General features: G+C 39.9%; 2 protein-coding genes across 2 annotated transcripts; one reads left to right on the top strand and one right to left on the bottom strand.

Annotated features, from left to right (window-relative positions):
• Positions 1-82,664: 82,664 nt before the first annotated feature.
• On the top strand, positions 82,665-102,844 carry LOC138902879 (uncharacterized). Its single transcript, XM_070190780.1, has 2 exons — positions 82,665-82,815; positions 101,925-102,844. Exons 1-2 carry the CDS (start codon positions 82,665-82,667, stop codon positions 102,842-102,844), a joined length of 1,071 nt encoding a protein of 356 aa, XP_070046881.1.
• Positions 102,845-124,765: 21,921 nt separating this feature from the next.
• Positions 124,766-125,206, bottom strand: LOC138902878 (uncharacterized). Its single transcript, XM_070190779.1, has one exon. The coding sequence runs from the start codon at positions 125,204-125,206 to the stop codon at positions 124,766-124,768; it is 441 nt and encodes a 146-aa protein (XP_070046880.1).
• Positions 125,207-144,179: the final 18,973 nt, after the last annotated feature.

Here is a 144,179-nt window from a genome sequence, read left to right as displayed (position 1 = left end):
CTTGTTAATTTTCACTCTATTAATATAAACCAAAACCTGCTATTCCCATAGCATCAATCACATTGCTAATACAAATAGTATTATTTCTAGAAGTTTGAATAGGTTTACTTGGAACATCAGTTAGAAACACACGAAACATAGATGGCAAGGACCTACTTGAAGGAGAAAAGAAAAGGGCTATTCTGAAAAAATAACAACTTTATTACACTTTGGCAATCAAATCATGAATTTACAAATAAAATTTCAACTTTCATTTGTAAGATCTTACTTGTTGATGGTAAGATCAACAGAGACCAAAGAAGCTTATATATTATGAGTGCAACTGAACCAGAAAAAAACAATAAAATTTCAACAAATATTAAATTCTGAACAACACAATAATTTTCAAATTACAATGGATTAGTACTAAGAACTTTAAAGGTTGAACCTTTCAAGTTTAAATTGGATACTCCTGAAGAATGATCTCAGTACTATAGGCGGAGCTACAATATTAGGTGCGGATTCGAATGAACCTAGTAACTTTTGCTTAGACCATGTATTTGTTTTAGAAAATCTACTAAATATGTATAAATATTTAATTGCAAATCAGTAACTAAATAAATTATGGATTCGATACCAAGTTCAGAACCTATAAGTTTCAAATTCTAGCTTCGCCTCTGCATTTAGTACACATGTTGCTAGCATGCTAGCAAGCTTGCAGAGTATATGTTGTGATAAGTCTTTCTCACAATTATCTAGCACCCCATCAGATCTTTTATTTTTTTCTTCCCCCCCCCCCCCCCCAACCCACAAAAAAAAAAAAAAAAGAAGCAGAAGGTAAATGTCAAAAATGTGAGACAATGGCAAACATCTAGGAATGAGCATTAGTCATTGGTCATAGCTGTCCAGCTGGTATTTCACAATTTTGATTATCATCTATTGGTGTTTCTAGGAATGAACCAAATTAAAGAAGAATCACACTAACTCGGGACGAGGGGTGACTCAGAGATAATATGGGCCTAAGGCGAAAATAAAAAAATGAGGTCTTAATTTTTTTTTTTGCTCTTATAATTTATCGAAATCTAAAGACGCTATAATCAGTTTCAATTATTGTCAATGTCTAACCAATTTGTTTAATCTCTCTTGTGTTATTATGTTAAACTTTACTGATTTAGTTTTGAAAAATATTTTCAACCGAGGTAAGTGATATAGAAATTGTTAACGGTAATTGAATTAACACTTTTTACCTCATTGAGTTTTCAATTAGAGTATTCTTCTACTTATATAATTTCTCTTAGCACTTTTAATTCTAAATATAAGTTGAAACAAATAATATTATAGTAACTACTATGTTTCAAGAGTCATTCAATGTTAAGGATGAATTTTAATAGTTGCTTATCAAAGTAGCTTGAAAAATATTTACAAAGGCACTCAAAGAATTAAGAAAAAATTTCTAAACTAACATTGTAAGAAGATCAATTTAAGTTGGGACGAATTAAAGACATGAAACAACAAAGTAACTACAATTTAAGATATGTATAACTTTTAGCTATAACTATTTTAACCAAATAATTTAAAAATTCTATCAATAGTGCATAATTATTAAATATTATAAATATTATTTATAGATTTTGGGGCACTAAATATTTTGGGGGCTAAGGCCATTGCCTTAGTGGCCTTAGGCTCCGGCCGGCCCGACTTGTAGAGATACCTTACAAATATATCAAGAGGCAAAAACCACCACTGCCAAGTGCTAGCATGAGAGGATACACACATTCTGGACGGGAAAGCCATAAAAAATAAAAATGTAGTTAGCTCATGCCCTATTTCAAAAGCTATATATATGGAATTATCCCATATAGTCTAGGATTTGTTTATGGTATTTAATAAATTTCTTAATATTTATAAAGAATCTGACAAAAGCTATTAGCTATTAGGTTCGCGTGAACTCTACGTTACCTGCTAAATTCACCTCTAGATACGGGTACGTCCTGTTTTTGGCTGATTGTTAGTATATTTTGAATAATTTGTACAAGGTACCCACACACTCATCACAACCTTTCATACATGTACATCAAGAAACATCCATGTAGTGTTGGTGAAAAATATATTGACAATGATATTTTACTATTTTATCCGTAAAATATTCCTTTTTAAAACAAAACTCTTACATCGATACTCATTGCCTCACGTATTTTTTCAATCTAAAACCCACGTCTTTTCAAGTCTGCAATTCTCATTGACTATTTGAGGTAAGCAAATTCTCTATTCCTTTGCATATTTGTATCTATGTGATTTTGTATTAATCTTTGAACTGTATGTAATAAACGAGGACATGTCAAATTTTTGGTGTATTGGTTTCAAAGCGTTGTGGTGATGAAGACAGTGTTTCTCTTCAAATATATTATCCTATTTAGGTTTATTTTTTTTTACTGAGAAACTTTTGTTAATTTATTAATCATTATAACTTATGATTATATACTTATCATAAAATAAATTATATTTATCATAAAAATTATCTTATTTAATTACAGTTGTATTTAAAATAAAATGATAAATAGAATATTTTATATTTGAATCGATCTGGAATTTAAAATTATGAAAAAATTACGCCGTTAAAAGTGTAAACAGTTCTAAGGTTATTCAAGTCATTTTAACAGAAAAAGAGCTTATCAACACTTTTTTATCAAATACTACATCAGTTTATTATCAATTTCAGCACTTGTATCCAAACACGTAACTGCTTATTTATTAAATCAATTTCAGCACTTAAAAATACTTTTCAGCACCTAATGCTTATTAGCTATTTCAAATCAGCTAATCCAAACGGGCTCTAAGCAATTTATTATGCTAAAAAATTACAACAGTAACTGAAGCAAATCTTCAACACTCCTCCTTTGCTTTAGTTGCTCTAAAATAATTGCTCCTCCTCAATTACTGCTTATGTTGTTTGTGCTTGAGGATTATGTTAAGCGTTATTGAACTTGTACACTTTTGTAACATGGCTTGTTTGTTTGCAAATACCATATATTGCATCATGTCTCCACCAACAAAATATTTCTAGGTGTATTTTCTTTTTGCAGTATTTGCAAAGAGGATAATTGACCTTCTCTTTTTTTGCTTTGTGCATAAAAAACACCTTCAGTAACTATTTCTTATCTAAATGCTCTTCTTTGTTCTTGTGCTTGGAGAACACTTATTAATTCTGAAACAGAGATGGTAGAGAGATTTTTAGAATCTTCTAGAGAGGAAATTTTGGACTCGAATCTCTCTGAAAATGTCACAAGGACTTTTTCAACTATATCGTCATCTTTGAAATCCTCGCCAAGCAACCTGATTCTATTTAACAATAGAAGAAATCTACAACTGAATTTTGAATTATAGTTTTGGATTTGTATATTTTGGTTTTCTCTTCTGAATGATTTTTAATTTGGAGAAGGGTAGAATTTGCCGGAGTAGTTGTAATGGTCTACCTTCCATTACAACTTCCCATAGATCATAGGCTTCACGATATGATTTCAATTTTAATAACCAAATCTGATAGTTTTCACCACTAAAAGTTTGTGGGACATTCAAAGAGAGACTGGTGCTTGTCATATTTTTAAAATAGGTTTAAAAATTGATATTGGTTAAAATAATTTGAAAATGGTTCTTTGGAAGAACTCACAGATCCCGTAAGATCAGTGAGGCTCTTGATACCACTGTTGGGTTTTTTAAAATAATGGAGCAGCAAAAAGATTTAAAATATTGATTGAAAATGTCTCTAATTTTTTATTAAACATAGAGGCTTTAAATAGCCAACTTGAAAGTATAATATGCAGAAAATATGCATAACAACAATTCAAAAAAGCTAAAATATCTCAATAAACCAAAAAAAAAATCTAACGAAAATTTAAATTTTAAAAAGTAGATTTATCCTAAAACTAAGCTACTTATTATACTAAAAAAACTGCTAACAGTAAATGAAATAAATCTTCAACAGTATTGTTAGAAGCAGAACCAGATCTTTCTCAAAGCTTCATATCAGAAAAGTATTGGTGCAAGTTTTAAGCTTGACATACAAAATGCTTAAATGAAATCAACTCTACAGATAGTATCAACATAAAATTCAAAACAAGTAAATTAATCAGGTTAGTATATTTATCAGATTAGTTTAAAATGCTGGTTTTTTTCTTCTACTTCTTTTTAGAACGATAACAAATTGTAAAACTAGAATCCAAACTCATTAATGAAATTGGAAAAGTTGAATGTACAAATGCAATGTGATGCTCAACTAAGTAGACAAAATGAAATTACAAAATGTTTGTGTAAAACAATAGTGTAATAGCTATGAATATCCTTCTCATAAATTTTTGCAGATTATTAGAAATTAGTTTATACCATCTAATATAGAGTGATTTGTTTTCTCATGTATGTGAATTATACTTGGAGGTCTCCTCTAAGTTGACAAAATATAGTTGATCTTATATTTCTTTTGAATAAAAGTGAACTAAAATAATGAGAAAAAAAATATATAGAAGAAGCTCAAAATATGGGTCAGGAATGAAGCTGGGTCCAAAGAAAACAACAATAGCAAGCGATTGAATTGCATAAATAACCTTTTTACATTCACTCTTTAGGATGCGATTAAACGTGCTTGGACGAGAGTAGTACTAGGATGGTGACCCCTAGGAAGTCCTCGTGTTGCATCCAAAAAAAAAAGGTCACTCTTTAAATTCTTTCATTTTTTTTAAAAAAACCCGAAAATCTATATTTTTTGGTGGGGGTAGAGCACTGTGGTGGTGGGTAATTAAACTGATTCCAAGGGAGTAAAATTTATAAATCTACTTTTGGAGGGGTAAGAGTATAGTGGTCGCGAGGTAGGGATACTGGTTTGAGTGGGAAAAAGGTGGGTTTGTGTGGATGGGTGGTTTGATGGTTATGGGATAGTGGTTGGAGGGGGTGGGGGAGCAAAACTTGAAATTTGTATTATTTTTGTAGAGTGAATTTTCTTCAACTAACACATATAATTACTTTTTGACGAAACTTGTCAATTAAAGTTAGTGGGCTAGTGAAGTGTAATATCACATATAAATGAAAATTACAGTAAGATTTCTACATCGAGATCAAGATTAAGATTATTCTACGAGTCTAGCTCGAGGGATTAAACTTAGATTTACATCATAACAAGAAAGATAATGAGGAGAAAATGATGATATACCTCCAAAATCTTCCGTCCTTACTCTCCACTTGAAAAAGTCCGATGCTTAGATCTTCAATAGCACATACAATACATATGAACAAAGCTCATTCATCGCATGATAAATTCCAGAAATCAATGTCTGAAATTTACGGTAACATATTGTCAGAGGTCAACCAATTTGGTTTGTAAAAGTCGAGTCTTAAGTATTAGAACGTCATAGATCAGAATAATAATCTTCCATAGTGCCAAGCAAGAAATAGTTGGAAAAATTATTCAGGATATTTGTGCAATTCAGCCTATTTAAATTTCAATATAAACTTATAATTATTATAAATAAAGATTATAAAGTAAATAATAGCAGAGAAATTTATAAAGAAACTAATATATTATTCAACTTCAAATTAATGTACAAATAAATTATTTTTGTTCCCTATTTATAAAAGAAGCGAAGCTGCTGTGAGGCTTTCAGGAAGCTACTGCAAGGCTTTTCTGGAACTGCTTATAAGCTACTTGTAAGCTGCTTGCATGAGCTACTTGCACTAGTTGCTTGCTTCAGGAAGCTGCTGCAAGACTTTTCAGGAAGCTACTGCAAGGCTTTTCGAGCTTCTTGTAAGCTATCTGCATGAACTACTTGCAAGTTGTCTGCATGAGCTACTTGCAAGCTACTTGTTTGACTGCAAGCTTTTTCGGGAAGCTATAGGAGTAATAGTGGATATTCACCATATAGGATATTCATAGCACCTCCATTAGAAATTAATAGATAATATGCCTCGTTAAAATTTTGCTAGGCCAAAAACCCCAGTGGAAATTTTTTTTAAGAAAGAAAAAAGAGTACACACATCTACTAATAAGCATTTTTAGCTACCTCATTAAAAATCCTACTAGAAAAACTCAATAGAAAAAAACCTTTATAAGAGAAAAAAGTACAGTGTATATTTTACTCCCCCTAATAAAAACCTTATTTCAGATATTTAAGTCTTCGCATTTCAATCTTGTTATCATTTTCTCAAATGTTGAAGTCGGTGAAGATTTGGTGAACAAATCTGCAGGATTGTCACTTGAATGAATTTGCTGCACATCAATATCACCATTCTTCTGGAAATCATGTATGAAGAATAACTTTGGTAAAATATTTTTGGGGCTATCTCCTTTTATGCATGCTCTCTTTAATTGGGCTATGCATGCAACATTATCTTCATATAAGACTGTAGGTATTTTGGTATCACATTTCATGCCACATCTCAATCATACACATTTTCTACTTGCTTCATGGATATCTATTATCTCGGCATAATCTGAAAAAATAGCAACAGTGAACTATTTTATAGATTGTCATGATATAGCAATACCTCTGCATGTAAACAAATAATCTATTTGAGATCAAGCTTTATGTGGGTTAGATAAACAACCTGCATCACCATTGTTAACATAAAACAAACTCATATCAAGAGTTCCCTTTACATATTGTAATATATTCTTAATTCTGTTCCAACGTCTCCGTATAGGAGAAGAACTATATCTTAGTAGTAAATTAACAGAGAATGCTATGTTAGGCCTTGTAGCATTAGCAAGATACATAAGTGCACCAATTGCACTTAGATAGGGTACTTCAGGACCAAGGAGTTCCTCATTCTCTTCTGGAGGTCGGAATAGATCCTTATTTACTTCAAGTGATCGAACAACTATTGGGGTACTCAATGGGTATGCTTGTTCATGTAAAAGCATATATAGGCATATTGATGATAAAAATCTCATATGCGAAATGTTTAATTTCCAAACCAAGACAAAATTTTATCTTTCCAAGATCTTTCATCTTAAATTCTTTTTTAAGATATTCAATTGCTTTTTGGAGCTTTTCTAGAGTTCCTATGAGATTTATGTCATCTACATAAACAACAAGTATAATAAATTCTAATATTATTTTCTTAATAAAAATACATGTATAAATTACATCATTTATATAACCTTCCTTTACCAAAAATTCAATGAGGCGATTATACCATATGCACCCTGATTATTTTAAACCATACAAAAATCTTTATAATCTGATCGAGTATATTTCTTGAAACTCTAAACCATATGCTTCAGACATTTTAAATCCTTCAAGGATCTTCATATAAATTTCATTGTTAAGTTAATAATAAAGGTACTGTAACTATATCCATCAAATATATTTCAAGGCATTCATGTACAACTAAACAGATGAGATATCAAAATATTATTATGTCACGACCCAAAATCCAACTTACTGGATCGTGATGGTGCCTAACACCATTTGTTAGGCAAGTCAACACATAACATTAAATACAAAAGGAAAGAAACTAACAATTAACAACATAATAATAATATAGAATAAAAATAACTCAAAAGCACACATAATAAGTTTAAAGATCAACACTTTTCATCCCAAGATATGGAGTCACGACTACATGAACTACTAAAGTTTACTAAATACATTATCTTTAAAGAAATATAATATTGTCTGGTACAATAAACAGTAAATAGAGATAGGAAGGGGACACCAGGGTCTGTGAATGCCAAGCAACACTACCTCAAGTCTTCTGGAAAAAGGGTCTGAGCAAATCACTTCTAAACGTTGCTAGGACCAGTACCTGGATCTGCACAAGAAGTGCAGAAGCGTAGTATGAGTACAACCGATCGCATACACCCAGTAAGTATCGAGCCTAACCTCGACGAGGTAGTGATGAAGCTATGACAAGACACTCATTGTAAACATGTACGGGTAATAAGCAGAAAAATAATGACAATATAGAGAACCGAGTAAAACAAAATGAACGGAATAAAATAATAGATAACAAAGATCCTAAGAATATCATCACATCACAACCTCATAGCACAACACCGTAGTGGAGCACAACAACCAAGAATCACTGCAAGACATCCTTTCCGTTGCGGCATGCAACTCGATCCCATTATCAATACCAATAATAATCCTTACCGTTGCGGCGCACAACCTAATCCCAATAACAATAACAGTACCATTGCGGCACACAATCCGATCTTATTATATCAGTTTATTTAATAATTCACACTATCAACCAAACACGATAAGTCTCATAACATAATATTAAAGAGAGCTAAAATGCATAATTCATCAAGAAAGTACAAGCACGAACAAAGAAGGTCAAACAATTCAATATTAAACAATTCAATATCAAAGAACTAGCCTCACAATATATGCCAATAATGACACAAACAAGTTGTAACATGAGAACAATCCAAGGTCACACAATACAACATAACACAGTAGAGTAAGACAAGGAATAGGTAAAGACGACAAGGCAAATAAGGACATGAAGTAGGTAAAAGTATCTATCTAATAACAGGAAAAGATGTGTAACAAGTATATGCATATATTGAATTAACGCATAAAGCAAATGGAAGTATGTAACAAATAAAGACAGTTAACAAGTGAAGACATATATGTGTCAAGTAAAACATGTATCAAGTAAGGTATATAATAAAGAAAAGTACATAATAGGAAAAGACATGGTATAATTTAAAGCATGAAGTAAGCTAGAACACCCCGCATGCTTATACCTATGACAACTCATATGCACACGTCACCTTGCATATGCTCCATCCCACACATAGATCACGTAGAAAATAGATCAATCATGTCCTAATTCCTTCAAATTATGGTTAACCACGATACTTATCTCCTTCTAGTGGTACCCCTGCTAAGCTGGGTGGCAACGCAAGCCTATAAGCAACCTCCCCATCTCTTTTCAACAACTCGAATGGTCCAATAAACCTGGGACTCAACTTTGCCTTCTTCCCAAATCTCATCACACTCTTCATAGGCAAAACTTGGAGAAGAACCTTCTCACCCTCCATGTAAGCCACATCACGAACCTTCCTATCAACATAACTCTTTTGCCTGGACTATATTGTACGAAGCCACTTCTAAATCAATTTCACCTTCTCCAAAGCATCACAAACTAAATTTATGCCCAACAATCTAGCCTCACCAGGCTCAAACCAACCAATTGAAGAACGACACCGCCCCCCATATAAGGACTCATATAGAGCCATTTGGATATTCAACTGGTAGTTTTTATTGTAGGCAAACTCTACTAGAGATAAAAATTGGTCCAACTGGCCTCTGAAATTAATAGTTCATGCTCTCAATGTATCCTCCAAGATTTGAATGATCTACTCGTACTGCTCGTCCGTCTGAGGGTGAAATATAGTACTCAATTCAACCTGCATTCCCAACTCACGCTGCACAACTCTCTAAAAGTTTGAAGTGAACTGTGTGCCACAGTCTGAAATGATAGAAATGGGCACACCGTGCATTCGAATAATTCTCCCAGAAGTAGATTCAAGCCAACCGATTTGTAGTGTAGGAAGTCATTATCGGAATAAAATGTGCAGACTTGGTCAGTCGATCCACAATGACCCAAATAACATCATACTTCCTCAAATTTCGTGGTATGCCTGCCACAAAGTCCATATTAATGCACTCCTACTTACACTCTGGTATCACCAACTTCTGAGTCAAATCACTCGGTTTCTGATATTTATACTTCACCTACTAACAATAAGCACCAAAAGACATGTCCAACAATGTCTTTCTTCATCTTTCGCCACCAATAATGCTGCTTCAAGTCATGATGCATCTTTGTGATACCTGGGTGAATAGAATACTGAGAGCTATGGGCCTCCTCAAGCCACATAACACCAACCCCAATCACAATCTTCTTAGCACTACCCCGTTGCACCGTGTCTTTCAACACCAACAAGTGAGTATCATCAAACTGGCAAGCCTTGATGCGCTCCAACGAATTATTCTATGAATTTCTTGTGAAGGAGTCATAATTATTCTTAATGGTCATAAAATCCTATATCAAGAATTAATATGACTCATAGTAAGGATGCATGATTAGGATAGTAAAGGCATGATCGTAAGTATATTATGATAATAAGAATATGATGAATACTTGATATGACATGTTGTAAATCATTATCATGTCACATGATTTAGCAGACGATAGTGTAGAGTATCAAAGTGCATTTTTGAATGATCAAGGAAATGTGTATGACATAAAATATTAATGGTGAGTGCAAGTATACATGTGAACAGTGTAAAGACGCCTAAATGGATAAATGGAAGACATGCCAAAGTACAAAGTGTATAAAAGGCGTAACCTAGGAGGTTAAAGGAGTAATATGGATTATTTTGAAAGGCTAGCCATCATGGAAGGACACTATTAAAATTGTCTATTTGAGGTATATCTTATTTTAATGTTAATATATTCGTGAAGGATAGAGTTTTGAGAATATGCCCTAGAGATCTAGTAAGAGTGCCAATAGAGCAGTTGAGCGTAGATTTATTAAATGTATAAAGAGGTTGAATGTGTTTGATGATGTACGAGGCTAAGTTAATACTTTTGATGGGTTGTTAATATTACATGAATGACTTAAGGCTAAAGAGTTAGACAATACTAATGATATATTCCATAGGACAAAGGATTTAAAGTAGTTCAAACATATGTAGTGATGTCCCATGCATCCTAGGGTGTTTTGTTGGGAATGAAGCTAAGGATATCTTATAGAATATGAAGGTTCTCATTGTATAACTACATGTTAAATTCTATGGGTAGTAGGGGTATACCCCGAGAATGCGTACATGGATGTGGTTTGAAAATCTATATGGCATATAAAGATAGACGTGAGTTGCTTGCATTAATGTTATGAAAATAAGGTTTATTATCAAAAGCTATATAAAGTTATGATATACAAATTTCTTGTGAAGGAGTCATAATTGTTCAAAATGGTTGATCTTGGAATAAGAGGACTAAGGGAGTCGTACTTGCCATTGACATATTCATGCATGGACTCAGAGGCGTAATGGAGTCATTGTAACGACCTGGCCGACCATTTCGTATATTTGAGTCCGTTTCACCTTTTTAAGCTTTTCGTATGTGTATTTGTTGTTATTTGACTTGCGGGGATGGTTGGTTTTATTTCGGGAAGATTTTGGATTGAACTAGAACACCTAGTTCCTAGTTTGGAAGCTTAAGTTATGAGAGTTGACCAAGGTTTCGCTTTTGTAAAAACAAACTTAGAATGGTATTTTGATTGTTCCAATAGGTTCTTATGATGATTTTGGATTTGGGCGTATGACCAAAATTGAATTCAGAGGTTCCTATGATGATTTGGCTCTTTTTGCCGAAAGTTGGCAATTTGAAGGTTTAGATATTTCATAGGTGGCCATGGGTTGAATTTATGGCTATCGGGTTAGGATTGTTGTTTTGGGACTTGGATTAGATCCATTTTGTCATTTAAAATTTGTGTGCAAAGTTTGATGTCATTCCTAGTTGGTTTGGTAGGAATCAGACGTCTGGTTGTGAATATTGAAGTTCTTGAGTTTAATAGCTTGCATGAAGCATTTTGGTACTTGATTCATGGTTTTATAAATAATTTTGATGTTCCAAGCATGCGAGCGAGTGTTACATCTCACGTTTTTGTACGTTAAAGTTTCGTCTTCAGTTAATTGACGCGGACTCGGGGATGATATTTTCTTGAGATTATAAGCATTTATGCTATTTATAACAAGCAATAAGTAAGTACCGTGAAAGATAAAGGGTAAACGAATCAAAGAAAATGAGTTTCGTTGAAGGTTGTTGGTTTGGGATAAAATACGGTACGAGCCATAATTCTCCGTATTTATGTATTAGGGCCATACAAGGTAATACATGACCATGATAGTAAGGTGTATAAGGTATGTTAAAAGTGAGTGGTATTTTAAGTAAGTTGAAATAATTCTTAATTATGTGAGTAATTGATCAATTATTGGGTAATGGAATATTACCTAATTAACTAAGAAATTATGGGATAAGATTAAACCCTCCCCCCCCCCCCCCCCCCAAAAAGTGGCAGCACCCCAAACTCTTAAGTCATTATACATTAGGTGGCAAGATTAAGTCATTATAGATTATGTGGTTAAGCCACCGCATAAAGTGGGGCCCATATCCATATATAAGACATATCGAAACTTAAGAGACATTCTAAGTAACGTGAAGATCTTCCAATTTCAACTTACTTAGAAGGCCTCTCTAACTTAGTAATGTGAGAATTTTAGCATCTTCAACAAATTCATTTGGTAAGGGAGTTATACATAAAGGCAAATCCAAGAACGAAGGTGAGGGAATTTGAAAATTCATACGAAACTCCATATTATAATAGCAACGAGATTTTGCGATTCTAAGGGAGTACGGTGCAATCTTTCTCAACAATATCATACGAATTTTTCCCTACTCCAGGTATGTTAAGGCTATCCCTTCTTTCTTTTTGGCATGATTCATACAATACAAACGAATCAAGCAAACACACAACTTTCATAAATGACTCTATTCATAGAAGTACTAGGGGTGTCTATATTCTTGATTCCCAATGTGTCTTATTATTATATCTTCTATTCATGGGTCTTAGAAAAATACGTATTTGATAAAGTTTATCCGAAAGGCATATTGATTTTATGACATTCCGAGAAATCTTATTAACGCACTTCTTATGCATTTCATGCATTTATACATGTACATTGACCCATGATCAGATGGAGTTATATACGCGTATATTATAAGTATATGGGATATGAGAAAAGGTTATGGCATTATATACGCACCACCACCTGATCAGTTGGTATATGTTGATGATTTTGCCTATAGTGGACGAGATGATATGATGGGATGCCCTCAGAGGATTGATGATGTTATGTACACCTATACTTATGCATGACACGACATTTATACGCACGTGCATGATATTATAAATGTTGCAGGATTTACAAAGTTATTTAGACTACAGGCGGAATTCTTTATTCCATGTTTCATCTATGTCTTTTATGTACTGATTTTTATGCCTTACATACTCAGTACATTATTTGTACTGACGCCCTATTTCCCGGGGCCTGCATTTCATGCCCGCAGGTGCAGGTAGACAACCTGATGGTCCCCCTTCTTAGGATCCTTTATCAACGAAAGTTGGTGTGCTCCATTTGATCCGGAGCCGCTTTTGATTTTGGTACGATATGTTTGTATACATACATGGTATGACGGGGCCCAGTCCCATCCTTGTACAGTTGTATATTCTGTTAGAGGTCTGTAGACAGTATATATAGTTGGATATATAGTTGTCTATGGAAACCTTGTCGGCTCGCCCTACGCATTCTGCACGTATATATATATATATATATATATATATATATATATATATATATATATATATATATATATATATATATATATATATATGTCTTCTGGACAGGTTTCCTTCATGCATGTTATTCTAATGATTCAGCAGATGTTATTCATGTTTATATCTTAGATGTATGCTTAAGGGTTTTCGACAGGTAAGACTCGGGCACTCGTCATGGCCCATCAGTTTGGGTCATGATAAAAGTGGTATCAGAGCAGTTCTGTCCTAGGGTTGTCTACAGACCGTGTCTCGTAGAATCTTGTTTATGGGTATGTTGTGCACCACACTTATAAACAGGAGGCTACAGTATATTTAGGATGGTTACTTTTCTTTCTAATCCATATTGTGCGATAGAACTAAGTCGTAAGTATCCACTCCTAATCTTTACCTTATTTATGTTTTTAGTGATGCCTATTACTACTAGACAACAGGCGCAAACCGCTAGCATGGGTCAGAAGGCTACGAAAGTGTTAGAAGGAGATGTAAGTTACACTATGGAGTCAGACCCATAGTGGTGAAAGGAGTTCCGACCTCACCAAGGCCCTTAGTTTCATTATCAGGGCCCGTTGATCAGGGTATAAGGGGAGTGGTGCACGGATTGGCACAACCGGGTTCCCCTCAGGCTCAAAACTATGTCAGGGTATTTATAGACACCAGTTCTTCTGAGGTTCTAGATAGTCCATAGTCTTGGGAGTTCGTCAATCAAGGTTCGTCTGTGTATATTATGGGATATGTAGAGGAAGAGGATAGTAGTCGGGCCAAGAGGAGGAAGGTAGATGATAAGGATATGAAGATTCCGCTTCGAAGTGTGTCTGATCGAGGCTCTCATATAGGACGAGGCGAGGACCCTCTACTGTAGACTTCCTCCAGATGTCAACTTTTATTTGGTGAGCTCCACTTCTTCTTGGAGCATTACCAAGTCAGGGTTCTGAATATGTTAGGTTGTTTTATGAGGATGTAGGGATCCCTGTCCCAACTTATATATATTATAGATATGTTTTCTTAGAGGTTTTGCAAACAGTATCACGTGTATAGTTTTGGGTATGACATGTCTATGGCCTTGTCGGCCCCTATGTTTCTATATAAACCTTTTTCTGAATTAGTTATGTGAGTTAAGTCCTAATATTGTTACTTATATATATGGATGTGGCCCGTAATGGCCCGTGATAGGTTTGATAATAAACAAGGATAAGGTACGTGGCGCTCTGTTGGGTAGAGCTTAATGTTATAATGGGTATGGATTGGTTGGATTTTTGTTATGCTAACATCGAGTGTAAATCAAAGATGGTTCGATTTCAATTCTGAGGAGAGCCTGTTTTCGGAATGGAAAGGTAATACGACATCACCGAGAGGTAGATTTATTTCCTATTTCAAGGCAAGGAATATGATAAAAAAGGATTACATTTATCACTTAGTTCAGGTAAAGGATGTGAAAGTAGAGTCACCAACCATCCAATCTATCCCTGTGGTTAATGAGTTTACCAATGTTTTTCCCGATGAACTTCTATGTCTTTCGCCAGAGCAAGAAATTGAGTTTTCTATTGACCTATTGCCAGATACTCAACCAATATCTATTCCTCCCTATAGAATGGCCCCCGTAGAGCTGAAAGAGTTGAAGGAACAACTAAAGGACTTGCTTGAAAAAGGCTTTATCATACCTTGTATATCACCGTGGGGAGCACCTGTGTTATTTGTGAGGAAGAAAGATGGTTTCTTGCGGATGTGTATTGATTACAGATAGTAGAATAAGGTGACGATCAAGAATAAGTACCCGCTCCTGATGATTAATGACTTATTTGATCAGTTGCAAGGTGCCAAGTGTTTCTCGAAGATAGACTTAAGGTCTGGGTACCATCAGGTAAGGGTTAAGGAGAAGGATATTCCGAAGACAACATTCAGGACCAGATATGGGCATTTTGAGTTTCGTGTTATGTCATTCAGTTTGACTAATGCCCCAGTAGTATTCATAGATTTGATGAACCATGTGTTCAGATCCTTTTTAGATATGTTCGTAATTGTATTTATTGATGATATATTTGTTTACTCCCATTCAGAGGCTGAGCATGCATATCATTTGCGTACGGTGCTCAGAGTTCTACAAAAAGAGAAGTTGTACGCCAAACTCTCTAAATGTGAATTCTGGTTGAACTCTGTAGTTTTCTCGGTTTGGCAGGTTATTACAAGAGATTTGTAGAGGGATTTTCTTCTCTTTCAGCACCTTTGACAAAGTTGACTCAGAAGGGAGCAAAGTTTCAATGGACTGATACTTGCGAACGGAGTTTCCAGGCATTGAAGGACAGATTAACTTCAGCACCAGTTCTGAGAAATAAATGATCCCTAACATCTGGGTGAACACGTACATGGTCAAGATAAGTTTATTTGTAGTATAAAGACTTTGTAAAGTCTACAGACGATATGCAGAGGCTTGAGAATAGACTTACTCCTAAGTGGGGAAGAGTCGGGCATGAAATTTTACCATAAGGTGATGGGTGGTAAAAGAGAGATCTTTACCCACCGAAAGGGAAAAAGAAAAGTTGAATGTATTAAATATTTTCCAAGAGAAGACAACGTACAAGTACTACAAAGGAGGTTGTACCAAGGTTACAAGTTTGTTATAAGTAAAAGAGGTACTGTATTTTTCCATGAAATTTAAAAAGGTAGATCATCAATGTTTAGACAAGTTGTCAATGAACGAACAAATAGTTCTAATGATGTCTTAGAATCTGGGTTGGGTATGACCCGACTTGAGTATGTGGTACCAGTTTTGAGAGTTAGACATGAAAATGTTACTTGCACACACTTAGTGCGGGATGAAATAGGAAAAGAATTTTTTTCCAAGGTGTTTCTAAACAAGGAATGGATTAAGTTAAGACATGAGTACTATGTAAAAAATAGGAAGGGCACAATGTCGGAATTGAGTAGAAATCCTTAAAGGATATAAATATTATCACGATCACGTTGATGACCAAGTGTCGAATGTCTATGGATGGTGTTATTATGATGATTATAAAAAGAAAATTCTTAAAATAAGAGAACAGGAGCACGGACATCGACGTTTGGAAATCGATGGCACGCGTAATTCAAAATCTTGGTAATAGTGGAGAATGAATATCTTTCCATGAAGTGGACTTATTAGTTACGAGATTTAGATGTTGTGTTTGAAGGCAATCTAGTTGCAATAACTTTGTAGGTAGTAAGATAATGTCACGACTCCAAGTTCCCTCCGTAAGATGACGTGATGGCACCTAGTCTCTATGACTAGGTAATCCTAATATTAGATAACAATTGAATAGATGTAATTAATAAAATACTTAAAACCAGTCTAATAAACTCATATAACTTCTAAAAAGCAAAACCTCAACCATACAATCCCCAAGAACCGTGGAATGGAGTCATAAGATCTATTGAATAAATTAAAATATCTAATACATCACTATTTGAAAGAAAATACAACAGTAAATGAGAATAAGAGAAGGTGACTCCGAGGCATGTGGACGCCAAGCAGACATACCTTGAAGTGTCCGATAAAGGCAGCTAGCAGGAAATCTCTAACGACTGGCACGAGCAGACGTACCTGGATCTGCACAAAAATGTGCAAAAACGTAGTATGAGTACACCACAACGGTACCCAGTAAGTGTCGAGCCTAACCTCAGTAGAGTAGTGACAAGGCCAGGTCAAGACACCTACTAGTATATAAAATAAATAGTATGAAAATATAATACGGATATGTAATGGAAAGTGAAGAAACAACTGATATAGAACAAGATGATAGCATGAACTAGTGCCAGAAATCAATAATAGAAATAACATAAAAGAAACAACTAAAGGGGCTACAATGATTATGTACGGACAACAACTGCTAGAATAATAAAGAATGAAATAACAAGATATATTTCCACCAAAACACTTTGCAGCATGAAATAAACAGCAAGAATTACAACGAGGTACCGCCTCGTATATAATGAAATCAAAACTGAGGTACCGCCTCGTATAATCAAGAATCACAACCGAGGTACCACCTCGTATTCACATTTCTCAATTTCAATCACAATATTTCCTTATACCGCCGCGTGAGCCTTACATTTGAAATAGGTTTTGAAAATAGTTTTTCCGAAATAGCTCCACGCACTTTAGCCTACCTTATGACGCCGTGTGACTTCACATAGTTCTCCTACAGGCAACACACACATAAGTCCCACCTTATACCGCCGCATGCACATTAACCCCAAGCCTTATACCGCCGCATGTGTGTCAATATCATATCACAATAACAATTCGCACCACAAGTATCCATATATCACAACTTGCCAACAACAACAATACCAATATTTCCACAACAATAGCCCATGGCTCCACCACAACGTATACAAGAATATCAACAATAACAATGAATGAAAAATGCTCAACAAAATAGATGTTTCAACAATAACCAACATCGCCTCAACGTGTTAAAGACCTTCACAACTTTAACACTAAAAAACTCAACAATGAGATAAATAATATATAACCACGATATGATAAGAATAACTCACAATAAAAGAGATAACAATTAATAATGAGTCTCAAATAATGGAAATCAACAAGGAAAGGGATAACATGAACAATTACTTCAAGTAACGAAAATCAATAAGGAAAGAGATAGTATGAACAATAACTTCAAATAATGATAATTAACAATGAAGAGATAACATGTAACAATAAAAGAGGCAACAAGTTCAACTAAAGCATGGGAACAATTTAGCAAGTAGGATGTAGAACAAGTACTAAATAAGTCAATTAAGGTATTTAAGGATAGTCTAACACAATTAAGGATAAATTGAATATGAGAATCTAGAACATGATATGACATTTCAATTAAAGCATGGAAATAGTCTAAGTAGCCTAAACTGGTCAAATACCACGTACAACCCGTGTACACACTCGTCACCTTGCGTACACGGCTTTCACATAGCACAAAAGACACAATCAATACCAAATCCTAATGGGTAGTTTCCCCACATGAAGTTAGGCAAGACACTTATCTCAACTAGGCTAATTCAACACTCGGAAATAGCTTTTCCCTTAAAATTCGCCTCCACACGGCTCAAATCTAACCAAAATCGATTTAATATCATCAAACAATGCTAGGGAATTCAATCACAATAAATAAAGCTAAGATCTTTACACTTTTTTCTAAAAAGACAATAAAAGTCAACCCGGGGTTCGTCCGGTCAAAACCCGAGTCCAATGGCAGATTCCGTCTACCCATGAGCCCACGAGTTCATATATGTGAATAGTTTCAAAATCCGAGTCCAAATCGACTCTCAAAACTCAATTTCTTATTTTTCAAAAACTTGACAAAATTTTCAAATTTTCACTTCGATTCACATGATTTTGATATTAAAATTTAAGATATGTTGATGAATATGATTAGAAATAAATTAGAATCAATTATCCAAAGTTTGTAGGTGAAAATTCCCTCTCCAAATCGCCTCTTACCGAGTCTAGGGTTCAATAATGAGAGACTGAGAGATAAAATCCCAACTTTCAATTCTTATGTTCAGCTGCAGTTATCGCAATTGCGAATTGTGAACCTTCGTAATTGTGAAGTTAACCTTGCAATTGCGGCACTGAAGGCCTGGGAAGCTCCTTCGCAAATGCGAAGATGGGTTCGCAATTGCAAACCTTGTTGCCCTCGCAATTGTGTCAAAAATCATAGCAAATGCGAACCTAGCCCAGCCCAGATATTCTTCGCAAATGCGACCAAGGCATCGCATTTGTGATACCTGAAGTTCCCTACTATGGTCGCAAATGCGACTTTGGTGCTCGTAATTGCGACACCAGAGGGAACCAGACACCAGATTTCCATTTTCAGTCCAAAAATCTTTCGAAACATGTCTGAAACTCATCCGAGCCCTCGGGGCTCCAAACCAAATATCCACACAAGTCTAAAAATATCATACGAACTCGCTCGCGTAATCAAAACACAAAAATAATATCTAAAACTACGAATTGAACTCTAAAATGCATGAAGTTCAAGGAAATTTTTAAGAACTTCTAGAATTATCACCAAGCGACTGAATCCAATCAAATCAACTCCAAACTACTCTAAAATTTGCAGACAAATTCTAAATATCATAATGGACCTATTCTAAGTCTCAAAATCAAATTCTGAGTTTGATAGCTAAAAGTCAACCTATGGTCAAACTTTTTAATTTTAAATTACCAAATTTTGGCAAATCAACACAAATCAACATACGGACTTCCAAAATTAATTTCGGGCATACGGCCAAGTTCAAAATCACGATACGAAGCTATCGGAGACACAAAAATATAGTTCCGGGGTCGTTTTCACAAGTCAAAGATTGATCAATATTTTCTAATTTAAACCTCTAAGTCAAGAATCAAGGGTCTGAATCGACCCGAAAGCTCCCTGGAACGAAACCAATTGACCCCGCAAGTCATAAAATCATAAACACACATGTGTAAAGCATAAAAAGGGATAACATTGCGCAATTATCCAAAACGACCGATCGGGTCATTCAGATAAGATACGTATTATTGATACGATCAGATAAGACAATATCATTATAGGCTCCCCGAACAATAAAGGAGTATTTTAGAAAGATAAGATGATTATGAGTTGCAAGAGTCTCGAATGGATGGAGGTGTTAGAGAATAGTACATGTACTATGGGGTATGATATTGAAATTTTACTTATGAGAATGAAGAAAAGGGTTCTTCAACCATAACAGAAAATTCTCAAGTATGAATGTAGTCAAAAGCCGTGAAATAAAGAATAGGTTATTTAATATCACTTTAAGTGCTCTGGTGAACCTGTAGTTCAATATGGATGCAGAAATGAAAATATATATGTAATATCTCAAGTATAAAAATTATTATTTAGATGGACGTCACCTACAATGTGAGAGTAAGAGATATGACGTGGTATCCTTAAAAGGGAATCGTGAAAAGATGTAACAAGGCTCAGATGTTAAAGCATACTCCTTTGAGGTTGTATGAGTTCTAAAAAGAGCGAAGGTCACACATGAGTTTACATTATTACTGGATTTATCTTTAGTATATTCGATTTTCTATTTACCTAATTACAGAAATATGTTGACGAAAAGACAATTGTTGATTCTTGTGGAATATGAGGTAATAACCTTAAAGGTAATTCCATTTTCTATTCTTTTTATGCATGTCCATATATTGTGAATGATGGTTGGAGTTACAAGAAAGAACCGATTGCGATTCTTGATATGCAAGTTCGTAGGCTGGGAACTAAAGATATTGCTCCAAGTAAAGTGTTATGACATGGTCATGTCGTTGAGGAGGCCACTTGGGTAGCCAATAAGATGAAAAATTCAAAATTTACACTTGTTCGCGACTACGGGTATGACTATTTCCTAGAAATTTCAAGTTCGATAATTATCATTTTACGTTTATTCCATAGAGCGAGTGGGTAAACTCTTTATCTTGCTTATGAAATTGAGATTCAACGCATTTTATTGATGTAGTTGATTCATTATTGCATATGGTAGCTAGACTTGACTAATCGTAGTGAATATTATTATTGTGATGTCGAGAGTGGCTATTTGATGGTGTATTGAGGCATGTGAGGTTGTTGTTTTATTTATTGATATCGTTGTGATGAGAAGAGTCGTATGGGAAATTTTATATTATATTCTTGTGGTTCACTAGTAGGTTAATATTTTTGGATAGGCCTAGAAACAAAGGAAACTCTGCCGTAATTTTTGAAAATTAAGAGAGTTCGTCAAATTTTGAAGCCTTAAAGATTTGTAAGTAAAAGAAGGCTTAAGTATTCAACTTTTGGACTTGACTACAATCAAGAAAATTTATTCGAGGATGAATAATCTTAAGTGGAGGAGAATGTAATACCCCAAAAAATTTTAAATGTTTAACACCTTATTAAAAGGTCATTAAGAGCTAAGCGTATTATTTGTAAGCTAACAATAACTAAGATTATGGATAAATCTATTTGAATATGTAGACATGAATTGTACATGTATTGAAGGGTTATAATGATGTTTAGAAGTGGGGAGAAGCAGCTTGGAACAAGTTAGAATTGTTGAATGGAAAAGACGCCCAAAGTCGCACATGACCTAACTTCAAATGATCATTTATCCCTGTGTATAATGCATTACGATGTGGATAGTCTATCTAATTAAAGATCTTTTATGGTTTTCAACGGTTCAAATTGTTCATCATTTGGACCTTTCTACATAAAGTTATAACCAATTTATCAAGCATTGTCTAACATGCACGCCCGATTGCGCGAGCGTACACCTAAGAGCGCACCTGAAGAAATTGGCTGCCCCAAGTGCGCGTTCAGATGCCCCTTAGTTCCCAAATGTGCGACAACACACCTGGGAAGGTTATATATATCCCCTAGGTCGGGGAGGGGGGGGGAGATAATTTTGTGTCAAATTTTGGGAGTTCTTTAGGACTTTTGAAGAGGATTTCGACCAAGGCTTCACTTGGATCATACAAGGTGTGTTTTTATCCAAGTTTTGTGTTAATTAAAGTTAATTAACACTACTAATAATAATATTCAACTATGAAAATTGTTAGATTCTTTCAAATCTTCCAAGAATACAAAAATCGAGATTTTCAGGATTTGTCTTCAAGAGGTAATCCCACTACTCAATCTTCATCTATGTGTATAAATAAGTATATAGAAAGTGATTTGGAGTAAAAATTATGATTTGGTTGAGTTGGGTGATGAACCCTAGAAATAGATTTTGTGAATAAGATTGACTAGTTGGTAGAGATGATAAATAGTATTGATTTGGTAAAAATAATTTAAATAATATTCTTTACAATCTTGTGAGCATTTCAATTATTGAATATCGTATTGTTCAGTGCGCAATGAGAGATGTAGAGTTAAGAACTCAAGAACTGACTTCTATGATGGGAATATCGATTTTTACTAGACTTGTAAAGTTGGACCTAAGTGTTGAATACTTAGTTGACTTAGTTGGTATTATCGTAACGTGTCGTTAATGTATATGAGTTGTTATGTAGATATTGGATTGTTGGCAATGTTTAATTGGATCCTTATAGTACTATTTTGGAGCTTGGACTTAAGGTAAGTTGATTAAAGCTTACTCAACTTGAGGGAATTTCTCTAAATGCATGTTTTGACTTGATACATAAGATTGTTCGTAAATGTGCTGTTACGACCCAAGTTAGGATCATGACCGGCACTTAGGAGCAAGTGCCCCCAAGTAAGCCTTATCGGTATTTTTACAGAAAATCGGATAAAATTTTCCATATTTTAGGACTATCCAAAAATTTTCTTGTCTCGTAAATAAATAACAACCAACCAATATTCACCTAAATCAGTCATAATTTTCATCAATTAACTAAAAATGAGTCTCCTCCAACATCATCAACCTTTTCCAACACAATCACACTAAATCCATCTCAAAAATACGAAAAGAAAGTATAATATTAGTCACTAGATTAGAATAATGAATGAATACCCGTGACGCTAATAAAAATGACTATGGAGCGACTCTAAGAGTTCAAAAGAAAAGAGACAATAGCAAATAGGTAACTCCTTGCCCTCGCGAAGCAATGCGGGGCTCACCAGGAACTGCCAACTCGTGTACTCTAATTAATGAAATCCTCCCTTGTGCCAACTGCTGTCTCTAGAAAAAAATAGCGGGGAATGAGTCGCTAGCTCAGTGAGTAATACCACTTAACCACAACTGTTTTTAATTGGGGACAAGTCAGAAAATATGCTAGTATAATAATAATCAGAACTATCATAAAAATAAAATGCCCTCTCAAAAATGGTAAATATAATTAGTTTATTTATATGCTTCGTGTAACAGAAATTAATTTAACAAATCAATAATAAACTCGATAAATACTGTGTCATAGCAAATCTTTATATTTGAGAGATTTTCAAGAAAGGATCATGTTAATCTGTATCACTGTGTGAACCCCTTCATAAAAGGAGTCAAGTATAACTGTAGGTCCCTACTCGAGGGAAAACTGTAGTTGTATGCTAGTTCTACCTTCCTACTAGCGAGGGCTATAACTTTAATCGGTAATCTGTAAATACAAGGTGCACCAGGTCTAACGAACCCTCCGTTAGCTACGGGATCCTTCAAAGTCTCCTCGCATTTATACTTGTCTTTATAATCCGTCAATATTCATATGAAAATACTTTTAAAACAGTACATGACATTTCAGTTCTTATCAAATCATGTAAATTCATTCAGTAACAGTAATCATATCTCAAGTAACAGTAAAACATATCTAGTAACGACGAGAATATTTATAACAACTGTGATCATCGCAAATAATTATTTCAGTATCATATCGAGTGAAGGACTTGTCCCACATGCAAATTCAAACACGAGTAACGAATATTATTTCCAAAATCATGTATGAACCATGCAGGTTATAAAAATACAAGTTGCGATAAAATTACTACTCACAATACTCGTACCAAAATACCAAGCGCGTCACTTCGAGCAGTCCGTACAACTTCTTTCGATCAATCTATATTATCAGAAACACGAGTTAAGTATCAACTTCATGAACTACGACATAGTCGGGTTTTATTCTATCAAATGTCCTCCTGATTCCATTTGAAATAACCTCAATTAGGCTACCCATGACCCTATCAAACTATTCTCAGTAATTCTTTATTTCTCAGTTCATTAATCGAACATCAGTTAATAACTTTATCATAATAAAATATTCAATTTTAATGTTACCCATTATAATTAAGCACCAACTCAATTCCAATATCAGATTTAAAAAGCTAAACAATTCAAACTTAAACACTTTCAAATACTCTTCAAAATAGGTTATACCCAAATATGTGCATAGCTAAACCCAATTAAAGTTAAATGCACATCATCTTTCTCGCTAGTATTTAGCTTCAGTTTCCAATGAAACCTTACATACTCGGGGAAACAACTCAAATAGAATCAAAGTAACATTAACCTGTATAAGCCGAGGTGTGGCAGTAGCTTTGAGCTTCAAATCTGCTCCTTCTTTTGTCTTGTATGGTTTAATGACAAAACTTTATTCTTCTAAACCATTTTTCACGTTGCTGAAGTATTTTACCTTGGTTTTTAGTTGAGTTGTTGTCCAATATCTTGCTCCAGGTAAAGCTTTCCTCTCTATTGCCTTTTGATTCTTTAATCTTGGAATATAACTCCCCCCAAATCCCTAACTCCCGTAATGTAATATTATGGTGGGGTCGGCCCATTAATTGCCCATAGTATTTTTCTTTTCTTTTTTGTCTCTTCTTTTATTTTATTAATTTAGCTAATGACTTAAATGTCCATAGTTAAAAATGGGTCATTACATGTGCATATGTACTCCTGGGGATAAGCAAGAAAGGATATCACCATGTGTCTTTGAGTCGTTGTCACAATCCCAATTTTCTTTCTGTAGGATGTTGTGATGGCATCTAACCTCTATGACTAAGTAAGCCTAACATTTGATAACAATTTGACAGATATAATTAGCAAAATACCAAAAAACAAGTCTGATAAACTGATATAGTCTTCAGAAATAGAATCTCAACAATAAACTCCCACAAAACCGGTGGAACTGAGTCATAAGCTCTATAGAGTACCTAAAAGGTCTACTACATCACTGTCTGAATGAAAGTACAACAGGAAGTAAAAGTAAAGGAAGGTGACTCCGAGGCCTACGGACGTGGAGCTAGTATACCTTGAAGTCTCCAAAGCATCAACTCAAATCAACTCTAGCGTTCGGTACGGGCAGACGTGCCTGGATCTGCACAAAAATTGTGCAGCTGCGTAGTATGAATACACTACAATGATACCCAGTAAGTATCAAGCCTAGACTCGGTAGAGTAGTGATGAGGCCAGGTCAAGACACCTACTAGGATATAAATAAACAGAATGAAAGCATAAGAACGAATAATAATGGAAAGCGGAGAAATAACTGATACCAAACAAGATAATAGCATGAACTAATACCGAAAATTAAATATGGAAATAACATAAAAGAAGAAACTGAAGAGAACCAAAATGATCATATGCGGACAACAACTTCTTGAACAAGGAAGAACAAAACAACAAGAGATGTTCTCACCCCTCTTTGCAACATAAAATAAACAGCAAGAATCACAATGAGGTACCGCCGCCTCGTGAACAATAAAATCACAACTGAGGTACTGCATCATATAATCAAGAATCACAACCGAGGTACCGCCTCGTATTCACATTTTTCAATTTCAATCATAATATTTTCTTATACCGCCGCGTGAGCCTTTTGAAATAGGTTTTGAAAATAGTTTTCCCGAAATAGCTCCACGCACTTTAGCCTATCTTATGACGCCGCATGACTTCACGTAGTTCCCCTACAAGCAACACGCACATAAGTCCCACCTTATACCGCCCCATACACATTAACCCCAAGCCTTATACCGCCGCATGTGTGTCAATATCATATCACAATAATAATTCATACCACAAGTGCCCATATATCACAACTTGCCAACAACAACAATACCAATATTTTCACAACAATAGCCCATGGCTGCACCACAACGTATACAAGAATATCAACAACAACAATGAATGTAAAATGCTCAACAAGGAAGATGTTTCAACAATAATAATTTTGCCTCAACGTAATAACGACTTTCACAAATTCAACACCAATAACTCAACAAATGAGAGATAATGTATAACCACGTTATTAAATAAGAATAATTCATAAGGGAAGGGATAACATGTAAAAATGACTTCAAATAATAAAAATCAATAAGGGAAGACATAACATGAACAATAACTTAAATAATGACAATCAATAATGGAAGATATAACACGAACAATAACTTTAACTAATGATAATCAACAATGAAAGAGATAAGATGTAACAATAATAGAGGCAACAAGTTCAACTAAAGCATGAGAGCAATTTATCAATTACGATGTAGAACAAGTGTTAACGAAATTATTTAAGGCATGTAAGGATATACTAATACAAGTAGGAATAGATTGACTATTAGAATTTAGAACATGATACTACAATTCGATTAAATCGTGAAAATAGTCTAAGTAGCCTAAATAGGTCAAATAACACGTTCAACCCGTGTACCCACTCATCACCTTGCGTACACGACTTTCACATAGCACAAATGAATCAATCAAAACCAATCCTAAGGAGTAGTTCCTCCACACAAAGTTAGGCAAGACACTTACCTCAACTAGGCCAATTTAACACTCGAAAATAGCTTTTCTCTTCAAATTCGCCTCCACACGGCTCAAATCTAACCAAATTTGACTTATATCATCAAACAATGCTAGGGAAATCAATTACAATAGATAAAGCTATGATCTTTACTCTTTTTCTAAAAAGTCAACAAAAGTCAACGTTAGGCCCGCCCGATCAAAATCGGGGTCCAATGGTAGATTTTGACCACTTATGACCCCACGAGATCATATATGTGATTAGTTTCAAAATCCGAGTCCAAATCGACTCTCAAAACTCAATTTCTTATTTTTCAAAAACTTGAAAATATTTCACAAATTTTCACTTTGATTCACATGATTTTGATGTTAAAATCTAAGATATGTTGATGGAATATGATTAGAAATAGATTAGAATCACTTACCCAAGGTTTGTAGGTGAAAATCCCCTCTCCAAAGCGCCTCCTACCGAGTCTAGGGTTAAAGAAATGAGAGAATATTTTCAAAAATCCCGTCTTCCAGCCCTTTAACCAGCTGCAGATGTCGCATTTGTGACACATGATCCGTATTTGCGAACCCTCCAGACCAAGGCTCGCATTTGCGAACCCAGATAACCTCAGCATTCATCGCAATTGCGATCGAGGCTTCGCAATTGCGAACTAGAGGGCATCGCAAAAGCGAGCAAATTTTCGCAAATGTGAACTAAGGCAAAATCTAGCAGTCTTCGCAATTGCGAAGAGAGAGTTGCAATTGCGACATCAGAGCCCCCACTATCACCTTCGCAATTGCGATGCTGGTGCTTGCAATTGTGATACCTGAGCACCAACAGCACCGGCAATCTAATTTCAGTTCAAACCATTCCAAAACATGTCCGAAACTCATCCGAGCCCTCTAGACTCCAAAACAAACATCCACACAAGTCTAAAAATATCATACGAACTCACTCGCACGATCAAAACACAAAAATAACATCTTAAACTACGATTCAAACACTAAAACGCATGAATTTTAAAGTAAAGTTCAAGCATTTCTAAAATTACAACTAAGCGTCCGAATCCTATCAAATCAACTCCAAATGACACCAAATTTTGCAGACAAGTTCTAAATACTATAACAGACTTATTCCAAGTCCCAAAATCAAATTTCGAGCTCAATAGCTAAAAGTCAGCCTACGATCAAACCTTTGAACTTCAAATAGCCAAATTTCAGCAAATCAACATAAATCAACCTACGATCTTCCAAAATCAATTACGGACATATGCCCAAGTCCAAATCATGATACAAAGGTATCAGAGCCATAAAAATACAATTTCGGGGTCGTTTTCACAAAAGTCAAAGTTTGGTCAATATTTGTAATTCAAACTTCTAAGTCAAGAATCAAAGGGTCCAAATCAACCCGAAAGCTTTTCGGAACGAAACTAACCAAACCCGCAAGTCATAAAATAATAAACAAACATATATGAAGAATGAAAAGGGGAAACAGGGCGCAACTACACAAAATGACCGATTGGGTCGTTACAGTCGTGTTGCATATGAAGTAGTGTTATGTTATTTTATAAACATATGACACTTAAAACAAACGTTATGAGTTTTATTAAAAACTTATATTGATGATAAAGGAATTAAATGTTTGAGTTCTATTGTTACCTTTATTTATAAAATGAGAAATATAATACTAAAATCTTATTTTTCGAAGTAGCATTTGTTGAATCTTTAAGGATTGGAATCTTATTTTGTTAATTGCTTAATATGAAATGAGAAAGGATATTCATTTGATTTTTTTCATACGGTTTGGATGGACTACGAATTTAACTCTAAAATGCGAGCCTCACAATTTCGATGTTGGGCTCGCAATTACGATGTGGGACTGGGGACTGGGACTTCGATTTTGCAAATAAATGGTCACATTTGCGAGATGTGGTGTATCACATTTGCGATAGAAGTGCAACATTATCAACAGGGGAGCTGAGCTGGACAGCTTCGCAAATGCGAAGCTTTGACCGCATTTGCGATGGTTTGGGACTTTGCAAATGCGAGGTTGTAGTCGCATTTGCAATAATAGACATGCTCAGGCATTGATCGCATTTGCAAACATCACAATTGCGAATTGCGACATCTGCAGCTGGGTAAAAGTTGGGGATTTTAGGACTTAGCTCACTTTACAACATTTTTGAACCCTAAACTCCATAGAGGTGATTTTTTGAGTCATTTCTTCCCAAATTCACAGGTTAGTAATATTAACTTGTTTTTGTTCAATTTCAGTTACTTTTTCAAGAATTTCATCATCAAATATAAGAATTTCAAAGTAGAAATTGGGGGTTTGGGATAGAATTTACGGATTTTGTAAAATTGATATTCAGACCTTGAATTGAGGCTGGATTTCAAAAAAACTCATATATTCGGACTGTGTGTGTGTGTGTGTGGGGGGGGGGGGGGTGAATGAATAATTGGTACTTGGTCTTAATTTTAAATTTCAACCATGTGGGCCCGGGTTAACTTTTTGTTGACTTTTTCAATTATGTTACAAATTGAACATTTTTCATTAGAGGTAGTTTCTAAAGCTTCTTTTGACTTGTTTGAATAATATTTGACTAGATTCGATTGGTTTGAAGGCCTGTTCTAAAGGAAAAGTTGTATTGGATTGTTGATTTTATTATGAAAAGAGGTAAGTTTTTGGTTGACCTTGATTTGAGAGAAATATGGTAGAATCAAGTCTATTAGCTATGTGATTATGTGTTGGGGGGCATATATGCAAGGTGATATGTGTATATATGTTGGTTATGGGATAAGCATACGGGTAGAGTTAGCCTTCTTTGTGCCATGTTATTTGTGTATTATGTCTTCCTTAGTTTAGATAGATTGTTTAATTCTTTAATTTATCGTATTCATGTCATTTTCTTTATTGTGATATCACAATCCAAATTCTACCTAGTCGTAATAATATCTAACCTAACCCGCTAGGTAAGCCAAACAATAATTACACAATGCTAATGAAAGTTATAACTAATCAATAAATGAAATAGACAAGAAATGAGCCACTAAAATTTAGATTTACAAAGCTGGTACGAAAATAAATACAATATCTGTTTGGGATACACAAAAGCAGAGTACCAATCCAAAGATACCAAGGACAAATGGTACCTATATCTAGAAAGCAGGTATATCTGTAATGCCAACTTTTGTCATCCACAGCAGCTCAGCTCCAAGATCTGCACGCAAGGTGCAGAAGTGTAGTATGAGTACAACCGACCACATGTACTCAGCAAGTAACATAACTAGCCTTGGTGAGGTAATAGTGGCTATAATTATTAATGATACTCACTAATAACCTAGTCAATTCTTGAATTTCACAAGTACACAACAATGGTGCCATCTTATCATATAACACAGATAAGAGCACATCAGTGCACAAAGAGATAATGTGCTAAGTCCTGAATCAGTTAATAATCCAGCATCTAGAGAAGATATGCATAAAGTATCAAATAATCCTTCCACAGTTTCATATAGAGAAGATATGCGTGAAATAATAAGTCAAGTCACACGGATTCACATATAAAGAAGATATGTACAATGTCTCATCTCTTCAAGTAAGGTAGCATATAGGGAAGATATGCAATGAGGCATGTGTACATTCCGGAGCTAGCATATAGAGAAGATATGCAGAAAAATCATGTATATATCCAAGGAGTTTGCAAATAGAGAAGAGATGCAAAGTCCAATCAATGATCAACTTTACCAAAATCCACATCAACCAGAAACCCGCTAGTTTCTCACAACCTACTTGTATACCATCAAGAGAGAAACATAAAAGGGTGACCCTAGGGAGATGTATCCTTATCCACACGTTGCATAGACAACTCACGTTCCAATAATATCAACCACACAGACAACTCACGTGCCAATAATAACAACCGCACAGACAACTCTAATAACAACCGCACAGACAACTTACATGCTATCATATATCAGATCTTCATCGACAACTCACATGCTATCATATCTCAACCGCACAGACAACTCACGTACTATCATATCTCAACCGCATGGACAACTCATGCACTATTATATCTCAACTGCATGGACAACTCATGCACTATTATATCTTAACTGCATGAACAATTCACATGCTATCAGTCCAATCCATATCACACAAAAAGTAGATATACAAGATTACATCTACATGAAAAATAGATATCAAATTACATATGGGCTGATATAAGTGACATGCTAAAGTGTATACATGTGTGAAGTGTGCTACCATAGCTCAAATTAGGCAATTACATCATAAAAGTAGCAATTATCGTTTTCAATTAGGAGATTAACCAATATGTAACCTCAAACATGATTCAAGTAGCTCACAAAGGGGTATAAACATAAAAAGTATAATAGCATGGAGCTTAGCGATCAATTCAAGGCATATCATAGCCTAAGCACTACCCCGAGCATGAATAATACCCCAATACAAGCACATGGGATCCACCTCTAACATGTGTGCCACCCATAGCACATAGCCATCATAAATAACTTAGGCAACTAGTGTCTCAACCAAGTTTAGGTAAGATACTTACCTCAAACAAGCCAAATCAATACTCTAAAAATGCCTTCCCGCGAGAATCGACCTCCGAACAGCTCGAATCTAGTAAAACACAACTCAATATTATCAAATGATGCCATAGGAATCAAACGCAGATGATAAAGGTCAAATCTTTAATCAAATGCTTAAAGTCAATTAAAAAGTCAACCCCGAGCTCGCAACCCGAAACCCGATAAAACTCAAATTACAACGACCCATTTGAATACGATTCTAATCATACAAGTTTCATCCAAATCCGACTCTGAATCGATGTTTAAAACCCGTTTATTCACTTTAGAAAAGTTTTGCCAAAACCCCCAAAAATGCACTTTTTTTATCTTCCAAGCCAAAACCCCTTTTTATTCTTTAAGATTTCTTGATTTAGAGACAAAATCAAAAATAGATTTATATTATAATCATAAATTCGAGTTAGGTTTACTTACCCTAATGAAGTAGATGAAAACTCCCTCAAAATTGCCTCTTCCCGAGCTCCAAAACCTTGTGAGAAAAAGTTACTAAATTCCGGAACAAGTAAAAAAATATGCAGGAGTTGTCCCAGCTCAAATCAGATCTTATATAATCTCGAAACTCACATTTGATAATTCCAACATAATTCTTGTGAGATTACACTCAAGATAGCCTTTTGAATCACCCAATTTGGTCTTAAAATGAGGAAAATATGATATTTTGAAGTTTTAAAGGAAGTCGGAAAATTTTCTGGGACATAACTGGTATTTTCGTAATTATTGCACCAGAAAATCAGCAATCACAAAATCTTTGTTTTAGCACCGAAAACTCATTCGGAATCTCCCAGACACAAACCATATATGTATTTCAATCATAAAACACGCTACGAACCTGCTCGAGCACTCAAAACACTGAAAAGAGGTTGTCTTGACCCGATATTGACAGTGGTCAAACTCAAAATCCTTAATTTAACTAGTCTCTCAACCAATGATTCAAAACACATCTGAGCCCCTCGGTACCCCATCCAATCATACCAACAGGTATAAATACATTATCCAAAATTATCCAAAGGCAAAAAACACCCACGGTAACATCACAACAAAGAATCCAGGCTCAAACCAAAGTCTTGGAACCAAAGTCTTGGATAGGCTCAAACCGAATAGACCTTTCACACTTCGGATTACTTCCAAACTTTGCACAAAAGTTCAAATCAACTATATAGACCTATCCAAAGTCTCGGAACACCTATTTGAGTTCAATAACATCAAAGTCAACTCTAGATCAAACTTATAAACTCTTAAGTTCTTCAAATTATAAACTTTCGACAAATAATATCGATTTCTTCTAGGAACCTCCAAAACAAAATTCGAACATACGTACAAGTTTAAAATCATCATACAAATCTATCAGAAATATTAAAACCTGATTTCGAGTCTGTTTACTGAAAAGTCAAACCTTGGTCAACTCTTCCAACTTAAAGCTTCCAAATCGAGAGTCATTCTTCCAAGTTAATCCCCAACCACTCAAAAATCAAAACGACCATACATGTAAGTTATAATATATCATATAAAGTTACTCAAAGTCTCAAACCACGAATGGAATGCTAAAGCACAAAATGATCGGTCGAGTCATTACATCATCCCCTACTTAAACATATGTTCGTCCTGGAACGTGCCAAGAGTCGTTCGAAAGACATCAAATCACTGTGTTAACTCACCATATACATACCCATGGGTAAAACTACGTCACCTCAATCCATATAATCCCATCAACACAACCTAAGTGAAGATTCTTTCTTTAATCTTAGTCAGTAAACCTTAGAACCCAATCTCCAACATCTGAAATTCCTTTTAAGACCCAATTCTCACATCTATACACTGTATAAGTCTAAACAAGATGCATCAAGACATAGCCATATTCCAGGATATAAGAACACAATGTACCCCATAACTCATATACTCATAGTAATATCTTCCGACCACAATAGATGCTTATACTAAGCCCGATATCTATAACAAACCTCATGAAATAAAACCTTGTTCCAGACCTTCGTACACTACCCAAGATAAAAGAAACACATAAAAAAGTCATAACCACTCATCAGATCAACGAGTCGTGGAGCTCTCTCGCCCGACAAGAACTATTGCCAAATCCTAAGATGACTAATAACATTTTTCTGCAAGAGTACCTTATCCAAATCTGATTACACTACTCCCGGGTCCAATAACCTCATCTCCCCTAGTACAAGATGCTCAACCGACAAGCCACACCAAATGCCCCAAGTGCCGCATACAACGTCATCCGTGAACCAAGTAAGCAATGACTCGAATGTAACCCATGATGGAAAGAGAAAAAAATAAGAGAACCACACAACAAGTTCAACAAATACCACCACAAAGCACAAGACTATGAACCCATCTCACAAGGGAGAAGCAAAGCACACGAAGTAAGCACGAAGAATCATGTCCTATCATAACTCCATTGTGGCACGTATCCCAGTCCCAACATACCGATCCACATGGAATACCCATTGAGCCATAATGCTCACAATCAACAGAAAACTAGCGACGTGCATGACCATAGCCATGAAGAAATGCATAGCACAATATACCACACATAAGAAACCCTAACCAAGGCGCAATACACAATTCAACACCCAAGAGCTATCTTGCTTGAATCTCGCCACAAGGCCTGAACAAAGCCACATCATGCGTGTAAATAGCCAAAAAGTTTCACAATCCATTGTAGCATAGGAGAGTAACACATGGAATATATTAGGACACGGATAAGATCAACTCTAGTCAATGACACACCCCTCAACAATAGTTGTGCTGAGTAAACAACCTGATCTAATGTAGAATACACATTCTCATTAGGCCTAACAATGGGCCCCCAAATCAACACCGATCATCCACAAATAGGTAAATAACCTTCCAAAAAGTCCACAGTAACCTAACCATAACACATACAATCAGCCGTCAAACTCTTAACATACCTTCACCGTTCGCAACCAAGGAGCAATCTGCCTCCGAGAATGTTCGGTCTCTGAACCTCAAGAATACAAGAATCTCTATATCCGATTCCAACTCCACCGTTCAAATGACCGACACATCCCTCATATACAATCATCTCATGGGAAATACTCCCATTAATCTCCCGTGCCACGTAGAAAAATCTGAACATCAACAGCCAACAACCAGGCGATTACTGTAGTTCTAGTCAAGCATTCACAAGTCAAAACACACTAACCTTCGGAGATGGACATGCTTCTCAGGTGATACCAGATAGTGCCAACATTCTTCTAAACATATGAAACTGTCCATGATGTCTAGAACTCATGACCTTCCCATCAAAACTAAACTGAAACCTTGTGTATACAAATCTCAATCCCACACGATGCACCGCATCTATCATGCCATCATATGAAAACACGAGAATCCCATTATAAACTCTGAATCGCAAGTAGTATAGACACCTCATCAATTAGAAACTTTCCACTTAACTCAATTCTAGAGAACATCACAACACGCAACAAACCTTCCAGGCCTGTAAAAGACATTAGCCTCGAGTTATGGTCCAATCCATTATGAACTCTTTGAAACCTATTTGCACCTAATGAATCCCTATAACTCAACCAAGTCATACAACTCGCTAATCCTAAGAGTATTACCCCAAAACACTTGTAAAGCCTCACCACACCATAGGAACCAATCATTTATATTACTATGCTGATCCAAACCACTACCAAGCTGACTCATTTCTTCGAGTTCCTCTCGACTTGCCTTCAAGTTAACACTTCTCCTTGTCACTATACTATGACCCTTAATCAAAGCTCATCCAAAGAGATCCTAGTTTGAAAACACGTTGTCCTAAGGCTTATAAGTCAATGTCTTCCCTTTTAAACACCTAATAGTACTGCAACTGAGATGCCCGCTCTTAAGAGACCTTTTGTGAATTTTAGTTGTTTCTTTAATCTCTTTGATACTGAACTATAGAATCAATAATGATATAGAAATACTACAAGTCTTGGCACCACCCAATGCAAATCACAGATCTTAGCCATATACAAATTTAGGGAACCCTCAAATATCACATATGAATCTTGAACTCATTAGAACCTTCTCGAGAGTCATCCACTTTGCTCTAACCTACAATGCATAGTCAATACGAGCCGAACAACTTGTGCTCCAGTAGCACAAAAATATGTTAAGAAGCAACCCCATATTTAAACAACCGAGTGAATCCCTTCTCTTTGCACATTACATCCACAACGAATATTAACCTTGAATCGTTTCCAGATTCCATTTTCCCAAAACGTATAGTACATCATGTATCTGGCAATTTCCTCCCCCGCATCATGCTCGAAGTCACCCCTTCAAGTCATAACTGATCCACAAGTATGCCTCATACCAAAATTAATATAACACATGGCCACACAATCTGATCATCGATAGCAGACTCCCCCACTTGACTCGAAGCCACAGAACATAATATCTGATAACCCACAATACCCTTACTCCATAATTGCCATGATCTCACACTATAATTCAACTAAATCCTTTACAAGCTCATGTAGCACTAGCCATAAAATACCTCAAATCATCTGCTAAGCACATATTCATCCTCAAGATAGTCGTACGAACTTACTCTAGCGATCTGAACATAAACTATAGTAAATACATCCCACTGGGTAGGAACAAAACTCTTCATAGGAACATCATAAGGATCACATAACCTCAGACCATCCCGTAGGAGATAACCCACCTGCTTAGCCTCAAATTGGCATCTCTCTAGGACCCTATCATAGTCACAACCACTATGCAATCACTTAATCTTCCCGAGTCTAAATTCGTCAACAAGATATAAGAATCCTCTTTCTTCCAAAAATGAACAACTAAAACATCCCTCAACACACTCATAACTCGAGACTGTACGACACATCAAGATAGAAATCAAGCACCCATAGTCTTTTTGCATCCCAAGAAAATTCTTTTCATCACATCAAAACTATCTAAGCATATTCCTCAATCACATAATACTCATCATATATCTATCTCGTAACATCATTGAGCCCTCAATCCAACTCTTAGGGACACTACCAGACATAAAAAGTCCAAATGCATTTACTCACCAATAGAAACTTCCAAGCCCAATCTGCGGTCTGAACCTGGCCTCAAGTCCTCCAATTTGGCCTACCTCCACAACTCAGAGAACACACCTCGCGCCTCATCCATGACATCATAAGCTATCAATACACAGCTGATACCGAGTGCTCAACATCACATATGCTTGAACAGAAAGAAATAGAATATATAAGCTTCAAGTTGAACTGAAGTCGCACAATAAGGAAAGAAAGATGGGAAGTTTCCTTGATGCCCTGTAGCCTCTTGAAGGTAAGTATGAACGTCATCATACCGATTCACAAGACTCTACTAGACATTTGCTCATGACTCATACAACCTCTGAACCTCGAGCTCTGATACCAACTTGTCACGACCCAAATTTCATCTAGTCGTGATAGCACCTAACCCAACCCGCTAGGTAAGCCAAACAACAGTTACACAATTCTATTGAAGGTTATAAGTAATCAATAAATAGAATAGCTAAGTTTTCATACAATATACCAAGGATTGGTAGTACAAATCATGATCCACTTAAGATTTAGATTTACAAAGCTGGTATAAAATAAATACAACATCTATTTGGGATATACATAAATAGAGTACGAATCCAAAGCTACCAAGGACAAGTGGTAGCTCTATCTGGAATGGAGGTACATCTTCAATGCCAGCTTTCGTCATCCACAACAGCTTAGCTACAAGATCTGCATGCCAGGTGCAAGAGTATAGTATGAGTACAACCGACCCCATGTACTCAGTAAGTAACATGACTAACCTCCGCAAGGTAATAATGGCTATAATTATTAATAGTACTCACTAATAACCTGTTCAATTCCTGAATTTCACAAGTGCACAACAATGGTGCCATCTAGTCTTATAACACAGATAAGACCACGTCGGTGCACAAAGAGATAATGTGCTAAGTCCTGAATCAGTTAATAATCTAGCATGTGGAGAAGATATGCTTCCAATATTATTAAATCACCAAACTTGAATATAGAGAAGATATGTGTAAAGTATCAAATAATCCTTCCACAGTTAAATATAGAAAAGATATGCGTGAAATAACAAGTTAAGTCACACGGATTCACATATAAAAAAGATATATACTGTGTCGCATCTCATCAAGTAAGGTAGCATATAGGGAAGATATTCAATAAGGCATGTGTACATTTCAGAGCTACCGCATATAGATGATATGCAGAAAAATCATGAATATATCCAAGGAGTTTGCAAATAGAGAAGAGATGCAAAGTCCAATCAATGATAAACTTTACCAAAATCCACATCAACCAGAAACCCGTTGGTTTCTCACAACCCGCGTGTACACCATCAAGAGGGAAACATGAGAGAGTGACCCTAGGGGGATAAATCCTTCTTCACATGCTGCACGAACAACTCACGTGCTGTACAGACAACTCACAAGCCAATAATGCCAACCGCATAGACAACTCACGTGCCAATAATAACAACCGGACGGACAACTCACATTCTATAATATCTCGGATGCGCACACACAACTCACGTGCTATCATCTCTCAACTACACAGATAACTCATGTGCTACCAGTTCAGTCCATATCACACAGAAAGCAGATATACAAGATTATATGTACATGAACAATGGATATCAAATTACATATGGACTGGTATAAGTGACATGCTAAAGTGTATGCATGTGCGAAGTGTGCTACAATAGCTCAAATTAGGCAATTACATCATGAAAGTAGGAATTATCATGTTCAATCAGAATATTAACCTATATGTAATATCGAACATGATTCTAATACCTCACAAAGGGGTACAAACATAAAAAGCATAATAGCATGAAGCTTAGCAATCAATTTAAGGCATATCATAGCCTAATCACCACCCCGAGCATGAATAATACCCCAGTACACGCACATGGACTCAACCCCTCACATGTGTGCCACCCATAACACGTAGCCATCACAAATAACTCACGCAATTAGTACCTTAACTAAGTTTAGATAAGATACTTACCTCAAATAAGCCAAATCAATACTCTAAAAATGCCTTCCCATGTGAATCGACTTTCGAACGGCTGGAATCTATCCACAAACAACTCAATAACATAAAATAATACCATAGGAATCAAACCCAAACAATAAAGGTTGAATCTTTAATCAAATACTCAAAATTAACCAAAATGACAACCCTTGGCTCGCACACATAACCCGATAAAACTTACAAATTCCGATAACCCATTCAAATACTATACAAGTTTCATCTAAATTCGACTCTGAATAGGTGTTCAAAACCCATTTATTCACTTTAGAAACGTTTTGTCAAAACCAACAAAATGCACTTTCTTATCTTCCAAGCCAAAACCCTCTTTTCTTCTTTAAGATTTCTTGATTTAGAGCCAAAATCAATGATAGATTCATGTTGTAATCATAAAGTCGAGTTAGGTTTACTTACCCCAACGAAGTAGATAAAAACTCCCTCAAACATCGCCTCATCCCGAGCTCCAAGACCTTGCGAGAAAAAGTGACTAAATTCTGGAAAGAGTAAAAAAAACACAGCAGTGGTCCCAGCTTGAATCAGATCCTAAATAATCTCTAAACTCACATTTGGTAAGTCCAACATAATTCTTGCAAGATTACACCCAAGATAACCTTTTTTTTAACGATCCGATCGGTCATTTTGAGCTTTAGAATTTCATTCAATGATTTGTGGTCTTGAGTAACTTCATATTATATATTATTACTTGAGTATATGGTCGGCTTCGATTCGAATGATTTGGGATTGATTTAGAAGAATGATTTTTATTTTAGAAGCTTTAAGTTGGAAGAGTTGACCAAGTTTGTCTTTTTGCGTATTTGATCTTGGATCCGAGTTTTGATGGTTCCATTAGGTCTAGATGATAATTTGGACTTAGGCATATGCCCAAAATTTGATTCGGAGGCTCCTAGTTTGATTTGACACCTTTTGGCGAAAGTTGGCAATTTAAAGGTTTAGAATTTTCCTAAGTTTGACCATGGGTTGACTTGCTAGCTATCACATTCGAAATTTAGTTTTGGGACTTGGAATAGGTCCGTTTTGTTAATTGGAACTTGTCTGCAAAGTTTGGCGTCATTCTGAGTCGATTTGATTGGAATCAATCGCATGGTTGTGTTTTAGTAATTCTTAAGTTTCATTATAATTATCATGTGTTTTGGTGTTCGATTCGTGGTTTCGGGTGTTATATTGGTATTTTGATTGCACGAACGAGTTTGTATGATATTTATGTACTTGTGTGGATGTTTGGTGTGGAGCCCCGGGGGCTCGGGTGAGTTTTGAACACGTTTTGGGCTACTTCAATTTTGCTGGTTCTTTGGTGGTGCCTCATGTCTCGCAAATGTGAGATACTGTTTACATTTGAGGATCTTGCATTTGCGAGGTGGGCACCGCATTTGCGAGGTCTGAGTAGGCTGGCCATGTTCGCATTTGTGAAGCCTGAGTCACATTTGCGACACTGGCTGGGCGGTGGCAAGTTTACATTTGCGGGCTACTGCATCGTTTTTGCGATTGGGCCTTGTCACGACCCAAAATTTCCACCATCGGGATCGTGATGGAACCTAGCATTTCACTTGCTAGGCAAGCCAACGTTAGCTATATTTGTTTACTAGTTTTAGCAATTCAAATCAAATGACAACAATAAAACCAAATAGTCTAAAATAAGGTGATAAACTACTGAACGACGTAATCCAAATACAATCCCAGAAAATGAACTCACGAATACATGAGCATCTAGAGTACTACAGATAATAGTCTGAATAAAACACAACTGTTTGAATAAAAATAAACAGCTAAGATGACATAGAAAGGGACTTCAGGGCTGCGGACGTTGTGCAGCTATACCTCAAGTCTCCATAGGTAGTTGGATCCAGGCAAATCTTACTCAGCGCTGCTAGGACCCACTCCGGTATCTGCACAAGAAGTGCATAGTGTAGTATGAGTACAACTGACCCCATGTACTCTGTAAGTGCCGAGTCTAACCTCGACGAAGTAGTGACAAGGCTAAGGCGGGCCACTTACAATAACCTGTATGCAGTAATAATAAAAACAAGAAATAGGAAATGGAAGTAAAGCAGTTAACTCATGAAATTGAACTCGAAATCCAACTACCAGAGAGCCTAGAATAACATCTCATAATCTCATATCACAATACCGAGGCAAATCCAACAAATCATAAACAAGTACCACATATACAATCCGTTGCGGTGCGCACCCCGATCCCACCATATCATACAATTCAAAGTTTCAACTTTACCAATTCACTGGTATCTATCAATTAATCAACTCATGCAAGTGAAACCACATTATAGAAGGCAACAAATATTACAAATAATAAGACAAGTAAAGCATGTGACAATTTAGATATGCATGTAAAACAAGTAGAGACGAGTAGTAAATAAGCATGGAATCATGGAACGGAGGGGCAATTTAATACAAGAATAATTAAATGAAAAGTAACAATTATGGCATAGAAGTCAAATAAAGCATGTAACAATTAAGGCATGAAGAAAAATATATAATGTAATAAACGAAAACATGGAAACAAATTATCATGACAGTGTATATACACTCTTCACCTCGCATATACGCTATTTTTCTCATATAATTCACATAACACATAGTTCAAGGATCCCTAACTCCCTCAAGTCAAGGTTAGACCCAACACTTACCTCACTCCGCAAATCAAGCAATCAATCAACCATGACCTTGCCTTTTGAACAAGCCTCCAAACCCACCAAATCTAAACAATTATCAATCAAATGATTCAAAATAAGCATTAGAAACTACCTATTAATGAAAGAGGTTCAATTTTGAACATTTTTGAAAAAGTCAACAAAAGTCAACCCCGGACTTGCTTGTTCAAAACCCGAGGTTCGGACTAAAACTCGATTACCCATTCACTCCCGAGCCCGGTTATGTGATTTGTTTCAAAATTCGATATCAATTTGAGATCTATATCTCAATTTTACAAAAATTCCCAATTCTACCCAAATACCTAATTTCTTCCATGGAAATACTAAATTTGATGTTGAAATCTCATGAAAAGTAATGGGTAATTGAAAGGAAATGGATTAGAGTCACTTACCAATGAATTTTGGAAGAAAAGTCTCTTGAAAAATCGCATCTAGAATATTTAGGGTTGAGAAATAGTGTAAAATGAGCTAAGTCTCGTTTTCCCCCTCTTTTACGCAACTAAAGATGTCGCAATTGCGATGTCATGTTCGCAATTGCGAGCATCGCAAATGCGAACCCTACCAAAGAATCCAGAAGTTGCAATTGCGACAAAAGGTTCGCAATTGTGAACATACCCACCTTCGCAAATGCGGACAATTCCTTTGCAAATGCGAAGATCACTCAAGAGCGCACTAAGTCACAAATGCGACTCTCAGATCGCAAATGCGACCTTGACAGTTTGCAAAAGAAAACATGTTCCTCGCAATTGCGAGATTAACCCAGCCTAGCCTATGCTCTCAAATGCGAGCTATTGTTAGTAAAAGCGGGGCTTGTAATTGTGAGCCTGACCTCGCAAATGCGAGATCTGCAACAGAGCTCTAGAACTGGTATTGCACCAACAATCCTTACACTAACCAAACTCATCTGAAACATGTCTGAAACTCACCCGAGCCTCTCGGGCTCCAAACCAAACATGCACACAAGTGTAATAACATCATATGAACTTGGTCGTGCAATCAAATCACCAAAATAACATCTAAATCTACAAATCAACCCTCATATCAAAGCATCCGAATCATATCAAATCAATTTCGAATTGCACCAAATTTTGCAGACAAGTTTCAAATAGTAATATAGACATATTTCAAGTTTCAACATCAAAATCCGAACCCGTTAGCCATGAAGTCAACTTACCGGTCAAACTTAGAAAATTTCCAAACTTTCAAAATACTAGTTTTCGGCGAAATAAGTCAAATCAATTTAGACCGATCATAGGTCGTTGTCACAAAATGTTGACCGTGGTCAACTCAAGTTGTTTTTAAAGCCAAAAATTATATTTTCTTCAAATTTTCGCATAAAAGCTTTTCAAAAAATGACACGGACCATGCCAATAAACTAAGAAACATCAAACAAAGCTAACGAAGGTCTCAGAATACGAAAATAAGGGTTAATACTCAAAATGACCTATTAGGTCATCACATGCCTAGCTACGCATTTGCAAGGTGTATGTCGCTTTTGCGACTTCTGGGTGGGTTTGGTAGTGTTTTCTTTTGCGAACAATGGGTCGCATTTGTGGTATTCACATTTTGAGCCCGAGACTCGATGGGAAGCGACTTTGAGGAGAAATTTGCATACACAATCATTGGATAAATGATTTTAACTCAATTTTGATTATATAACATGATTATTTATGAGATTTAATATCTAAATCATGAGATTTGAAGAGAAATTTGGAGATTGTTTACTATGTTATGAAAAATAAAAATTTGAGATTTGAGAGTCGGATTAGACTCGGATTTGAAAACCATACACATATTTTAACTCGTGGGGGCTGTGGGTAGCCAAGATCTACCTTCGACTCGGGTTTTGACTGGGTGGGCCCAGAGTTGACTTTTGGGGAATTGTGTGATGATCTTAAATTTATTAATTAAAATTGGTTTCTCTTGAACTATTTGTGTAATGATCCGACCGGTCGTTTTGACAATTTTAATTTTATTTGATGGTTCGAGGGTATGAGTAGATTCGTATGATATATTATGACTTGTGTGTATCATCGGTTTTGATTTTCGGAATTGATTTGGAAGAATGATTCTCATTTTAGAAGCTTTAAGTTGGAAGAGTTGACCAAGTTTGACTTTTAGGTATTTGACACCTGATCGGAATTTTGATAGTTCCTTTAGGTGTGGATGATGATTTTGGACTTGAGCGTATGCCTGAATTTGCATTTGGAGGCTTCTAGAAGGTTTTGGCCATAATTGGCAAAAGTTGACAATTTAAAGGTTTGGAAGGTTCATAAGTTTATTCGGGAGTTGACTTTGATGACATCAGGTTCGAATTATTGTTCCGGGAGTTGGAATAGGTTTTTTATGTCATGTGGAACTTGTAAGCATAATTTGCAGACATTCCGAGTTGATTTGATATGGTTCAACACGAGTTTTGGAAGTTGAAAGCTCAAAAATTCATTTAGTATGATTCATGATTTTAATGTTATTATATGTGATTTGAGGCCTCGAGTAGGTCCGTGTTATATTTTGGGACTTATTGGCATGTTCGGATGGGGTCCCGAGGGGCTCGGGTGAGTTTCGGGGAGGTTTTTGATCATTTCATAGGTGGTTTCTGCTGATTTTTGATGCCTCAGTTATTCTTCAGGATCACGAAGATGTAGCTGAGATCGCAAAGATGTAGCCGCGATCGCGTAGGATGAGTATGGAGATGGGTGATTTTCTTCTTCGCGTTCGCGAATACATTATCGCGTTCGCGTAGTTTGCGGGGACTTGAATCGCGTTCACACTGGGGGTTGGCGTTCACGTATAAGAGCTGGGAGCTGGAGGTTTTGTCTTTGCATTCGCGTGGTCTATGCCGTGTTTGTGAAGGTTTGGTTCAGTTGCGCTTTGCATTCGTGAGGACTGTGCAGCGTTTGCGAAAGGTAATTCTGTGTTCGGCTGAGTTTGTGCTTCGTGAACGCGATGCCTCTTCCTCGTTTATGAAGGGTTTACTTGGAGTAGATCTATAAGTACTCTATTTTCGGACTTTGAGTTATTTTATCATATTTTGAGTTGGGAGCTCAGATTTGGGCGATTTTTGAGCGGATTTTCACCACATGGATTGGAGTAAGTAGTTTTTACTCGGGTTTGATTATATTTCATGATTCCATCTTCGATTTTGGCATGTGATAGATTATTATAAAAGAGAAATTAGGGGTTTTGTCTAAACGTTTCTAAAATGAATTATTGCATTTTTAACGATTCAGAGTCGAATTTGAGTGAAATTAGTATGGATTGACTCGTATTTGAATAGGTTGTCAATATTTGTAAGTTTTGTTGGGTTCCGAGGTGCGGGCCTGAGTTGACTTTTTGGTCGACTTTGAGTTTTTGATTAAAGATTCGACCATTATAGCTTGGGTTTGTTTCCTAAGGCATTATTTGATGTTTTTGAGTTGCTTTTATCTAGTTTCGAGCCATTCAGAGGTTGATTCGCGCGGGATGGCATTTCTAGAATATTGTTTGGCTAGCTCGGTATTTGATTTGGCTTGATCGAGTTAAGTAACATATCTAAACTTGGATTTGAGGGTAATTATCCCGGAGAACTATGATATTTGAGATGGGTTGGGGGTGACGCACGTGCTAGGCGACGGGTAGTTCGTATGCTATTACGTGCCTTGTGTTTCTATCATGCTTCTTGATATCATGTTTTCTCCATTGGTATGACTACGTGAGTTGTTATTCATGCTATAAATCATGTCTAGGTTATCTGATTTATTGTTTAAGACCCGATAGGGCTATTTTGGCATGATAAGCTATTTGTCGTAGCCGTAGTCATACTATTTTAGTCACGATAGTTATATCTGCATCTTATATCTCTTCCTCTATGCATTCTTGATATGCTATCTCACATGTTATTGGTGTCTTTGCACGTGACACAAGTTTGAGCTATATTTGAGGCACATTGTGGTATTTCGTGTTATACGATTGGATTATGTTTCTGTGATATGTCGACATATGGAGACTTGAGCGGATTGATGACTGATGTGGGTCGTAGAACTGTGTTACGAGTTATGTTGGATTGGGTTGCACATCGTAACATTTATATTGTTATTGAGGTGATGTGTACGTCAGGCCCGCATTGGGCTAAAAGTTACCGATTTTTTAGGCTACGCGGGCACCAGGCACCACGATTGGGCTATGTGATTATGAGTAGTGCTTGGTCAGGGTCCGCCCCTCTAGAGTCTGACATACCAGTAGTGGGCGCAGGCATAGTGTTATATATACGTTCTTTCATGAGGCATTTATGCCAGGCACTCGTACAGTGCTAAGTGTTGATGTGTGTGATGGTGAGGGACTTGTACCAGGCACCGTGAGCGTGCTAAGTGTGGTTATTCTTGATGGTTTCACTGTGATGACATTAAGTTGACACATAGGCATAGAGATGCATTTTTCTCATGCTAGACTGTAATATGACATTTGATGATTTTGACATGTATATTAGACATATAGGCATAGAGATGTATGTTCCTCATGCTAGACGGTATATGTTAATTGATGACTTGACATGTATATTGACATGTAGTCACAGAGATGTACTTTCCTCATGCTAATTGGTAAATGCAAATTCTTATCTGGTGTTGTGAAATGGAAAATATAGTTCTTTTGATAAACTCATGTTTAGTTGATTTCGATGGTAAGATTTAGACTTTAACTGTCATACTTGAAAGGCATGTCTATTTTCCTGTAACCGTGATCAAGCTGAGCATAATAATTTTCTGAGATTTTTACTATTTACGGCATTATCATACCTTTGTTATTATCGATTATTGATGTTGGACTCCGAATATCTTTCGAGCTCGTCACTGCTTTCAACATGAGGTTATGTTTGATACTTATTGAGTACGCGGGGTCGCTTGTACTCATACTACACTTCTGCCCTTGCGTGCATATCTTGGAGCTGATGTTGTTGTGTATGGCGGGAGATGGCATTGAACATGTATTATTTTCCGGATATAGCTTCCATTTTTCCTTGGTAGCTTTAGATTTGCAAAAATCTATTTACGTATATGTCGAACAGATGATGTACTTATTTCATACCAGCTTTGTAACTTCTAAGTCTTAAAAGCTCATGATTTGTACTTCCAATCCTTGGAATTTTTGTATAGAAGTTCAGTTATTGTACTCATTGATTCTTATTATTCTTGTTTGAGTTGTGTTGAATCTTATTTTGCATACCTAGCGGGTTGGTTTAGGTGCCATCATGACTGGTTGGATTTTGGGTTGTGACAAGTTGGTATTAGAGCTCTAGGTTCATAAGTTCTTCGAGTCATGAGCAAGTGTCGAGTAAAGTCTTGCGGATCAGTATGATGATGTCCATACCAATCTTCGAGAGGCTACATGGCATGTAGGAAAATTTCCCTTCTTTCTTTATCGTGCGACATTGATTCAGCTTGAAGTGTATATCTTTGATTTCAATCCATCCACTCGTATGTTATGTGAACGCTCGATATCACCTGTGCATCGATGGCATGTGATTCCATGGATGAGATGCGAGGTGTGTCTTTTGTGATTTGGTGATGGGCTAGTCTGAAGGACCCGAGGCCAGGTTTACACCGCAGCTTGGGCTCAGTAGTTTCAGTTGTGTAAGTATGTGCTTTTGGGACTTATATGTCATGTAGTGTCCGTAGGAGTAGGGTTTATGGCTCGGTGAGTGGTTGGATGGCTATATGATGAGTATGATGTGACTGCAGAATATGTTCAAATGGCTTGGATGTGATGAGAAGAGTTTGCTTGGGATGTAAAAAGGACTATGTAGGTGCTTGATTTCTGTCTTGATGTGTTGTACAGTATCAAGTTATGAGCGTGTTGAGGGATCTTTCATGTTGTTTTTTTTGGGATGAAGTAGATTCTTATGTTTTGTTGACGAGTTTAGACTCGGGAAGATTTAGCGATTGCATAGTGGTTGCGACCATGATAGGGCATAGAGAAATACAAGTTTAAGGCTAAGCAGGTGGGTTATCTCCTGCGGGATGTTCTGAGGTTGTGTGATACTTATGATGTTGTGTGAAGAGTTTTCTTTCTATCAATGGGATATATGTGTTGCAATTCGTGTTGGGATCGCTTGAGGAAGTTGTACGACTGTCACGAGGATTGATGTGAGCTTAGTTGATTATTGAGGTATTTTACGATTTGTGTTACATGAGAGTATGAAGAATTTAGTTTAATTACAATGCGGGAATATGGCAGTAATGGAGTAAGGGTATTGTGGGTCATCGAATGTTGTATTCTATGGCTTCGAGTCAAGTGTGGGAGTCTGCTATCGACGATTAGATTGCATGGTTATGTGTTAAATTAGTTTTGGTCTGAGTTATACTTGTGGATCGGTTATGACTTGAAGAGTTTGATTTTGAGGTTGACTTAAGTAAGGAAATTCTGGATGCATGATGTATTACACTTTGCGGATATATGGGAATCTTGGAATGATTTGGGTTTGTCATTTGAGATGGATGTAATGTGCTAAGAAAAGGGATTCACTCGGTTGCTTAGAGATGTGGGTTACTTCTGAAGGTGGCCATGTGTTAATGAAGTACAAGTCATTAGGCTCATATCGACATCGTGCTGGGGATTTGAGTAGAGTGGATGACTCTCGAGAAGATTCTAATGAGTTCAAGCTTGATATGTGATATTTGAGGATTTTTCAGGATTTGTATATGACTAGGATCTGAGATTTGTATTGGGTGGTGTCGATACTTGTGGTATTTCTATATCGTTATGGATTCTACATTTCCGTATCAGATAAGTTAAGAGGAAACAACTTCAGATTCTCGAAAGGTCTCTTTATAGTGGGAATTTTGGTTGTGGTACTTTTGGGGGCTTAAGAAGCTATACATCGGCTTATGGGCCCTAAGGCGACATGGTTTCATTCTAGGATCTCTTATGGTGAACTTTGGGTAAGGATCATGGTATACTGTCAAGGAGAAGTGTTAACTTGAAGGCAATTCAGAAGGAACTAAAAGAAAGTGGACAGCTTGGTAGTAGGTTGGATCAACATGATAATATAAATGATCGGTTCTTTTGGTTCTTTTGATGTGGTGAGTCTCTACTGGTGTTTTGTGGCAATACTCTTGGGTTTGGCAACTTACTTGACTTAGTTGAGTTAGAGAAATTTAGTTTTGATGGCTTGATCTTTTGCTAATGGGTATCGAAGAGTTTTGATAAATTCTACCCCGGCTTGGGACAGATGTTTTCGATGGGTATGAGGAGTATGCTGGATGTTGTAATTTTATCTTGGATGGTGGTCAAGTAGAATGTTTCTGGCTGATGGGGCATGTATCATACTTGAGATTCAGAATTGATAATGAGATTCTTGTGTTTCCATATGATGGCATGAAAGATGCGGTATGACGTGTGGGATTGAGATTTATATGTACAAGGTTGCGGTTCAGTTTCGAAGGGAAGGTCGTAAGTTCTAGACAACATGGAAGGTTTCATATGGTTAGAAAAATACTGGTACTATTTGTTATCACCTGAGATGAGTGTGCATTTCAAAAAAGGCGCATTGTGTTTTGACTTCTGGATACTTAACTGGCATTACGGTAATCACCTGGTTGATCGGCTACTGATGTTCAGATTTCTCTATGTTGCATAAAAGAATTAAGGACGTATTTCTCATGGAATGATTGCGTATGAAGGATGTGTCAGTCACTTGAGTGGTCGAGTTAGGATCGGATATGGGTATTCTGGTATTCTAGGGATTTAGAGACTAGAGTTCTCAGAGGCAGATTGTTCCTTGGTTGCGGATTGTGAAGGTATGGCCAAAGTTAGACAGCTAATAGTAGGTGTTATGGTTAGGTTATTGTGGACTCTTGGAGGGCTATTTATCTATTTGTGGATGACCGGAGTTGATTTGGGAGCTCATTGGTAGGCCTAAAGAGGATGTGTATGCTACATCGGATCAGATTTATTGGCCCAAGACTGTTATTGTTGAGGGATGAGCCATTCAGTTAGAGTTGAGCTTGTTCGTGTTCTGATATGTTCTATGTGTTACTCTTCTATGCTACGATGGGTTGTGATCGACTGGTTATTTGCAGACATAATGCATTTCGGTTGGGGCCTTGTAGCAAAATTTGAGCTAAATGGTTCTCCGGGTGTTGAATGGTTGATTGCGCCTTGGTTATGGTCTTTCCTGCTTGTGGTATATTGTGCTATCTGTTTCTCCATAGTTTTAGTCATGCAGTTTGTGTGTTTGTTGTTGATTTGCGTATGGTTGTTGATTTTGAGCATTATGGCTCAAGGTATTTCATGTGGACCGGTGTTTGGATGGGGTCACGCATCGCAACAGAGTTATGTTGGGATATGATCCATTATGTTAATTTTGTGGTATTAGGTCCTCTTTTGTGTGATGGGTTCATAACATTGTGCTTGTGATGATACCTGTTGCGCTTGCAGAACAGTTCTTTCATTTGATTATATTTCCATTTTTGGGTACATTAGAGTTGTTGCTTGTTTGGTGCACATATTGCATGGTATGTGGCTCTAGGTAGTATTGGCATGGAATGTTGGTAGAGCAGCTTGTATTGGATGAGATGAGGTTATTGGAACTAGAATGAATGTTATCGGACTTGATTAAAGCATGCTTGAAATAATAAGGTCACTAGTCAGCTTTGATTTTTGGCTATGGTTCTTGGCGTTCTAGAGCTCCATTACTTATTGATCTGAAGAGTGGTTATGAGTATTTGCATGTTTCTGTCATCATTGGCAGTGTAAGAAGGTTAAGAATAAGATTTTTGTTGAGATGAGGTTTGTTACCGGTACCGGATTTGTTAATGGCAACTATTGTGGTCGGAAGATATTGCAATGAGTATATGAGTTATGCGGTATATAATGTGATTATATTTTGGGTTATGGTTATGGCTTGATACAGCTTGTTTAAACTTGCACAGTGTTCATATGCGAGAATCGAGTCTTGTAATGCACTCCGGATGTTGGGGATTTGATTCTAAGGCTTATGGACCAAGATTAAAGTAAGGATCTTCAGTTAGGTTATGATGTCAGGCTTATATGTATTGGGGAGACATGGGATCACCCATGGCCATGTGTATGGTGAGTTTATACAGTGATTTGACGGCTTTTGAATGACTATTGGTACGTTCGAGGACGAACGTATGTTTAAGTGGGGGAGAATGTAACGACAAGACCGGTTATTTTGAGCATTTGCATTCTGTTCGATGGTTAAAGGGCATGAGTAGCTTCGTATGATATATTATGACTTGTGTGTATTGTCGGTTTTGGTTTTAGGGTGATTAAGGATTGATTTGGAAGAATGATTCGTATTTTAGAAACTTTAAGTTGGAAGAGTTAACCAAGTTTGACTTTTATGTATTTGACCCTGGATCGGAGTTTTGATTGTTCCGTTAGGTCCGGATGGTGATTTTGGACTTGGGCGTATGCCAAGATTTGCATTTGGGTGCTTCTAGAAGGTTTTGGTCATAACTGGCGAAAGTTGGCAATTTGATGGTTTAGAAGGTTCATAAGTTCGACCGGGAGTTGACTTTGATGATATCGAGTTCGGATTGTTGTTCCGGGAGTTGGAATAGGTTTTTATGTCATTTGGAACTTGTGTGTAAAATTTGAGGTCATTCCGAGTTGATTTGATATGGTTCGGCACAAGTTTTGGAAGTTGAAAGTTCAAAAGCTCATTTAGTGTGATTTGCGGTGTGATTGTGATTTTGATGTTATTATGTGTAATTTGAGGCCTCGGTTAAGTCCGTGTTATGTTTTGGGAGTTGGTGGCATGTTCGGACGGGGTCCTGAGGGGATCGGGTGAGTTTCGAGGAGGTTTTGGATCATTTCGGAGGATGATTTCATAGCTGGTTTCTGCTGACTTCTGATGCCTCATTAGTTCTTCACGATTATGAAGATGTAGCTGCGATTACATAGGATAAGTCTAGAGCTGGGCGATTTTCTTATTCACGTGCGCGACTACATGATCGTGTACGCATTGGTTTTGGGGACTTAAGCATCATGTTCGCACTGTGGGTTCGCGTTCACGTATATGAGCTGGGAGCTGGAGGTTTTGTCTTCGCGTTCGTGAAGGTTTGGTTCAGCTGTGCTTCGCGTTCACGAGGACTATCTGCGTTCGCTAAGTGTCACGATCTAAAATCCGTTAAAGGTCGTGATGGCGCCGGACACCACTATCAGGCAAGCCAACACTAAATAGTTACTTAAATTTTCATTTTTAATATTTTTGAAATCGTAAATTTACTTCAATTTATCTAATAAAAGATGAATTTACAGAATAAATAACAATGTTTTCCAATTTCAATACTGAACATCCCATAATCATCCCAGAACCCGGTGTCACAAGTGCATGAGCATTAACTAGGAATGTAAAATAAAATACAACAGCTGTCTGGAATACAAATTGGACAGGGAAAAAATGTAAGTACTCTGAAGGAGACTCAGTTGGCTGCGGAGTGTCATATAGAATGCAGCTCACCTAAGTCCCCGCCATAATCATGCCTCTGCGCCCACAAGGCCGCTAATCATATGTGCACCTACACAAAAATGTGCAGCAAGTGTAGCATGAGTACGTAAATCAACGCGTACCCAGTAAGTATCCCGCCTAACCTCGAAGAAGTAGTAACGAGGGATCGACTCGGACACTTACTATGGGCTATAATTAATATACCAATGATATGATGAATTATGGATTTTATGAGGCAACGGTAAACACAATAACATGAGGCAGGTAAATAATTCTCTTGTTAATAGGGGATTTCCAAATTTATTTTCATCTTTTAACAATTTATATCTCCGTCCAATTAGGCCATATCAATTATCAATAATTCCAAAACAATCAATTAAGTCATGCGCAAATCATGTCGAGGTCGTACGGCCCGATCCAACAAATATTTAAAATGTGCACTGCCAGAGGGTCGAATGACGCGAACCATAGATGCATCTATTTACTACCGAGACGCTCGGCCCGATCCACAAATAACAATTATTTTCAAGAAAACAGAAGTTTCTCATTTATAAATTTCTATCATGACTAAGTGATAATATTAGCAAGTAAGGGCACAAACATTCCAAGTATAGCATGATACGGGTCCTAAACTATCCGGACAATAGCATAATAGTAGCTATGTATGGACTCTCGTCACCTCGTACGTACGTAGCCCCCACAATTAGGTACAAACATTTATTTAATTCACCTATGGGGTTAATTCCCTTTTACAAGGTTAGAAAGGAGACTTACCTCGCTCCAAAGTTCCATAACCGGCTCCCAAGCCCTTCCGGCGACTCAAACCAATGCCCAACTCTCCAAAACAAGTCAATACATGAGCAAATCCATAAATATATACTCTAATACTCATTATAATCCTATTTACAATAATTCCCAACTCCGTTCGAAAAGTCGATAAAATCACTCTCGGGCCCACGTGCCCGGATTCCGAACATTTTTGAAGATAAACTTTGCCCATGACATCACTGACTCAAATATGTAATTTATTCCAAATTCCATGCCCAAAATAGTGGTCAAAATCCAAAAATACCAAATTCTAGGTTTTCTACCAAAACCCCACAATTTCTACTAATTTTCATGTTCAAATCCATATATGATCATGTATTTAACTCAAAATTGTGAAGAAAGCATTTACCCCATTATGATTGATGAAGATGGCACTCCAATGTTCCCCAAAATCGGCTCTCATGGGCGAAAATAAAATGAGATAGAGCCAAACCCTCGCTTTAAAGAAGACACTACCCCAGCCCCAACTTCTGCATCTGCGGTCCCGCACCTGCAGAAATCCCATCGCAGGTGCGGCTCCACCTCGGCCCAACATTTTCGCTCCTGCGCTCCATGCAGCGCATCTGCGCGTCCGCTCCTGCGTTGCCCTCTTCTCACCTGCGCCTTCGCAGGTGGGCACATCTTTCCATTCCTGCTGTTCTCGGCAGCCTACCCCCTTCCGCGAGCCATTTTCCCGCACCTGCGGCCCTCTTCATGCAGGTGCGGTTACACCAGCTGCTCAGCTGCTTCAGCCCTTCTTCAAATCCCAAATTCGATCCGTTAACCACCCGGAATCCACCCGGGGCCCTCGAGAGCTTAACCAATTATACCCACACATCCCAAAACACATTACGAACTTCGTCGAGCCTTCAAATGACATCAAACAATGTCGAATTCATGAATCGCACCCCATTCCAAGCTTAATGAACTTTAGAATTTCAAACTTCCTCATTCGATGCTGAAACCTATAAAATCACGCCCGATTTCCCTCATATTTTGCACACAAGTCACATTTGACATTACAGACCTACTCCAACTTCCGAAATCGGATTCCGACCCCAATAACAAAAAGTCCACTTCCGGTCAAACTTCTCAAAAACCTTCAAATTTCTAACTTTCGCCAAACGACTCCAAAATGACCTACGGACCTCCAAATCCACTTCCGTACGCACTCCCAATACTGGAATCATCATACGAAGCTATTCTTAGACTCGGAATTCCAAACAGACATCGATAACATTGAAATGCACTTTAACCCAAATTTATGAAATTCTTCCAAAATGCTAACTTCCACAATAGGTGCCGAAACGCTCCTGGGGCATCCAAAACCTGATTCGAACATACTCCCAAGTCCGAAATTATCATACGAACCTGCTAGAACTTTCAAATCCCGATTCCGAGGCCGTTTACTCTAAAATCTAATCTTAGTCAATTCTTCCAACTTAAAGCTTTCGAAATGAGAATTTTTCTTTCCAATTCAACTCCGAGCTTCCCGAAATTCAATCCCGACCACACGAACAAGTCATAATACCTGAAGTGAAGCTTCTCATGGACTCAAACCGTCGAACGACGCGCTAGAGCTCAAAACAACCGGTCGGGTCGTTACATTCTCTCCCACTTAAACATACGTTCGTCCTTGAACGTGCTTCGAACTGCTCTGGACTTGTCTGAAATCACTGGTCAATACCTCGTGCGCCTACCCGTGCTACCACAACTCAATCGAGCACACTGGCTCGAGTAAATCTAAAGATTCCCCTTTTGTTTAGTCAAAATAGCATTAGAGCCAAATTCCAACATCCAGAATCTTCTACCAGGCCTGTTTCCAACATACGATCACTGCATCAATCACCACACGATGTACCAAAACATGATTGCATACCTTTGTTGAATTCACACCATGCACTGCTTAATTCACATGACCATAATAACATCCTCTGATAACAATAGCCGAAATTCCACGAACCTGATGTCCACAACATACCTCATGCCACACACATGCCCTCCTCCAACACTTGTAATGCTGCTGCAGTGGAAAAGATGCGTAGAAATTTTCAACCAACTGCCGAGTCAACCGTCCATTGATTTTCTCCCCTTGACAAGAAACATTACCTCATTCTGGAATGAACACCGTTATTTACTCTTTAACTATGCCTCATACCGATCTGATCACACTGACCCCAGGTTCAATAATCCCGTCTCTCCTAGTATAAGCTGCCCAAGCAATAAGCCACCTTAGACTCTGCCAAAAATCTCATATGATGCCACAACGTGCCGACAAACTACAAACTTGAATGTGATACATAAGGAAAGCGAACTCTGGAAAGGACTACTCAACCCACGTAATTAACTAGACAACCGAAAAGACGTTACAAACCTTCCTCAGAAAATGGAAAACAAAACACACAAAAATAGATGTAGGGGAATGTACTCAACATCACACTGTTGCGGCACACAACCCGATCCAAACATAAAATCTATATAAGGAGATACTTACCGAGCTAGAATGCTCATTATTACAATATACCTGAATATCGGTCACAAGCACGCTAAGTGCATAATACCATCCTTGGGGAGACAGATAGTGCCATACGCTGCGAAAGTCAAGCACCACTAAGGTGCGATATATGATCTGAATCTCGAGATCCATCCCGCTCACATAACATCATTGCTACGCGGGACCTCAGCACATGTGAAATTTATCAAGCCGTTTCACAACTCACATGGCACAATATAGTATTACATGAAATAGCCGACGACGAAACGACATCCAACGTCCGAATACTCCTCCATAAGGAGCACTATGCTGAAATGAACACATCTAGCCTGATACAGAGCCCATATTCATATTTAATTCCTTTCATGGACCTCAAGCCAATTCTGATCGCACCGTAATAGGCTAATAACCTTTCAAGGGTCCATAATAACCCAGTTTTTTCCCATAACACATAAGAACAACCATCATAACCGGAACAAACTTCCACAGTCCACCACCAAGCGAACCGAGCGTCCTCCAGGCATAAATTCCCAAATCAGCGATATTACCACAATCTTCATACTTGGTTTCTATTATTCAATCAATCAAGTGACTACACGTCACACTTATACAATCTTCCCGTGGGATATACTCCCATGACCTTCCGCACGAGGTAACAAGTCTGTACATTCATACCATCAGCCGCGCTAATGTTGTAAAGCGAATCAAGGATCTGCAAATCAATACACAAAGCCTATTACACAAGACACCGACCTTAGGTGATGCTAAAGACAATACCAGCCTACCTTAAATATCTAAATTCGTTTCCTGCTCGTCCAAGATCGTGACATTCTTGTCAACACCGAACCGCAACCTTAGTCCTCAGCTTCCAATTTCCCATGCCGCTCACTGCACCTAACATGCCAATACGTGAGAGTACCAGAATTTCGTCATAACTCCTGAACCGCCAATATGTACACATTTCATCATATAGAACCCTTCTACTTAGCTCATTCCAGAAGAACCAATGCAACACGTAACTAAATTCTCAAACCGCAGCAAAATACAAAACTCGAGTAGTGGTCTAAACCGTCATAATTCTTCTGGATTCAATCTGCACATAACATGCCATAATGCTCGAATGCCCCCAAATAAAATAGATTACGGCGGTCATCAACCCTCGCACGTACCGCCATAAATCACATGTACAATGCAACATGCTGAAGGAGCTGATCATTGCCATCATCATGCCAATTCAACCATTTCTAACCGAACCCAACTCCTCCTAATTTACTCTGGATCTTCCTTAGAAATAACAATAGCTCCTTTATCAATATAACGAACTCAATCCGCACTCATCCTGAGTGAACCCATCTCACGAGACCACATTATCCCCAAAACCCACGAACCATCTCACACCCTCCTTGTGCGCACATTCGCATCTTCAACTGATACGCCAAATTCTGATATTTCCTTTATGAATCTGAAGTCATTTTCTCCCATTACTCCAATGCTACACCGCATACCGAAGATAACATAGAACACCTCAAACCCTTTTCATAATCTGCTGCAAAAGCTCGATACTTATCCATACTACAGGCTCGAAATCCTTAGGATCATTATTGAGAGTCACCCACTCTGACTTGGTCCCGAACACAATCGAACTCCAAGGCTCCACTAGCGCATGAACGCCCTCTCGAAGAAGTACCTGACTGAATCATTTTCCTTATACACCACTTCCACACAAAGCCTAGACTCTGAGTCTTCCCCAAACCTAAACACGAACCGATAATGCCAAATATGGCACGCATTCCTCAAATCCTTTGCTCAAATTACTGCTGATATTCTCTTCCCTTAGTCATAGCGACCCATCAATACACTGATAACCAGAAACCACACTAGTTGACAATTACACACTCCAATCATAGACGGTGGGGCTCTCCCACTTAGCCTGACGCTACTATTGCATAACCCTGGAACCCACCAAGATTCCTTATCTCCTATTGACATGATCTTGCACTATCAACCCGCCAAATTCCCCAAAATCCTTTTATTAACCTTTAATGAACACTCCGAACCACTAACCACATTTACATATTCAATCTCTTACCGGGTAGCCAGTAGAATTCTTCGCAGAAGCTTCGTCAACACCATGCGACCGCTAAACTACTCATAGGAGATAACCCACCTGTGGAAATTACATGCCGACATGCTCCAACGTCGCTGCACTGGGTATAATTACTACAAAATCAATAGACCATCCTGAGTCCGAGCTCGTTCACCAGCTGCACTAGTCCGTTCACTCCTCATGGATTTCAACTAATACATTCCAATCCAAAGTCATGTTGTAAACTTCTTCATATAAAGCAACTCCTTTCTGTTGTATCCAATATCCTGCCGTATAATAGCCAATATTTTAAGTTCGTAGACCCAATCACCATCCACCATAATTCCCAAATCACTCTAAACTTTCCTCAAGGCGTGTAGCTATCCTATCACAGAACCTACATGGTACTCTGCCACTCTCCCACTTTGGTCAAACTCACTCCTTTAAGTAACTACCCGTCTCATGTTTCTCACACTTGGCCTTCTATAAGTCTATCCATCGCAAGGCACCTCCCACATGTCCTTCCTTATCCTTCGCTGCCCAGTTGTTGCCTTAAATCAAAATCTACCTCTGTAGCACTTGAAGCGATAGATCTCTACCAACTTTAAACCTTTCCGAAATTCATCTTTCTTGAGCCATCAATACCAGGAATGCCGATTCGACCCTGAACCTCTACACACTGCGACCTCTGACAGCCGCTTTCTCGGAACCATTTATAATACTCTACCCCAAAGCGAATTGAAGGAAACCATAACACCGGCGAACTTAACACATTATAACCAATCAAGAACGATGACGCCACATCACTGGCAAAGATTCCACCAAGCTCAAAAATATCAAGTCCCGCTACTCCATCAACCCAAGTCTGAACATTCTTAGTTCGATTACCTTTCCTCCGTTGGAAGTAAAATACCGAATCTCTAAATCATGCACAGAGTAAACCTCCTTTCAAGTCATTCACTACCCCGAGACATAGGCAAACATTCTACCATCACATCAATATTGTGTGATAATAACTCATGAGCATCACAACAACCTGTGCATAGCCTCAAAGCTCTCAGAAGTGCAGCTACTGATCTGAAATGACAGAATATCCTTCCACAAGGTGACGACAATAGCCCAATCACCTACGCAGGGAGAAACATCCCGCACCACATATGTAGTACCATTATAATTCCTCAATTCCCGATTTATAACCAGCGTTTCACGTCGCATAAGATTGAATGGGAAAGAAATAAAGTCTTAAGCATCAAAGGAATCAAATCGCACGATGAGGAATTAAGAAGGGAAGTGCTCCTAACAGCCCTGTAGCCTCTCGAAGATAAGTACAGACGTCTCCGTACCGATCCGCAAGACTCTACTAGAATCGCTCATGACTCGTGAGACCTAAGTGAACCTAGTGCTCTGATACCATGTTGTCACGACCCAAAATCCTTTAAAGGTCGTGATGGCACCCGGCACCACTCTCAGGCAAGCCAACACTAAATAGTTACTTAAATTTTCATTTTTAATATTTTTGAAATCGTAAATTTACTTCAATTTATCTAGTAAAAGATGAATTTACAGAATAAATAACAATATTTTCTAATTTCAATACTGAACATCCCATAATTATCCCAGAACCCGGTGTCACAAGTGCATGAGCATTAACTAGGAATGTAAAATAAAATACAACTAATGTCCGAAATACAAATTGGACAGGGAAAAAATGTAAGTACTCTGAAGAAAACTCTGTTGGTTGCGAAGCATCGTATAGAATGCAGCTCACCTAAGGCCGCTAATCATATGTGCACCTGTACAAAAATATGTAGCAAGTGTAGCATAAGTACCTAAATCAATGCGTACCTAGTAAGTATCCCGCCTAACCTCGAAGAAGTGGTGATAAGGGGTCGACTCGGACACTTACTATGGGCTATAACTAATATACCAATAATATGATTAATTATGGATTTTATGAGGCAACGGTAAACACAATAACATGAGGCAGGTAAATAATTTTCTTGTTAATAGGGGATTTCCAAATTTATTTTCATCTTTTAACAAATTATATCTCCGGCCAATTAGGCCATATCAATTATCAATAATTCCAAAACAATCAATTAAGTCTTGCGCAAATCATGCCGAGGTCGTATGGCCCGATCCAACAAATATTTAAAATGTGCACTGCCATAGGGTCGAATGGCGCAAACCATAGATGTATTTATTTACTACCGAGACGCTCGACCCGATCCACAAATAACAATTATTTTCAAGAAAACACAAGTTTCTCATTTACAGTCAAGTATCTCATACAAACCTTCAAGTAAGTGAATTTAACCTTATACAATTCTTTTATCAATTTCTATCATGACTAAGTGATTATATTAGCAAGTAAGGGCACAAGCATTCCAAGTATAGCAGGATTCGGGTCCTAAACTACCCGGACAATAGCATAATAGTAGCTACGCACGGACTCTCGTCACATCGTACGTACGTAGCCCCCACAATTAGGTACAACTATTTACTTAATTCACCTATGGGTTTAATTCCCTCTTACAAGGTTAGAAAGGAGACTTACCTCATTCCGAAGTTCCATAACCGGCTCCTAAGCCCTTCCGACGACTCAAACTGATGCCCAACGCTCCAAAACTGGTCAATACATGAGCAAATCCATAAATATATACTCTAATACTCATTATAATCCTATTTACCACAATTCCCAACTTCGTTCGAAAAGTCGATAAAATTACCCTCGGGCCCACATGCTCGGATTCCGAACATTTTTGAAGATAAACCTTACCCATGACATCACGGACTCAAATATGTAATTTATTCCAAATTCCATGCCCAAAATCTTGGTCAAAATCCAAAAATACCAAATTCTAGGTTTTCTACCAAAACCCCACAATTTCTACTAATTTCCATGTTCAAATCCATATATGATCATGTATTTAACTCAAAATTGTGAAGAAAGCACTTACCCCATTATGATTGATGAATATGGCACTCAAATGTTCCCCAAATTCGGCTCCCATGGGCGAAAATGAAATGAGATAGAGCCAAACCCTCACTTTAAAGAAGATACTGCCCAGCCCCGACTTCCACACCTGCAGTGCCTTGGCCGCATCTGCGGTCCCGCACCTGTGGAAATCCCATCACAGGTGCGGCTCTATCTCGGACCAACATTTTCGCACCTGCTCTCTTTGCGGCGTATCTGCACGTCCGCTCCTGCGTTGCTCTCTTCGCACCTGCGCCTTCGCAGGTGCGCACATCTTTCTGCTCCTGCGGTTCTCAGCAACCTGTCCCCTTCCGCTTCTGCGAGCCATTTTCCCTCACCTGCAGGCTCGCACCTGTGGCCCTCTTCACGCAGGTGCGGTTACACCAGATGCTCAGCTTCTTCAGCCCATCTTCAAATTCCAAATTTGATCCGTTAACCACCCGGAATTCACCTGGGGCCCTCGGGACCTTAAGCAATTATACCAACACATCCCAAAATACATTATGAACTTAGTCGAGCCTTCAAATCACATCAAACAACGTCGAATTCATGAATCGCACCCCATTCCAAGCTTAATGAACTTTAGAATTTCAAACTTCCTCATTCGATGCCGAAACCTATAAAATCACGCCCGATTGCCCTCATATTTTGCACACAAGTCACATTTGACATTATGGACCTACTCTAACTTCCGGAATCAGATTCCGACCCCGATAACAAAAAGTCCACTTCCGGTCAAACTTCTCAAAAACCTTCAAATTTCTAACTTTCGCCAAACGACTCCAAAATGACCTACGGACCTCCAAATGCACTTCCGGATGCTCTCCCAATACCGGAATCACCATATGGAGCTATTCTCAAACTCTGAATGCCAAACGGACAGCGATAACATTGAAATGCACTTCAAACCAAATTTATGGAATTCTTCCAAAATGCTAACTTCCACAATAGGTGCCGAAATGCTCCCGGGGAATCCAAAACACAATCCGAACATACGCTCAAGTCCGAAATCATCATACGAACCTGCTGGAACTTTCAAATCTTGATTCCGCGACTGTTTACTCTAAAATATAATCTTAGTCAATTCTTCCAACTTAAAGCTTTCGAAACGAGAATTTTATTTACAATTCAACTCCGAACTTCCCGAAATTCAATCGCGACCATGCGTACAAGTCATAATACCTGAAATGAAGTTGCACATGGCCTCAAACCATCGAACGCCGCGCTAGTGTTCAAAACGACCGGTCGAGTCATTACACTAAGGGTAATTCTGTGGTCGGCTAAGTTTGTGCTTCGCGAATGCAGGCCTCTTCCGTGTTCTTGAAGGGTTTACCTGGAGCAGATCTATAAGTACTCTATTTTTGGACTTTGAGTTATTTTATCACATTTTGAGTGGGGAGCTCGAATTTGGGAGATTTTGGAGAGGATTTTCACCACATAGATTCGGGTAAGTACTTTTGACTCAGTTTTTATTACATTTCATCTTCGATTTTGGCATTTGATTGATGATTTTAAAAGAGAAATTGGGGGCTTTGTCTAAACTTTCATAAAATGAATTATTGAGTTTTTAACATCGATTCAGAGTCAGATTTGAGTGAAATTAGTATGGTTGGACTCGTACTCGAATGGGTTATGGAAATTGTGAGTTTTGACAGGTTCTGAGGTGCCGACCCGGGTTGACATTTTGGTTGAATTTGAGTTTTTGACATTGAAAACAACCTTTCAATCCTCATAGGGTAGGGGTAAGGTCTGCGTACACACTACCCTTCCCAGACCCCATGGTGTGGGATAATACTGGGTATGTTATTGTTATTGTTGTTGTTGTTGTTGTTGCATTTTTTATTAAAGATTCGACCTTTATCGCTTGGGTTTGTTTCCTAAGGCATTATTTGATATTTTTGAGTTACTTTTGGCTAGTTCCGAGCCGTTCGGAGGTTGATTAACACGGGATGGCATTTCTAGAATATTGTTTAACTAGATTGGTATTTGATTTGACTTGATCGGGGTAAGTAAAATATATAAACTTGGATTTATGGAAATTATCCCTGAGAACTATGATATTTGAGATGGGTTGGGGGTGATGCACGTGCTATGTGACAGGCGTATGTGCGTGCACCAAGGTATTCATGATCCGGGTAGTTCATAGGCTATTTTGTGTCTTGTTGCTATCATGCTTCTTGATATCATGTTTTCTCTATTAGTATGACTACGTGAGTTGTTGTTCATGCTAGAAACCATGTCTAGGATATCTGATTAATTGTTTGAGACCTGATATGGCTATTTTCCCATGATGAGCTATTTGCCTTAGCCATAGTCACACTATTTTAGTTGTGATAGTTATACTCGTATGTTATATCTCTGCCTCTATGCATTCTTGATATGCTATTTCACATGTTATTGGTGTCTTTGTACGTACACAAGTTTGAGTTTTATTTGAGGCACATTGTGGTATTCCGTGTTATATGATTGAATTATATTTATGTGATATGTTGACATATGGAGACTTAAGCGGATTGATTACTAATGTGGTCCGAGAGTCATAATGTGAGTTATGTTGGATCGGGTTGTATGCCGCAATAGTTATATTGTTATTGGAGTGGGGCATACGTCAGGCCCTGCATAGGCATACGTGTTACTAATTTTTGAGGCTATGCATGCACCATGCACCACGATTGGGCTATGTGATTATGATTAGCGCTAGGGCAGGATCCTCCCCTCCAGAGTCTGACATACCAGCAGTGGGTGCAGACACAGTGTTATATATACGTGCTTGGATGAGGCATTTATGCCAAGCACCTGTATAATGCTAAGTGTTGATGTGTGTGATGGTGAGAGCCTTGTACCAGGCACCGTGAGCATGCTAAGGCCTCATTTGTTTTTTGAAGATTAAGACGTCTGAATCTAAGTACACATCTGAATATCAAGATGTACATTAAGATTAAGACATCTGAATCTAAATACGAATCTGAATAGTAAGATGTGTATCAAGATCTGAAGAATAAATAATTAAGACTATTTGTTTTTAACATATGAATGTATAAAAGTTATCTTTATTTGAAAATTAATAAATACAAAATTCAAATAAAATGCTAATTAATCTAATATTCTATCAATAAAATTTTTATTTTTTAAAATATGGTAGTTAGTGGTGATGATGGCTAACGGTGGTGCTTGTGAATACCTATTAGAGGCGGTGGTTGGTGGTGGTTTTGGTTGATGGTGGTGATTATTGGTAGTAGCTAGTGGGGATTGGTAGTGATAGCGATTATGGTTGAGGATGGTGGTGGTGGGTGGTGGTGGTGGTGGTGGTTGTGATTGAGTAAGGTGGTGGTAGATTATAATGGTGGGTAGTGGCGGCTATGGTTGTTGATGGTGATGGGGTGGCTAGTTATGGTAGTTGAGGTGGATGAGTTTGTGGTTGTGGTTGAGAATAATGGTGGTGGGGGTAGTGGGGATGGTGGCTGGTGGTTGTCGATAATGATGGCGGCTATGATTGAGTATGGTTGTGGTGGTGGTAGTGTTTGAGTATTGTGGTGGTGGGTGGCATGGTGATAGTCGATAATGGTAGGCGGTGACAACAATTAATAATGAATGTGGATGATAGAAAACTTAATGAAATTAAGTCTTTGTTATAGATCTGAATTATACAAACATATTCAGACCTATTAAGTGGTTATGAAGTAAAAAAACAAACACACTTAATCTTTAAGATCTGAATGATTAAGTTTCAGACTTTAAAAATAAACGCACTTAATGTCTGAGATCTAAACAATTAATATTCAGACCTCCATTAAGTAAAAACCAATGAGGCCTAAGTGTGGTTATTGTTGATGGTTTCACTGCGATGACATTGAATTGACATGTAGGCACAGAGATGCATTTTCCTCATTCTAGATGGTAGTATGAAATTTGATGATTTGACACGTATATTAGAAATATAGGCATAAAGATGTATGTTCCTCATGCTAGACGGTATATGATAATTGATGACTTGACATGTATATTGCCATGTAGGCACAGAGATGTACTTTTCTCATGCTAATTGGTAAACGAAAATTCTTATCTGGTGTTGTGAAATGGAAAGTACAGTTTTTTTGATAAACTCATGTTTAGTTGATTTCGGTGGTAAGATTTGGAATTTGACTGTCATACTTGAAAAGCATGTCTATTCTCCTGCAACCGTGATCGAGCTCAGCATAATAGTTTTTTGAGTTGTTTTACTGTTTCCAAAATTATCATATCTCATGTTATTATCGATTATTGATGTTGGACTCCGAATATCTTCCGAGCTCATCAGTGCTTCAACATGAGGTTAGGTTTGTTACTTATTGAATACATGGGGTCGGTTGTACTCTTACTACACCAGATCTTGGAGTTGATATTGCTTTGTATGGCGGGAGCTGGCATTAAAGATGTACCTGCTTTTCGGATATAGCTGCCATTTGTCCTTGGTTACTTTAGATTTGCAAAAATCTATTTATGTATATGTCGAACAGATGATGTACTTATTTCGTACTAGCTTTGTAAATTCTAAGTTTTAGAAGCTTATGATTTGTACTACCAATCCTTGGGATTTTTGTATAGAACTTCAGTTATTGTACTCATTGACTCTTTTTATTCTCATTTGAGTTGGTTGGATGTTATTTGGCTTACTTAGCGGGTCGGGTTAGGTGTCATCATGACTGGTTGGATTTTGGGTTGTGGCAATTTGATGTTATTAAGTCGATTTTGGTTAGATTTGCGCCGAGCAGATGTGGATTTTAGAGGAAAACTATTCTTAGAGTATTGATTGAGGGCTTTTGAGGTAAGTATCTTGCGTAACCTTGTGTGGGAGAAGCGTCCCCGTAGGATTTGGTCTATTTGCATTATTTGTATTATGTGAACAACGTGTATATAAGGTGATGAGTGTGTAAACAGGCGTATATGTGTTGGTTATCACCGGATATGACCCGAGGTTACTCTTATTGCCTTTTTTTGATTGTGAGATCTCTACACTACATGTTCCCAATTGTGGATGATTACTTGAGTTCATATTCCATGTTAGAGATCATGTTTTAGGATTTTATTTCCTTAATTGGCCAAGTTGGGCGTTTGTGAAATTGTTGTTTTTGGGTTAGCTGAATTCATGTTATATGTTGAACACCCATCCTCTTTCCCTTATTGATTGTCCGTGTGCACTGCGTTGGCAAATTTGTGAGTATATTGCGTTGTTGTGATTTTGGCACACGTGGACTTGTTGAGTGGATTGTCGGGTGTTTGCACGAGGTTTCTGCGGTGCTATTATTATTATTATTGATATTGCACATGCGGCGAGACAAGGCGGGCTCTATATATATACACACACACTCACACACATACACATACACACACTCTCTTTCTCTCTCTCTCTCTCTCTCTCTCTCTCTCTCTCTCTCTCTCACACACACACACACACACACACACACACACACATATATATATATATATATATATATATATATATATATATATATATCACGCTCCGACCTCGAGGAGTGCGACCGGCGCTCAACCGAGATACCCCGGTTAAGCGAGCTTGCTAGATACCTTCTACCCAACCTTGCCCATTAACAATATAAGAATTAGTACAAGTGATAGACATGAGAAGAGTCAAGTGTTCCACATTCTTTTTCCATTACTTAAAGGATATTCATTTACGGTTTCTAAAATATTACAAGTTTATAGATATGATGAAAAACAGGTTTGCCAAATACCAACACTTCTAGTTCCATTCCTAACATCAGACACCACCCACAACCTGTCTACGGAGCCTTTAAGTACAACATAAGTGAAGAATGGAAGTGTCGGCGACAAGGCCCCGGTTATACCTCAAAGCACAAAATACAACGCCAAATGCCATAAAGCCCGTAACAGAGTAGGGCTCAACAAAACCTGCTGAATAGAGAGTAACTGCTAATAAGGATCAAAACCGCCCGCTGACAAACCACCTGCATCCATTGAAGATGCAGCGCCCCCGGCAAAAGGGACGTTAGTACATATAGAATAGTAATAGTATGTAAAGCTAAATGTCCTCTTTCAAAATAGAATGCCAATTAAGAAAAGGAAAAACCATAGAAACAGCAAGTCACAATCAACAATATCTAAATGCCTAGTTAAAACATAACAATTTTCAAAATACGAAAATAATATATCTTTTTGGTTGGGAGATCATTAGCACCGATATACCACCGTGTTTTTAGCACAGAGTCCTATTATGCCCGATCGGCTAGGACATCTCCCCACGAACAATGTGGTTTGACATGTGATGTGAAATAAAAGGTGTTACCAAGAGTAGTACCACCATGTGCGCAACATGGCGTCCGATCTCCACCCGATCGGCTAGGCCACCTTCCCACATATGCCGTGTGGGTTGACTTTCCAATTCTCAGCTTATATCAATCTCATCCCAATTAAGGGGAATAATCACAATCACCTCAATATTTCAATCTCATCCAAAATATAGTAACTGCATTAGTAGCCCAAGCAGGTATACCTTAAAGCCTGCAGATGTAGAGCAGGTATACCTTGATTTCTCCCAATGGTACCTGGTAAGTATCAAGCCTAACCTCAGTAGATTAGTAACAAGGCTCGGTCAAGACACCTACTAGGATATAAATAAACAGTGTGAAAATATAATAAGGATAAATAATGGAAAGCGGAGAAATAATTGATACGAAACAGTTAACAACATGAACTAATACCAAAATTGTGAGAACGAAAATAACATAAAGAAATATGTTAAAGAGAACTGCAATGATCATATACGGACAAATACTGACAAAAACAAGGAAGAACATAACAACAAGAATCACAATGAGGTACCGCCTCGTATTCACAATTCACAATCTCAATCACAATCCTTCTTTATACTGCCGCATGAGCCTCACATTTGAAATAGGTTTTTGAAAACAATTTTCTCGAAATAGCTACACACACTTTAGCCCACCTTATGACGCCGCGTGGCTTCACGTAGTTCCCCTACAAGCAACACGCACATAAGTCCCACCTTATACTGCCACATGCACATTAACCCCAAGCCTTATACCGCTGCATGCGCGTCAATATCACATCACAATAACAACTCGCATTACAAGTTCCCATATATCATAACTTGCCAACAATCAACAATATCAATGTTTCCACAACAATAGCCCACGACTTTGCCACAACGTGTACAAGAATATCGACAATAACAATGAATGTAAAATTCTCAACAAGAACGATATCTTAACAATTATCAACTTTGCTTCAAAATGATACGGCTTCCACCACTTCAATACCAATAACTCAACAATAAGAAAGATAACACGTAACTACACACTAAATACAAATAACTCACAATGGAAGGAATAACATGACTTCGAATGAGAATAATAGCAACGAAAGAGATAACTAGTAACAAAAATTATCAATAAAAGAGATACATGTACAATGACTTCAAGAAAGGATAATCAACAATGAAAAATATGACATGTATCAAATAAAGGCAACAAGTTCAACTAAGGCATGAGAGCAATTTATCAAGTAGGATATAGAACAAGTGTTAAACAAGTCAATTAAAGCATTTAAGGATAGACTAACTCAAATAGGAATAGATTGACTATAAGAATTTAGAACATGATATGGTATCTCATTTTAAGCATGGAAATAGTCTAAGTAGCCTAAACCAGTCAATTACCACGTACAACCCGTGTACCCACTCGTCACCTCGTGTACACGTCTTTCACATATCACAAATGAATCAATCAATACTAACCCTAAGGTGTAGTTCCCCCACACAAAGTTAGGCAAGGAACTTACCTCAACTAGGCCAATTCAACACTCGAAAATAGATTTTCCCTTAAATTTCTCCTCCACACGGCTCATATCTAACCAAAATCGACTTAATACCATCAAACAATGCTAGGGAAATCAATTGCAATAGATAAAGCTAAGATCTTTATACTTTTCCCAAAAAGTCAACAACAGTCAACCCGGGGCTCGCCCGGTAAAAACCCGGGTCCAAATATAGATTCTGACTACCCATGACCCCACGAGTTCATATATGTGATTAGTTTCAAAATTCGAGTCCAAATCTACTCTCAAAACCCAATTTCTTATTTTTCAAAAACATGACAAAGTTTCACAGATTTTCACTTTGATTCACATGATTTTGATGTTAAAATCTAAGATATGTTGATGGAATATGATTAGAAATAGATTAGAATCACTTACCCAAGGTTTGTAGGTGAAAATCACTTCTCCAAATCGCCTCCTGCGGAGTCTAGGGTTCACAAATGAGAGATGAAATCCCGACTTTCAGCCCTTATGTTTAGCTTATCGCAATTGCGATATGGGTTTGCAATTGCGAATGTCACGCTCGGACCTCGAGGAGCGAGACCAACGCTCAACCGAGATAACCCAGCCAAGCAAGCCTGTACAATGTCACCTACCCGAAATCACCCATGAATAAAGAGAAGATATATTTCATTAATTAGACAATGAGAGGGTTATATGAACAATCCGAATTTCATTACTGTTAGAACTTCATTCAAGATTTCCCAAAGTATTACTTTACGCATTCATAGTTTAGAAGTAGAAACATATGATACAAATACAACATTTTTAATTTGACTTCCCAAAACAAAGGTACCACCCACGCTATGTCTACAGAGCCTCTAATAGATACAAAAGAGTAGCATGATAGTGCCGGCAATAAGGCTTCGGCTATACCTAAAAACAATATACATAGAGAATAGGAGATACAAGACCCCGAAATGAATTGGGGCTCACCAAGTCAGCTAAGGAAAGGGTGTACTGCTATCACTGATCAATACCTCCAGTTGTGGAACCACCTGCATCCATTAAAGATGCAGCGCCCCGCAAAGGGGACGTTAGTAAATATGGAATAGTACTAGTATGTAAAACTAAACACCCTCTCAATAAAATGAGTAATAGTAAAATGAGAAGGAAACATGAAACCAATGAGAGTCTCAAACAGTATCAAGGTGTCAAGTTAGGGGGAAAGATAAATTTTAAGTAAGTTTTAATATTTTTAAGTTTTGAGATCTTTACTACCGATACACCACCGTGTTTTTAGCACGGAGTCTGATCTCAGCCCGATTTGCTAAGCCATATCGCTCCAAGACATCCACTCATAAGACCATCATGTGCGCGGTATGGCGTTCGATCTCAGCCCGATCGACTAAGTCGTCTCACCACAATGCCGTGTGGGTCGAAATCACATCACATTTCGCAAGTAATAATCTCATCCCATTTAAGGGGAAATATCACAACACATTAATCTCATCCCATATAAGGGGAAACAATCTCATCACATCAACACGAGGATTTACCCCTCAATTACTCCTACACTGGCACATGTAGTTTCGGGGTTAGGTTATTTCGACCTACCCTTCCTCTGTGACTAAACAATACTCCCGAAGCATTTATTATTTAAAATATTTACAACTCATTTCATAATCTTTCACACATCTTTCCATTTCATTGGCACTTGGGGCCACAATTATAATATCATTCTCGGCACGTCAGCCATATTTCATATTTCATACTTGCCCTTATAACTTTCAAGTGTTACCATGGATTATCATCAATAAGAGAATTTCAAATCAAACTTCAAGTACACATATGAACAAACAAAGGTCTTAAGCACATTGAGTTTCTCTTCCACTATTAATCATACTAACTTGCAATTGAAATATGATTTTTAAATCACAACACCTTTGGTACATTGATAATATTAGGTTACATTCTCGGAGGGAATCATGATATGATAGGAACATTTGGAACACATTTTGAGTACATATATCTTTCAACACATCACTTATTTTTAGAATAACCAAATCTATTAGGAAGGACTCGGAACATGAGAAATAAGAAGTTGAGCCAATCATAATTGCAACTTACGAGGACATCATGGAATTTTATTTCTACAAGAGGAGTTTAGCCAATATACCTCACTTGAGCTTCCTTAAATTACTGCAATGTTCCAAAAATTCTAGCGATATCAATCTATTAGGAACATGCCAAATTTGAACCATAATTATGAAGATATTCGGGGTTTCAACTCATTTGAGCATTTTATTAAGCACTGAGTGTATTAAGGTTTCAAGGTACTCCTATGGTGGATTCGTTTACCCCACAATCAATCCACACTTCAATAGGCCACCCACAAATACTCCACAACCTTCCTACCATCTTTATTAATACATGCATGCATAAATAACAACTCTTATTCTCAAAACCCACTTTCCCATTACTTATTCCCAACCCAAATTTTGAAATTGAAGGCTAGGGCTAGAATCTTACCTCTTGGATGAAGACCTTGTGAGTTATCCTTGTGAAGTCTTCCGGACTTGAGCAAAGATTGATGAACAAATAGCTTAAGAATTCCTCTTCTCACTCTAGACCACTTTCCTCTCTCTAAAATATCAGTTTGAACCTTCTAAAATGACCCCTTAGGTTGTTTTATAAAAATGAGATAGGGTTTTAAAAATCAGAAAATGGACCCTCCGAATTCAACTCTGCGGTCGCAGAGTTCATAGCAGATCAGGTATGCGGCCCACAAAATGGACAGCAGAAACGGTCCCAAAAACTGGTCTGGTCTGGTCCAGTTTGCGGCCCGCATATTAATTTTACGGCGGTAGAATGGACCGCAGAATCTCCCTCCGGAAATCTTCATGCTGGTTCTGTGACGGATGTGCGCCCTGCGAAACCATTATGCGGTCACATAGTTAACATCAAAACAACCTCCAAAATTGGCCCATTTCTCTACGGCGGATCTGCGGTCCGCATATAAGTTCTGCGGTCGCATAATGGATTGCAAAAATGCCCTGTTCTGCAACAATTATTCTTTAACTCCCCAATGTTATGTTCAGCCCAAAAAGTCCGTACCGTGGCGAGCTTACGAGTCGCAAAGATTTTCTACAAATCTCAAATACATTATCCTACTTCGATACCACGAATCCCTGGGTTTTATGTGAAATTTTACGGGTCCTTACATCCTCCCCCGCTTAGAATCATTCGTCCTTGAATGAGGTTCAAAATCTACCATTAGCATCCAATGTGACCCAACTATTACTTCACACATCAATTGTTCCAAAATTTGACTAACTCCCTAAATTTCCAAAGTTTTCGCCAGAGTCTCCCCTGTAATTGAGCCTATCCACCTGCCAGAGAATCCCAAAACCAGTCCTAACCGCATAACCATAACACAACGATGTAAAACAACATGGAAACAACACTGGCCACAATTCCATAAACATTACATTACCAAGAAGGAGTATTCTTAACATAGTAGTACAGGGGAAACATAATTTTTAGAAAGATAGCTTTTAACATCATGGACACAACTACATAACTATTCAAACAAATGACGATACTTCTTCTTCATCTCTTCCTCGGCTTCCCAGGTGGCCTCTTCACGAAGGCAATCTCTTTGTTCCTCAGCTTTCGGACTTGGCTATCAAGAATGGCAATAGGAATCTCTTCATAAGTCAATTCCTCATTAACCTCTATAGTGTCAACCGGAACAATAAGCGACGGATCTCCAACCACCTTTTTCAACATGGATACATGAAACACTGGGTGCACTAAAGACATCTCTGGAGGTAGTTCTAGCCTATAAGCCCCCTGACCAATCCTTTGAATGATTCTGTATGGTCCAAATAGCATTATCCCCTTAATGGGGGAACCTTCAAGAATACCCAATTATCCTCTTGGAACTCCAAATCCCTACGACGTACATCCGAATAGGACTTCTGACGACTCTGGGCAGTTTTCAACCATTCCTTAATGATCTTAACCTTCTCCATAGCCTGATGCACAAGGTCTGGCCCTATGAACTCCGCTTCCCCAATCTCGAACCACCCAATGGGAGATCTACATCTCCTGCCGTATAGAGCCTAGAATACATTAGCCAACCTCGGCACCACGAAACTCTGAGTTTTAGGTGAAATTTTATAGGGACTTATAGCGAACCCTCGCAATTGCGGCACTTACAGGCCTGGGAAGCTCTTCGCAAATGCGAAGATTGGTTCGTAATTGCGAACCCTGCTGCCCTCGTAAAAGTGATGAAGGCCATCGCAAATGCGAACTAGCCTAGCCCAAGACCTCTTTGCAAATGCGACCCAAGCATCGCAATTGCGATACCAGTGGTTTCCTTGCTAAGTTCGCAAATGCGACCCTGGTGTTCGCAATTGCGATACCAAAGGCACCATTCACCAGATTGTTTTTGTAATTTCAGTCCAAACCACTTCGGAATATGTCCGAAACTCATCCGTCCCCTTGGGGATCCAAATCGAAACCTCTACACAAGTCTAACAACATCATACAAACTTGCTCGTGCGATCAAAACACAAAAATAATATCTAAAACTATGAATTGAACTCTAAAACGCATGAATTGCAAAGTAATTTTCAAGAATTTCTAGATTTACAACTAAACGTCTGAATCCTATCAAACCAATTCCGAATGATAACAAATTTGCAGACAAGTTCTAAATAGCATAACGGACCTATTCCAAGTCCTAAATTCAAATTCTGAGCTCGATAACTAAAAGTCAACTTACGCTCAAACTTTTCAACTTCAAATTGCCAAATTTCGGCAAAATAACATAAATCAAACTACGGACTTTCGAAATCAATTCCGAATATATGCCCAAATCCAAAATCACGATATGAAGCTATCAGAGCCATAAAAACATAATTCCAGGATTGTTTTCACTAAAGTCAAAGTTTGGTCATCATTTCTAATTTAAACTTCTAAGTCACGAATCAAAGGGTCCAAATCAACCCGAAAGCTTCCAGGAACGATACTAACCAACCCCACAAGTCATAAAATTATAAACACACGTGTGTGAAGCATAAACGGGGTAATGGGGTGCTATTACAAAAAATGACCGATCGAGTCGTTTCACATAGCCTCTCGAAGATAAGTACAGACCTTTCTGTACCGATCCACGAGACTACTAAAGTTTGCTTATGACTCATAGAACCTATGAACCTAGAGCTCTGATACCAACTTGGCACAACCCCAAAATCTCACCTTAAGGATCGTGATGTCACCGTGTTCCGAGAACTAGGTACGCATAATACATGTTGAGATTACAAATTAAAACCATTTAACTATTAAATAAAATTTGATAAATGACAAAACATAGCTAAAAATGAACAATAGTCATACATCCCCAAAACCGATAGTACAGAGTCATAAGTTGTACTGAAATACACTACAAATCTCTAAATACAACACTGTTGTAGGATTTAAATGGCAGTATTGATGAAAGACAACAGAAGGTGACTCCGAGTCTTGCGAGCATGAACATTAGGTATACCTTGAAGTCTCCGCAACTCAAGCTTAACTCAACTCTCTATCGTCCAGCACGGTCCGATGTACCTGGATCTGCACAAAAATGTGTAGAAGCATAGTATGAGTACACTACAATCAGTACCCAGTAAATATCAAGACTAACCTTGGAGGAGTAGTGACAAGGTTCAAGTCAAGACACTCACTAGTCAAATAACCCGTGCACAATATAAATATAAAGCTAACGACGTAGAGAAAAATAGATAAATGGCAACAAAGAGTAATCATGTGATAAAACAACAAAATAATCAAAGCACTAATAAAATACAAGTAAAATTAATTAAGGAAAAATAAATGATAGTGCTAATCATCAAACCGTTCCAACACAAGATTTACAATAAGAATCACCCCGAGGTACCACACCTAATAATGACAATCACCAGTCACAAAGCATGAATCATATGCACATGGCATCTCGTGCCTACATTATCATTCACCTTCACACAACAAAGACCTCGTGGCACAATATAAGTCACACTCGCACGACAAAGACCTTGTGCCACAGAATAACTCACAACCGCACGACAAAGACCTTGTGCCACATAATAACTCACAACCACACGGCAAAGACCTTATGCCACAATGTATATCCCAACCCGTGTCAGTTATCGTTAATACGTTCAAGAGAAATTTATCGAGAATCAATTAAAGTAATGTATGATAACAACTTTCTTTATATTTCATTCTGTTATCTCACCAACAATTCAATAGAATATGAGATAACAACTCCACATAGGTGAATTTACCTTGGCAACCAACTCATCAAGTAAATGACAGAGGCACATGTTAGCACATTGGAAACAACACAAATCTCATCTATAAAATATCCCCAGGCGATCACATGTTATCCCCACATAGCCCCCCTTGTCTCACAGTGTGCACAACAATAAAATAAATGCCCACCTTATCTCGCCATACGCGTATCAACAATTATCTCACCTTGTCTCGCCAGATGCACAAATCCGATATATATATATATATATATATATATATATATATATATATATATATATATATATATATATATATATATATATATATATATATGTAAGGCCCCGTAAAATTTCGCCAAGGGATTCAAGTTTTGTGGTGTCGAGGTAGGGTGATGTGTACGGATGTAGTAGTTAATACAAACTTTTTAGGTTAAAGAATGCACTGAGGACTTGATGGAACTCTTTGGCAGAAGAAGGCGATTCTGCGGTCAGTTTCACGACCGCAGAACCACTCCGTGGACCACATACCCGTCGCAGAGTTGAGCAGAAAAATGGTTGAATTTTGAAGGTCATTTTGCGGTCCATTCTACGATTGCATATCCATTTTGCGATCCGCATTTTCCATCACAGATTTGGCTTGAAAAATTTTGTTGGATGATTCTGCGGTCCATTCTGCGGCAGCATAAGTGGTCTGCGGACCGCAGATATGACGACCCAGCTGGTCATCTTGAGAGTTATAGCCCCGATCCCCTATTTAACTGCTTCCCCCGTATCGTTTTTTGCTATTGTGACTTTCCGGGAGGTTTTATTTTGGTTTTTGGAAGTGTTTGGGACACTTAGTCCCTAAATGGAGGTTTAAGCCTTAGGATTGGAATAATAGTTGGAATTATGTGAAGACGACTCCGGAATGGAGTTTTGTCGATTCTGTTAGCTCCGTTGGGTGATTTTGGGCTTTGGAACGTGTTCGGATTGTGTTTTGGAGGTCTGTAGCTCATTTAGGCTTGAAATGGCGAAAGTTTAATTTTTGGAGTTTTGGACCGATAGTGGAATTTTTGTTATCGGGGTCGGATTCCGATTCCGATTCAGGTGGACACAAGACCGTAGGGTGATTGCCTACGCGTCTAGACAACTGAAGGTGCATGAAAAGAACTATCATGTCCACGACCTTGAGTTAGCAGCTATTGTACATGCCTTGATGATTTGGAGGCACTATTTGTATGGCGTTCCTTATGAGATCTACATTGATCACCGGAGTTTGCAGTATCTGTTCAAGCAGAAGGATCTTAATTTGCGTCAGAGGAGGTAGTTAGTGCTGCTTAAGGATTATGATATCACCATTTTGTACCACCCGGGGAAGGCCAATGTGGTGGCCGATGCTTTAAGTTGCCCGGTAGAGAGTTTGGGGAGTTTAGCTTATCTACCAGCAGTAGAGAGGCCCATGGTGTTGGATGTTCAGGCCTTAGCCAGCCAGTTTGTGAGATTGGATATTTATGATTCGAGTCGAGTATTGGCTTGTGTGGTCTCTCAATCTTCCTTTTATGATTGTATCAGGGAGCGTAAGTATGATGACTCCCATCTGCTTATCCTTAAGGACACGGTCCAGCACGGTGATGCTAAGGAGGTCACTATTAGGGAGGATGGTGCATTGAGGATGCAAGGCAGGTTATGTGTGCCCAATGTGGACGGTTTGCGTGAGTTGATTCTCTAGGAGGCTCACAGCTCGCGGTACTCCATTTATCCGGGTGCCACGAAGATGTATCAGGACCTGAGGCAACATTATTGGTGGAGGAGGATGAAGATGGACATAGTAGAGTATGTGGCTAGATGTCTAAATTGTCAGCAGGTGAAGTATGAGCATCAGCGACCGGGTGGATTGCTTCATAAGATAGAGATTTCGGAGTGGAAATGGGAGCGGATCACTATGGACTTCGTTGTTGGACTCCTACAGACTCAGCGAAAGTTTGATGCAGTTTGGGTGATTGTGGACAGGCTGACCAAGTCAGCTCATTTCATTCCTATGATGACTACCTATTCTTCCGAGCAGCTGGCTCGAGTTTATATCCGAGAAATTGTCATACTTCATGGCGTGCCGGTATCTATCATCCCTGACTGGGGCACACAGTTTACATCACGGTTCTGGAGAGCCGTACAATATGAGTTGGGTACTTGGGTGGAGTTGAGCACAACCTTTCACCCTCACACGGACGGGCAGTCAGAGCGCACTATTCAGATTCTTGAGGATATGCCTCGTGCGTGTGTGATGGAGTTTGGAGGTTCTTAGGATCAGTTTTTGCCACTTGCGGAGTTTGCCTACAACAACAGTTATCAGTCCAGCATTTAGATGGCATTGTATGAGGCTCTCTATGGTAGGCGGTGTAGGTCCCCAGTGGGTTGGTTCAAACCGGGCGATGCCAGATTATTGGGTACGGACTTCGTTCAAGATGCCTTGGAGAAAGTAAAGGTGATTTAGGAGAAACTTCACACAGCCTAGTCCAGAAAGAAGATCTATGCGGACCGAAAGATTCGCAATGTTGCATTCATGGTTGGAGAGCGGGTCGTGCTTCGGGTTTCGCCTATGAAGGGCGTTATGAGGTTAGGAAAGAGGGGCAACCGGAGCCCATGGTTTATTGGCCCCTTTGAGGTGTTGCGGCGAGTTGGGGAGGTTGCTTATAAGCTTTCCTTACCTCCCAACCTAGCAGGAGTTCATTCGGTATTTCATGTTTCGATGCTCCTGAGGTATCACAATGATCTGTCTCATGTGTTTAATTTCAGCTCAGTCCTGTTGGACAAGGATCTATCCTACGTTGAGGAGCCAGTGGCTATTTTGGACAGGTAGGTTCGGAAGCTGAGGTCAAAGAATATTGCATTAGTAAAGGTTTAGTGGCGGGGCCAGCCGGTCGAGGAGGTGACTTGGGAGACCGAGCAGGATAGGTGTGGCCGTTATCCTCATCTTTTCACAGTTTCAAGTATGTCTCTATACTCATTCGAGGACGAACAATTATTTTAAAAGGGGGAGGATGTGACGACCTGACCGGCCATCTTGAGAGTTATAGCCTCGATCCCCTATTTAATTGCTTCCCCCGTATCTTTTTCTGCTATTGTGATTTACCTGGAGGTTTCATTTTGGTTTTTGGAAGTGTTTGGGACACTTAGTCCCTAAATGGAGGTTTAAGCCTTAGGAATGGCACCATTGTTGGAACTGTGTGAATATGACTCTAGAATGGAGTTTCGTTGATTCTGTTAGGTCCGTTGGGTGATTTTGGGCTTAGGAGCGTGTCCGGATTGTGTTTTGGAGGTCTGTAGCTCATTTAGGCTTGAAATGGCGAAAGTCGAATTTTTGGAGTTTTGGACCGGTAGTGGAATTTTTGATATTGGGGTTGGATTATGATTCCGGAAGTTAGAGTAGGTCTATAGTGTTGATTAAGACTTGTGTGCAAAATTTGGGGTCAATCGGACGTGGTTTGGTTGGTTTCGGCGTCGGTTGTCGAATTTTGAAGTTTCAAGTTCTTTAAGTTTGAGTTGGAAGGTGATTCTTGATTTTTTGCATTGTTTGATGTGGTTTGAGGGCTCGACTATGTTTTTATGATATTTTAGGATTGGTTGGTATGGTTGGTTGAGGTCCTGGGGGCCTCGGGTGAGTTTTGGATGCCCAACAGATCGAGTTTTGGACTTAGGAGGTTGCTGAAGTTTTCTGGTGTCTGAGTTCTAGTTTCCTTATACGCGATTGCGTGGGGTGATCCACGATCGCATAGGCTTAGCCAGGCAGAGGATGGAATTGTTCTTCGCCTTCGTGGACATAGGGATGTGAACGTGTAGTGATGTGAGGTGGTGCTTCGCGAACGTAGAGACAAGGTCGCATTCGCGTAGGGTTTAGTGGACCAAAGTTGGGCCACGCACTTTGCTCATCACGAACGCGTGAGGACGTTCACGATCACGTGAGTATGGGAGCTTGAGCATCACGTTCACGTGGTGGTTTACGCGATCGCGTAGAGTTAATTTCTGGGGTAGCAAAGTTGTTCTTTGCGATCGCGAGGCTATTTCCGCGATCGCGATTAAGGATTCACTGGGCAGTATTAAAGTTCAAAAAGGAGGGTTTTGAGTTCATATCACAAAATTGAATTGGGAGCTCGGTAGAAGGCAAAATTTCGAGAGATTTTCAGAGGAATTCATTGGGTAATGATTCCTAACTCCTTTATGGTTATATCCCACTATTCTATCATTAATTTTATCATTTAATTTCGGATTTGGGGTGAAAATTTGGGAAAAATTGAGAAAAGTTCTTAGACCAAATTTTGGGGTTTTGATCGAGATTTTTCTATCGGATTTGAGTGAATTTGGTATGGTTAGACTCGTGAGTGAATGAGTGTTTGTATTTTATGACTTTTACCCGATTCGGAGACGTGGGCCTGGGGAGGCTTTTTGGGCATTTTTCTAATTTCTTGCCTTATCTTTGATTTCGTTAGCTAGATTAGTTTCTTGTAGCTATATTTATGTTATGTAATTGGTTTTGGCTAGATTTGAGCCATTCGGAGTCGGATATTTGTGGAAAGAGCATTGTGACAGATTGATTTGAGCTTGGTTCGAGGTAAGTGGCTTGCCTAACCTTGTGTGGGGGAACTCCCCTTAGGATTTGGTACTGTTTGATATGTGAGGGCCGTGTACGTGAGGTGACGAGTACGTACACGGGCTATTTGTTGTAAAACTCCGTTTTTCACTATGTCATAGCTTGTTTTCTCCTTATTCGAAACACACTAGCATATGTAACTATCCTGTTTAGACTAGAATAGCATGCCTACTTGTTTAATTTCCTATTTGAACTTTATGCAGCATGTTTAGTGAAATTACCCGCTTTCCTTGACTTGAACTTAGTCTAAATTGTAGGATTTCTTGCTGTAATTGTTATTTCGGTTGGTTGCGCTACATATTTACTTTGGGACTACGGAACGGTATTCCGGGAGATCCCCATGTACTGCATATTTACTTTGGGACTACAGAACGATATTCTGGGAGATCCCCCTGTTTTGCATATTTATTTTGGGACTACGGAACGGTATTCCGAGAGATCCCCCTGCACATTTACATTTGGGACTACGAGACGGTATCTCAGGAGATCCCCTGTTGTTATCACTGTGTTCTGAGCTGTTGTCTTTCATTGATTCTATTCCTGTTAGATTTCCATATTTATTTTTACTACGATATTTCATTGTCTTATTTCATTATATTTATACCAGTAGGGACCTGACCTGATCTCGTCACTACTCGACCGAGCTTAGGCTTGGCACTTACTGGGTACCGTTGTGGTGTACTCACGCCCTTTCCTGCACATATTTTTCGTGTGCAGATCCAGGTTCATCTTACTAGCCTCATCACTAGTTGCAGTCGCTGCTGTTTATTGGAGACTTCAAGGTACATCTGCTCACGCCCGCAGATCCTCGGAGTCCCCCTCTATCCCCCTATGTTCATTTTTTCTTCTTTCTATTAAAATGATGTATATAATGGTTAAGACTTCTTAGTAGCTTGTGACTTATGGTATTCCGGGTTTTGGAAAATTATTTTGTACATTTTTTTAGAGGTGTTAATTGTATATGCCGAGTGGCATTCAGTTGCTTATTAGATATTTGTTACTATTAGTAGTTAATGTACATGCTTTAGTTTCACTTCCGCAAAAGTGTTAGGCTTACCTAGTCGCAGAGACTAGGTGCCGTCATGACGGTTCACAGAGGGAGAAATTGGGTCGTGATAGTAGACCGATCGCAGACCAGTCCAGACCAGCCCAATACTTGGCATCATATTAGCAGCCCATTTTGTGGGATGCATATCTGTTATGCGGTCCATTCTGCGACCGCAGACCAGAGTTCGGAGGGTTCATTTTCCTATTTTTATAACCCGACCCCATTTTGATAAATAACCTTAGGAGCTCATTTTGAAGCAAATGTCTGATGATTTTAGAGAGAGGTAAAAGTATTTTAGATAGAGAAGGAGGAAACCTAGCATTCTAATCACCCATTCTTGCACCAATCTTCAAGAATCAAGGAAGCCAATCACTAGATTATCATCTATCCGGGTAAGTCCTACTTCTAAGCTTTCATGCAAGAGGTTATGAGTTCATGTATATTGTGGGGGATGGAAATAGGCCATGCATGTGACAATAGGTTGTAGTATGTGGGATTAATGAACCATGTTGGTTAGTTTCTTGTTGAAATTAGTTGAGGGAGGAAGGGATTACCATTGTAGAGCTTTATAGACTATTTTTCGTACTAGGTGTTTGACAAAATTCCTAAGAGAGTTACACCATGTGAATCCTTCTAATTATTATCCGATTTTTGCTATCTTCCTATAGATTGTTATTGCTAGAAGTGTTGGGACGTTGTAATAACTTAAGGAAAGCTCAAACAAGGTATGTTGGCTAAACTACTCTCTTAGAACTGAATTCCATGATGTCCCCATAAGTTTCAAGTATGGTTGGCTCAAGTTCCTTATTCCCATGTTCCGAGTTGTTCCCAATAAATTCTATTGTCCCGAGTAAGCAAGTGTCGAGAATTATGTATTCAAAATGTGTTCCGAATGTTCTTATCACATTATGTTATCCTTCGAGAATGTGTTCGAGAATTATATGTGTATTAAAATGTTATGGCTTGAGTCGTGTGTCAAATGAAAGTTCATTATGCTTAACTTGGAAAGAATACTCCATGCATCTAGAACTCCAATTGCTTATGTGTGTACCTAAAGTCTTGATTTGAAATACCTTGTTGTTGATAATCTATAAGGATGCTTGAAAGTGAAAGAAGTGGGTTGGAGATATAAAGTGTGGCCAATGTGCCAAGAATGAAAGTTATACTTATGGTCAATGGTGCCGAGGAGTGAAATGATGTGAGAAAGGTTATGAAATAGGCCTTGATTCAATTGTTCCAAACTGACTTCAAAAATAGAATTACCTAAAAGCTTATGTACCCGAGTCATGCCCAAATATGGATGTTTTAACTAATGCTATGATTTGTAAGTATTTCCAATGTGTTTTGAGCTCTTATATCTTCATGAATTTAAATTGTGTATTTCCTGTTTTGGGGAAAAGTATTTCGATAACAAATGATGTGTTACACATTTATGATTTTAACTTGTGCTTCGATTGCCAATCATTTTACTCCATTTCTTGGAAAGAAATCCATTGTGTTTAGCGTCTTCATTACTTATAAACCTAATGTTGTAGTTTTCGGAATACATTATTTGTTGATATTTATGATGATGATCCATGTAAGTGAAGAAATGAAAGTGTGGAATATGAAATATGGCCAACGTGCCACAGATGAAGAATCATAAGAATGGCCAAGAGAGCCAAGGAAATCATGATGTTGTGAATGGTTGAAAATACTAACGAAGCTATATATATATATATATATATATATATATATATATATATATATATATATATATATATATATAGGGTGAAAGGTTAAGAGGTGAATATAAAATATATTTGTACTTTTGTTTTCCTTGTGTGCAAAAAAAATTATTTTTGGGAGTATCATTAGCAAACCGAGGAAGGGTGGGTCATAAGGCTTGCACCCAAAACTACGCGTGCCGGTGTAGGGGTGGATTGTGATTATTCCCCTTCCCTAGGGACGGTGTTGCCAGGGGCGGGGTAGAGGTGGAGGAAGAGACCGAGGAGGATCACGTGATACCGCTAGAGTAGCAGCTGAGGAGCCACTAGTAGCCCCAGTAAAGGGAAGGCACCTGAGGCACCTGTTGCCTCCCCTAGACTGCAGGAAACTTTAGCACACTTCCTGAGCATGTCTGGTACATTGGCTCAGGCGGATTGATCCTTGTTGCACCTACTACTTCACAGACTGGGGGAGGAGCTCAGACTCCCCGCCGCTCATGCTCAAGAGCAGTGGTCTCATGTTGATCGGGTTTTGGGTGCTATGCTGGTACAACCCATGATCGCGGTTCATCCTGAGGTCAGGCGAATGGCGTTAGAGGTAGAGCAAAAGAGGTTAGAGAGGTTGAAGAAGTATGATCCCCCTACTTTCAGTGGCACAACTTTTGAGGATGCACGAGGTTTTGTGGATTAGTGTCACCATATTCTGTGCACTATGGGCATAGTTGAGGTGAGAGGGGTTGACCTTAGTACTTTCCAGCTGACGGGGATGGCGTATAGATTGTGGCAGGCTTATGAGGAGAGTACGCCAGCTGGTGCAGTACCACTTACTTGGACTCAGTTCTCTAATATGTTTTTGAGGTAATTCATTTCACAAACCCTCGGGGATGTGTGGCATACCGAGTTTGAGTGATTGCGTCAGGGGACTATGCCCGTGTTCGAGTATGCTATGAGGTTTAGTGAGCTATCTCGTCATGCACCTGCTTTGGTTTCTACAATTAGAGAAAGAGTATGCAAATTTATCGAGGGGCTCACTGAACCTGTTGTGGTCTCAGACTTGGGATGGCATGGGAGTTGGAGACTGATACTTCATTTCTTTTGATTGTGGAGATTGCTAGAAGGATGGAGCGCATCTGCGGTCTAGAGAGAGAGGATAAGGAGGCTAAGAAGCCTCATGGATCAGGGGATCTACTGATCCCAATTTTGGGGGCAGGGCGCGTCATGGTAGAGGTTTTGTGGGTCAGCTAGTTCACTCTGCACTTCACGTTTCACGTGGTGCTTCAGTTACCCATGGGTCCCACAGCACTCATTCCAGACAGCTCACACAGCCACATCAGCATAGAGGTTTCTTTGAGTGTGGGAAGCACATGGTGAGAGATCATCCCAGTCTCCAGGCGGGTGTACCTCAATGGAGTACTTAGGCTATGGGTTCATCTCCAGTTGCTACTACACCTACACAACCAGCTAAAGATGAGGGCCAGGCAGGTAGAGGGCGTCCTAGAGGGGGAGGCCAAGCCCGTTGTTATATTTTTCTTGGTAGCGATGAGGCTGTTGCACCTGATAATGTCGCTACAGGTATGGTTTCAATTTGTAATAGAGATACAACAGTTTTATTTTATTTGGGTTCTACTTATTTGTATGTGTCATCCTATTCTGCTTTATGTTTGAATATGCCTTGTGATTCATGAGTACCCTTGTTTATGTGTCTACGCCCGTTGGGGGATTCTATTATGATAGCCCATGCCTATCGTTCCTGTTTGGTCACTATTAGGGGTCTTGAGACTAGGGTGGATCTGATGTTACATAATATGGCGGGTTTTATGTGATTTTGGATGATTTGGCCAAGACTTGTGGTTGAGGTACTTTACTAGCATAGGGATTTTGTTGCATCTTATGGTTTTATCCTACGGGATTGAGTTAGTGAATGGACTTAGGTTTACGGGATGTTTATCTTACCTGTGATTCCAAGTCGAAGATAGGATCCTCGTGTTTTCTGGTGGATCGATATGCTTGGACCAAGCTATGCGCCGCTGTGGAGTTATGTTAGGGTGAGATTATTTGTGGTTGTTGCATGTGATTTGATTCTTCCTGGTGGGATGGATTCATAGTATGTTATCGATGGGGAGTTATACCTTTTGGACTTGTTTGATAGTTCTCTCATGTGTTTCTCTTTTAATATTCAGTTATATTTGAGTTCTGATGTTTGGTTCGGATTGCAATGTATGTGCCCAGGTGGAGTTTGGTTTGACTTGTTGGTCGGGTAAGTAGTTATGAGTTTCACATGTTTCTTACATCATTATCAGTGTTGTGAAGGTTTGGAACAAGGTTCTAGTCGATTTGAGGCTATTTACCGGCACCGATTATGGTAACGGGCAGCCATTGTTATCAGAGGTGCTACAATGGGCATATGAGCAATGACTTACGTTGTGTGGTTACCTTATGAGCATACTTATGATTTGTTTCAACTGGTTGAGGTTGATACAGTGTGTATGTGTGAGAACCGGGTCTTTGGGGAAGGCTTGGGTGTTGAAATTTGGTTCTTGGGCTTATTGGTTAAGGTTGAAGGAATAATACTTAGTCGAGATGGTGTTGTCGGGATTATGTGTATTTGGAGGACTTGTGATCACCCGTGTTCATGTGTATGGTAAGTTTAAGCAATGATTTGATGGCTTTGGAACGACTCTTGGCATGTTCGAGGATGAACTTTTTTTCAAGAGGGTGAGAATGTAATGACCCGGTCGGTCATTTTGAGCTTTAACATTCCGTTTAGTTGTTTAAGGTCTTGAGTAGCTTCATATTATGTATTATTACTTGCGTGTATGATCAGTTTCAATATTCGAGCGAATGGGGATTGATTTGGAAGAATAATTTTCATTGTAGAAGCTTTAAGTTGGAACAAAGTTTGACTCTTTGCGTATTTGATCTTGAATTGAAGTTTTGATTGTTCTGTTAGGTCCGGATGGTAATTTTGGACTTAGGTGTATACCTGGAATTAGATTCGGAGGCTCCTAGGTTGATTTGGCACCTTTTGGCAAAAGTTGGCAATTTAAGGTTATAGAATTTTCCTAAGTTTAACCATGGGTTGACATGTTGGATATCGGGCCTGGAACTTGGTTTCAAGACTTGGAATAGGTATGTTTTATTATTTTGGAACTTGTCTGCAATGTTTGGCGTCATTCTGAGTTGATTTGATAGGAATCGGACGCATGGTTGTGTTTCTAGCAATTCTTGAGTTTCATTGTAATTTTTATGTGTTTTGGTGTCCGATTCATGGTTTTGGATGTTATCTTGGTGATTTGATCACACGAGCGAGTTTGTATGATGTTTATGTACTTGTGTGGATGTTTGGTGTGAAGCCTCGCGGGATCGAGTGAGTTTCGGATGCGTTACGGAGTGTTTCGTGCTGCTTCAGTTTTATTGGTTCTTTGTTGGTGCCTCAGGTCTCTCAAATGCAAGATAATGTTCGCATTTATAGACCTTGCATTTGTGAGGTGCGCACCGCATTTGCAAGGTCTGAGTAGGTTGTCTGTGTTTGCATTTGCGATAAGGGATCTGCATTTGTGATGTCGCCTTTGAAAAGCATGAGTCGCATTTACGACACTGGCTGGGCGGGGGCAGGTTCGCATTTGCGGGCTATTGTGTCGCTTTTGCTATAGGGCCTAGCCTCGCATTGCGAGGTGTATGTCGCTTTTGCGACTTCTGGGTGAGTTTGGCAGTGTTCGCTTTTGCGAACAATGGGTCGCATTTGCGAACCCAAGGTTGCAAATGCGACTTCTGCAGCTGGGATTATTTAATAACTTTTGCAAACAATGGGTCGAATTTGATTATATAACATGATTATTTATGAGATTTAACATCTAAATCATGAGATTTGAAGAGAAAGTTTGGAGATTTTTTACAATGTTTTGAAAATTTTAATTTTGAGATTTGAGAGTCGGATTGGACTCGGATTTGAAAACCAAACACGTATTTGGATTGGTGGGGTTGTGGGTAGTCAAGATCTACCATTCGACTCTGGTTTTGACATGGGGGGCGGGGGTTGACTATTGTTGACTTTTGGGAAATTGTGTAAAGCTCTTAACTTTATTAATTAAAATTAGTTTCTCTTGCATTATTTGATATTATTAAGTCAATTTTGGTTAGATTTGAGCTGAGTACAGGTGAATATTATAGGAAAAATATTTTTAGAGTATTTATTGAGGGCTTTTGAGGTTATCATCGGATATGACCCGAGGTTGATCTTATTACCTTGTTTTGATTGTGAGATCTCTACACTACATGTTCTCAATTTTGGATGATTACATGAGTTCATATTCCATGTTAGAGATCATGTGTTTAGCATTTTATTTCCTTAATTGTCCAAGTTGGCGTTTGTGAAATTATTGTTATTTGGGTTAGCTGAATTCATGTTATATGTTGAACACCCATCCGCTTTCCCTTATTGATTGTCCTTGTGCACTGTGTTGGTAGATTTGTGAGTTGATGTCTTGATGACAATTGTTGGTATGTTTTGTTTGCACGAGGTTTCATATATATATATATATATATATATATATATATATATATATATATATATATATCGGTTTTGCGCATATGGCGAAAATGGATGAGATAATTATTGATGCGCGTGTGGCAAAACAAGGTGGGCATTTACTTTATTGTTGCGCACGTGGCGAGACAAGGGGATCTATGTGGGAATAACATGTAATGGCCTGGGGGCGTTTTATAGATGAGGTTTGCTTGGTGGCATGACTTCTTGTGTGTGTCATGTATTTCTACATGTTTTGTTGTGTTGTTTCCAATGAGCTAATATGTGTCTCTGTCATTTACTTGATGATTTGGTTGCCAAGGAAATTTCACCTATGTGGAGTTGTTATCTCATATTCTATTGAATTATTGGCGACATAACGGAGTGAAATATATAAAGGAAGTTGTTATCATACATTACTTTAATTGATACTCGATAATTTTCTCTTGAACGTGTTAATGATAACTGACACAGGTTATGATATACATTGTGGCACAAGGTCTTTGCCTTGTGGTTGTGGTATATGTTGTGGCACAAGGTCTTTACCGTGCGGTTGTGACTTATTTTGTGGCACAAGGTCTTTGCCGTGCGAGTGTGACTTATACTGTAGCACGAGGTTTTTGCCGTGCGAAGGTTATTGATAATGTAGGCACGAGGTGCCATGTGAATATGATTCGTCATTTGTGACTGGTGATTGTGATTATGAGGTGTGGTACCTCAGGGTAATTGTTGTTGTAAATCTTGTGTCAGAATGGTTTGATAATTAGACTTGTCATTTGTTTTTCCTTAATTCTTTCAATTGTATTTTATTTGTGCTTTGATTATCTTGCTTTTTTATCACATGATTACTCTTTGTTTTCATTATCTATTTTGCTCTACATTGTTAGCTTTATATTGATATTCTGCACAATTTATTTGACTAGTGAGTGTCTTGACTTGAACCTCGTCACTACTCCTCCGAGGTTAGCCTTGATACTTACTGGGTACTGATTGTGGTGTACTCATAATACGCTTCTGTATATTTTTGTGTAGATCCAGGTACATCAGACCATGTCGGACAGTAGAGAGTTGAGTTGAGCTTGAGTTGTGGAGATTACAAGGTGTACCTGATGTTCACGCTCGCAAGCCTCGGAGTCACCTTCTGATGTGTTTCATCAATACTGTCATTTGAATCCCAGAGGAGTGTTGTATTTAGAGATTCATAGTGTTTTTCAATAGAGCTTATGACTTTGTACTACTAGTTTTGGGAATGTATGACTATTGTTCATTTTCAGCTATGTTATGTCATTTATCAGATTTTATTTAATAGTTAAATGATTTTAATCTGTTAATCAGAGCATGTGTTAGGCTTACCTAGTTCTCGAAACTAGGGGTCATCAAGATCCTTAAGATGGGATTTTGGGGTCGTGACACTTTTGAATCGCCTAATTTGGTCTTAAAATGAGAGAGATATTATGTTTTTATATTTTAACGGAAGTCTTAAAATTTCAGAGACATAGCTAGTATTTTTCATAATTATTGCACTAGAAAATCAGCAATCACAAAATCATCGTTTAGCACCCAAAACACATTTGGAATATTCCGGATACAAACCATATATGCATTTCAATTATTAAACATACTGCGAACCTGCTCGCGCACTCAAAACACAGAAAAAAGGTCGTCTCGACCCGATATTTACCGTGGTCAAACTCCAATTTCTTAACTTAACTAGTCTCTCAACCAATGATCCAAAATACATCTGATCCCCTCGTGACCCCATCCAATCATACTAATAGCTAAAAATACATTATCCAAACATATCCAAAGGCTCAAAACACCTATGTGAACATCATAACAAAGAATCGAGGCTCAAATCGAATAGAATTTCTCTTAAGTTGTAAAATCTGTTTTCTTTCAAAAGAGTGTCTGAATAGCTCTTACACACTTCGGATTACTTCCAAACTTTGCATACAAGTTTAACTCAACTATATAGACCTATCAAAGTTGCAGAACACCAATTGGATTCCAATAACATCAAAGTCAACTCTTGGTCAAACTTATAAACTCTTAAGTTATTCAAATTGCCAACTTTCGGCAAATAGTGTCGAATTCTTTTAGGAACCTCCAAAACTAAATTTGAACATACCTACAAGTCCAAAATCATCATACGAACCTATCAGAACTAACAAAACCCGATGCCGAGTCCGTTTATCCAAAAGTCAAATCTTGGTCAACTCTTCCAACTTAAAGCTTCCAAACCGAGAGTCATTCTTCCAAGTCAATCCTGAACTACTCAAAAACAAAAACCGACCATATACAAAATTCATAATACATAATATGAAGTTACTCAAAGTCTCAAACCACCTAATATAATGCTAGAGCTCAAAATGATCGGTCGAGTCGTTACATGTGATTGCTGATATATTGATGTTGAGATCGTTGAATTGTTGATTGGTTGTTGGTGATATTTGTTGGAAGATTATCATATGAAGAGTTGTGTATACTATTGTTGATGTTGAATTTGCTCCCCACCTTTCTTTGTAATGTGTTGTATGTGATTGCTTGGAAAGGAAGAGTGAAATGCATGAAGGATGTTGTCGTGCTTGTAAGGAAGAGTGCAGTGCAAGAAGGGTATTGTCGTGCTTGTGAGGAAGAGTGAAATGCATGAAGGGGGTTTTTATGCCATATTTATATATTGATTTCATTTCTTGAGTGAACGTGAGGATATACACAAAAGGTGTTTCCGTGCTTATTTTTATATTATAATGTGAGGACGAGAGTAAAAGCACGAAGGGCGATGCCGTAAAACTTTGTTGATTTCATTTTTTGTTTTTATATTATAATGTGAGGATGAGAGTAAAAGCATGAAGGGTGATGCCGTGCAATTATTTTTATATTATAATGTGATAATGAGAGTAAAAGTACAAAGGGTGATTCCGTGCAATTTTGTTGATTTCATTGCTCTTTACTTTTATACTCGGAATGTGGACTTGGCTTTGTGATTTCGTTATTTACTTTTGAAAGAGGCTTACTCAGTGACACTTTACTTTATGTTTCCATTTTATTCCCCGTTACTTGTGTACTTGTTATTCCTTTCACTTATCATTATCATGTTGTTATATTTAATACTCTATCTGTTATTTCGTTACTTCTTGATATATAACTGCACATGTTCATTGTATGTGTCTTGTCTTAGCCTCATCACTACCTCGTTGGGGTTAGACTCGACACTTACTGGGTACAATAGGTCGATTGTACTTATATTAAGCTTCTGCACTTCTTGTGCAGATCCGGATATCAGTACCAGCAGAGTCCTGAGAGGTGCTTAGCAAATACCGGGCATGTGATTTGAAGTAGAGCTGCATTCCATTTGCAGGACTTGAGTCATCTTTGTCACACCCCAAACCTAGGAGCGAGACAAGCACCCGGTGCCTCACCTAACCTGGCGTACCAAATTGCGACTAAGGGACTCTGAACACATAATGTCATACTTTGGCCATGGGGCCACCTTGCAAGACAATTTGCGAAGCAAAATATAAAACTGAATGGAAACTAGCGCTAACTAAACATCAATATAAAGCTAGGCTGAAAAGGCCGTCATAGCTACTACAGCTGACAAACCACCAAATTATACATACCAGGCCTACAAACCCAACATACTGCACTAACCAACAGGATATGTCTACAAGCCTCTACTGATAGATGTACTATGATCGGAACAGGGCCCCGACCTACCCATAACATATATACAGATATACATAAGATGTACACAACACTCTAGACCTGGCAACTCCGAAAGACGTGGAGCTTACCGATCAGGCTGAACTCGGGAAACACCTACTGAGGAGATCTACTCGTCTGTCTATCTGAACCTGCATGCATGAAATGCAGCGTCCCCGAAAAAGGGACGTCAGTACGAAATAATGTACCGAGTATGTAAGGCAATAACATAACTGAAAATCGAAACTGAACTGATAATATAATAACTGGAAGTAACTGGGAGTCAAAGATGATCTGGAGATATACTTACCTGCTGATACTGACTCAACTCCTTCAATATAGTAAGTAAAATAATTGTACGGCCTTATAAGGCTCGGTATATATAACTGCTCTGCCATAGTAGGCTCGCTCATAGGCGCTCGGCCATACTAGGCTATGTATCTCGACCATGCTGGGCTCGCTCATAGGCGCTCGGCCACAGTAGGCTCGGTATATAACTTTCCATCTGATCAGAGGTTGCCCAATAGGGGCCTGCCCATCGATTATAGCTCGATGGTAATGAAAATACTGTAATACTGTATATATAGGCTTGCTGCTCTCTTGACTGGAAGAAGACAATACTAAAATTGAATATAGAGTCTCGATAAGGAATAATATTGTAACTTATGAGACTAGAATAGTGTGAATAAATTCATGAATATGAACTTCTCTTTTTGTCTCATTACTAACACATGTAGCTACGAGATCATGCCAAAATGAAGGAAGGCTTAGCCTTAACATACCTTATCACAATCTTTCCAATCACCAAGTTGAACTCACCTCTTCGCACCTTAATCTACAAGAATGATAATAATACTATCGTTAAGTTACGAAAGGTACAACTATCGCACAACGAACGACAAACCTATTTTGTATTAAAACGGGCAGCATCTCCCCTATAATCCTTACTTCCTCCAAATTCAAGATAACACCAACAATACAAGAACAGAACAATAACAACATATATACATCATTTTCCAGCCCTATATACACCATCAAATACTACAAAACAGCCCAACACACCCCAATCTCTTCGTACACAAAACGACCACCGTAGTAGTGTCAAACGACCCGAAAATGTTATGACGAACGACCGGCCAACCACCCTACATTTATATGGTGTTTATAAACCCCTTTCCTCCTCCAAAACTCCACAAAATAGTAGTAAAACACGAAGCCCAACAGCAACACAAAACAGTCCACAAAACAGTCCGCTACAAGTGAAAAACTCGAACTCACGGCTTCCGATCACCGTCCCGTGAGTTCTTACAAGTATAGAACGACTTACCATGAATTTACAGAAGAAAAATTGGATGAAAGAGAGAAGTAAACTCACTTTATTTGTTGGATAACTCAGCTCTTATCTTGGTTCTTCAAACTCTAGGTTTTACCTCCAATTGGAACTTGAAAGGGAGAGAAAATCAATTAGGGTTTGTGAGAAATTTTTGGGAGGATTCTTTGCAGAGCTTATGTCTGGTTATTATGCTCTATTTTAAGTCTAATATATGAAGAAAATAGGCCCTTAAAAGGCCTCTTTGGACGACCCGAAATGGCCCCTTTTTTGGGCTCTCATTTAAGCAAGTAGGTGACACACCTACTTGTCACCTAGCAGCTTGCGCAGTATCGCACAAATGCCCATATCTTTCTACTCCAATGTCGTATTGACAAACGGTTTAATGCGTTGGAAAATAGACTCATAGATCTTTAATTTGATAGGTGGAACACCCCATAACTCTAAGTATATTAGGAGAAAATCGCAGTTACATTTGACCCAAAGTTTCAGTAAAACTTATGAATGTAACTTGTGATGACTTTCATCGACTTTTGTTCCACAACTCTCTTGACTTCAAAACATAACACACGGATGTCATACGACTAATATAAATCATAACATAATCTCCTTATCATGTTAAGCACCCTAGTCTCACCCCAAAGGTATATGTTATAACATTCCCAACTTGTCGACTTTCGACGAAACATTATTTTCTTCAATTGCTTTATCTTCTGAACCGTCCAACCCTCTTTGTACTTGTTGTTCATGATCTTCAATATTTGTAACCTCAGAGGTAACATGATTAAATTAATTTATATACTTTTAAATATTATCTCATTTTTGGTCCTACATTAGTTTGCTTACGATGCATTTTTATGTACGAAAATATAGGGTGTAACATCATTCCCCCCTTGGAAACATTCATCCTCGAATGTTTACTCTTAGAGACTTTGGAAACTTTTGCCAGAGTATCCTTCGTACACTAGGTTAAAACCAACCTGTACGTAGCCAGAAAATATACTATGCATGCCACACATGGCCAATGTTTATAAATAGCAACACTTTGCCTCACCAACCGTAAATCATAAATACTAAAAGTGAAAAATAAAAGCTTACCTGCTGACCTGCTAGCCTGAATAGAGCTGTGTTGTAGCATCCCATCTCGAGCCATATCTTCAGTTTGAAATAGGTGGGGGTATTTAGACTTCATCTCTTCCTCCGATTCCCACGTCATCTCTTCTACATTCTTGCTCCTCCATAAAACCTTTACGGAAGCTACCTCCTTATTTTGTAGATTGCGGATTTGTCGGTCTAGGATGGCAACTGGAATTTCCTCGTATGACAAGTCCTCTGTAATCTGTACATCATCCGTGGGTACCACTCGGGTAGGATCGCCAATGCACTTCCGTAGCATAGATACGTGAAAATCCGGATGGACAGACTCCAATTCTGAGGGCAACTCTAACTCATAAGCTACTTGGCCCACTCTCTGAATGATCCTATAAGGCCCAATATACCGTGGGCTAAGCTTGCCTTTCTTGCCAAACCTCATCACGCCCTTCATAGGTGATACCTTTAAGAATACCCAGTCATTAATCGTAAACTCTAAGTCTCGTCGCCGCACGTCAGAATATGACTTCTGATGACTCTGAGCTGTCAACAGTCGCTCCCGGATAAGCTTTACTTTCTCTATGGCCTGTTGAACCAGGTCTGGCCCATATAACCCATATTCCCCAACATCAAACCACCCTATAGGAGATCTGCACTTACGCCCATACAAAGCCTCATACGGAGCCATCTGAATACTGGAGTGGTAACTGTTATTATATGCAAACTCGACAAGAGGTAGATGTTCATCCCAACTTCTTTTAAAATCCAACACACATACTCGTAGCATATCCTCGAGCGTCTGAATTGTGCGCTCGGCTTGTCCATCAGTCTGTGGATGAAAAGCTGTGCTGAGATTCACCTGAGTCCCTAGACCTCTCTGAAATGACCTCCAAAAATGTGCTGTAAACTGAGCCCCACGGTCAGATATAATAGAAACTGGTACTCCGTGTAGCCGCACTATCTCCTTAATATATAACTTTGCATAATCTTCTGCTGTATATGTAGATCTGACCGGTAGGAAGTGAGCTAATTTCGTGAGCCTATCGACTATCACCCATATGGAATCAAACTTACGATTAGAACGAGGTAAACCCGTGATAAAGTCCATGTTTATCGCCTCCCATTTCCATGTCGGGATCTCTATAGTCTGCATTATCCCTCCAGGCTTCTGGTGCTCTATCTTCACTTGCTGGCAACTAGTACATTGGGCGACGAACTCAGCAATGTTCTTCTTCATATCATTCCACTAGTACACATCCTTAATGTCATGATACATCTTCGTCGATCCAGGATGGATGGAATACCATGAATAATGTGCCTCTGACATAATCCTGTCTCGTAGCCCTGCTACATCTGGAACACACAAACGACCCCTGTATCTGAGAACCCCATCAGGACACATCCTAACCCGACACCTGATGCATCACAATACACGACATAACCCTCTAGACCCTCTGGAAGTATTAGAACTGGAGCTGAGGTCAACCTGTTCTTAAGCTCTTGGAAACTCCGCTCACAAGCCTCTGTCCATTGAAACTTAGTTTCTTTCTGTGTCAACTTCGTCAATGGTGCTGAAAGGGAAGAAAAACCCTCTACGAACCTCCGATAGTATCCTGCTAAGCCTAGAAAGCTACGAACCTCTGTCGGAGTGGTAGGTCTAGGCCAAGATTTCACGGCCTCAATCTTCTGAGTGTCCACCTATATCCCTTCATCTGATACAATATGCCCCAAGAATGCTACAGACTTCAACCAGAACTCACATTTAGAAAACTTAGCATACAACTTACGATCACGAAGGGTTTGGAGTACCGCTCGCAGGTGGTCCGCATGCTCATCCTCTGAACGGGAATAAACCAGAATATCATCAATAAATACTATCACGAACAGATCTAAAAATGGTCAGAATAGGCTATTCATCAAGTCCATAAATACAGCGGGTGCATTAGTCAACCCGAAGGACATGACAAGGAACTCGAAGTGGCCATATCGGGTCCTGAAGGCTGTCTTCGGAATATCTTTTTCCCGAACTCTGACTTGGTGGTACCCCGACCTCAAATCTATCTTTGAAAAGCATCTAGCCCCCTGCAACTGATCAAACAAGTCATCGATCCTTGGAAGTGGATACTTATTCTTAATAGTTACCTTGTTCAGCTGCCTATAATCGATACACATCCTCAGCGAGCCGTCTTTCTTCCGCACAAATAGTACTGGTGCACCCCAAGGTGAGGTACTGGGCCTGATGTAACCTTTCTCCAACAAATCTTTTAACTGCTCCTTCAACTCCTTCAATTCGCCAGGTGCCATTCTATACGGAGGGACGGATATTGGTTGAGTTCCTGGAAGCAAATCGATGCTAAAATCAATCTCTCGCTCTGGAGGAATACCTGGAAGCTCATCTGGAAACACATCTGCATACGCTTTGACTACGGGAATAGACTGAAGTGTAGGTATCTCAGCATCTGCATCTCTAACTCGCACAATATGATAAATGCACCCTTTTGCGATCATTTTCCTCGCCTTCAGATAGGAAATAAACCTACCTCTAGGTGTTGGTGTATTACCTACCCATTCAAGGACTGGCTCACCCGGAAAATGAAATTTGGCTACCTTTGCTCGGCAATCAACTGTGGCATAGCAAGCTGCCAACCAGTCCATGCCCATGATAGCATCAAAATCCATCATCTCTAGCTCAACTAGGTCAGCTGAGGTCTGACGACTACAAATTGTCACCGTACAACCTCGGTAAACCCGTCTAGCAATAATTGATTCTCCGACCGGTGTAGATACCGCAAAAGGATCACTTAGTATTTCAGGCACTATACCAAACTTCCTCGCGACAAATGGGGTAATATACGATAAAGTAGATCCTGGGTCTATCAAAGCATAAGCATCGTGAGAGCAAATGGTTAATATACCTGTCACAACGTCTGGTGAAGACTCTTGGTCCTGTCGACCTGCTAAAGCATAGATACGGTTCTGATTACCACTTGAACTGGAACCTCTACCTCTGCCCCGACCTCTACCAGCCGAAGACTGAGACTCGCGCCCTGAAGGATGCACGGACATAGATGATCCTGTTGCTGAACTCGCTGGTTGTGCCATTCCCCCCGAATCTCTATTTGGGCAATCCCGCATCATATGCCCTGGACGCCCACATGTATAACAAGCATCAGAACCTGCTCGGCATTGGCCCAAGTGTCCTCTACCACAGATGTCACACCGTGGAGGAAATGACCATGTCTGCGCAGATCCTCACTGTCGCTGCAAACCCGATGCCCATGAGCTCTCACCTGGTCCTGACTGAGTATAGCGGTCATACCTGTAACCCTGTAACTGAGGTGGCGGAGGCCTAGGTGGCCGTCCGAAGTACTGGGTCCTATAACTACCCTGATATTGCTCCTGATACCTGGGAAATCTCATCCTCTTACGTTGCCCTTGCTCAGCCCTCTCTGCACCCTGCTGTCGACGCCTACCCCTTTCTATATTCTGGGCGAATGCCTGAATCCGGGAGATATCCATACTATCCTGCAATGCAGCGGTGGCACATGCCTCGGTTAACTCTGGGGCTAACCCTGCTATAAACCTGTGAATCCTGTCCCGCATAGTAGCAACTATGGATGGTGCATATCTGGCCAATGAGTCAAAACGGAGACTATACTCTCGAACACTCATATTACCCTGCTTGAGGGCTAGAAACTGATCGACTCGAGCCTGTCGGATCTCCCGTGGTAAGTACTGGTCAAGGAAGGCATCTGAAAAATTCTCCCAAATAGCTGGAGGTGCATCACGTCCCCTGAACCTCTCCCATCCCTCATACCAAAGGATGGCTATATCTCGGAGTCGAAAAGCTGCTAGCTCAACTGCCTCTTTCTCCGTGGCATGCATAACACGAAAGTTCCTGTGAAGCTGATCTATGAAATCCTGCGGGTCCTCCCTCAGATTTGTCCCCGTGAACTCTGGGGGACTCAAAGCAATAAACTCTCAGACCCTTGAACTCCCAGACCCCTCAGAAGTTCCTGCACTAGCTGATGCCCTAGCCTGTTGCTGGGTAGCTACCAACTGTGTCAACAAATGCACCGCACTCCTCAAGTCCTGATCTGATGGAAGTGGAGGGGGAACTGGATGTGCGGTTTCCCTAGGAATCTCCGTAGTTGGTGGAGGAGCCGGTAATGGCTGAGTAGGGGTCTCACCTTGAGCCTCAGACTGGGCCCCATCTACTGGGGGTACCCTGCTGGTCCCCTCACCTACTGCTGTATCTCTCCTCTAGCTAGCCGTAGTCTTCCTAGTCACCGTCATCTGTGCATGCAAACACCAACACATAAGTTTAATTCAAATTTCCTATAACTCAGTTCTATAGCACGATTTAGATTTCAAAGAAGGGTAACCAACTCCTAAATGCCCTGTAGTGCCCTGCTTATATAATGTGGTGCACAACACATCTATAAACAAGACCCTACTAGACACGGCTTGTAGACTCCCTAGGACAGAACTGCTCTGATACCAAGTTTGTCATGCCCCGAACCTAGGAGCGAGACAAGCACCCGGTGCTTCACCTAACCTGGCGTACCAAATTGCGACTAAGGGACTCTGAACACATAATGTCATACTTTGGCCATGGGGCCACCTTGCAAGACAATTTGCGAAGCAAAATATAAAACTGAATGGAAACTAGCGCTAACTAAACATCAATATAAAGCTAGGCTGAAAAGGCCGTCATAGCTACTACAGCTGACAAACCACCAAATTATACATACCAGGCCTACAAACCCAACATACTGCACTAACCAACAGGATATGTCTACAAGCCTCTACTGATAGATGTACTATGATCGGAACAGGGCCCCGACCTACCCATAACATATATACAGATATACATAAGATGTACACAACACTCTAGACCTGGCAACTCCGAAAGGCGTGGAGCTTACCGATCAGGCTGAACTCGGGAAACACCTACTGAGGAGATCTACTCGTCTGTCTATCTGAACCTGCATGCATGAAATGCAGCGTCCCCGGAAAAGGGACGTCAGTACGAAATAATGTACCGAGTATGTAAGGCAATAACATAACTGAAAATCGAAACTGAACTGATAATATAATAACTGGAAGTAACTGGGAGTCAAAGATGATCTGGAGATATACTTACTTGTTGATACTGACTCAACTCCTTCAATATAGTAAGTAAAATAATTGTACGGCCTTATAAGGCTCGGTATATATAACTTCTCTGCCATAGTAGGCTCGCTCATAGGCACTCGGCCATACTAGGCTATGTATCTCGACCATGCTGGGCTCGCTCATAGGCGCTCGGCCACAGTAGGCTCAGTATATAACTTTCCATCTGATCAGAGGTTGCCCAATAGGGGCCTGCCCATCGATTATAGCTCGATGGTAATGAAAATACTGTAATACTGTATATATAGGCTTGCTGCTCTCTTGACTGGAAGAAGACAATACTAAAATTGAATATAGAGTCTCGATAAGGAATAATATTGTAACTTATGAGACTAGAATAGTGTGAATAAATTCATGAATATGAACTTCTCTTTTTGTCTCATTACTAACACATGTAGCTACGAGATCATGCCAAAATGAAGGAAGGCTTAGCCTTAACATACCTTATCACAATCTTTCCAATCACCAAGTTGAACTCACCTCTTCGCACCTTAATCTACAAGAATGATAATAATACTATCGTTAAGTTACGAAAGGTACAACTATCGCACAACGAACGACAAACCTATTTTGTATTAAAACGGGCAGCATCTCCCCTATAATCCTTACTTCCTCCAAATTCAAGATAACACCAACAATACAAGAACAGAACAATAACAACATATATACATCATTTTCCAGCCCTATATACACCATCAAATACTACAAAACAGTCCAACACACCCCAATCTTTTCGTACACAAAACGACCACCGTAGTAGTGTCAAACGACCCGAAAATGTTATGACGAACGACCAGCCAACCACCCTACATTTATATGGTGTTTATAAACCCCCTTACTCCTCCAAAACTCCACAAAATAGTAGTAAAACACGCAGCCCAACAGCAACACTAAACAGTCCACAAAACAGTCCGCTACAAGTGAATAACTCGAACTCACGGCTTCCGATCGCCGTCCCGTGAGTTCTTACAAGTATAGAACGACTTACCATGAATTTACAGAAGAAAAATTGGATGAAAGAGAGAATTAAACTCACCTTATTTGTTGGATAACTCAGCTCTTATCTTGGTTCTTCAAACTCTAGGTTTTACCTCCAATTGGAACTTGAAAGGGAGAGAAAATCAATTAGGGTTTGTGGGAAATTTTTGGGAGGATTCTTTGCAGAGCTTATGTCTGGTTATTATGCTCTATTTTAAGTCTAATATATGAAGAAAATAGTCCCTTAAAAGGCCTCTTTGGACGACCCTAAATGGCCCATTTTTTTGGGCTCTCATTTAAGCAAGTAGGTGACACACCTACTTGTCACCTAGCAGCTTGCGCAGTATTGCACAAATGCCCATATCTTTCTACTCCAATGTCGTATTGACAAACGGTTTAATGCGTTGGAAAATAGACTCATATATATTTAATTTGATAGGTGGAACACCCCATAACTCTAAGTATATTAGGAGAAAATTGCAGTTACATTTGACCCAAAGTTTCAGTAAAACTTATGAATGTAACTTGTGATGACTTTCATCGACTTTTGTTCCACAACTCTCTTGACTTCAAAACATGACACACGGATGTCATACGACTAATATAAATAATAACATAATCTCCTTATCATGTTAAGCACCCTAGTCTCACCCCAAAGTTATATGTTATAACATTCCCAACTTGTCGACTTTCGACGAAATATTATTTTCTTCAATTGCTTTATCTTCTGAACCGTCCAACCCTCTTTGTACTTGTTGTTCATGATCTTCAATATTTGTAACCTCAGAGGTAACATGATTAAATTAATTTATATACTTTTAAATATTATCTCATTTTTGGTCCTACATTAGTTTGCTTACGATGCATTTTTATGTACGAAAATATAGGGTGTAACAATCTTCTTGTTTCTATTGTACTAAACAGTGTTGTATTTCTTTTAAAGCACTGTATATAGTAAAATCTAGAAGCTCATGTACTTGTCACTCCACATATTGGGATGGTTTGTATTAGATGTTGGTTGTAGACTCATTATGTATATCTTCGAGTTACTTTTACACTATGCTATTACCCAGTTATTAGTTATTTATTGCAATTATTTCGGGTTTTCTACTACATGTTGGCTTGCTTAGCAAGCAGTATTATGCGCCATCAAGGCCCTGATTGGTTGGGATTTCGGGTCGTGGAATTAATAGATCCTTTTATTGTATCATCTTGATCATTTGTCTTTTTTCTTTTCCTAGGTTTTTTATCCTTGGAACCTAATCGTCTATTACGCTTCATGCATGCATGAGATTCATTAGCTATGGCACTAACAAATGGTTTTGTTGGAATATCAATCCGGATAGGCACATTTTTTAAGGGATATGTGATTTAGTTATCCTTTTTAAATTAGCAAATGCGTCTGGCATTTAATTTGCTATTTTTTGTAAATGGATGATCTTCTGGACCTCCTGATCACATATAGGGACACGTGGATCAAAATAAGATAATGATGAAACTCTTCACACAATTTCTCTATTGATTTATTTTTCTTTCTCCCTAGTTGTGGGAAATGTATTTTATCAAATTGACAATCTTCAAGTCTAGCATTGAATAAATCCCCGTCAATGTAGTTGCGAGATAACAGTAGGCCCACATGAGACTGCCTAGAAGATGCATCTATTAGGACCATAAAATATCTCACTATGTGGGTGACTAGGTCCACATATATCCCTATTTATACGTTCGTAAAAGGGAGTGGATTCAATGCCAACCTTCATTGGTAATGGTCTAGTGACCATTTTGCCTTGATAACAAGCATCACAAGAAAATTTATTATTTGTAAGAATCTCTAGGTTCTTTATCAATGCCTATTTGAATTTTTAATGATTCGTCTCATTATTATTGATTCTTGGCCCAAGTGGCCATGCCAAAGCACAAACGTATTTGAATCAATAAACTTCTGGTTTATGATAGAGTGTGCTTCAACTACACTAATCTTTGAACAGTATAAGCCAGAAGAAAAAGTTGATAACTTTCTACATACTTCTGGCCAGAGACATTCTTTGTAATACAAAGCTATTCAACATTCATTTCATCGATTGTCTCAATATGATACTCATTTCGGGGGATATCTTTAAAACTCAACAAGTTTCTCTAGGACTTAGAAGAATATAATTCACCATACAACAACAACAACAACAACGACCCAGTGAAATTTCACTAGTAAGGTCTGAAGGGTAGTGTGTACGTAGACCTTACCCCTACCCCGAGGGATAGAGAGGTTATTTCAGAAAGACCCTCAGCAAGAAAATAATGCATCATCTAAAACAAATTTTGTTTCCTTAGACAGAAATATAGTGGCTCTTCCGGAGCTTTCAATCAAACTTATATTACTAGAAATTATAGAAACATTTGCCTTTCTCATAAGCAAATGAGAAAAAATTCTAATCTTTAATTATGGCATGAGTCGATCCATTATCAATCACAGAGAAATCTTCATGATTAATATTTGACCCAAACAAAATTTGAGGAATATCCCTTTATTCTTCAAAATGAAACGATATAAACAAAATAAACATAGTAGTAAATATCATTACCAAAAACATGATTAGTACTGTATTTACAAGACATGACCATATTAACTAGATTACTAAAGAAAACATGACTTGTCTTTATGTACAAGGATTATATTAATACGACCACACTAGATAATACAAACAACATAAATCAAAATATTTGAGTGTTTACATATCCATCATCGATCAAATGATTTATTTCTCCTTCCGAGAGTACAAATAAATCTGCTACATCCAAATGCATGAAGTAAATATTTTTTGAAGAAATAAAATTTGCTTCAACCTTCTTTCTGTTTTCTTTAATAAGGCTTGATAAAGCTCAACCAGGTGATTTGGCGTATGGCAGGTACATGACCAGTGCCCTTTTCCTCCACATCTATAGCATGTATTTTCTGTCATTTGTACTACTTTATGCGGACAAAGAGAAGCTCTCTCTCTCTCTATGCTCTCTCTCTTTCTCTCTCTCTCTCTCTCTCTCTCTCTCTCTCTCTCTCTCTCTCCCCCTAGATTTCCCACAAGTAATAGTCAATTCTGGCCGGAGAAAACCTCTAGCGCCTGCGCCGGCGACCACCAGTGGCCAGGTAAGCCCCCCTCTCTCCTCTATCTCTATTTTCTCTTCTCTCCCCATCCTACTCTTTGCCCTCCCCCACCCCCCCATTTATTCTCATCCTCAAAACCCTAGCAGTAGCATTTTCGACGACTATGTCGCCGCCAGCCCCCCCTTTTTCTTCTATTTTTCTAGTCTTAACCCCGTCTCTCTCTCTCTATTCTCTCTTCTCTCCCGACACTTCTCTTCTTCTCCCCCTTTTTCTTCTATTTTTTCTAGTTTCAGTCCCCTCCCTTTTTCGTCTTCATCTTTCTTTCCAAAGACAGCAGTTCGGTCCGGCGGCGCCAAGTCAAACCACCCCATATTCCGTGCGTCATACTACGGTGACAGCCCTGCCAGCCCCTATTCCTGTTAGCCCCATAGTGTTTATGTGTTTTCAGGTTGTATTTTACGGTACTTGTAGACGGACAGGAGACGCACACGGAAACGTAGCTGAGCAGGTAGGTGAGCTTTAACAAAGGACATAGGGAAGTTGAAAGGGAGTATGTCAGTCTTCGCAGACTCGGGTGTACATCAAGTCGAAACTCCAGGTTCTATTCTCGGGAGTTGGTACCTCCCGCCCTCTATTTCTCTTCCTCTTGTGGTAGTTATACTGTTGTCGTAGTAGTTCTTACTAGTTTAGTCATTATAGTAGCGTGCCTGTAGTTACTACTTGTTTTGCTTTAAGTTTGGACTGTTGTTGTTTGTGTTAGCGTTTTCCCTAGGATACCGTAGGTATAGTGGCTGGGATCTATAATGGTGGAGTATGGGCATATCCTCGGGGTGGGCGGGTGGTGGGGAGGAGGGAGGAAGGAGATAGGCTAATGGACGGGGCCCAAGGGGGTAAGGGGACCAAGGAAGCTTATAGGTTGAGAATTAGACGGTGGAACATAGGGACGTTGACTGGTAAGTATATAGAGCTGGCGAAGATTCTCAAGAAGAGAAAGGTCAGTATAGCTTGTGTTCAGGAGACTAGGTGGGTAGGATCGAGGGCGAGTAATGCGGACGGGTATAAATTATGGTTCTCAGGAAGCAATAAGGGTAAGAACGGAGTAGGTATTTTAGTGGATAGGGAACTCAGAGAGTCAGTGGTAGAGGTCAAGTGGGTGAATGATATATTAATGGAGATTAAGTTAGTAGTTGGAGGGATCACTCTGAATGTTATTATCACCTATGCGCCGCAAGCGAGTTTAGATGAGGAGGTTAAAAGGTGCTTTTGGGAGGGGCTGGACGGGTTGGTGCATGGTGTGCCGCTTGCGGAGAAGTTATTCATAGGAGGGAATTTCAATGGGCATATAGGGTTTTCTACTAGTGGCTATGGCGAGCTGCATGGCGGCTTCGGCTTTGGGGATAGGAACGGAGGAGGTACTTCATTATTGGATTTCGCTAGAGCTTTAGAGTTGGTGATCGCGAACTCTAGTTTTACGAAGAGGGAGGAGCATTTGGTTAGTTTCCGAAGGATGGTGGCTAAGATTTACATTGATTACCTCCTCCTCAAGAGATGTGATAGGTGGTTGTGCGAGGATTGCAAGGTTATCCCAAGTGAGTCCCTCGCGACACAATATTGGCTCTTGGTAATGGACGTCGGTGTATTATTTTTATTAGGAAGAAGAGGTTTGTTCGGGGTCAACCGAGGATTAGGTGGGGAGCCTTGACAAGGGATAAAGCTCTGGAGTTGAAGGGGAGGTTGATGGCTATAGGATCCTGGAGGAGTAGCAGGGACGCTAGCGAGATGTGGACATCAACAGCAGACTGTATAATAAAGGCGACGGAGAGGTGTTAGGGGTCTCGAAGGGTTACTCTGGCAGGCATCGGGCCGACTAGTGGTGGAATTATATGGTCCAAAGTAAATTGGAAGCAAACAAAGAGGTGTATCTTAGGTTAATGGAGAGAACAGACGAGGAAGAGAGGAAAGCGAACAGAGGAAGGTATAAGGAAGCCAGTAAGGAGGCGAAGTTAGCGGTCATGGAGGCTAAGACTGCAGTGTTTGGTCATCTATACGAGGAGTTAGGGGTCAAAGGAGGGAGAGAAGAAGTTATTTTGGTTATCCAAGGCGAGAGAGAGGAAGTCTCGTGACTTGGATCAAATAAGGTGCATCAAGGATGAGGAAGGCAGTGTATTGATGGAAGATGCCCAGATTAAGCGAAGATGGCAGGATTACTTCCATGGACTTATGAATGAAGAAGGGGACAGAGACATTGTTCTAGGGGAATTGGGGCGCTCCAAGACTCACCAAGACTTTAGGTATTGTAGGCGTATTAAGGCTGAGGAGGTCGTGGGAGCTATGCGCAAATGATTAGGGGCCGAGCGACCGGGCCAGACAAAACTCTGATAGAATTATGGAGGTGTGTTGGTAGAACAGACTTGAAATGGTTTACTGCGCTATTTAATTTTATCTTTAGGACGAAGAGGATGCCAGATGAATAGAGGTGGAGTACGATGATATCGCTTTACAAGAACAAAGGCGATATTCAGAATTGTAACAACTATAGGGGCAACAAGTTACTAAGTCATACCATGAAAGTTTGGGAGAGGGTGGTGGAAGGGAGGGTGAGGAGGGCAGTGTCTACATCCGACAACCAATTCGGGTTCATGCCGGATCATTCTACTACGGAAGCTATCCACCATATCAGGAGATTAGTGGAACGGTACAGAGATAGGAAGAAGGATTTGCACATGGTGTTTATTGACCTAGAGAAAGCTTATGACAAGGTTCCTAGGGAGGTTCTTTGGAGATGCCTGGATGTGGAAGGTGTGTTGGTAGCCTACATTAAGGTGATAAAGGACATGTATGAGGCTGCTATGACTCGAGTGAGGACTGTGGGAGGTGACTAGGAGAACTTTTAGGTTGTTATGGAGTTGCACCAGGGTCTGCGCTCATCATGTTCTTATTTGCCCTAGCGATGGATGCACAAACATGCCATATTCAAGGGAAGGTGCCATGGTGTATGTTGTTCGCTGATGATATAGTTCTGATTGATGAGATGCGATGCGAGGCAGCGTTAATAAGAGGCTGGAGGTTTGGAGACAGACCCTTGAGTCTAAAGGTTTCAAGTTGAGTAGGACTAAGACAGAATATTTGGAGTGTAAGTTCAGCGATGCGTCGGGGGAAGCAGACATGGACGTGAGGCTTGACTCGCAAGTAATCCCCAAGAGAGGAAGTTTCAAGTACCTTGGGTCAAGTATCCAAGTGGATGGGGAGATAAAAGAGAATGTCACGCACCGTATAGGAGTGGGGTGGATGAAATGGAGGTTAGCATCTGGAGTCCAAGAAGAGGATGTCACTCACCGTATGTGACAAGAAAGTGCCGCCAAAACTTAAAGGCAAGTTCTTTAGAGCAGTGGTTAGACCTGCCATGCTGTATGGAGCTGAGTGTTAGGCAGCCAAGAATTCTCATACCTAGAAGATAAAAGTGGAAGAAATGATGACGTTGAGATGGATGTATAGGCACGCTAGGCTGGATAAGATTAGAAATGAAAATATTTAGGAGAAGGTGGGTGTGGCTCCCATGGATGACAAGATGCGGGAAGCGAGGTTTAGATGGTTTGGGCACGTGCGGAGGAGAAGCATAGATGCCCCGGTTAGGAGGTGTGAGTGGTTGACATTGGCTTGTATGAGGAGAGGTAAAGGGAGGCCTAAGAAGTATCGGGGTGAGGTGATCAGGCAGGACATGACGCGACTTCAGATCTCCGAGGACATGGCTCTAGATAGGAAGGTGTGGAGGTCGAGCATCAGGGTTGTAGATTAGGAGGGAGTCGAGCATTTTTCTACGTTGTTCCGGGGGCGATGCTAGGCTGATAATGTTTCGCCTTGGGTTGTTAGTGGTTAATGTAGTTTCCACACTATTTTCTATGGCATTATTACTGGTTATTGTTATTGCTTTTATATCTATTTTCTTTTTCTTACAATGTTGATATTATTTTTCTGACATCTGTTGTTGTAACTGATCTATTGTCTATAGTTTATTTTCTTCTTCTTGAGTCGAGGGTCTTTCGTAAACAGCCTCTCTATCCCTCCGGGGTAGGGGTAAGGTCTGCGTACACTCTACCCTCCCCAGATACCACTTGTAGGATTTTACTGGGTTGTTGTTGTTATTTTGTACTGCTTTATGCTTTTGATCCTTCCTTTTCACTGCTGGTGGTAAAGGGGATTCTTTGGTGCATTATGACCACCATGATTAGAGATTCTTCCTCGACCATGGCCATGACCACGACAGGTGTCACAACCCCATTTCTACCATAGGCCGTGAAGGTGCCCAACGTTGCGGTTAGGCAAGCCAACTATTAATCAACACGTCAATCGATAGTCCATCACATATTTTAGTACAAGTGATGAAATAAATAAGCAAAATCGATCTATCTTCATAGTAAAATATCGATATTATCTTAAATGTTTGAATGTGGCCGAAATATAAATCTGAATATCATAACAAAAATGCAACCAAACACCACAAATCCAGGGGCCCACACGCCCGGATTTCGAATATTCTCGAAGATAAATATTACCCATAGGACTACAAATTCAAATATATAATTTATTCCAAATTCCATGCCTCATTTCGTGATCAAAACTCAAAATTATCATTTCTAGGTTTCTTCCAAAAATCCCACAATTTCTACTATTTTCCATTTTAATCCATATATAATCCATATATTTAGCTCACAATGAGTATGAATCACTCACCTTATGATAGATCATGAAATGGCTCTTCCAAATTGCCCAAAAATTGCCTTAGCAAGAGAGAAATAGGTTGAAACGAGCAAATTCCTGATTTGCTAACTCATACACTGCCCAGTTGTCCCTCTTCGTGATCGCGAAGGCCAACACAGCCTTAGCCAAAATCTCCTTCTATACGAATACGAGGGACCACACGTGATCGCGAACCCAGGCCGGCCAAACCTGCGTGAATGCGAGCCAGGCTCCGCGATCAAGAAGGGCAATCCTTCTAGTCTCTGAACATTCTCTTCCACGATTGCGAATGACCTCACATGATCGCGATGAGCAACCTTCCAATATAGGCCAGACACATCGCATTCGCGACCATCAATACACGAATGCGAAGAACAACTTGACCACCAAATGTGAACTCGACGCCTTTCTGCAATCGCGGAGAACAATGCCTTCTCCAGCTCCACACAACACTTCGCGATCGCGATACCTTCTCCGCGATCGCGATGCATACCCCTGGTACCAGAAACCAGCAAATGCAAATCTAAGGGAAATGGTTCGAAACCATCCTGAAACACACCTGAGGCCCTCCAGGACTCGTCCAATCATAGCAACCAGTCCCCATACTTTATCCAAACTTGTCCAAAGGCTCAAAATGCCACGAATAACATCAAAACCAAGAATCAATGACCAAAATCCTTCTCTTAACTTTCAAACCTTCAAACTTTGTCAAACAAGTCTGAATCATACTTAGACATTTCGGATCATAACCAAACTCCGCACTCAAGTTCCAATCAACTAAATGGACCTATACGAGGTCCCGAAATACCACCTGGAGTCTGATAACACCAAAGTCCACTCGAAGTCAAACTTAGCAAATTCAAGAATCTTGAAAATGCAAACATCTGGCAATTAGCGTTAAATCGCTCCCGGACCACACGATACTCAACCCGAATATACGCCCAAGTCTGAAATCACCTTACAAAACTATATGAATCGATGTCATTTACTCAAAAGTCAAACATTGGTTAATTCTTCCAATCTAAAGCTTCTGAATTGAGAATTATTCTTTCAAATTAACTTCGAACTTCTTGAAAATCAAAATCAATTACACATGCAAATCATAATGCATAAAATGAAGCTACTCAAGGTCTAAAACTGCCGAATGACATGCTAAAGCTCAAAATGACTAGTTGGGTCATTACATCCTCCCCCACTTAAACATATGTTCGTCCTCAAACATGACAAGAGTCGTTTTCAAGCTGTCAAATCACTGTATAACTCATCATGCACATACACGTGCCACCTTAATTCATATAAGCACATTAGAACACCTCTAACTGAAGATCCTTCCTGTGACCTTAACCCACAAGCCTAAGAACCAAATTCCAATATCCAAAATTTCCCATAAGGTCCGATAATTGCATACATACACTGTATCAAACACAATGAGCCATATCCAAGAAAAATTATACACCCAAGATGTAACCACACGATGTACCGCATAACTCATATGCCCATATTAATATCTTCCAATTGTAGTTGCTTATTATCGAACCCACTACTGGTAATATACCTCATGACACATAAAAAAACTTGTTCCAACCCTTGCAATACTATAATGATGAAAAAGATGTGCAGAAATTCATAACCACCTGTCAAATCAATAAATCATTGACTTCTATCACTCAACAAGAACCATTACCAAATTCTGAGTTGATTAGCGACATTCTTCCTTAAAACATACATTATACAAATCTGATTGCACTGATTCCAGGTCAAATAGCCTCGACTCACCCACCACAAGCTGCTTAACTGACATGCCACATCAACCACCATCAAAAATCTCATTTGACGTGATCCATGCGCCAACAAATCACCACTCGAGTATGACCAATTAGGAAAGAAAACCCATGTACCAGAACTATCCAGCCCGCATAACGAATAAAACAACCAAATAGATAAGTACAAGGAATTATACTGAACATCTCACCATTGCAACGTGCAAACCGATCCATAAATTGTCACGCCCCGAACCTAGGAGCGAGACAAGCACCCGGTGCCTCACCTAACCTGGCGTACCAAATTGCGACTAAGGGACTCTGAACATATAATGTCATACTTTGACGATGGGGCCACCTTGCAAGACAATTTGCAAAGCAAAATATAAAACTGAATGGAAACTAGCACTAACTAAACATCAATATAAAGCTAGGCCGACAAGGCCGTCATAGCTACTACAGCTGACAAACCATCAAATATACATACCAGGCCTACAAACCCAACATACTGCACTAACCAACAGGATATGTCTACAAGCCTCTACTGATAGATGTACTATGATCGGAACAGGGCCCCGACCTACCCATAACATATATACAGATATACATAAGATGTACACAACACTCTAGACCTGGTAACTCCGAAAGACATGGAGCTTACCGATCAGGCTGAACTCGGGAAACACCTACTGAGGAGATCTACTCGTCTGTCTATCTGAACCTGCATGCATGAAATGCAGCATCCCCGGAAAAGGGACGTCAGTACGAAATAATGTACCGAGTATGTAAGGCAATAACATAACTGAAAATCGAAACTGAACTGATAATATAATAACTGGAAGTAACTGGGAGTCAAAGATGATCTGGAGATATACTTACCTGCTGATACTGACTCAACTCCTTCAATATAGTAAGTAAAATAATTGTACGGCCTTATAAGGCTTGGTATATATATAACTGCTCTGCCATAGTAGGCTCGCTCATAGGCGCTCGGCCATACTAGGCTATGTATCTCGGCCATGCTGGGCTCGCTCATAGGCGCTCGGCCACAGTAGGCTCGGTATATAACTTTCCATCTGATCAGAGGTTGCCCAATAGGGGCCTGCCCATCGATTATAGCTCGATGGTAATGAAAATACTGTAATACTGTATATATAGGCTTGCTGCTCTCTTGACTGGAAGAAGACAATACTAAAATTGAATATAGAGTCTCAATAAGGAATAATATTGTAACTTATGAGACTAGAATAGTGTGAATAAATTCATGAATATGAACTTCTCTTTTTGTCTCATTACTAACACATGTAGCTACGAGATCATGCCAAAATGAAGGAAGGCTTAGCCTTAACATACCTTATCACAATCTTTCCAATCACCAAGTTGAACTCACCTCTTCGCACCTTAATCTACAAGAATGATAATAATACTATCGTTAAGTTACGAAAGGTACAACTATCGCACAACGAACGACAAACCTATTTTGTATTAAAACGGGCAGCATCTCCCCTATAATCCTTACTTCCTCCAAATTCAAGATAACACCAACAATACAAGAACAGAACAATAACAACATATATACATCATTTTACAGCCCTATATACACCATCAAATACTACAAAACAGCCCAACACACCCCAATCTCTTCGTACACAAAATGACCACCGTAGTAGTGTCAAACGGCACGAAAATGTTATGACGAACGACCAGCCAACCACCCTACATTTATATGGTGTTTATAAACCCACTTCCTCCTCCAAAACTCCACAAAATAGTAGTAAAACACGCAGCCCAACAGCAACACAAAACAGTCCACAAAACAGTCCGCTACAAGTGAATAACTCGAACTCACGGCTTTCCGATCACCGTCCCGTGAGTTCTTACAAGTATAGAACGACTTACCATGAATTTACAGAAGAAAAACTGGATGAAAGAGAGCAGTAAACTCACCTTATTTGTTGGATAACTCAGCTCCTATCTTGGTTCTTCAAACTCTAGGTTTTACCTCCAATTAGAACTTGAAAGGGAGAGAAAATCAATTAGGGTTTGTGGGAAATTTTTGGGAGGATTCTTTGCAGAGCTTATGTCTTGTTATTATGCTCTATTTTAAGTCTAATATATGAATAAAATAGGCCCTTAAAAGGCCTCTTTGGACGACCCGAAATGGCCCATTTTTGGGCTTTCATTTAAGCAAGTAGGTGACACACCTACTTGTCACCTAGCAGCTTGCGCAGTATCGCAAAAATGCCCATATCTCATTACTCCGATGTCATATTGACAAACGGTTTAATGCATTGGAAAATAGACTCATAGATCTTTAATTTGATGGGTGGAACACCCCATAACTCTAAGTATATTGGGAGAAAATCGCAGTTACATTTGACCCAAAGTTTCAGTAAAACTTATGAATGTAACTTGTGATGACTTTCATCGACTTTTGTTCCACAACTCTCTTGACTTCAAAACTTAACACACGGATGTCATACGACTAATATAAATCATAACATAATCTCCTTATCATGTTAAGCACCCTAGTCTCACCCCAAAGGTATATGTTATAACATTCCCAACTTGTCGACTTTCGACGAAACATTATTTTCTTCAATTGCTTTAGCTTCTGAACTGTCCAACCCTCTTTGTACTTGTTGTTCATGATCTTCAATATTTGTAACCTCAGAGGTAACATGATTAACTTACTTTATATACTTTTAAATATTATCTCATTTTTGGTCCTACATTATTTTGCTTACGACGCATTTTTACGTACGAAAATATAGGGTGTAACATCACTCCCCCCTTGGGAACATTCGTCCTCGAATGTTTACTCTTAGAGACTTTGGAAAATTTTGCCAAAGTATCCTTCGTACACTAGGTTAAAACCAACCTGCACGTAGCCAGAAACATACTATGCATGCCACATATGGCCAATCTTTATAAATAGCAGCAATTTGCCTCACCGACCGTAAATCATAAATATTGAAAGTGAAAAATAAAAGCTTACCTGATGACCTGCTAGCCTACATAGAGCTATGTTGTAGCGTCCCATCTCGAACCATATCTTCAGTTTGAAATAGGTGGGGGTATTTAGACTTCATTTCTTCCTCCGATTCCCACGTCATCTCTTCTACATTCTTGCTCCTCCATAAAACCTTTACGGAAGCTACCTCCTTATTTCGTAGATTGCGGATTTGTCGGTCTAGGATGGCAACTGGAATTTCCTCGTATGACAAGTCCTCTGTAATCTGTACATCATCCGTGGGCACCACTCGGGTAGGATCGCCAATGCACTTCCGTAGCATAGATACGTGAAAAACCGGATGGACAGACTCCAATTCTGAGGGCAACTCTAACTCATAAGCTACTTGGCCCACTCTCCGAATGATCCTATAAGGCCCAATATACCGTGGGCTAAGCTTGCCTTTCTTGCCAAACCTCATCACGCCCTTCATAGGTGATACCTTTAAGAATACCCAGTCATTAATCCTGAACTCTAAGTCTCGTCGCCGCACGTTAGAATATGACTTCTGACGACTCTGAGCTGTCAACAGTCGCTCCCGGATGAGCTTTACTTTCTCTATGGCCTGTTGAACCAGGTCTGGCCCATATAACCCAGATTCCCCAACATCAAACCACCCTATAGGAGATCTGCACTTACGCCCATATAAAGCCTCGTACGGAGCCATCTGAATACTGGAGTGGTAACTGTTATTATATGCAAACTCGACAAGAGGTAGATGTTCATCCCAACTTCTTTTAAAATCCAACACACATACTCGTAACATATCCTCAAGCGTCTGAATTGTGCGCTCGGCTTGTCCATCAGTCTGTGGATGAAAAGCTGTGCTGAGATTCACCTGAGTCCCTAGACCTCTCTGAAATGACCTCCAAAAATGTGCTGTAAACTGAGCCCCACGGTCAGATATAATAGAAACTGGTACTCCGTGTAGCCGCACTATCTCCTTAATATATAACTTTGCATAATCTTCTGCTGTATATGTAGATCTGACCGGTAGGAAGTGAGCTGATTTCGTGAGCCTATCGACTATCACCCATATGGAATCGAACTTACGATTAGAACGAGGTAAACCCGTGATAAAGTCCATGTTTATCGCCTCCCATTTCCATGTCGGGATCTCTATAGTCTGCATTAGCCCTCCAGGCTTCTGGTGCTCTATCTTCACTTGCTGGCAACTAGTACATTAGGCGACAAACTTAGCAATGTTCTTCTTCATATCATTCCACCAGTACACATCCTTAATGTCATGATACATCTTCGTCGACCCAGGATGGATGGAATACCATGAATAATATGCCTTTGACATAATCCTATCTCGTAGCCCTGCTACATCTGGAACACATAAGTGACCCCTATATCTGAGAACCCCATCTCCCTTTAGCTCTAACAGTGGCTTATTCTGCTGCGGAACTCGCTCTCTCAGCTCGACCAACTCTGGGTCCTCGTACTACCTTTCCTTGACTTCCGCTATGAGGGATGATTTTGTAGTGTTTTGGAGTACAACTCCACCATCCTCAGAATCTACTAACCGAACCCCCAACGAAGACAATTGATGAATCTCTCTAGCTAATTGTCTTTTCTTGGGCTCTACATGTGCTAAGCTACCCATAGATCGGCGACTTAAGGCATCTGCTACAACATTAGCTTTCCCTGGATGGTAGAGAATGTTAACATCGTAATCTTTCAATAACTCAAGCCATCGCCTCTATCGCAAATTCAACTCTTTCTGCTTGAAGATATATTGTAGGCTTTTATGATCAGTAAATACATCAACATGAACACCATATAAATAATGCCGCCATATCTTAAGTGCATGGACAACCGCAGCTAACTCGAGGTCGTGGGTCGGATAATTCCTCTCGTGCTTCCTCAACTGCCTTGAAGCATACGCAATTACCTTCCCATGTTGCATCAGGACACATCCTAACCCAACACCTGATGCATCACAATACACGGCATAACCCTCTAGACCCTCTGGAAGTGTTAGAACTGGAGCTGAGGTCAACCTGTTCTTAAGTTCTTGGAAACTCCGCTCGCAAGCCTCTGTCCATTGAAACTTAGTTTCTTTCTGTGTCAACTTCGTCAATGGTGCCGAAAGGGAAGAAAAACCCTCTACGAACCTCCGATAGTATCCTGCTAAGCCTAGAAAGCTACGAACCTCTGTCAGAGTGGTAGGTCTAGGCCAAGATTTCACGGCCTCAATCTTCTGAGTGTCTACCTTTATCCCTTCATCTGATACAATATGCCCCAAGAATGCTACAGACTTCAACCAGAACTCACATTTAGAAAACTTAGCATATAACTTACGATCACGGAGGGTTTGGAGTACCGCTCGCAGGTGGTCCGCATGCTCATCCTCTGAACGGGAATAAACCAGAATATCATCAATAAATACTATCACGAACAGATCTAAAAATGGCCGGAATAGGCTATTCATCAAGTCCATAAATACAGCGGGTGCATTAGTCAACCCGAAGGACATGACAAGGAACTCGAAGTGGCCATATCGGGTCCTGAAGGCTGTCTTCGGAATATCTTTTCCCGAACTCTGACCTGGTGGTACCCCGACCTCAAATCTATCTTTGAAAAGCATCTAGCCCCCTACAACTGATCAAACAAGTCATCGATCCTTGGAAGTGGATACTTATTCTTAATAGTTACCTTGTTCAGCTGCCTATAATCGATACACATCCTCAGCGAGCCGTCTTTCTTCTGCACAAATAGTACTGGTGCACCCCAAGGTGAGGTACTGGGCCTGATGTAACCTTTCTCCAACAAATCTTTTAATTGCTCCTTCAATTCGCCAGGTGCCATTCTATATGGAGGGACGGATATTGGTTGAGTTCCTGGAAGCAAATCGATGCTAAAATCAATCTCTCGCTCTGGAGGAATACCTGGAAGCTCATCTGGAAACACATCTGCATACTCTTTGACTACGGGAATAGACTGAAGTGTAGGTATCTCAGCATCTGCATCTCTAACTCGCACAATATGATAAATGCACCCTTTTGCGATCATTTTCCTCGCCTTCAGATAGGAAATAAACCTACCTCTGGGTGTTGGTGTATTACCTACCCATTCAAGGACTGGCTCACCCGGAAAATAAAATCTGGCTGCCTTTGCTCGGCAATCAACTGTGGCATAGCAAGCTGCCAACCAGTCCATGCCCATGATAGCATCAAAATCCATCATTTCTAGCTCAACTAGGTCAGCTGAGGTCTGATGACTACAAATTGTCACCGTACAACCTCGGTAAACCCGTCTAGCAATAATCGATTCTCCGACCGGTGTAGATACCGCAAAAGGATCACTTAGTATTTCAGGCACTATACCAAACTTCCTCGCGACAAATGGGGTAATATATGATAAAGTAGATCCTGGGTCTATCAAAGCATAAGCATCGTGAGAGCAAATGGTTAATATACCTGTCACAACGTCTGGTGAAGACTCCTGGTCCTGTCGACCCGCTAAAGCATAGATACGGTTCTGATTACCACTTGAACTGGAACCTCTACCTCTGCCCCGACCTCTACCAGCCGAAGACTGAGACTCGCGCCCTGAAGGATGCACGGACATAGATGATCCTGTTGCTGAACTCGCTGGTTGTACCATTCCCCCCGAATCTCTATTTGGGAAATCCCGCATCATATGCCCTGGACGCCCACATGTATAACAAGCATCAGAACCTGCTCGGCATTGGCCCAAGTGTCCTCTACCACAGATGTCACACCGTGGAGAAATGACCATGTCTGCACAGATCCTCGCTGTCACTGCAAACCCGATGCCCGTGAGCTCTCACCTGGTCCTGACTGAGTATAGCGGTCATACCTGTAACCCTGTAACCGAGGTGGCGGAGGCCTAGGTGGCCGTCCGAAGTACTGGGTCCTATAACTACCCTGAGATTGCTCCTGAGACCTAGGAAATCTCATCCTCTTACGTTGCCCTTGCTCAGCCCTCTCTGTACCCTGCTGCCGACGCCTACCCCTTTCTATATTCTGGGCGAATGCCTGAATCCGAGAGATATCCATACTATCCTGCAATGCAGCGGTGGAACATGCCTCGGTTAACTCTGGGGCTAACCCTGCTATAAACCTGTGAATCCTGTCCCGCATAGTAGCAACTATGGATGGTGCATATCTGGCCAATGAGTCAAAACGGAGACTATACTCTCGAACACTCATATTACCCTGCTTGAGGGATAGAAACTGATCGACTCGAGCCTGTCGGATCTCCCGTGGTAAGTACTGGTCAAGGAAGGCATCTGAAAAATTCTCCCAAATAGCTGGAGGTACATCACGTCCCCTGGACCTCTCCCATCCCTCGTACCAAAGGATGGCTATATCTCGGAGTCGAAAAGCTGCTAGCTCAACTGCCTCTTTCTCTGTGGCATGCATAACACGAAAGATCCTGTGAAGCTGATCTATGAAATCCTGCGGGTCCTCCCTCTGATCTGTCCCCATGAATTCTGGGGGACTCAAAGCAATAAACTCTCGGACCCTTGAACTCCTAGACCCCTCAAAAGTTCCTGCACTAGCTGATGCCCTAGCCTGTTGCTGGGTAGCTACCAACTGTGTCAACAAATGCACCGCACTTCTCAAGTCCTGATCTGATGGAAGTGGAGGGGGAACTGGATGTGCGGTTTCCCTAGGAATCTCCGTAGTTGGTGGAGGAGCCGGTAATGGCTGAGTAGGGGTCTCACCTTGAGCCTCAGACTGGGCCCCATCTACTGGGGTTACCCTGCTGGTCCCCTCACTTACTGCTGTATCTCACCTCTGGTTAGCCGTAGTCTTCCTAGTCACCGTCATCTGTGCATGCAAACACCAACACATAAGTTTAATTCAAATTTCCTATAACTCAGTTCTATGGCACGATTTAGATTTCAAAGAAGGGTAACCAACTCCTAAATGCCCTGTAGTGCCCTGCTTATATAATGTGGTGCACAACACATCTATAAACAAGACTCTACTAGACACGGCTTGTAGACTCCCTAGGATAGAACTGCTCTGATACCAAGTTTGTCACGCCCCGAACCTAGGAGCGAGACAAGCACCCGGTGCCTCACCTAACCTGGCGTACCAAATTGCGACTAAGGGACTCTGAACATATAATGTCATACTTTGGCCACGGGGCCACCTTGCAAGACAATTTGCAAAGCAAAATATAAAACTGAATGGAAACTAGCACTAACTAAACATCAATATAAAGCTAGGCCGACAAGGCCGTCATAGCTACTACAGCTGACAAACCATCAAATATACATACCAGGCCTACAAACCCAACATACTGCACTAACCAACAGGATATGTCTACAAGCCTCTACTGATAGATGTACTATGATCGGAACAGGGCCCCGACCTACCCATAACATATATACAGATATACATAAGATGTACACAACACTCTAGACCTGGTAACTCCGAAAGACATGGAGCTTACCGATCAGGCTGAACTCGGGAAACACCTACTGAGGAGATCTACTCGTCCGTCTATCTGAACCTGCATGCATGAAATGCAGCGTCCCCGGAAAAGGGACGTCAGTACGAAATAATGTACCGAGTATGTAAGGCAATAACATAACTGAAAATCGAAACTGAACTGATAATATAATAACTGGAAGTAACTGGGAGTCAAAGATGATCTGGAGATATACTTACCTGCTGATACTGACTCAACTCCTTCAATATAGTAAGTAAAATAATTGTACGGCCTTATAAGGCTCGGTATATATATAACTGCTCTGCCATAGTAGGCTCGCTCATAGGCGCTCGGCCATACTAGGCTATGTATCTCGGCCATGCTGGGCTCGCTCATAGGCGCTCGGCCACAGTAGGCTCGGTATATAACTTTCCATCTGATCAGAGGTTGCCCAATAGGGGCCTGCCCATCGATTATAGCTCGATGGTAATGAAAATACTGTAATACTGTATATATAGGCTTGCTGCTCTCTTGACTGGAAGAAGACAATACTAAAATTGAATATAGAGTCTCAATAAGGAATAATATTGTAACTTATGAGACTAGAATAGTGTGAATAAATTCATGAATATGAACTTCTCTTTTTGTCTCATTACTAACACATGTAGCTACGAGATCATGCCAAAATGAAGGAAGGCTTAGCCTTAACATACCTTATCACAATCTTTCCAATCACCAAGTTGAACTCACCTCTTCGCACCTTAATCTACAAGAATGATAATAATACTATCGTTAAGTTACGAAAGGTACAACTATCGCACAACGAACGACAAACCTATTTTGTATTAAAACGGGCAGCATCTCCCCTATAATCCTTACTTCCTCCAAATTCAAGATAACACCAACAATACAAGAACAGAACAATAACAACATATATACATCATTTTCCAGCCCTATATACACCATTAAATACTACAAAACAGCCCAACACACCCCAATCTCTTCGTACACAAAACGACCACCGTAGTAGTGTCAAACGACCCGAAAATGTTATGACGAACGACCAGCCAACCACCCTACATTTATATGGTGTTTATAAACCCACTTCCTCCTCCAAAACTCCACAAAATAGTAGTAAAACACGCAGCCCAACAGCAACACAAAACAGTCCACAAAACAGTCCGCTACAAGTGAATAACTCGAACTCACGGCTTCCGATCACCGTCCCGTGAGTTCTTACAAGTATAGAATGACTTACCATGAATTTACAGAAGAAAAACTGGATGAAAGAGAGCAGTAAACTCACCTTATTTGTTGGATAACTCAGCTCCTATCTTGGTTCTTCAAACTCTAGGTTTTACCTCCAATTAGAACTTGAAAGGGAGAGAAAATCAATTAGGGTTTGTGGGAAATTTTTGGGAGGATTCTTTGCAGAGCTTATGTCTGGTTATTATGCTCTATTTTAAGTCTAATATATGAATAAAATAGGCCCTTAAAAGGCCTCTTTGGACGACCCGAAATGGCCCATTTTTGGGCTTTCATTTAAGCAAGTAGGTGACACACCTACTTGTCACCTAGCAGCTTGCGCAGTATCGCAAAAATGCCCATATCTCATTACTCCGATGTCATATTGACAAACGGTTTAATGCATTGGAAAATAGACTCATAGATCTTTAATTTGATGGGTGGAACACCCCATAACTCTAAGTATATTGGGAGAAAATCGCAGTTACATTTGACCCAAAGTTTCAGTAAAACTTATGAATGTAACTTGTGATGACTTTCATCGACTTTTGTTCCACAACTCTCTTGACTTCAAAACATAACACACGGATGTCATACGACTAATATAAATCATAACATAATCTCCTTATCATGTTAAGCACCCTAGTCTCACCCCAAAGGTATATGTTATAACATTCCCAACTTGTCGACTTTCGACGAAACATTATTTTCTTCAATTGCTTTAGCTTCTGAACTGTCCAACCCTCTTTGTACTTGTTGTTCATGATCTTCAATATTTGTAACCTCAGAGGTAACATGATTAACTTACTTTATATACTTTTAAATATTATCTCATTTTTGGTCCTACATTAGTTTGCTTACGACGCATTTTTACGTACGAAAATATAGGGTGTAACATCACTCCCCCCTTGGGAACATTCGTCCTCGAATGTTTACTCTTAGAGACTTTGGAAAATTTTGCCAAAGTATCCTTCGTACACTAGGTTAAAACCAACCTGCACGTAGCCAGAAACATACTATGCATGCCACATATGGCCAATCTTTATAAATAGCAGCAATTTGCCTCACCGACCGTAAATCATAAATATTGAAAGTGAAAAATAAAAGCTTACCTGATGACCTGCTAGCCTACATAGAGCTATGTTGTAGCGTCCCATCTCGAACCATATCTTCAGTTTGAAATAGGTGGGGGTATTTAGACTTCATTTCTTCCTCCGATTCCCACGTCATCTCTTCTACATTCTTGCTCCTATAGAGAATACGCATTCTTATCAGGCCTACCAATGGGCCTCCAAATCAATTCCGATCATCTCGAAATAGGCAAATAGCCTTCCAAAGATCTACAATGACCTCATTTGTGATGCATGCAACAAGCTATCAAATTTTGAACAAACATTCACAACCCACAACCGGAGGAATAGTCTGCCTCTCAGAAATAAACTCTCCAATCTGTGACAGTACCAGAATCTCCATAAATGATCTCAGTCTCTCCCACATAAATGACTGGCATGTCATACATAAACAATCACCCATGGAAGATACTCCCATAACCTTGCGCACTAAGTAGAAAAATCTCAACATCAATGGATGTCATTCCCCAACTCCCACCGGAGCCGCGACGGCACCTAACACTACTTGCTAGGCAAGCCAATAGTCACGCAATAACTACAAATTTGAAAAAACAAGGTTTAATAAACTCAACAGTGGAAATATAATGAAATATCTAAGAAGCAACAACAAAACTACTACAACCATCCCAATGATTTGGTGTCAACGAGTACATGAGCAATACTGAATATCAAAATACAAACCAAATCCACAATACAACTATCTGGAAAATAGAACAGTAATAAGAGAAATAAAGGAAAGAGAGTCAAGGTCTGCGGATGACATAGCAGCTACCCTGAAGTCTCCCAAATACTAGTAGCAACACGGCTCTAGAAATCACCACATCCAGATGTACCTAGATCTACACACGAAGTGCAGAGTGTAGTAAGATTACAATCGACCTTATGTACTCAATAAGTAACAAAACTAACCTTGGGCTGAAAGCGGCGAGGAGCTCAGAAGAAAACAGTCAGAGACTAATATCAATGACAACACATATATAATGATGACAGTAACAATAAGTAACTCAAAGGAATTATCATAATCAGCTCGTTCACATTACAAGAATTTAGACATGCTTCCAAGTATAACAATTAAAGCCCAACACTAATAAGAACATATCATTTACCAGCTAGCATGCGCAATGATATATCTATATGCCTACATGTCAAATATGCATGTCAAGTGAATGATTTCATGGTGGTATCCCCGAGTGCTCTCACTCTAAGCATACGCAAGGTGTCTGTGTCAAATGCCCACTTCATCACACACACAATCACTCAGCATTGTACGGGTGCCCGACATCAATGCCCCTCACCAAAGCACGGGTATATATATCATTGTGCATGCGTTCACTACTGGCATGTCAGACTCTGGAGGGGCGGATCCTGCCCAAGCAATAATCAAAAGCCAATATGGCCTGCTACAGCGTGAAGCCCGATCCAAATAGGAGTAAAGCCAATATGGCTTGCTGCAGCGTACAGCCCAATCCAAATAACACTCACAACACGACTCTAATACCCACCACACTCATCAACCTGTCAAGTCTTAAGGGCTCACAAATCTCATATCACTTATCCTAAATAGTACCACATATGGAAAATAACCACAATGTGTGATGTAACAAGGAATGATGAACAGAGACTGAGATATGATATACAAATGTAGAATCATGAGTGTATAATTATAGTTAAGCCAGATAGCCCAAAACAACAGAAATAGCCTCATTAGGTCTCAACCAAATAATCACATAGCCTAAACATGATTTATAACATGAATCATGACTCAGATAATCAAACAAGTAGGGAAAACATGGGTATAACAAGGTATGATAGCAAAAACAAGTCCGGTAATAATCTATAAGTCAACTCGAATCATGACTATCATGTGCACGCCCACACGCCTGTCGCCTAGCATGTGTGTCATGCCCAATACATCTCATATAGCATGATTCATAGGGATAATTACCCTCAAATCCAAGTTTAGATATGTTACTTACCTCAAAACGCGCAATTCAATACTCCAAAAACCATTACCTCGCGAATCAGCCTCTAAGCGACTCGAATCTAGTCAAAGCAACTTAATATTATCAATAAAAGCCATCAGAAACAATTACAAATGATAAAGCTAAGGTCTTGAATCAAATATGCAAAGTCAACCCAAAAGGTCAATCCCGAGCCCACACCCCAGAACCCGACAAAATTCACAAATTCTGAACGTCTATTCAATTACAAGTCCAACCATACTAATTTAATCCAATTCCATCTACAAATCAACCCCCAAATCACTAAATCTCACTCTCCAATATCATAGTCCCCAAATTTCACTTCAAATTTATGTAAACTAGGTGTAATAATCAATGGGTAATCAATAAATAACATCAAAAGTGATCAAACTTTACTTACCTCTTCAATTAGGATGAAAAGCACTCAGAAAATTGCCTTAGACCTAGCTTCATAAATCCAAAATGAGAAAAATAAATAAGGACCAAACCCTTGTTTATGAAATCTGCCCAGCGATCTCGCATCTACGTCCCCCAAATTTGCACTTGCGATACCGCTTTTGCGGTACAAACCACGCTTCTGCGTACTCAACTTAAATCCCGACCTATCGCTACTGCGGTAAAGTTCCTGCATCTGCGCACCCACTCCTGTGGCAAATATTCTACACCTGGCATCCCTAATCCTCCAACCACATTCTGCATCTGCGATTCCTTCCTTGCAGAAGCGCCTCTGTTTCTGCAGAAACATGTATGCATCGGCGATCTCCCTTCTCCCAGCCGACCCTGTATTTGAAGTCCTTCTCACGCATCTGCAGACTACTTCCGCATCTCCAAACCCATCTTAGTCTAACCTTCCTTGGTTTCTGCGTTCAAGTTGCCGCTTATGCGGCCTCGCACCTGCGGCCAAACCATCGCATGTGCAAAAGCATCAGGAACCAGAAACTTCTGCAATCCCCTAAGTCCAAACATGATCCGTCAACCATTCGAAACACACTCGAAAAGCCCCCTAGACCTCATCCAAACATACTAATGAGTCCTAAAACATAATACAAACCTACTCGAAGACTCAAATCATAGCAAACAACATCAAAACCACGAATTGCACCCCAAGCCAAGCCTAATGAACTAATAAACTTCCAACTTCCGAAACTCATGTCGAACCATATCGAATCAACTCCGAATGATCTCAAATTTTGCACACTAGTGCCAAGTGACACAACGGACCTATTCCAACTCCTGGAACCAAAATCTAAACCTGATATCAACAAAGTCAACTCTCGGTCAAACCTCTCAACCTTCCAAACCTTCAACTTTCCAAGTTTCGCCAAAAAGCATCAAATCAACCCACGGACCTCTAAACCAACACCTAGGCATATTCCCAAGTCCAAATTCACTATACAAAGCTATTGGAACCATCAACACATTATTCTGAAGTCGTCTATATAAAAGTCAAACTCCGGTTAACGCTTAAATATAAGCTTCCAACCATGGAACTAAGTATGCCAATTCACTCCAAAACTTCCTTAAAACCAATCCCAACCATCCTGACAAGTCACATAACCCTAAATGAACATACAAGAGAAAATAAATAGGGGAACAGGGCTACAATACACAAAACGATAGGTCGAATCGTTACTTTCTCCCCCTCTTAAACAAACATTCATCCTCGAACGGGTCTAAAATCATACCTGGGGTCTCAAATAAGTGAGGATATCTGCTCTGTATCTCCTGCTCGGTTTCCCAAGTAGCCTCCTCGACTGACTGTCCTCTCCAATGAATCTTCACTGATATTATGTTCTTTGACCTCAATTTTTGAACCTGCCGGCCCAAAATGGCCACTAGCTCCACATCATAAGTTTGATCCCCGTCTAGCTGCACCTACTGAATTCCAAAACATGCGACGGATCACCATGATACTTCCGGAGCATAGATACATAAAACACTAGGTGAACACTTGATAGACTAGGTGGCAATGCAAGTCTGTAGGCCACCTCTCCAACCCTCTCAATCACCTCAAAAGGGCTAATATACCTAGGACTTAACTTCCCCTTCTTCCCGAATCTTATCACACCCTTCATGTGCAAAACTCTGAGCAGAACCTTCTCACCCACCATAAATGGAACATCACAAACCTTTCAATCATCATAACTCTTCTGCCTGGACTGTATTATATGAAGTCATTCCTGAATCACTTTCACCTTCTCCAAGACATCAGGACCAAATCAATGCCCAACAACCTAGCCTCCCCAAGCTCAAACTAACCAACCGGAGAACGACATCTCCTCCCATACAAAGCCTCAATAAGGGGCCATCTAGATACTCGACTAGAAGCTATTGTTGTAGGCGAACTCTACTAATGAAAGAAAACAATTCGATGAACCTCTGAAATCCATAACACAGGCACATAGCATGTCCTCCAAGATCAGAATAGTCCGCTCGGACTGCCCGTCCATCTGAGGATGGAATGTTTTACTCAACTCTACCCAAATAACCAAATCTCACTACACCGCAGCAAAACTGTGATGTGAACTGTGTGCCTTGATCAGAAATGATGGAAATGGGCATGTTGGGCAGGCGGATAATCTCCCTGATGTAAATCTGAGCCAACCGCTCTGAAGAATAGGATGTCATCATTGGAATGAAGTGTGCAGACTTAGTCAATAGGTCCACAATAACCCAGACTGTGTCATATTTCTTCAAGGTCCGCGATAAGCCTACCAAAACATCCATAGTGATGCGCTTCCACTTCCACTCCGGTATTCCAATCACTGAGTCAACACTCACGGTTTCTGATGATCATACTTCACCTGTTGGCAATTCAGACACCGAGAGACATAAGAAATAATATTTTTCTTCATTCTCCACCACCAATAGTGTTGTTTCAAGTCACGGTACAGCTTCGTGACACTTGGGTGAATAGAATAGCGCGAACTGTGGGCCTCCTTAAGGATCAAATCTCTCAAACCATCAACATTTGGAACACAAATCAGGCCTTGATGCCACATAACACCACCATCACCAATCACAACCTCCTTAGCACCACACTGCAGCACCGTGTCCCTCAACACCATCAAGTGAGGATCATTAAATTGGCGAGCCTTGATACGCTCCAACAACGATGTCTGTGCCACAGCGCAACCAAGAACGCGGCCATACTGACCATACTATCAGCCTTCCTACTCAATGCATCGGCCACCACATTGGCTTTCCTTGGATGATATAATATGGTGATATCATAGCCTTTTAGCAACTCTAACCATCTTCGCTGCCGCAAATTAAGGTCCTTCTGCTTGAACAAGTGCTGGAGACTCTGATGTTCAGTATAGACCTTACATGGAACACCATACAGACAGTGCCCCCAAATATTCAACACATGAACAATGGTTGTCAACTCTAAGCCATGAATAAGGTAATTGTTCTCGTGAACCTTTAACTGCCGAGATGTGGGCAATCACCCTACCATCCTACATCAACACCACGCCAAGCCCAATATGTGATGCATTACAATACACGATGTAAGATCCCGAACCCATAGGCAACACCAACACTGGGGTTGTGGTCAATGCAGTCTTGAGCTTTGGAAAGCTCACCTCACACTCGTTGGACCATCTGAAAGGAGCACCTTCTGGGTCTATCTAGTCAAAGGTGAAGCAATGGACAAGAAATCCTCCACAAAACGGAGATAATATCCAGCCAAACCAAGGAAACTCCGGATCTCAGTAAAAGAAGACGGTCTAGGCCAACTCTAAACTGCCTCAATATTCTTCAGATCTACCTTAATCCCCTCACTGGACACCACATGCCCCAAAAACACCACTGAATCAAGCCAAAGCTTACACTTGGAGAATTCAGCATATAGCTTCTTCTCCTTCAAAGTTTGGAGTATGATACTCAGTTGCATCTCATGATCCTCCTGGCTGTGTGAGTACACCAATATATCATCAATGAACACTATGACGAAGGAATCAAGATATGGCTAGAACACGTTATTCATCAAGTGCATAAAGGTTGCTGGGGCATTGGTCAGCCTAAAAGACATCACCAAAAATGCGTAGTGACCATAGCAGATCCTGAAAGCCGTCTTCGGAATATCTAAATTCCAGATCTTCAACTGATGATACTCCGACCTCAAATCAATCTTCGAGAACACTCTAGTAACCTTAGCTGATCAAATAAGTCATCAATATACAGCAGTGGGTACTTGTTCTTAATAGTAACCTTGTCCAGCTGCCTATAGTCAATATACATCCTTATAGCACCATCCTTCTTCTTCACAAATAGAACTGGTGCACCCCAAGGCGACACATTAGGCCTGATGAAGCCCTTATCAACTAGCTCTTGCAACTACTCTTTTAACTCCTTCAACTTTATAGGTGTCATGTGGTACGAAGAAATAGAGATGGACTGAATGCCCAGCACCAGACCAATACCAAAATCAATGTCCTTGTCGGGTGGCATGCCCGGCAGGTCTGCTGGAAACACATCTGGAAAGTCTCTCACTACTAGAACTGACTCAATGGTAGGGGTATCAGCACTAGCATCCCTCACGAAGGCCAGATATGCCAAACATCCTTTCTCAACTATCCGTTGAGCCTTCAAATGTGAAATCACTCTAATAGGAACATAATCTAGGGAGCCTATCCACTCCAACCTTGGCACCCCCGGCAACGCCAATATCACGGTCTTAGCGTAAAAATCAAGAATAGTGTGACATGGAAACAACCAATCCATGCCCAATATCACATCAAAATCAACCATGCTGAGCAATAAAAGATCAACTCCCATTTCATAACCCCCAATATTCACCAGACACGACTGATACATATGGTCCACAATAATAGAATCACCCACCAGCGTAGATACATGAACATGCATAATAAAAGAATCATGAGGCATACCCAAATGACAACCAAAGTACGATGACACATATGAATAAGTGGAACTATGGTTAAATAATATTAAAGCATCCCTGTGGCACACTAAAATAATACATATGATCACAACATCGGAAGCGACAGCCTCTAGCCTAGCGATAAAAGCATAGCATCGGGCATGACCACCATCTGTTGGACCTCCCCCTCTTGGGCGACCTCTACTCGTACGACCTCCACCGCGAGCTGGCTGAGCGGGTGGTGTAGTAACTGGTGCGGGATTTAGAGACTGGCCTCTCTGCTGCACGATACCTCCAATAAAATGGGGGCAAAACCTTATCATATGCCCAACTCCCCACACTTATAGCAACCTCAACCTAGGAATAACTGCGGGGCCTGAACCGGACCTTGAGAACTAGATTAACCACTAGAAAAACCCAGTATTGATGAATCCTAAACTGATGGAGCATGCTACGAACTCTGAGGTGGAAATGCACTGAAAGATGACTAAACTTTTGTTGTGATGTGACTGGCCTCCAGATGAGGTACCACAGAAACCACCTGAACTTGGGGCCTCTTGCCCTCTTACTCCTCGCGCTCAAGCCGGCAAACCTGATCCAAGCACCTAGCAAATCTCGACCACTAGTTCGAATCTAGAATTTGTCTCGGCCTCTCGAGCTAAACTGTAGCGTAGACCATAGTTGAGGCCATCAATGAATCTCTCGATCCTCTCTCTCTCTTAGTAGGAACCAATGATATTGTATGAAGAGCCAGATCTGCAAATCTCATCTCATACTGAGTCACAGTCATATCTCCCTAGTGTAGCTGCTCAAAATCTCTACGCAACTACTCTCTGCAAGTTTATGAAACAAACTTCTGTAAGAAGAAAACTAAGAACTCATGCCACGTAAATGGTGTTGTGCAGGCTGGCCTGCTCAACGCATAATCCTGCCACCATCTGTAGGTTGCCCCTATCAACTGAAATGTAGTACATGCAACCCCACTGGTATCCAAAATACCCGTTGTGTGAAGAATTCGTTGACACCTATCTAGAATATCCTGAGCATCATCTAACTCTGCTCTACTGAACTCTAGAGGCTTAAGCCTCCCAAACTGCTCCAACCTCTTCTGCTCCTCATCACTCATAGGTGGACCAACCTCGGCCTGAGCAGCAATAACCGGCTGAACTGGTAACACCCTCGGTGTCTGATGGCCCTGAGCTAACTGCTCTGGAATACGGACGGAGGGAGTCTGGGCACCTCCCCCAACCTGCAAGGTAGCTGGTACCGCTGGAATCGAAACCGCCTGAGCCAGGATCGTGCACACAGTCAAAATCTAGGCTAAGGTCCTAAAGGCCAAGAATAACAATACGAAAATTAATGTTCATGTCGGGAAGAACATAATCAATGGTAGGAGTATCAACAACAACATCCCTCACAAAGGCAAAATATGCCAAACATCCCTTCCCAACAATCCGTTGGGCCTTCAAATATGAAATCACTCAACTAGAAACATAGTCTAAAGAACCTCTCCACTCAATCCTAGGCAATCCCCACATCACCAACATCATGGGCTTAGCGTGACAGTCCAAAATAGCATGACATGGGGACAACCAATCCATGCCTAGAATCACGTCAAAATCAACTATATTAAGTAGTAAGAGATCAACTCTCATCTCTAATCCCCTAATAGTCACCACACACGATCGATACACATGGTCCACAACAATAGAATCACCCACCGGCGTAGATACATGAAAAAACATAACTAAGGAATCACGGGGCATATCCAAATAACGAGACAATTACAATAATACATATGAATAAGTGGAACCAGGGTCAAATAATATGGAAGCATCCATGTGGCACACTAAAACAATACATATGATCACTACGTATGAAGCAACAACCTCTAACCTGGCGGAAAAAGCATAGCATCGAGCCTGACCACCACCTGATCAGCCTCCCCCTCTATGGAGACCTCGAGCTACCTAAGTCCCACCCCGAGCTGGCTGAGCGAGTGGTGAAGTAACCGGTGCAGAAGTCAAAGCCTGACCCATCTGCTGAACTGGACCACCCATAAGATGGGGACAATACCTCCTCACATGCCCTAACTCTCCCCACTCAAAGCAACCTCGATCTGACAATGGCGGTCGGGACTGAATCGGACCCCGAGAACCAGAATAACCACTAGCAAAACCTGGTACAGATAAACCCTGAACTAATGGAGCACGGTATGAACTCTGAGCTAGGAGGGTGATAAAATATAACTGACCCGAACAAGCACTATATGAACTATGGCTAGCTAATGCACCATGATGAACTGGACGAGCCATCTGAGAGGGCCTATAAGGACACCCCTGCTGTGTTGGGGCTGTCCTCCAGATGAGGCACTTCTAAAACCACCCGAACTACGAGGTCTCTTGGCCTCCCTCTCCTCACGCTCCTGGCTGCAAACCTGCTCTAGGCGTCTAGCAATATCAACCACCTCGTCAAACCTCGCACCTAACACAATCTCCCGAGTCATGATGAAACGCACTCCATAGTTGAGGCCAACTCTGAAAACCTCATCTCATACTGGGTCACTGACATGCCCTCCTGGCGTAGCTGCTCAAACTACCTACGCAACTCCTCCCAGCGAGTCTGTGGAACAAACTTCTCTAAGAAGAGAACTGAGAACTCATGCCACGTAAGTGGTGCAATGCCGGCTAGCCTACTCATCTCATAGGCCTCCCACCATCTGAAGGCTGCCCCTGATAGCTGAAAAGTAGTAAATGAGACTCCACTAGTCTCCAAAATACCCGTTGTGCAAAGGATGCGCTGGCACATGTCTAAGAAATCCTGAGTATCCTTTAACTCTGCCTCGCTGAAATCTGGAGGCCTGAGCCTCCCACACCGCTCTAGCCTCTTCTGCTCCTCGTCACTCATATATGGACCAACCTGGGCCCGATCAGCTACAAGCGGCTGGGCTGGTAGTACCCCTGGTGACTGAGTCCCTGATCCATCTACTCTAGAGTACGGGTGGCGGGAGTCTGTGCACCTCCCCCGGCCTGAGAAGTGGCTAATGTAGCCAGAACTGAGACTGCCTGAGCCAGACTGATGCATACAGTCAATATCTGGGCCAAATCCTCTTGAAGGCCTGGAATCACAATGGGCACAGCTGGTACCGGAGCTGGTCCCAATGATTCAACCACATTTAGTATCTGCTCCTGGGTTGGAGCAACTAATGGCTCACAAGTGCTACTCTAAGAGTCGTAAGAGTTGCACCTCGGCCTCTACCGCGGCCCCAGCCTCTTGCAGCCCAAGCTAGAGGAATTGTTGGTTGTCCGCCTGATCCAGTCGCACGTGTCCTCGCCATATGTAAGACAATAGAATAACAAAAGTTTAGTTTCCGGAATCAACAAATCTGCATGACAAGATTACAAGAAACTAAGGTTTCCTAATGGTTCGGTAGCCTCTCTAATATAAGTACCGATGTCTTCGTACTGATCCGCAAGACTCTACTAAACATGCTCATGACTCGTGAGATCAAGTGACTTAGTGTTATGATACCAACTTGTCACGACCCACAATCCCAACCTGTCGTGATGGCGCCTAATACATTACTAGGCAAGTCGACAATGACATAATAATTACGCTTCTGAGTTAAAACATGATTTAATAAGTTCAACAGTGGAAAGTCTCATTAATAACTGATAAAAACAACTGCAACTCAAGTATAACAATCCCAAATTCATGGTGTCACCAAGTATATGAACTACTAAGTGTCAACATACTCTGAATATCTAGTACAATTGTCTAAGAAAAATAGAACAGTACTTAAATAAAATAAAGGAAGGAGAGTCAAGGTCTGCAGGCATCATAGCAGCTACCTCAAAGTCTCCGAACAGGAAATAGCACCTCCCTAGCAAACCGCGTCCAAATGTACATGGATCTGCACACGAAGTGCAGAGTGTAGTATGAGTGCAGCCGACCCAATGTACTCAATAAGTAACAGGACTAACCTTAGGCCGAAAGTAGTGACGAGCTCAGAAAGATACAGTCTGAATCAAAATAATGACAACACACGTATAACAAGATAATGACAGTAATAACTCAAAGAAACTTCCATATTTAGCTCGTACATAGTACAGAAATTTAGGCATGCTTTCAAGTTCACAAATTTAATCCCAACAATGATAAAATATGCCAAGTACAGCTAGCATAAGGAATGTTACATCTCTATGACTACAAATCAAATATGTATGTCAAATGTAATGTATCATAGTGATAATCCCAAGTACTCACACTCTCAGAGTACTCAATCGGTCTATCTCATTACCCAGTCATCACACACAATCACTCAGCATTGTACGAGTACCTAGCATCGATGCCCTTAACCAAAGCACGTATATATAAACCATTGTGCATGCGCACACTACTAGTATGTAAGACTCCGGAGGGGAGGATCCTGGCCAAGCGCTAATATAAAGCCTATAAGGCCTGCTGCGGCATGCAGCCTAATCCATAATAACGAATAAGCCGATGAGGCCTGCTGCGGCACGCAGCACAATCCACAATAACACTCACAATCCGGCTCTCAAGCCCAACTCAGTCATCAACATCTCTAGTCTCACGGGCTCACAAGTCTCATGCTACTCAGCCCAAACAATGATAACATGATATAGCAGTAAATGATAACAGAGACTGAGATATGATAAGCATATGAATAAACATGACTGAGTACATAATTGCAGTTTAAGTTAATAACTCAGCAATAGAAATGACCTCAGTGGGTCCCAACAGAAGTAGCACATAGCCTAAACATGAATTCTAACATAAATCACAGCTCAATTACTCTAACACATAGGAATTACATGGAGAAAACAAGACTAAATAACTACACAGTACCACAGAATCAACTGAGACATATTTACCACAGTGCACGCCCACACGCTTGTCACCTAGCATGTACGTCACCTAAACACCAACCATAACATATATTTCAGGGATTCATACCTTAAGTACCAAGTTTAGAAGTATTACTTAACTCAAAGTGCACAACTCAATGCTCCAACAAACCCTTACCTCACGAATCGGCCTTTGAACGACTCGAATCTAGTCACAAACAACTTAATATAATCCATACAAGCTATAGGAATCGATGCCATACGATAAAGCAAAGTTCTTTAACCAAATTCAAAAAGTCAACCCTAGGCACACGCCTCTAAACCCAACAAAATTGACAAAATCCGAACACCCATTCAATAACGAGTCCAACCATACCAAAACCAACAAATTCCGACCACAAATCGAACCTCAAATCCCCAAATCTTACACTCCAATACATAGGTCAAAAATCCCAAAATGCTAACTAAGATTCATGAGAAATAAGTAAAATAATCAATGGGTATTCAATATTCATGGACAAAAGTGACTAAAAATCACTTACCTCTTCAATCTAGGTGAAAACCTCTCCAAATATTGCCCTAGTTTGCACTCCAAAATTCTCAAAATGAGAGAAGAACTCAAACCCTCAATTTTTAAAACACTACGAGCACTTTCGCTTCTGCGGCTAGAAGTTCCGCTTCTGCAGGCTGCATCTGCGGTAAATTATGTGCATTTGTACAAACCACTTAAGTCCCGCCCCTCCGCTTCTACGGAAAGGCTCCCGCATCTGCTCATGCGCGCCTGCGGAGTAAATTTTGCATATGGGGTCTGGCCTGCCCCTGCGGTTCCCTTCATCACAGAAGCCGACCTCACTTCTGCGGAGACGAACCTCGCATCTGGTTTCCAACTGCACCCATCCACTTCCGCATTTGTGCTCATAAGGCCGCACCTGCGGTGCCGCATCTGCGGCCACTCCCACCGCAGGTGCGAACGCACCAGAAATGAAGCATACCAGAATCTCCTTAAGTCCACAATTCAATCTGATTTCAATCTGAATCACACCCGAGGTCCCCCAGGACCTCGACCAAACATACCAACAAGTCGTAAAACACGTTAAAAACTTAGTGTAAGCCTCAAATCACATCAAACAATATCAAAAACACGAATCACACCATAATTCAAGCCTATTGAGACTAGTGAATTTCCAAGTTCTAAAATCGATGCCGAAACCTACCAAACCAACTCCGATTGACCTCAAATTTTAAACATAAGTCATAAATGATACAATGGACCTAATCCAACTCCCGAAACCAAAATTCAAGCCCAGTATCAATAATGTCAACTCTCGGTCAAACTTCTCAACCTTCCAAACATTCAACTTTTTCAACTTTCGCCAATTTAAGCCAAAACAACCTACGGCCTCCAAATCAATAACCGAACATACCCCTAAGTCCAAAATTACCATACGGAGCTATCGGAAACATCAAAACCCCATTTCGGAGTTGTTTACTCATAAGTCAATATCCGGTCAACATTTTTAACCTAAGCTCTCAACCTTGGGACTAAGTGTCCCAATTCATTCTAAAACATCTCCAGAACCAATCCAACCACCTCGGGAAGTCACATTACCACAATTGAACATAGAATAAGTAATAAATGGTGGAACGGGGATACAATACTCAAAACGATCGGCCAAGTCGTTACATTCTCCCCCTCTTAAACAAACGTTCATCCTCGAACGGGTCTATAATCATACCTGGAATCGCTAATAGGTGTGGATATCTGTTCCACATCTCCTGCTCTATCTCCTAAGTAGACTCCTTAACTGGCTGACTTCTCCATTGAACTTTCACTGAAGTTATGTTTATTGATCTCAACCTTCGAACCTGCCGATCCAAAATGGCCACCGGTAACACATCATAAGTCAAATCTCCATCTAACTGAACCGTGTTGAAGTAAAAAACATGAGACGAATCACATAATACTTCCGGAGCATGGAAACATGAAACACTGGGTGAAAACCCTATAGACTAGGTGGCAATGAAAGCTTGTAGGCCACCTCTCTAATCCTCTCCAGCAACTCAAAAGGGCCAATATACCGAGTGCTCAACTTTCCCTTCTTCCCGAACCTCATCACACCTTTCATGGGTGAAACTTTGAGAAGTACCTTCTATCCCACCATATAGGCAACATCACAAACCTTTCGATCGGCATAACTCTTCTGTCTAGACTATGCTGTGCAAAGCTAACCATAAATCAACCTGACCTTTTCCAACGCATCCTGAACCAGATCCGTGCCCAACAGCCTAGCCTCCCCCGGCTCAAACCTCCCAACTGGAGATCGACACCGCCTCCTATATAAAGCCTCATAAGGAGCCATCTGAATACTCGATTTGTAGCAGCTAATGTAGGAAAACTCTACAAGCGGTAGAAACTGAGCACAATAACTCCCGAAATCCATAACACAAGCGCGTAGCATATCCTCCAATATCTAAATGATGCGCTCGAATTGTTCGTCCATCTGAGGGTGGAATGTTGTACTCACCTCAACCCGTGTGTCTAACTCTCACTGCACTGCTCTCCAAAACTGTGATATGAACTGCGTGCCCTGATCAGAAATAATGGACATCGGCACACTGTGAAGGCAAACAATCTTGTTGATACAGATCTCAGCCAATTGCTCTGAAGAATAGGTAGTCACAACCGGAATGAAATATGCGGACTTAGTCAACCAGTCCACAAGCACCCAAATGGCATCAAATTTATTCAGTGAGAGCCCAACACGAAGTCCATGGTATTACGCTCCCATTTCCACTTAAGAATCTCAAACCTCTGAAGCAAACCGCCCGGCCTCTGATGCTCGTACTTCACCTGCTGACAGTTCAAGCACTGAGCCACATACTCCACTATATATTTCTTCATTCTTCTCTACCAATAGTGCTACCTCAAGTCATGATACATCTTCACGGCACCCAGATGAATGGAATACCGCAAACTGTGGTCCTCCACGAGAATCAACTCACATAACCCATCCACATAGGGCACACAAACCGGACCCTGCATCCACAGCACCCCATCATCTCCAATATAAACCTCCTTGGCATCACCGTGTTGAACTGTTTCCTTGAGGAAAAGCAAATGGGGGTTGTCATATTGACGCTCTCTTATGCGCGCATGAAAAGAAGACTGAAAAACCACACAAGCTAAAACCCGACTAGGCTTCGAAACATATAACCTTACGAAGTGATTGGCAAAGGCATGAACATCTTATGCAAGTGGTCTCTCACCAACAGGAATATATGAAAGGCTACCCATACTCACCGCCTTTCTACTCAAGGCATCGGCCACCATATTGGCCTTCCCGGGATGATTCAAAATGGTAATATCATAGTCTTTTAACAGCTCCAATCATCTTCACTACCTCAAATTTAGATCTTTTTGCTTGAACAAGTGTTGTAGACTCCGATAATCTGTAAATACCTCACAAGACACACTGTAGAGATAATGCCTCCAAATCTTCAATGCATGAACAATGGCTGCCAACTCTAAATCATGAAGGGCTTCAATTGGCGTGAAGCATAAGCAATCACCCTACCCTTCTGCATCAAAACACACCCAATAACAATCTGAAAAGCATCACAATACACTGTATATGAACCTGATGTTGAAGATAAACTAGAACTGGAGCAGTGTTCAAAACAGTCTTGAGCTTCTTAAAGCTCTCCTCACACTCATTAGACAACCTGAATGGAGCAACCTTCTAGGACAATCTAGTCAAAGGTGCAGCAATGGATGAGAAACCCTTCACAAAGCGATAATAATATCCGGCCAAGCCATTAAAACTCCGAATCTCAGTAGTTGAAGATAGTCTGGGCCAACTCTGAACTGCCTCAATCTTCTTCGGATCTATCTTGATTCCCTCACTGGACACCACGTGCCCAAGAACGCCACAAAATCAAGCCAGAACTCACACTTGAGAATTTAGCATAAAGCTTCGTCTCCCTCAACGTCTGTAGTACAATCCTAAGATGCTGCGCATGCTCCTCCTAGCTACGTGAGTACACCAGGATATCATCAATAAAAACTATGACAAACAAATCAAGATATGGCTGGAATACACTGTTCATCAAATGCATGAATGTTGTTGGGGCATTGGTTAGCCCAAAAGATATCACAAGGAACTCGTAGTGACCATAGCAGGTCCTTAATGCCATCTTCAGAATATCAGAATCCCGAATCTTCAATTGGTGATACCTAGACCTCAAATAAATCTTAGAGAACACTCTAGCTCCCGGAAGCTGGTCAAATAAGTCATCAATGTGCGGCAGTGAGTACTTGTTCTTAATTATAATTTTGTTCAACTGTCTATAATCGATGCACATCCGCAAAGTACCATCGTTCTTCTTCACAAACAGAACTGGTGCACCCCAAGGCAACACATTAGGCCTAATGAATCCCTTATCAAGAAGCTCCTGAAGCAGTTCTTTCAATTCGTTCAACTCTTCTGGTGCCATACGATATGGAGAAATATAGATGGGTCGAATGCCTGGCACCAAGTCAATACAAAAATCAACATCCCTGTCGGGTGGCATGCCCGACAGGTCTGCAGGAAACACATCCGAAAAGTCTCGCACTACCGGAACAGAATCAATGGTAGACTTATCATCACCAACATCCCTCACAAATGCCAAATATGCCAAACAACCCTTCCCAACCATCTGTTGGGCCTTCAAATATGAAATTGCTCTACTGGGAACATAGTCTAAAGAACCACTCCAGTTAATCCTAGGCAATCCCGGTATCGCCAACATCATGGTATTAGCGTGACAATCCAGAATAGCATGACATGGGGACAACCAATCCATGCCTAGAATTACGTCAAAATCAATCATACTAAGTAGTAAAAGATCAAATCTCGTCTGTAATCCCACAATAGTCACCACACACGATCAATACATATGGTCCACAATAATAAAATCACCCACCGGCATAGATATATGAACAGACGTAACTAAGGAATCACGAGGCATATCCAAAAAATGAGTATACTACGATGATACATATGAATAAGTGGAACCAGGGTCAAATAATATAGAAGCATCTCTGTGGCACACTGAAACAATACCTATGATCATTGTTTCTGAAGCAACAGCCTCTGACAATATCAACTACCTCATCAAACCTCACACCCAACGCAATCTCCCAAGTCATGAAGAAATGCAGTCCATAGTTAAGGCCATCAATGAATCGCCTAATCCTCTCCCTCTCAGTGGGAACTAACCATATCGCATGATGAGCCAACTCTGAAAACCTCATCTCATACTAGGTCACTGACATGCCCTCCTGGCGTAGCTGCTCAAACTGCCTACGCAACTCCTTCCTACGAGTCTGTGGAACAAACTTCTCTAAGAAGAGAACTGAGAACTCGTGCCATGTAAGTGGTGCAGCGTCGGCTGGCATGCTCAACTCATAGGCCTCCTACCATCTAAAGGCTACCCCCGACAGCTGAAAATTACTAAATGAGACTCCTCTAGTCTTCAGAATACCCGCCATGTGAAAGATCCACTGGCACATGTCTAATAAATCCTGAGCATCCTCGGACTCAGCCCCACTGAACTCAGTAGGCCTGAGCCTCCTAAGCCACTCTAGCCTCTTCTGCTCCTCGTCACTCATAGGTGGACCAACCTGGGCCTGAGCAGCTGCAACCAGCTGGGCTGGTAGTACCCCCGGTGTCTGAAGTGTCTGCGCCATCTGCCCTGGAATATGGGCGGCGGGAGGCTGAGCACCTCCCCCAGCCTGCGAAGTGGCCGGTGCAGCCGAAACTGAGACTGTCTGAGCTTGACTCGTGCATACAGTCAATATCTGGGCCAAAGCCTCCTGAAGTCCTGGAATCACAATGGGCACAGCTGGTACCTGAGTTGGTCCCACTGGATCAACCATATCTAGTATCTGCTCCTAAGCTGGAGCAACTGGTGGCTCCACATGTGCTGCATTAGTTGTTGTACGAGCTTTACCTTGCCCTCTACTATGACCCTGGCCTCTCGCGGCCCTATCTAGTGGTGTTGATGGTCATCCGCCTGATCTAGTCGCATGTGTCCTCACCATCAGGGAGAGAATATAATAATAGATGTTTAGTTTCTAGAATCAACAAATCCGCAAGACAAAAATACAAGAAAGTGAGGTTTCCTAATGGTTCGGTAGCCTCTCGAAGATAAATACAGACGTCTCCTTACCAATTCGCAAAACCCTACTAAACTTGCTCATGACTCGTGAGACTTAAGTAACCTAGTGCTCTGATACCAACTTTTCACGACCCACAATTCAGACCTATCGTGATGGCACCTAACACATTACTAATCAAGCCGACAATCACATAATAATTACTCTTTTGAATTATAACATGATTTAATAAGTTTAACAGTGGAAAGTCTCATAAATAACTGATAAAAACAAGTGCAACTCAACTACAAAAATCCTAAAATCCTCGTGTCACCGAGTACATAAGATATTAAGTGTCAACATAGTCTGAAACTCTAGTACAACTGTCTGAGAAAAATAGAACAGTACTAAAGTAAAACTATGTTGGAAAAGTGACAAGGGAGTGGAGACCCTATATCTAAAAATAAAAATAACTAGGGAGTGGAGACCCTATGTTGGAAAAGAGATTAGGGATTGGAGACCCTATGTCTAAAATAAAATCAACTAAGGAGTGGAGACCTTATATGGAAAAGCAACTTGTGAGTGGAGACCCTATGTTAGAAAAGCGACTAGGGAGAGGATACCCTATGTCTAAAATATCATCAACTAGGGAGTGGAGACCCTATGTTGGAAAAAAGACTAGGGAGTGGAGACCCTATATCTAAAATATCATCAACCAGGGAGTGAAGACACTATGTTGGAAAAGAGACTAGGGAGTGGAGACCATATGTCTAAAACAAAATCAACTAGGGAGAGGAGACCCTATGTTGGAAAAGCGATTAGGGATTGGAGACCCTATGTCTAAAATAAAATCAACTAAGGAGTGGAGACCATATATGGAAAAGCGACTTGTGAGTGGAGACCTTATATCTAAAATAAAATCAACTAGGGAGTGGAGACCCTATGTTGGAAAAGCGACTTAGAGAGGAGACACTATGTCTAAAATATCATCAACTAGGGAGTGGAGACCCTATGTTGGAAAAAAGACTAGGGAGTGGCGACCCTATGTCAAAATATCATCAACTAGGGAGTGGAGACCCTATGTTGGAAAAGCGACTAGGCAGTGGAGACCCTATGTCTAAAATAAAATCAACTAGGGAGTGGAGACCCTATGTTGGAAAAGCGACTAGGAAGAGGAGACCCCTATGTTGGAAAAGCGAATAGGGAGTGGAGACCTTATGTCTAAAATAAAATTAACTAGGGAGTGGAGACCCTATGTTGGAAAAGTGACTAGGAAGTGGAGACCTTATGTCTAAAAATAAAATCAACTAGGGAGTGGAGACACTATGTTGGAAAGGCGACTAGGGAGTAGAGACCTTATGTCTAAAATATCATCAACTAGGGAGTGGAGACCCTATGTTGGAAAAGTGACCAGGGAATGGAGACCCTATGTCTAAAATAAAATCAACTAGGGAGTGGAGACACTATGTTGGAAAAGCGACTAGGGAGTGGAGACCCTATGTCTAAAATAAAATTAACTAGGGAGTGGAGACCCTATGTTGGAAAAGCGACTAGGGAGTGGAGACCCTATGTCTAAAAATAAAATCAACTAGGGAGTGGAGACACTATGTTGGAAAGGCGACTAGGGAGTAGAGACCTTATGTCTAAAATATCATCAACTAGGGAGTGGAGACCCTATGTCTAAAATATCATCAACTAGGGAGTGGAGACCCTATGTTGGAAAAGTGACAAGGGAGTAGAGACCCTATGTCTAAAAATAAAAAAAATGGGGAGTGGAGACCCTATGTTGGAAAAGCGATGAGGGATTGGAGACCCTATGTCTAAAAACAAATCAACTAAGGAGTGAGACCCTATATGGAAAAGTGACTTGTGAGTGGAGACCCTATGTCTAAAATAAAATCAACTAGGGAGTGGAGAACCTATGTTGGAAAAGCGACTAGGGAGAGGAGACCCTATGTCTAAAATATCATCAACTAGGGAGTGGAGACATATGTTGGAAAAAAGACTAGGGAGTGGAGACCCTATGTCTAAAATATCATCAACTAGAGAGTGAAGACACTATGTTGAAAAAGAGACTAGGGAGTAGAGACCATATTTCTAAAACAAAATCAACTAGGAAGAGGAGACCCTATGTTGGAAAAGCGATTAGGGATTGGAGACCCTATGTCTAAAATAAAATCAACTAGGGAGTGGAGACCCTATGTTGGAAAAGCGACTATGGAGAGGAGACCCTATGTCTGAAATATCATCAACTAGGGAGTGGATACCCTATGTTGGAAAAAAGACTAGGGAGTGGCGACCCTATGTCTAAAATATCATCAACTAGGGAGTGGAGACCCTATGTTGGAAAAGCGACTAGGGAGTGGAGACCTTATGTCTAAAATAAAATCAACTAGGGAGTTAAGACCCTATGTTGGAAAAGCGACTAGGGAGAGGAGACCTTATGGCTAAAATAAAATTAACTAGGGAGTGGAGACCCTATGTTGGAAAAGTGACTAGGGAATAGAGACCCTATATCTAAAATATCATCAACTAGGGAGTGGAGAGCCTATTTTGGAAAAAAGACTATGGATTGGAGACCCTATGTCTAAAATATCATAAACTAGGGAGTGGAGACCCTATTATGGAAACAAGACTATGGATTGGAGACCCTATGTCTAAAATATCATAAACTAGGGAGTGGAGACCCTATGTTGGAAAAAAGACTATGGAGTGGCTGCCCTCTGTCTAAAATATCATCAACTAGGGAGTGGAGACCCTATGTTGGAAAAGGGACTAGGGATTGGAGACCCTACGTCTAAAATATCATCAATAAGGGAGTGGAGATCCTATGGTAGAAAAAAGACTAGGGAGTGGCGACCCTATGTCTAAAATATCATCAACTAGGGAGTGGAGACCCTACGTTAGAAAAGCGACTAGGGAGTGGAGACCCTATGTCTAAAATATCATCAACTAGGTAGTGGAGACCCTATGTTGGAAAAGCAACTAGGGAGTGGAGACCCTATGTCTAAAATAAAATCCACTAGGGAGAGGAGACCCTATGTTGGAAAAGCGACTAGGGAGAGGAGACCCTATGTCTAAAATAAAATTAACTAGGGAGTGGAGACCCTATGTTGGAAAAGTGACTAGGGAGTGGAGACCCTATGTCTAAAAATAAAATCAACTAGGGAGTGGAGACACTATGTTGGAAAGGCGACTAGGGAGTAGAGACCTTATATCTAAAATATCATCAACTAGGGAGTGGAGACCCTATGTTGGAAAAGTGACCAGGGAATGGAGACTCTATGTCTAAAATAAAATCAACTAGGGAGTGAAGACACTATGTTGGAAAAGCGACTAGGGAGTGGAGACCCTATGTCTAAAATAAAATAACTAGGGAGTGGAGACCCTATGTTGGAAAAGTGACTAGGGAGTGGAGACACTATGTTGGAAAAGCGACTAGGGAGTGGAGACCCTATGTCTAAAATATCATCAACTAGGGAGTGGAGACCCTATGTTGGAAAAGAGACTAGGCAGTGGAGACCTTATATCTAAAATATGATCAACTAGGGAGTGGAGACCCTATGTCTAAAATAAAATTAACTAGTGAGTGGAGACCCTATGTTGGAAAAGTGACTAGGGAGTGTAGACCCTATATCTAAAAATAAAATCAACTAGGGAGTGGAGACACTATGTTGGAAAAGCGACTAGGGAGTAGAGACCTTATGTCTAAAATATCATCAACTATGGAGTGGAGACCCTATGTTGGAAAAGAGACTAGGCAGTGGAGACCCTATGTCTAAAATATCATCAACTAGGGAGTAAAGACCCTATGTTTAAAATAAAATCCACTAGGGAGTGGAGACACTATGTTGGAAAAGATACTAGGGAGTGGAGACCCTATGTCTAAAATAAAATTAACTAGGGAGTGGAGACCTTATGTTGGAAAAGTGACTAGGGAGTGTAGACCCTATGTCTAGAAATAAAATCAACTAGGGAGTGGAGACACAATGTTGGAAAAGATTCTAGGGAGTGGAGACCATATGTCTAAAATAAAATTAACTAGGGAGTGGAGACCCTATGTTGGAAAAGTGACTAGGGAGTGTAGACCCTATGTCTAAAAATAAAATCAACTAGGGAGTGGAGACACTATGTTAAAAATGCGACTAGGGAGTGGAGACCCTATGTCTAAAATATCATCAACTAGGGAGTGAGACCCTATGTTGGAAAAGAGACTAGGCAGTGGAGACCCTATATCTAAAATATCATCAACTAGGGAGTGGAGACCCTATGTTGGAAAAAAGACTAGGGAGTGGCGACCCTATGTCTAAAATATCATCAACTAGGGAGTGGAGACCCTATGTTGGAAAAGAGACTAGGCAGTGGAGACCCTATGTCTAAAATATGATCAACTAGGGAGTGGAGACCCTATGTCTAAAATAAAATTAACTAGGGAGTTTACTTCACTCCACAACCAAATCCTTACTTATTTGAGCTCACCAATCTTCCCACAAACATTATTAGTACAAGCATGTATAAATAATACTCTTACACCCAAGAATCGTACTCCCAATCACCCATCTTTTACCCCAAACTCAAAATTAAAGACTAGGGTATGGAACCTTACCTCTTAGATGAAGATTTTATGATTAGCTTCCTTGATTCTTGAAGATTGGTTCAAGATTGGATGATTAGAATGTTAGGTTTCCTCATTCTCTCTCTAAAATGCTCTTAAGTCTCTTTAAAATCCTTAGAAAATTGCCCCAAAATAAGCCCTAAAAGCTATTTATCAAAATGGGGTCGGATTATGAAAATAGGAAATTAACTCTCCAAACTCTGGTCTGCGGTTGCAAAATGGACCGCAGAATGGGTATGCGGTCCGCAAAATTGACCGTGAAACTGGTGCCTAGAATTGGACTTCACTGGCCAATTCTGCGAGCATTCTGTGGCCCGCAGAATGATTCTGCGGTCGCAGAATTGGCCGCAGAATCACATTCTGACAACCTTTGGTAATTCGGTCATAACTTATTGTAGGAGTGTCCAAATGACGAACGGTTTGAAGCGTTAGAAACTAGACTCAAATTTATTTCATTTGATAGGTCATCCATCACATAAATCCTTGTATATATGTAGATAAGTTCGTCCAAATTTTGGTCTTGTGCGTACTCATTTGGAAATTTTAGTCTATCATGTAATTTCTAACTTGTTAATCGTTAGAAATCCTGCCTATAGGACGCCACCGCTCGCCATAATAACTGGTAATGATTCTATTTAAACACTGTTCATCACTCACTTAGGCCATTATCAAGTGTATGAGTAATTCTGAATTTCCACTCCCTCTATCACATAACTCACCTAGGCACAACAATTATAGGGCTAGTAATTGAGGAATTTGCCTTCTTAATAACCAATGTGTAATAACCTATGCAATCCTGTCTATGAATCTCGTTGGTTCCTGAATCTGCTTGCATGCCTAGATGTCTGTCACCTAGAAATCATGCCTATAGGGAGTTAAGTTCCTTAATTCTGAATTTCCTAATATGAAAAACTTATTTCGCGTGCATTTGTTGTTTAAGTGTGGAGGCAAACTTGAGCCTTAAATTGCTATATTTGAAGTTAAGGTTTGCGGGTGTCATAGCAGCTACCTCGAAGTCTCTGAACGGGTACTAGCACCACCCTAGCAATCACCGCATCCAAATGTACCTCGATATGCACACGATATGCAGAATTTAGTATGAGTACAGCCGACCCAATGTACTCAATAAATAACAGGACTAACCTTGGGCTAAAAGTAGTGACGAGCTCAAAAAGATACAGTCCGGATCAAAATAATGACAACAAAGGTATAACAAGATAATGACAGTAATAACTCAAAGAAACTTCCATATTCAGCTTGTACACAGTACAAAACTTTAGGCATTCTTTCAAGTTCAATAATTTAAGCCCAACGTTGATAAAATATGTCAAGTACAGCTAGCATGAGGAATGTTACATCTCTATGCCTACATGTCAAATATGCATGTCAAATGTAATGTATCACAGTGATTATCCCAAGTACTCACACTCTCAGAGTACTCAATCTATCTATCTTATTACCCACTCATCACACAATCACTCAGCACGGTACGGGTGCCTGGCATCAAGGCCTCTCACCAATGCATGTGTATATAAATCACTATGGCTGCGCCCACTGCTAGTATATCATATTCCAAAGGGGCGGATCCTGCCCAAGTACTAATATAAATCCTATAAGGCCTACAACGCGTGCAGCCCGATCCACAATAATGAATAATCTAATGAGGCCTGCTATAGAGCGCAGCCCGATCCACAATAATACTCACAATCTGGCTCTCAGTCCCAACTCGGTCATTAATCTCTCCAGTCTCACGGGCTCACAAGTCTCATGCTACTTGGCCCAAATAATGATAACATGATATAGAAATAAATGATAACAGAGACTGAGATATGATATGCATATGAATAAACATGACTGAGTACATAATTGTAGTTTAAGCAAATAACTCAACAGTTAAAATGACCTCAGTGGGTCCCAACAGAATTAGCACATAGCCTGAACATGATTTTTAACATAAATCATAACTTAATTACTCTAACACGTATACGGATAAAACAAGAATAGATAACGACACAGTACCACAGAATCAACCGAGTTATAATTACCACAGTGCATGCCCACGCGCTTGTCACCTAGCATCTTCATCACCTCAACACCAACCATAACACGTATTTCAGAGATTCATACCCTCAGTACCAAGTTTAGAAGTGTTACTTACCTCAAAGTGCGTAACTCAATGCTCCAACAAACCCTTGCCTCGTGAATCTGCCTCTTAACGACTCAAATCTAGTTACAAACAACTTAATATAGTGAATACAAGCTATATGAATCGATCCCATACGATAAAGTTATGTTCTTGAACCTAATTCAAAAGTCAACCCAAAAGGTCAACCCCGGGCTCACGCCGCGGAACCCGAAAATTTACAAAATTCGAACACCCATTCAATAACGAGTTCAACCATACCAAAATCATCAAATTTCGACCACAAATCGAACCTCAAATCCCCAAATCTTACTCTCCAATACATGGGTCAAAAATCCCCAAATGCTAACTTAGATTCATGTGAAATGGGTGAAATAATCAATGGATATTCTATATTCATGGAAAAACGTGATTAAAAGTCACTTACCTCTTCAATATAGGTGAAAACCTCTCCAAAAATCACCCTAGTCCGCACTCCAAAATTCTCAATAAGAGAGAAGAACTCAAACCATCGATTTTTAAAACACTGCCAGCACTTTCGCTTCTGGGGCTAGAAGTTTCGCTTCTGCGGGCCGCATCTACGGTAAATTATACACATTTGCGCAAACCACATAAGTCCCGCCCCTCTGCTTATGCGGAAAAGCTCCTGCATCTGTGCCTGCGAAGAAAATCCTGCATCTGCGGTCCAACCCGCTCCGGCGCTTTCCTTCATCGCAGAAGTGACCTCGCTTCTGCGGAGATGAACCTTGCATTTGTGATTCAACTGCACCCATCCACTTTCGCATCTACGTCCACTCGCACCGTAGGTGCGAACACACCAGAACTGAAGCATACAAGAATTTCCTTAAGTCCACAATTCAATTCGATTTCAATCTGAATTACACCCGAGTCCCTCGAGACCTCGACCAAACATACCAACAAGTCTTAAAATACGTTACGAACTTAGTCGAAGCCTCAAATCACATAAAACAACAACAAAAACATGAATCGCACCCCAATTCAAGCCTATTAAGACTAGTGAATTTCCAACTTCTAAAATCGATCCCGAAACCTACCAAACCAACTCCGATTAACCTCAAATTTTGCATACAAGTCATAAATG

The sequence above is a fragment of the Nicotiana tomentosiformis genome, chromosome 12 (assembly GCF_000390325.3).
Source record: "Nicotiana tomentosiformis chromosome 12, ASM39032v3, whole genome shotgun sequence".
In the NCBI taxonomy this organism is placed as follows: Eukaryota; Viridiplantae; Streptophyta; class Magnoliopsida; order Solanales; family Solanaceae; genus Nicotiana; species Nicotiana tomentosiformis.
This window is presented reverse-complemented; position numbering and strand designations above follow the sequence as displayed.

Bases quoted from the DNA above. Each gene is read 5' to 3' on its own strand.
- LOC138902879 (XM_070190780.1), top strand. From the start codon at position 82,665: ATGGGTTCATCTCCAGTTGCTACTACACCTACACAACCAGCTAAAGAT. The intron at 82,816-101,924 runs GTATGGTTTCAA...AGGATACCGTAG, and splicing joins ACCTGATAATGTCGCTACAG to GTATAGTGGCTGGGATCTAT.
- LOC138902878 (XM_070190779.1), bottom strand. From the start codon at position 125,206: ATGGGAGTTGATCTTTTATTGCTCAGCATGGTTGATTTTGATGTGATA.